General features: G+C 35.3%; 4 protein-coding genes across 8 annotated transcripts; 3 read left to right on the top strand and 1 right to left on the bottom strand.

The window, feature by feature from the left end:
• Positions 1-18968: 18968 nt before the first annotated feature.
• On the top strand, positions 18969-20519 carry LOC7496619 (7-deoxyloganetin glucosyltransferase). The gene is made up of 2 exons (XM_002323942.4): positions 18969-19482; positions 19585-20519. The coding sequence occupies exons 1-2, from the start codon at positions 18969-18971 to the stop codon at positions 20517-20519; spliced, it is 1449 nt and encodes a 482-aa protein (XP_002323978.2).
• Positions 20520-39285: 18766 nt separating this feature from the next.
• On the bottom strand, positions 39286-82274 carry LOC7496618 (7-deoxyloganetin glucosyltransferase). 3 transcript variants are annotated; one of them, XM_052448318.1, is made up of 3 exons: positions 81690-82274; positions 80998-81513; positions 39286-39821 (listed from the first exon to the last, which is right to left on the bottom strand). In XM_052448318.1, exons 1-3 carry the CDS (start codon positions 82201-82203, stop codon positions 39403-39405), a joined length of 1449 nt encoding a protein of 482 aa, XP_052304278.1. In that variant the 5' UTR covers positions 82204-82274; the 3' UTR covers positions 39286-39402. The 3 variants fall into 3 exon arrangements, with proteins under 3 accessions (XP_052304278.1, XP_052304279.1, XP_002323758.4); XM_052448319.1 differs by lacking the exon at positions 80998-81513 and adding an exon at positions 40514-40743 and having other exon boundaries at positions 39286-40337; positions 81920-82274; XM_002323722.4 differs by lacking the exon at positions 39286-39821 and having other exon boundaries at positions 80462-81513.
• Positions 61237-98844, top strand: LOC7496616 (7-deoxyloganetin glucosyltransferase). 2 transcript variants are annotated; one of them, XM_052448320.1, is made up of 3 exons: positions 61237-61821; positions 61924-62901; positions 98792-98844. In XM_052448320.1, the coding sequence occupies exons 1-2, from the start codon at positions 61308-61310 to the stop codon at positions 62856-62858; spliced, it is 1449 nt and encodes a 482-aa protein (XP_052304280.1). In that variant the 5' UTR covers positions 61237-61307; the 3' UTR covers positions 62859-62901; positions 98792-98844. The 2 variants fall into 2 exon arrangements, with proteins under 2 accessions (XP_052304280.1, XP_002323976.4); XM_002323940.4 differs by lacking the exon at positions 98792-98844 and having other exon boundaries at positions 61924-62959.
• On the top strand, positions 97103-135038 carry LOC7461269 (7-deoxyloganetin glucosyltransferase). Of its 2 annotated transcripts, XM_002323941.4 has the most exons (3): positions 97103-97708; positions 97811-98620; positions 134586-135038. In XM_002323941.4, the coding sequence occupies exons 1-3, from the start codon at positions 97195-97197 to the stop codon at positions 134711-134713; spliced, it is 1452 nt and encodes a 483-aa protein (XP_002323977.4). In that variant the 5' UTR covers positions 97103-97194; the 3' UTR covers positions 134714-135038. The 2 variants fall into 2 exon arrangements, with proteins under 2 accessions (XP_002323977.4, XP_002323974.2); XM_002323938.4 differs by lacking the exons at positions 97103-97708; positions 97811-98620 and adding an exon at positions 133087-133676 and having other exon boundaries at positions 133779-135038.
• The last annotated feature ends 9141 nt before the right edge of the window (positions 135039-144179 follow it).

The raw sequence follows: 144179 nt of genomic DNA, 5'->3' as shown, positions 1-144179 counted from the left end.
AATCAGTTAAGGGAGAGATACGGGGACGATATTTTGACCCATCCAGAATTCGATCCGGATTTGTGAATGGAGGTTGGATCGTCGGATGGACCCGATAAAAATCGGGTTTACGGGCTCTCCAACACTACGGCCAACAACTTGCGGTTGGCCCGTAGTGTTTCAACCATTGGGAGCTCCCAATCAATATCGAGCTCCCAATCGAAGGAGTTCGTGGCCTTGCAGCAACACACGGCTCTGCTCACTGAAAAATACGACCACCTATCAGCGGAGTACGCACAACTCAAAGTGTCTAATGCACAACAAAGAGCAGAGTCTGAACAACTCAAAGCGTCTCAAGCACAACAAAAAGCGAAGTCTGAACAACAAAAAGCAGCTTATGAACAGCTTCGCGAAATGGTCATGAACATGGCAACACAGAGTGGAACATGTGCGCCTAATCCTTTTTGGCCATATAACCACCATCCTCCTCCTCCAGGACCTCCTCCTCCTCCTCCTCCAGCTCCACCTTTATATTAATTTGTAATAAACATTATTTACCTTTAAAATTTCATTTAATATTTTTTTTGAAACACATTCAGTTTGTAATGAATATTATTTAACTTTGATTTTTTTTTTGATGTTTAATATAAATTTTATTTGCATTATTGGTTTTTATTACCATTAATTTATATAATTTTACATTATGTATTCTAAATAATTTTTTAAAAACAAATTTAGAAAAAACTGTTACAAAGGGTTTTACCGACATAATGAATCCGTCGGCATTTGACAGTAGCTGCCACATTCACCAACGCATTTACAGACAGATATATTCGGTCGGTATTTCATACACTCACCAACAGCTTTACCGACGGAATGAATCCGTCGGCATTTGACAGTAGCTGCCACAATTATCGATGAATTTACAGACGGATATATTCGGTCGGTATTTCAAACACTCACCGACAATTTTACCGACGGTAAGTAGTCGTCGATAAATCACGATATCACCGACAGAATAAAATCCGTCGGTGTATTTCAAGCGGGAAACTTTTTTTTGGCGCACAAATTCCGTCTGTAAAACCATCAGCAAATGGTTTTTTTGTGTTTCCGACCGATATAGCGACGGAATGTGGAATTACTGACGAAGGGAAAGCCGACAAACATAATCCGTTGGTGAAGACGTCGGTAAATAAATCACCGATGAACTGGTAATCACACACCGACGGAATATTTCCGTCGGTAAAACTGTGAAATCTTGTAGTGAAATGATGCTAAGTTATAAAGGTTCAAAAGAGCCAAAACTTATCACAAGTAGCGATTGATATTAACCAAAACTCACCATAGTCGTGATGTTTGAAGCTGTTATTTGTCATAAAAATGTTGTCTCCATTCTTATGTAGCCTCATTATCTTGTCTTTTAACACAAAACACTTATCTACATGATGGTTAATTAGGTGATGGTATTTGCAATAAATTAGGTTCTCTATTTGGTTTACTTTTTCGGGATGTTTAAGCTCCAGTAGCTCAATAATATTTTCTTCAAGCAAATCATCTAGCATCTTAGATATGTCCGAGTTAGGGAATGGATACTCTTTTTCTTGTCACTTTTTCAGGGATGTTTTCTACCTTTTACCCTTTGAAAAGAAAATGGTGTTGCATAATTATTCATTTTAGCTCTAGTTAGTACATTTATGGCATCATAGTTAATTACTAAAGACTATTTTCCCTCGACTTTTGGAGTGCTCTATCCAAATCTATGACTTTCATGCTTGTTTTTATAAGGCTCTTGTATAGGTAATGGTGAGTTTCCATGTCATGTGCTCGAGTAACTAATTTTTCAAAATATTATGTATTAGAGAGTTCAATCATGCTGACCACACGAAGAATGATGTTGAAATGATTAAGAAACTCGCATTCTAATTACTCCCAACTATTGATTGAGCTAGACTCCAAGTCAGTGTACTCGTCGAAGGCATTGCCTTATAAGAAATAGATAAATTATTTTACCATGAGATCACCATCAACTCCAGTATTGTTGTAAGTCTCCATAAAGTGAGACACGTGTTATCTTGGATTCCCTCTTCCGTTAAATTGCTAGAACTTGGGAGTTGATAGCTTGGAGGCATCCTTTACAAATCGATCCTTTACAAATCGATCCTTTGGATGTACGAATTTGCATAAGAATATGAAGGTTGAACTAGACTTTCTACTTGGTTTATGATGGTCTCCTTGATAAGGTCTTTTAGTTCATTTATAGTAAAGATGTTGTCAGTAATACAACAAATATTCCTTTTAACTTTGATTGTAAAATCCTTAACAACATCCAACTGATCTTTTTGCACAAACTCGGTAGTCAAAGTTTAGCCACCCTCATTCATGCTCTAAAGTTTGTTCATCAACTTTCCTATCTTGTGGTTTTTTTCTTTGAGTGAAGTCGGAAGCCCCTCAACAAGTTTTGTCAAGTTAGTCACTTGATACTCCAAAGATATAGTCTCGGGCATCATCACTGACATGTGTCAAAACCTAAAGTTACTTGGTGAATGATAAAGAGAAGTCTCCATGAGTGAATTTTCGAATTAATCACCTTGAGTGCTGAAGAATTTCATGTCCCACATTTGATTTTTATGGTGGAGTTACTTATATTTTTTTCATTGAACAAGCGAATTCTCGTGCACCTCATGCATTTAACGTAGATATCATCTCAAGAATCAGCTTAGTTTGCGTAATTTTGTTGCTTTTAGAAACAACAACAGTGATCATGTTCTTCCTAGTTATCATTGAGAGGTTGTTGGAAATTCTTTCTTGAATAGAAGAGATAAGAGGTAGGGATAACTCCAGTGGAGTCACCATAAATTTAAAGATATAATTATGACTACCTGAATATAAGGCAAGAACACGTGTATAAATATTTGATTTTATTAAAACATATGACTAGGTAAAATCTCTATTTAATTTAACAATCCTGTGATTCTTCTCTTGAACTTGATATATGGTGACTTAATTTATTTGTGAAATCAAGCCAAGATTTGTGCTTTGCAAGAACATAAATTTAGACGTGAATTGCGAAACAAGATTTTGTGCTCTGAAGAGTACCTTTGATTTGTTTTCAAAGTGTTTAGGCTTTGATCTAACAGAGTTTCGTTTTTTGTAAACTTCAAGTGTAGCTAGATGAAGAATGCTTGAGAGCTTTTGAGAGAACTTTTTTACTTGAAGAACTTGTATCTCCAATAATTATTTTTTTTTGTCTAGTGTAAGACCCTCTATTTATGGAGATTTATAGGGATAACCCAGTCTTTTGTCAATGCTACATGATATTATTTTATTAATTGATTTTTATTTATGAAATCTTATATTTATAAAAAAACATCTTTAATATCTCATGTATGAACCTTCCATCAACCAAAACATATATAAAGGCCAATCTAAGAAATAAAATGAAAAAATGAAACACGGCAAATTTTGATTGGTTGCTATTTTTTTTTTCCTTCTACGAGCTTCTTTCTCTATTAGCAAGTGGGGTTCAAGATTGATGGTGATCCGCAAGATACATTGAGTTTCGCAAATAATATGGATCGCTGTGAAACTTAACATTATTGGATGTTTCCAGAGTAGTGATGGGTGCTAATTGGTTATCTATCTCAATATCTCAGAATTGGGTTGAAGTGTGTGCCAAGGATTTCAAGGCTTGTATACAAGGGAAAATAAAATTGAGTTGCTCTCTCAAGTCGTAGGATAATCATAATAACAGCAATAGTCAAACGTTATAATCCACACAGTCCAAAACAACATTGAGTTGGTCTAACATGTTTTCCCTAACCTCGCCCAAGGGAAATTTTTTGAATAAAACTGATGTGGGATATCATTTTGACTTTTTGAAAATGATTTTATTCATTTAATTCTTGAATAACATTGAGTTATGTAACATCACTGGAATATGTAGCATCGTTAGTCAATTTAGGTGCCTCATCTCACGATGCTATCGATAAAGAATTCACTGACGGAGTATTTCTGTCGGTAATTTTGTTGGTAAATTAATTACCAATAGAATGATAGTGCAAATATCGATGAAAAATTCTTTTGGTAAATATAAAGATTGCAATAGTGAATGAAATCTCTGAAATCATATATGAAAATCGAAATCTTGATCAGACATATAGATGATTTACGTTATTATTAGTGAATTGTTTTTAAGCTATTTTATATTCCATTATGAATTTGATTAATAAGAATAATAATAATAAAAAAGCATGCTATTAAAATTTAAAAGTTGGAATCAGCAGGAAAATCTTACAGGAATAAGAAAAATATAAATCTACTTAGTTTTGATGCCCTATCTCATCTAGTTTGACACTGTGATTATCCTTTTATGTCCTTCAGTTGGGGCTGATAAATGTGCCCTATAATGTGGAAGTCAGGGAAATTCTTATCTTTCATCTCCTTCTTCGAACTAGAAAACAATCAGCAAATTCATTAAAATATAATCCTAAAGAAGCTTGCAATTCAAGGGCATGTAGGCTTGAGCATAAAATATTGTAGGACTTGGCTAGGTTGAAGGGATCGAACCACAGGTTCAACTATCATGATTTTTTAAACGGGGACATCAATGATTAATTTTTTTAGCATGAAAAAAGACTCAAAACTTCAACTAGTCTCAGAGTCTATTATGAAATGTATATATATACAAAATATTATATGACTACTCTAATGTTGTAATCTATAAATTAATTATTATATATTTCCCTACATGTATAAATAAAAAAGATTGGCTAACTAATAGGTTAACCATCTTATTACTCTTCAACTTGATATCAAAGCCTGAACACATTAAAACTCCACTAATCATTTTCTTTTGTCCACTAATCTTTGTAGACTTCAAGTGTAGATGAAGAATTAATACTTGAGAACTTTTGAGTGAACTTTCTTACTTTAAGAACTTATATCTCCAATAATTACTTTTTTGTCTAGTATGAGGCCTCTATTTACGGAGATTTATAGGGGTACCCTGGTCTTTTATCAATGTCACATGACACTACTAAAAAATATAGTAATTAGCAACGAACTACTCTGTTGCAAATAATACTAAAATCCGTTGCTAAAACAATTTAGCAACTGAATCAGCAACGGCAAAATCGGATGCAGATTTGTCGTTGCTGATTTTTTAGCAACGAATTTATCCGTTGCTGATTTCGCAGCAACGAAAATTCCGTTGCTTACAATTAGCAACGGATAATCCGATGCTAACAACTAGCAACGGATTTTCCATTGCATATATTAGCAACGGATTTTCCGTTGCTAGTTTTGTGAATCAGCAACGGATTGTCCATTGCTGATTGATGAATTATTTACAATCAGCAACGGATTCTCCGTTGCTAAGTATATTATTTTTAATAAATTATTTTTTTATTTATTTATTAAAATGACTTTTAATTTGTTTAATTAATTATTTATGGATATTTTAAAAGTTGTAGAATATATATAACCAACATAAATTAATATTAAAAATAACTGTATCACTAATACAAAATGGAATAAAAATAATATTCATATTATAAAAATTTAGTTAAACTTGCATTAACACAATTAAGTCGAAATACAATAAAAAAAACAACAAAAGATACAATCATGGTGCTGGTTGCGAAGACGAACCATTATATTGTGAATCGACATAAGATTGATTAGGATATAGTGGTCGAGGTGTAGGTCGATAAATTGGTTGAGATGTGGGACCCATAGGTGTCATTATCTGGGGAGCCATAGGTGGCGGCATTGATGGGTTCAAAGGTGGTGGCATAACTTGGCCAATATTTTATGTCCCACCATGGTATCCAAGATTATTCACAAGATATTCTTTCATGGAATCCATCTGCCGTTTCATTTCAAGAATAAAATCATCTTTTTTCTTTATCTCCTCTTCTTTATTCTTTATCTTCTTTTGCAATGCTCAATACGATGAACTGGGATATGATGACTCCACCGAGTAAGAATGTGATGAAGAGCTTGTACTAACTATAGATTTTGGCATACGAGGTGCATCATATACCCTACCCTTTGTAACTTCTCCTGAAGCCACACACCAAGCTGCTCCATCAAATGAAGGATGATTTTCCCGATTAGTTCCATACTTTGAAATCATCTCCATTTTATAATTTTCCTACAAATAAAATACATGCAACAATAAATTCATTTGAATGTTAAATAATACTTAAGTTATATTAAGAAATAATCAAATAAAAATACATACAACCACTTTTTTAGACTTGTAGTCGACGAAGCTACCAGACTGCTTAGTACTTTGATGCAAAGCTGAAAAGACATCATTCCATGGAGGTTCTTTTCCACCAGCTTCCTCTTGCTTTCAAGATTAATAAATATTATACAAGATAAATATACAAATTTTAATTCATTATCTTAAGCATAAAAAAAAATCCTTACCATGTTAGCTCGATATGATGCAAATGACATTGTTCCTCCAGAATGAGTGCTTATTTTGCCATCTATTTTGGTTAATCGATTCCTCCTAGCAGATTCAGACCTCCTTTGAAATTCAGTGGTGGACCAAACATCTTTGATCATTTGATTCCAGTCGTCATTGTTTATCCAAGCAGGACCTTTATCAAGGCAATCTATAATATTTGTAGTGTTTTCATTTGACATGGCTTTCTTGCGAGCTCGTGTCAATTGTTGATTCAAAGCAATCCTAGCCTTATCTTCCCAAATATTACGAACAATCGACTCATCTTCCTCAGGGAAGGAATCTTTTTTCTACCAAATAATATATATATATATATATATACCAAGGAAAAAGAGTGCACAAAATTTCAAAGTATGGAAATGATTAATCATATTGTGTTATCTTGTTTAGAATTTGCAAGATTATGTAATAACTAAAGAAATTAAATGATATTAAAAAGTAAATAAGAAATAAGAACAAATTAGAGCACAGATCAATCCCTGCTACAATACCTGTGTTGGAGAAGAGATGCATATTTATGGTTATCCATAAATAAAAAAGGAGAGGAATATGACAACTCCTTAATCCATATCTTATTGATTCGGCAAACTACATAAACTAAACACCCCACAGAGAAAAGAAAAGGAATATAAAGCAAGTGAATCCTGACAAGATTTTCCATTTCACATGCAGGTTCAAAAATCAATACCCCAACACATCAATAAAGTAGTCTCAATGAAAGAGTGAATATATTTCCTTTTGAACCCAATCACAAACAAATTACAAGAATATTATAAACAGAGCAAAAAAAAGAATATGGCAATTAGTGTTGGTTCTTACCTTGAACTCTTTAAAGAGTTCATCCTTGCACATTGAATCTACTTTTTCCCAAGAGTGTCATGCTCCCTTAAAATTAGACCTCAAAATATATCTGATTGCACGTCCACATGATGCGTTATTGAACCTGGAAAAATATAATAACAAACTTTTATTAAACAAATAATTACACAATAATAAGTAATTTTTTTCATACCTGAAAATATAACCTTAATAAGTTAGATTTTAAAAGTTTCAACTTACTCTGTTGTTCCATACAAATAAAGCTCTTTTTTTCTTGTCATTGGATCTATTTGTGTGTCAAAACCCTTCGTTTTAACACTTCGATCATAATTGTATGGAGAACAGGTTGAACCGTGGTTTGATGGGACACCATCTTGATCCTCATCATATACACCTCTCTCATTACTACCAGCTCTCTCATCACATACACCTCTCTCATTACTACCGTCTCCCTCATCTTCATCTCTAATGTTCGCATCATCATCAGTATCACCATCATCACCCTCAACTCTCTCATAACTCCTATATGCATTATGTCCTCCATAAACAAGTTGGTTATCTCGAGAGAAACCTCCTTGAGTTTGAAGCAAATATTGAAAGCGAAAGCCCTCACAAAGTTGATATGCATAAACCCTCCCATAATCATGTTAAGGAGGATGTGTACTCCCCAAAGTAGGTATATAATACTCCTTCGAGTTCTGATACACAAGTTGCTGAATTAACGTGGATCCTTTGTTATTATGCCTTGATGGAGTTCGAAATGATTTAGATGAAGTGGACCTGTCACTCCTTGAAGTGGACTTGTCACTCCTAGAATCTAATATGGATCCTCATCGAGGCATGCTAAAAACCAGAAAAAATATATGCATTACTATCAATAATTATTGAGTTGAGAAAATATAAAACCAACCAAGCTGCACAATTATATCAAAGAAGGAATGCATAAAAATAATAACAGCATGAATTAATTATTGGTGTGACAATCATGTCTCTCTACATGGAATGGGACAAAATAGCAGTGAATTCATCCACCAATGTATTAGCACCAACCGTTGTGCACTGAAACAAAACACACCGATTTGAAGCCAGTGAAATGCCGAATATCATCCCATATACCCATAAACTTTTCACCTTGCTTCCAATATGTAATCAGGTCAAGCAGATCCAGTCGAAAAAATTTGTTAGGTTGGTTACCACACTGTTTAGTGAACCTCAACAGTCTGCGCCTATCCATATAAGAAAAACATAGTGACATTTACAGGAATTTAACTCAATACTGTATGGTTATGCATTAATCCAATTGCGAACCATTTGATGGCCAGGTGGGTCCAACAATCATACAATGAACCTATGCTCCGGTACCAATTATAAAAAATATTAATTCCATGCTACTATACTAATGGTTGAAAATATTAAACACTCAAACATTTAAATCACTCAAGCTTTTATTCAATGATATTCAACACACACATTTAAATTCTGCATACAAGACCCCTATATTCTTCGAAAGATTACAAGCTGAAACTATCATAATCTAATAAATATTCTAGTTAATGTTTTTAATGATAATCGATAATATTATTAATATCATGTTATCCATTTAAAAAATAAAAATTATAATTAATTAGTTAAACAAGAATCTCGAACACATATTATTTATTATCTCAACAACAAGTGCCTCTTTCGCACCAATAATTAGAGCTTTCTAGTACTTTATTTAGTTTATTTAAGTTTAAGGCATCCAATGATGGATTGAATCTAGTGGAACCTTTTCTTTACAAGTTTGATATCGAGGCAGATAGGTATTTTCCATTGTTTGGAAGCATGTTCAATGTCCCCATATAAAATTAATTAACGAATAATGAAGAATACAAAACCATCTCTATGCTTTTAATTAATTAACTGTCTTTATTAAATATCTGCTCAAGATGCATGATTTAAATTCTATTAATTATTGTGTCCCTCGTTGCCTATACGCGATGACAACTCTTTCCTTCTCCAGCTTCTTCAGCTGATTAAATTTAGCTGTTTTTGTCACTTAGTAATACTTTTCTTTGATTGAATAATATGTTGTAGGATTTGGTAGAGGCAAGGAGAATTAGTGAGGACAGTTTTCTATAAATTGCCACGTACATTATTTGAAAGATCTCCATTCAATTATCCCTCTCTGTATGATAAAAGCCTAGCCTAAGCACTTATTTTTTAATGATAAAAACCCTTAACACTTCCATTTAAATATACATGAATACAGTAAATGCAATATATGTTATTAAAAGTTTAGAATAATTTATACACTTATCTTTTCTACCCATTAAATAAAAATGCAACTAAGAGAGATCCATAGCATCCTTGGTGCAAGCAGCAGAAAGCACTGAAAAATCTTAGAGCAAGACCATCCACTATAAAACTCAAAATAAACTACCTGTTTGTCTATTTGCACCGGCAATAGGAGGATTATATTGGGGAAGCAGAAACAAGCCTGTAAGCAAGAACAAAAACTCTTCTTTGTATCCAGTGCTATCCAGAAACATCTCAGAAACATCTCAAAGACCTCTGCTGCAAAATATACCAAAGAGTGGACTTACAATGGGAAGCAGGAACAACTATCTTCGTAGGAATCTGGAAGAAGAACGAACCTGTGCTTCAAGTTTATTAGAAATGGTTTCAAAAGTCAATGAAAATGATATATGTAATCTGATTCATAACACACTTAAATAAAATAGCAAATAAATAACATTGAAAGCCTAAACTTGTCAAGCAATATGAGGAAATAATATGAAATCATCCATACATATAATAAAGATACTTCATTACATATACTACAAAATATAATTAACTCGTGCTACTCATTATGATCATCACTCCTAACCATGTCATCATCATCACACAAAACCATGTCGTCGTCATCACCACCACCACCATCACCACCATCACCATCACCACCACCACCACCATCATCATCTTCTTCTTCTTCTTCTTCCACAACCCTTACATCTTCTTTTCCCCAATTTACGTCAAGCTGAAGCAATTCATGTTGACTGATTTCTTCATAATAAGATGATTCAACAAGTATATTTGGATCATCAAGTGTTTGAGTAGGAAGGACACGACATGGTTGAGAAATCTCATCCGATTGATCAACGTCAAATGATCTCACATTGTTTTCGTCTTCAATAAATTCACCCATGTCAACATTATAACGACTCCTAGCAGTTGTCTTAATAACTGTCCACAATTCAGAGGATTTATTATCAGGTGGATATGTATAGTAGACTTGTTGACATTGTTGTGCTAACACAAAATCTTCATTTCCATGTAGTCGAGATGTATGCTTGATTTCAACCAAACCATTCGAACGATGCACTCTAATCCCTCGTTTTGTATCATACCAATTACATTTAAACAAAAAAACTTGCATTTTCTCCCCAAATATTTTAGCCGAACAACTTCTTTAAGCATTCCATAATAATCACGTTCATTATCATCATAGCAACTTCCTTTCACACAAACTCCACTATTCATTGTCTTTTTAAAACGACCATAACTTTGATTATGAAATTTAAAACCATTCACATAATACCCATTATAACATTTCACTGAAGTTGAAGGGCCCATAGCAAGTCCAAAGAGTTGATTTTCAATTCCGTTAGATTGATATTCCACCTAGCATAATAGTTAACTGCATAAGAAATATTGTTTTAAAAGAGATTAGTAAATTTTTTAAAGTAACTAATTGACATAAATATAAATTAATTTTATGAAAATACTTACATTATTTTTTAACCAATTTGGAAAGATCTCTTCGCATAATATTTCAATTTCAACATCACTAGCATGTGGTTGTTGTGACTTTAACTCTTGACGACATTGCCTAAAATTTTAAAATGTTAAAGTTAATAATAAATTATCATAAATTAAGTACAAAATAATATTTCATACTTACTCTAAATAAGGCTTCAATTCTTGACAATTGAATATCACATAGTTATGCGCAATTTGCATTTCAGCATGTGACAACTGTTTTCTATAAAATCTTTTGGATAATTTTTTTTGTGGATAGGAAAAAATAGAGAGATATCCATCTAGACTTTTAAGGCCACCATCATCATTTCATGGAACTCGATTCCAAATTGTTTGCACGTCATCACCAAAGTAATGAGATGCAAAATTGGTAATTTCATCAATCAAGTATGCTTCACATATGGAACCCTCAACTTTAGCTTTATTGGTCACTTTCTTCTTCACATAAAACATATACCTATATCATTTCTATCAGTTAGTTTATTTTTTAAAATAAAAAGAGAATAAAATTAACATAGTATCAAAACATACCGTTCAAATGGATACATCCATCGATATTGAACAGGTCCACCAACTTTTGCCTCATAAGGTAGATGTATCGTCAAGTGTTCCATGGAGTCAAAGAAGGATGGAGGAAAAATCCTTTAAAGTTTGCAAATTATTTCAATTATATTCATCTGCATTAACTCCATGTGTTGGACATTTAAACTTGTAGTACAAATATCTCGAAAAAATACGGACAATTCAGTTAATGCCTCCCACAGTGGCCTAGGTAAGTAAGGTCGGAAAGCAGTTGGAAGAAGTCTTTGAATGAAGACATGACAATCATGACTCTTCATCCCCGAAACCTTACATTGTGCCTTTTTCACACATCGTGAAGTGTTTGAAGCATAACTATCAGGAAATGATAATTCCTTCATCCATGACAAAACTTCTTCTTGTTGTTTCTTGTGTAGATAATAAATGCCTTTAGGTTTGTAAACCCGACCACTCGTATCTTGTTGCAAATGTAAATTTGGCTTATTACAATACAACTGAATATCCAACCTAGCCTTTAAATTATCCTTGCTTCTATTAGGACAATCCATTACTGTATAAAAAATATTGTCAAAGACATTTTTCTCAATATACATGACATCAAGATTATGACGAATCAAATTTGTATGCCAATATGGAAGATCCCAGAAAATGCTCTTCTTCACCCAATTGTGTTCAACACCAAAGCCAGGAATTTTAGCATTATGTGAGGAACTTCCATTATGTCCCTCAGTAAACTTGGACACTTTGTTTAACATTTCCAAACCAGATGCACGAGGTAAACGAGGGAGCTTTTCAATTACTCCTTTAAAAAATTATCTGATTGACATCTATATGGGTGGTTCATAGGTAGGAATCGTCGATGACAATAAAAAAAAGTAGTTTTTCCTCCATTTTTTAATCTAAAGGCTTTGCTATGCTCCATACAATAAAGACAAGACAGATTGCCATGAGTACTATAACCCGATAACATGCCATATGTTGGAAAGTCACTAATGGTCCACATCAAAGCTACCCTTAATTAAAAATTTTCCTTTCTAAATACATCATATGTTTCAACACCAACAAACCACAAATTATTTAACTCATCAATCAAAGGTCTTAGGAAAACATCAAGCCTTTTCCCCGGATTCGTTGGCCCGGGAATCATCATTGACAAAAACATGAATGGTCTAGTCATGCACTTCCACGGAGGCAAATTATAAACAGTCACAATTACTGGCCAACAAGAGTATGTATTTGAAGACATGTCAAATGGATAAAACCCATCAGTGCATAACCCTAACCGAATATTTCTCGGATCTGACGCAAAGCTTAAGTGGACACGATTAAACTCCTTCCATGCCTCCCCATCAGATGGGTGCACCATAACCTCATTATCTGACTTATGAAAATGATGCCATGTCATATCTTTGGCATGATATGGAGACATGAATAGTCTCTGAAGCCTTGGTGTCAAGGGAAAGTATTAGAGTTGCTTCTCCGCCTTATTGGAACCTTTACTAGTCGGATTTCTAGGTTTGTATTGTGAACTTCCACAAAAATCACAATTTATTTTCATTGCATCTGCCCCATAGTACAACATGCAGTAATTAGGACACACATCATATTTCTCATAACCAAGTCCAAGTGGTCGTATAAATGTCTTGGCATCATAAAAATTTGATACCAAATTTTCATCATTAGGCATGCAACTTTTTGTAAAATCAATAAAGTTGTTGAAGGCTATCTGAGTCAAATTTAAAGTTGACTTCATATTAAGCAATTGTACACAAGCAGATAATTTGGATTGCTTGGTACACCCATCCCACAAAGGCTCCTCCGCAGCTTTCAAAAGTTTATAAAAATTAGTTGCCTTCGGATTTGGAAGTTCCTCTGCTACCACAGGACTAGACACATGTGCATCACCAACCCCCATTGCATCCATAACCAGATTCCTATATGGATTTTCTAGACAAACATCATTCACAACATGACTAATTCCAACCGATGAAGGTCCAGCCAATATTGGTTCTGCGACATAAGGCTCCCCATGTACAGTCCAATTTTCATAACAAGGTAAAAAACCTTTTGTCAACAGGTGATTACAAACATCATCTTCCTTTAAAAAAATTTATTTTTGCACCTCACACAAGGACATCTAATTTTCCCCCCAGATATATTTTTATCAATTGAAAATGCAAAATTGATAAATCTTCTAACACCCGTAATGTATTCAGGACGAAGACGACAATCCATAAGATGACGATACATCCACAATCGATTATCCATATTAATCTAATTAACATGATAACACCAATAAGCATTTCAGAAATAAGCATACTTCCTTAACAACTAGTACTTAAACAATCATTTAAAATAAAATATGTACCATATAAACAAACTTTAATATTTAACTTTGATTTACCACAGTAATCTATCTTGAAATTAATATTAAAAATAATATACTAAAAATAGTCATATTAACACAAACTTTATTTCTTTTCATGTGTTTCCTTCTTTTATTCGAGAAACCCTTGGCAATACTATATCTTTGTATGCTCAGCATCAATTTTCATCGAAATATCTTTATTTTTTATAAAATATATTACATTTTTTTTCGTTTTCTTTTTTCTTTCTTTCATTTTTTTTTGGTTTTTTATTGATCTTTCTTTTTATCTCTCTCTCTCTCTTTTTGGGGTTTTGCTAAGCCAATTATACATGGAAAATAGAGTTTTGTTTTTGAATAATGTGGATTATAATTGATTGAATGAGTATAAATTAAAAATAATTTTTATAACAAAAAATATTTCTAAATTAAAAGTAAAATAGTTTCAACATCTAATTTCAATACCATTCTTTCTTTTTGGGTTCCATACTTCTTATTCAATTATTCAATTCAACTAGGAACCTGATACGAGTTAGATTTTAAGTCTAGATTTTGACTTATTATATATTTTTTAAATTGATTTTTTTTATTTTTTCCATTAATATCTTTCCTTACAGTAAATAAAAAAACATATTTCATTGTTCTTTTTAGAAGATATTTGGAATCATTTGCTGGATCTATTTTCTGTTTTTATTTTCAAATTTTGAAATGACTCCTCAGGAAACAATTCCAACCAATTATTTGCCATGGAATTTGGATGATGTGTAATTCCAAGTGGGCACGCTGCATTTCTTAGCCAGGTGGAGCTTGTATTAAATTTTGAATGATTTGTTGTGTTTTCGTCCTTTCTGCTAATTTATCTAAATATGAACTTTAGAATCTTTTAAATGAAACTAGCGTTCTTGATTTCTAGGCGGTAGATAGAACAATAATATTATTAAAATAAAAATAAAAATAAATAAATAAATATGCTCAGATTTGTAGCATGTAGCAATGGATAAAACACGGCGTCTCTCTGCTTTTTTTTTTAAGCATTTTTGTTTTTAATTTCATTATAATAATTTATAATGTTTTGGTTTTAAGCATTGATATCAATCTTCTTTATTCTGGTTGGTTAGATTTTAATGTTTTGGTTGATGTCGGGGGATTGTGCTTTTGTATTACTACTAATTAGGGGGTATATGAAATTAACTATACCATTAATTTGCTTTTATTTAGATTTGTTGCAATGATATCAATGCTTGTACCTATGGTTCATCTAATTGAATCTTTAGCATGGCAAAGCAAATTAACAGTTGAAGTTTTCTTATATGCCTGGTTACTCCCATTCACTTATGCTTTATAATATTCTTACACTGGCTTGTATTTTTTTAAAAGTGTGTTTTGCATTCTTTTGCTTTTATTGTAGAAATCTTTTGTAAGTTGAGAGTTGTTTATACTACTTTTCTTTTCCATTGTTTTGAAATGTTTAATTTTCTGAACTCAACATTTAGGTCTTTCTACCTATTGATTAAATGGTTTAATATCGATAACTATATTTGCAAATATGAGCACACATAGTTTATGTGCACAAAAACAAGTAAGCTGTATTCAGATTAAAGGGAAATTGAGAAAAACTAATCCACCATACAAGACCAAATAGACAAACGATTTGTAAAACAATCAGAGTCATCTTCATGGGAAAGGAAAGGACATATCTTATATATTCAACTTCTTTTTCTAAATTCGCTTGTATGCACGGTAAGCTAATATAATCATGGAAGCAATTATTTGTGTTTTCATGTCTTCTTTTCCAATTCATTTTACCCTTAGCACATAATTAAAACACACATGACAAAACTATGTTAAGAAAAGCATACCATATTTCCCGACAATACCAGCCTTCTTGGTTCTCTTGGTCTACATATCAGAAAAGAAATTCAAAACATAAAAATCAGGCACCAGACTATCTGTAATTTGATTCCAGAGGATAAATTAAAAAAATAACAGCAGAGTAACCTATATTTATGTTTAAGTTCATATTTGCAAATATTTGAAATGTTTAAGTTTCCTCATACTGTTAAAGATTCAAGAAACCTATTGATTAACTGTTCTAAATACACAATGAAGCACCAAGTGAGAATAATCTTAGGATAAAATTTTGTGTTAACCATGTGGCATTTTTTCTTTATTATGTTTTTGGTAGTGTGGTGGGTGGGGGTTGCTAATTTAGTTATGCCCTATATTTATGCCTAATGATGTATTTCTGTGCAAACAGGGGAGAGAAACTTGTGTTCATAAATAGATTTGCACTGACTAAAAGGAGATTTTGAGGAAATGGGAGCTTGATTACACCATCCACCAACGTGCTATCAGCCAAGTTCAATTGTTTGTACTCCCGCTTCTTTCTCCTTTTTCAAACTGAGAGCCTTTTCATATAAACCCATCATTTGGACTGGCTAGGTATACTAATTCGATCACGGCGGTTTTGACGCCTATTAAAAAAAAAGTAGGAATTTTTATTTTGGTATCTAAGATGGTTTAGAAACTACAATTCATAAACCCTTATTTTATCAAATGAATAGCCTAAAACTATTATTCAAAGTACCAATCAAAAAACATTTGTTACCTGTGTTCTTGAGTTCTAGGCGAGCAAGATGAAATCTACACGGCAGAAGAACACCTGAGATTGGGAAAGTTAGGTTAAAACTTTAAGTGTAAGTTTAATTGCAACAGAGAAACAAATAACTCCTAAAATTAATTACCTAAATTATTGAAGAAAAGAATGCAAAACCCAACCCATATACAAAGAGTGGGGGTAAATCAGGATGTTCGATGGTGATAATGATGGGTATAGTGGGATGTTGCCATGGGTTTGTGTTTTTGGTGGTTTACGAAGAAAGATTGAATCTGTTAGAGATGTTGGAGACGAATGAGAAGAAGATGAAGAGAAATGTTAGGGATAAAGGAAAATCAGATCGATGAAGAGAGAGTGCTAAGTTAATTGTTTTTCTACTATTATGGATGTTATGATCAGGGGACGAAGGAGATGAAGAGATTTACTGCAAGTTAATTAGCATTTTCTGGGTTGTTTGTTTATTTGCTCTGTTTATGTTTTTTAAGGGGAGAGAGTGTAAGTTTAGGATTGCTAATTAACGGTTGAGATTGTCAAAGCTAAATACTTCATCAACGGTCTGTGTAATTTTAGTTTTAGATTAAGATTTAAATATTTATTTTTTCAATCAGCAACGAATAATCCGTTGCAAATTTTATGTTGTTTTTAGCAACGAATTTTCCGTTGCTAAAGCCTGTTGCTAATATTAAAAAATTAATAAATATGCAATCCGTTGCAAATCCGTTACTGAATTTAGCAACGGAATTATCAGTTGCTAAAATCAGATGCTAATAGTCCCCTTTTTTAGTAGTGTGACATTGTTTTATTGGTTGATTTTTATTTATAAAATCTTGTATTTATGGAAAAAAAACATCTTTAATATCTCATATATCAATTTTCCATTAGTCAAAACACATATAAAGACCAATTTATTCTCCATGTAATTTATTTCATTTTTTATGTAAAAAAATAAAATAAAAAATGAAACATGGAATATTTTGATTTGTTGCAATGTGTGTGTGTGTCTATATATATATATATATATATATATATATATATATTCTCTATTAGCAAGTGGGGTTGCAAGATTGATGGTGATCCCCGTGATACATTGAGTTTGGCAAATAATATGGTTCGCTGTGAAACTTATCATTATTGGATGTTTCTAGAGTAGTGATGGGTGCTAATTGGTTTTGATTCCGTAAATTATATATATATGGTACTCGTAACTCCAACATCGATCCCGTATTGCTTGAAAATGTAGTGTCAGCTACTTTACGAACAAAATATATATATATATATATATATATATTATTAATATGAATGTCAGGGTTAGCTTACGTGTATCTCGACTAATCTCACGAGCCCTGGAGTTAACGACCATGTAAGTCTCCGGTGACCCTGAGATTTGTGAGACTTGAACTACTAATCTTTAGGAAACAAATTTAGAATCTGATCAGTTGAGCTACACCCCTCAAGATTAATTGGTAATATATTTTGAAATGTTGAGTAAAACAAATAGTTAGACCATTTCTTTTCATTAAACATGCAATCCATGTCTGGGTCCATAAGACTATAATTTTATTGCGGATTCTTTTGAAATTATAGAGGACATGAAGGGCGGCAATACGAGGATTGAATAAGAGGTTTCTGCATGTTAAAATAATAAACACTAAAGTTAGTGATAGAGACGATAACCATATTATTTGTCTAACCATATAATTTGTACCCAAATTACGAGGAGAGTTTACTTCGTCGTTTAGGAGCTCTTGAAGGGGCACGACAACCCAAAAGATATCAGCACTGTCTTGTCTTACGTTTGAATATTTAATTCAACGACATAAACGAGTTAATCATAAATTATTATTATTTTTTTTATCAAACTACAATGAATGGATTATAATTTACTCTCATTCAGGCGATCAAGTACCCAAATTCCAAACTCTTATTCATGAAGGTGCTCCAAATTTATCCACCTTATTCTCTTAAGAGTAACAATAATTTACAAGCTCTTATTTTATTTTATTTTATTAATTGATTTCGAGTGTTCTTCTAGTATAATTTACAAGCTCCTATTTTATTTTATTTTATTCTCTGAAAATGTGGAAGAAAAAAAAAAGGCACTTATTGTTAATTAATATATGATGCCAATCACCGGCCATGACATCCTCGCCAATACCTTGATTGAATAAACATATACGATAAATAAATCACCGCCACGTAATTGCAAACTAATTAATCATTTTTATAACTACAGTGTATTGATAAAAACAAAATACGGTTGATTTTGGACCATATAAGAACTAATCACAATTCCTTATATAACTGGTGAGCAATAAATTCAGTCTTCTAACTCATAGAAGGTGTGAAATACAAAAACTCAGAGAGTGAGAAACATGGGATCTATTCCAAAGAGCACCAAGGCTCATGCTGTGTGCGTCCCATATCCAGCTCAAGGTCACATAACTCCTATGCTCAAAGTAGCAAAACTACTCCATCACAAAGGCTTTCACATCACCTTTGTCAACTCTGAATACAATCACAGACGTTTGCTCAAGTCCAGAGGCCGTAACTCCCTTGATGTCTTGCCTGATTTCCAGTTTGAAACCATTCCAGATGGTCTAGGTGATCAGCTTGATGCTGATGTTACCCAAGACACTTCATTTCTCTGTGACTCTACCTCAAAGGCTTGCTTAGACCCATTTCGCCAACTTCTTGCCAAACTCAATTCATCAAATGTTGTCCCGCCTGTAACTTGCATAGTAGCAGACAATGGCATGTCCTTCGCTCTTGATGTTAAGGAGGAACTTCAAATCCCTGTCGTCACTTTCTTGACTTCAAGTGCATGTGGCACATTGGCCTATGCACATTACAAACATCTTGTTGAAAGAGGTTACACACCACTCAAAGGTACGTACTCGATACATTTATTACTAATTTCATACTATCATGAATCTTTTCGAAGTAAATTGTTCATGTAACGTGTTTTTATCTTTGATATCAATGATGCAGAAGAAAGCGATTTGACAAATGGATATTTGGAGACAAAAATAGACTGGATTCCTGGAATGAAAGATATTCGTCTGAAGGACCTTCCGACCTTCATTCGCACAACAGATAGAAACGACGTTATGCTAAACTTTGTGATAAGAGTAATTGATAGAGCTTCAAAAGCTTCAGCAGCTCTTGTGAATACTTTTGATGACTTAGATCATGATGTTCTGGTTGCTCTCTCATCTATGTTTCCTCCAATTTATTCTGTTGGTCCTCTTAATTTGCTTCTTGATCAAACACAGAATGATTATCTAGCATCAATTGGATCCAGTCTGTGGAAAGAAGAGACTGAATGCCTGCAATGGCTCGACTCCAAGGATCCCAATTCTGTTGTCTACGTGAATTTTGGAAGCATCACTGTCATGAATCCACAGCAACTATTGGAGTTTTCTTGGGGACTAGCTAACAGCAAGAAGAATTTTTTATGGATAATCAGGCCTGATCTTGTCAGGGGCGAATCAGCGGTTTTGCCTCCAGAGTTTCTTGAAGAGACTAGAGAAAGAGGCCTGATGGCGAGCTGGTGTGCGCAGGAAAAAGTCCTGAAGCATTCATCGATAGGAGGGTTTTTAAGTCACATGGGGTGGAATTCCACCATTGAAAGCATGTCCAACGGCGTGCCAATGCTATGCTGGCCTTTTTTCTCCGAACAACAAACTAACTGTAAGTTTGCTTGCGTTGATTGGGGTGTTGGCATGGAAATTGAAAGTGATGCAAATAGAGATGAAGTAGAGAAGCTTGTGATAGAGTTAATTGATGGGGAGAAAGGTAAGGAAATGAAAAGGAAGGCAATGGAATGGAAGTCAAAGGCTGAAGCGACAACTGGTATTAATGGTTCATCATCCATGAATTTTGACAAACTTGTCAACGACGTGCTCCGCTTCCAAAAACCTTGAATTAGTTTCTTTGATGAAATTGTTGTTACATCTGGTTGTCTACCTTTAGCTATTTTATTGATCATCATTCTGTTACATAATCCACTTTTCCATTCAACCAATTGAATAGTTTGCTAATCTCCACGACAAGGAGCCATTAACGCGCATGCCCATGCTCCTCATCCATTCGCATTAGCATGGTGGTTCAATAATGTGAGAAAGAAAAATACAAAACTTATCCGTATGCATGGAAAAAATTAACACTTTCAGAATTCATTGTTCACGAGGCTTAAGGAAAACTTCTAACCTTTCTGGTAATGGTATGAAATGTTGAAATAGACTTGTTGAGCTTAGTAATCATCAGAAATCACGAAAACCTGTAAACTAGAAGATTCTCTGATGCTATATAAAGTTAGTGAGGTTGTAAGAATAATAACACTTTAAGGGTTGTGTTTACAAGAAAAGTGACAAAGAAGATGATAAAAGAATGCCAAAAAATATGACGTTAAAACCTACCTTACCTCGTGATTTATGAATATTTAAATAGTGAAGAATCACTCTAACCTGCATATAGATAAGGGTAAAGTGTGAAAAATACTTTAATACTTGGTTTGAAATCAATCATTTAAGATAATAGCCCATAATAGTTGGTAGTGTATTGTTGAATCGAAAGGACATTGACATACGAATCCTCCATTAGACATGGATATGCTAAATACCCAATTATAATACGAGGATATGATAGCATTTAATGCTAAATACTAACTACACAAAAGTTGGGTGCAAATATTGGTGGTCGTACTTTACTTACCAAGCCTTGCCTAGTGCCTTCGGGTTTCTGTTTGGGTTTGTTCTCCAGGGTGCATTTCATTGCTAGACTTGGTGAAGAAACCGAACCCATCTTGGAGATTAAGTGACTGTAGGCCAGTTGGATCAATTAGGATCAATTAGGATCAATTAGCATTGGGTCATATGGTCTATCTAGGCTTAGAAAATGTAAAATGTGCACTCGGGCTCTAGACCTCCTAGTACAATCCATGATCATTTAGGCTTTGGGTTTTGGCCTTACCTCATACACTATGACTTGGTCCTGGTGTTTTAAGTGTGGATTCTAGACTTATTAATTACCCCTTAAGTCTTTGTGATGGAACAACATAAAGAATTTATTCATCTATTCATGTAAACAATTCCTTTCTTTTTAGGTTGTCTTGTCATTTTATTGGTTGAGTAAATGTATGATTGTTCGCATGGAAGGCTTAAAGGTTAGTGCATGAAAATATACAAGGGGAAGCCCAAAAGATTGGCGCCTCTTAAAACAGGATATGTTGTTTTAATAAGTTCAATAGGCCTCTGCATTTGTTGGCCTATATACGGCCACGGTCAAGTCATCGATTGTCCTTTTCTCGTTAATTGATGGCCTATACAGATGAGGGGTTCTAGTACAATAAAAAAGAAATAGAAAGAAAACTAACTAAGAGACAACTCAATACAAATTATCAAAATTAATCACAAAAAGAACCCTCGGTCTAAGTCAACATCAACTATCAAGTCTTTTACAACTAATAATTGATGCATATATATATTAATTCATATTTTAAATATTCAAATTAGAACTATTTTCCTAACTACTAAACAACTTAAGACAAGCGCTAAAATTAAATTTAGTACTAACCTTAAAAATTAAAGAGATTGATGAAGCTAACCAATAGAAGCACAGGCAGTTACATTTAATTTAGTCAAAAAATCTTCCTAAAATTTACTAATTTCTAACACAACAAATAATTAAATCTCAATTGCTTCATAGATTAGAGAGATCAAACAATTCCATATTTAATATCTAACCCATCAGTAGATTGCAATGAATAATAAACTAGAGGTCTCATTGTAATTAAACAAGAAAATCATGAAAAATAGGCATAAAAGAACATCCAATACTCAAAGCAAAATTAGTTCCACAGTACCATCATGAGTATCATAAAGAAGAGAAATAAATTGAGAAAGAAATTGGGAAAGAGGAAGAAAAAAGAGAGAAGGGAGACAAAATCTTCTAAAATACTCTCTAATAATAACCACCAAATCTGAATATCCGATAAAATTATTAAATAATAAAATAAAGTTATAATATAACAAGAAAAGTGATGTCATCATCTATAATTCATGCATCAAGTTTGGAAGTTTCCGAAAATAAATCACATCATATTAGATTTGCATGCTTAAGGACATTCCAGCATGTTGGCACAGTATAGGTGCAACGTCTTTATTCCCAATTGCGAACACGATGTAGTTAGTATCTCTCCAAATGCAAAACATGAAAGTTGTAGATATATTCCTTATGGTTCCATAGCATTTTGGATCACCTCAATCGGAGCTTGGATGAGAGAGTTATACCCCAATTACAAAGTTGTGTCAAAACTGTCCAGAATCACCCAATTAAATTGTTTCGCCATTAACGTCTCCATTTACATTCTAAATCAAAATATAAAAATAATGAGTATATTTAGGCATCAAATAAGTATAAAATACTAAACATTAATAGAAATATGACATTTAACTTTTGCTCGTCCTCGAGCAAAACTGAAATTCACTTTCCATGAAAAACAAAATAAAGGTTGCAATGTCATCAACAAAAAACAATCAATCTCTTCAAAAAGAATAACATATCATGAATAAAAATTCTTAGACAACTTATAATTATTAACAAGCATTTTCATTTAAATATAGAATAAGCTAAATACGTAGACTCTCATAGAAATAAACACTCGACTTTCATGTCACTACCAGAAATTCGCTAAATATCAACGGATTTACCGACGGAATATTTTCTGTCGGTATTTTGAGGTCGAAATTACCGACGGCCACTTTCCGTCCGTAATTCAGTCGGTAAAAACCGACGAAAACTTTTCCGTCCGTAATTCAGTCGGTAACTACCGACGGAGAATTTCGAATTTAAAAAAAGGCGGTCGCTGACGTGGGGTTTTGGCGGTTTTGTTTTTTTCCGACGGAATCACCGACGGATTCAAAAATGACTGCCCGTACAATGCCCGTAAAGTGATGCGACCGGTTCGCCGTTTAAATTGCCGACGGAATCACCGAGGGATTTGAAATGGCAGATCCGTACGGTGACATGTCTATGTTTCCGTCAGAATCACCGACGTAATCACCGACGGACATTCCGTCGGTAAAACCGTCGGAAAAAGTTAATATATGACAGCTCTGCCGACCCTCTCATCCCCTATTTCTCCTTCTTCTTCCTCATCCCAACTCTCCCCATCTGCAAACAACCAGCCCCCCCTCCCCCCCAAAAAAAAAATCTTCCTCATATCAGCACAACAAGTTATATTTCTTGAAGTTTTTTGGTCACAGCATCCGCGCGTGTTCTGATTTACCAACGGATTTTATCAATTTTTGTAAGTAATTATATCTTTTTAAATTTTAACATTTAATTAAATGTCAATTTTATTGTTTTTTTAGTATATGTATTTTGTTAGTAGATGTACATGTTTTATTGTTATTTCTCAAACAAACTTGTAGTATATGAATGTATAATTTTGTACCCGTTATGGTTTGTTTTAGATTTTGTAAGATTGTATTTGTTTGTAAATTGTTATTTCTTTATGGAATTACAGAATTACATGTGCTATTTTGAAATAATTAATAGCTTGCTTAATGGGCCCGTTTAAAGTTTTATCAATGGTATTGCGGAGTGGTAATTTCTGTAAATTTATATTTTTTAATTCGTATGAACGTTGATAAATGATAATGAATATTTAATATTTATGAGAAGTTGTGATTGGTTTGTTGGATAATCTCTAGTTAAAGTAATATTTGTACAAGTTTATTTACCTAACTTAGTTAATTAATACATGATGTCATCATAATTTTATAGAGGTTCGATATAAGTCATGGATGATCGTTCATGGATGTATCGAGATTCACCCCAAGGATTGCGGAGGATGGATTATTGTAATGGGGTTCAGGGTTTTATTAATTTCGTAACATCTATTCCCAGAAATTTTACTGGAGGCGGTATTAGGTGTCCATGCAGGAAGTGTGAAAATAAAAAGTATCTGCATCCAGATGTTGTAATGATGCATCTTCTACACAAAGGGTTTATGGAGAATTACCAGTGTTGGTATGCACATGGAGAAGTATTTGTTAGCGAGAGTGAGAGGAGAATGGAAGAAACGGTGGTTGGGTCTACTTCTAGTGCTAGCAACGTGCATGAAACGGCAAATGATAACACTAATCCTTACAGAAATATGGTTATGGATGCAATGAGAATGAATCAAGGTAATGGCAGTCAATGTCCAATCGTAGAAGAAGAACCTAATGTAGATGCAGCTAGGTTTTTTGATTTGTTGAAAGATTCTGACGAACCATTATGGGATGACTGCACGAACCACAGTAAATTATCGGCCGTAGCACAGGTGTTCACCATCAAGTCAGATCACGGGTTGAGTGAGGCCGGGTATGACAAGATTATTGAATGGGCAAGAAGCATTTTACCTGAAGGGAACAGGCTGAAAGAGAACTTCTATGCTGCGAAGTCCATGATGAAACCCCTCGGTTTAGGATACCAGAAAATTGACATGTGCCCTAACTTCTGGATGTTATACTACCTTGAAAATGCTGAGATGACCGAGTGCATGACATGCGGGCATTCCCGTTACAAACCTAGAACTGGCAGGGGAAAGACTCTAGTGGCATATAAAAAACTTAGATACTTCCCGATCACACCTAGACTGCAGAGGTTATTCATGTCACCAAGGACTGCTGAGCACATGACATGGCACCAAGCACACCATGCGGTTGATGGAGTGATGGTTCATCCTTCTGACGGCGAAGCGTGGAAACGCTTTAACAGTGTTCATCCTCACTTTTCAGCTGAATCAAGGAATGTGCGTCTTGGGTTGTGTACAGACGGATTCAACCCATTTGGGTCATTTGCTGCTCCTTATTCTTGTTGGCCGGTCATACTCACAGTTTATAACTTGCCACCGGGAATGTGTATGAGGCCGGATTTCATGTTTTTATCTACTGTCATACCCGGTCCAAGAAGCCCGGGGCGGAATATAGATGTTTGTCTTCGACCGTTGATTGATGAGTTGGCGCAGTTGTGGTCCTCCGGAGCTCTGACTTATGATATATCGAGGAAACAAAATTTCCTTATGAGGGCGGCATTGATGTGGACTATCAATGATTTTCCAGCTTATGGAATGCTTTCTGGTTGGAGCACGCATGGGAAACTCGCATGTCCATACTGCATGGAAAACAACAAGGCATTCACGCTAGGAAACGGAGGTAAAGCTTCTTTTTTTGATTGTCACCGTCGCTTCTTGCCACTTCATCACAGGTACAGAAAGAACAGAAAAGATTTCTTTGTTGGCAGAGTTGAAAAAGATGTTGCATCCCTGCGTTTTTCTGGTGAAGAATTGCATGATGTTGTCTCAGAGTATGGTGACATTGTGTTTGGCCTTCAATCAGGTAAGCAAAAGTTTCCTGGTTTTGGTTTGACCCATAATTGGGTAAAGCGAAGTATCTTTTTTGAGCTTCCTTATTGGAAGACCAATCTGCTCCGCCATAACCTTGATGTCATGCACATCGAAAAGAACATGTTTGAGAACATTTTCAACACCGTCATGTATGTGAAGGGGAAGACAAAGGACAACATCAAGGCTAGATTGGATATAGCTTTATACTGTAACCGTAAAAATATGGAGTTGGTTTATGATGAGTCACGGGTCGCAAAACCAAGAGCAAGCTTCGTGTTAGAGAAAAACGCATAACTGCTAGTCTACAAATGGCTTAAGAGTCTGCGTTTTCTGGATGGACATGCATCGAACATATCAAGGCTGGTTAATATAGAGGACTGCAGATTGTATGGAATGAAGAGTCATGACTGCCACGTGTTTATGCAAACACTCATCCCATTAGCTTTTCGTGATTTGTTGCCAAAGGGAATATGGGATGCACTCACGGAGATCAGTCATTTCTTCAGAGATATATGCTCCAGCAAGTTGAATGTTGATCACATTGAGAGGCTTCAAATGAATATCGTCGAGACACTATGCAAACTTGAGATGATATTCCCTCCATCATTTTTTGACTCAATGGAGCATCTCCTTATACATCTACCGTTCGAGGCAAAAGCTGGAGGACCGGTCCAATATAGATGGATGTACCCATTCGAACGGTTAGATATTACAGTTGCAATGTAATTCATATATATATAAAAGTATTTTATATGTTTTTCTTAATTGAAAATACTTGATTAATATTTCAATGCAGGTACTTGTTTAATCTCAAGAAAAAGGTTAAGAACAAGGCGCATGTTGAGGCTTCGATATGTGAGGCCTATATTGTTGAGGAGATCTCAACATTTATCTCGTACTATTTCGAACCTCATCTGAGAACGAGAATCAATCACGTTCCACGGCATGATGATGGCGGTGAAGTGCCTTCCAGAGGGAACCTGTCAATATTCTCCAATACTGGACGACCCACACCTAAAAATGCCGTAAGAGGAAGATATTTGACGGAAATAGAGTTCAAACAAGCACACAACTATGTTCTATTTAACTGTGATGAGCTGAGACCTTTTATTCAGTAAGTTTATACTAATTAAACTTTGTTAGTAATATATTGTTAATTATATATTGTAATATCATACACTCATTATCACTTGCAGGCAACATCGTCAATATTTGCTCTCCAATAACTCACAGCTGACTGAATCCTAGATCTTTCAATTACAAGATGAGCAGTTTGCCACGTGGTTCAGAACACATGTAAGCACTATCACAAACTCATTCTAACTTGCAAAATTATTGTACGTATGCATGTCATTACGAGATTCCCGTTCATTTACTGTTTATTGATGTACATTACATGCAAGGTTTATCAAATGGGAAGGAGTGCACCTAAGTCATTGTCTTTACTAAGCCTGGGGCCTGAAAGAAAATGTAAGTGCTACAACGGGTATTTTGTCAATGGATATGTTTTCCATACTGAAAAATACGGGCAAGGAAGAAAGACATACAACAACGGTGTTTGTGTTAAGGGATCCACTAGTAGTGAGTTAGAAGTTGACTACTATGGTAGGTTAGAAGAGGTCGTCGAACTGCAATATCATAACGAGCAGAATATAGTGTTTTTATTCAAATGCTATTGGTATGACACGACTGACAGAGGAATCAGAGTTGATCCGCACTATGGTCTGGTCGAAATCAACTCAAAAGCTAGACTCCGCAACATAAACGATGTCTTTGTTTTCGCAAAGCAATGTCAACAAGTTTATTACACATACACCCCTTCATTTAGAAAGGATCGATCAAGAGTGGATTGGTTGTCCGTTTTAAAAACGAAACCCCGGGGTCGTGTCGAGGTTGTTCAGGATGAGAACGAAGACACAAGTGTGCGAGATGAAGTCTTTCAAGTTAGTGAGGTGGTTGAACCATATCGAGTTGCTCCTTCGATTGAATTGGAAGAAAATTCAAATTTTCGTGTTTTCGATGATAGTCTTGTTGATGTTGACGCATATGAGTTAAATTTTGTTTTGAGCTCTAGCGGACAACCAAATATCAATGAAGAAGATGATATTCATATTGAAGATTGCGATGAAGGTGATGACAATTCAATTGATGACGAAGAAGAAGAAAATTCTGACTAACTACCAAAATGAAGCCCTATGTAAAACCCTTTTTTACATGTAATTTAGATTATGAATGATATATATATTTTGAAACACAAAATATTTATTACTTGAAATAATTTGTTGAAATGCCACAATTATGATGGATGATATATTTTGTGACATGAAATAATTACTTGAAATGCCACCAGATCACCGACGGCCACACCGACGGCCTTAAGTCCGTCGGCATTTCATAGAGAGTTCGAAAATAATTACTTGAAATGCCACCTGATCACCGACGGCCACACCGACGGCCTTAAGTCCGTCGGCATTTCATAGAGAGTTCGAAAATAATTACTTGAAATGCCACCTGATCACCGACGGCCACACCGACGGCCTTAAGTCCGTCGGCATTTCACAGAGAGTTCAAAAATAATTACTTGAAATGCCACTATATCACCGACGGCCACACCGACGGCCTTAAGTCCGTCGGCATTTCACAGAGAGTTCGAAAATAATTACTTGAAATGCCACCATATCACCGACGGCCACACCGACGGCCTTAAGTCCGTCGGCATTTCACAGAGAGTTCGAAAATAATTACTTGAAATGCCACCATATCACCGACAGCCACACCGACGGCCTTAAGTCCGTCGGCATTTCACAGAGAGTTCGAAAATAATTACTTGAAATGCCACCCAATTACAGACGGCCACACCGACGGAATTAGTCCGTCGGTGTTTCACAGAGAGTTCGAAAATAATTACTTGAAATGCCATCAAATCACCGACGGCTACACCGACGAATTTAAATACGTCGGTAAGTTGTCGGCGGTTCAATTTTACCGACAACATTACCGACGGACAGCGCGAATTTCAAAGGGTTGCGCATTTAATGCGCCTCTGATCGGGTAATATTGCCGACGAAATTACCGACGGACGACGAAAAATATGGAGGGTCATTGAAAATTTTGGTGCAAAATTCAAACTTTGCCGACGGATTTTTAACATATCACCGACGGACTAAATTAAAATAATAATTAATTTTATATCCGTCGGTAAAACTGCCATATAAGTTCAAGTGACCGCCGTTTCAGTTCATTTTTTCTTCTCCTTCGTTTCTCACCTTAAGCTTTTGATTTTTTTTCCTCTCCATTCTTCAAAGCTTTCACCTCCAATCTCTAGCAAGTTTTCTTCATCATCTTCATCAGTTTAAAAGGTTAGTGTTTTCTCTATTTCATTTTACTTTAATAGTTTTTTTTTGCTATTTTTTTGGTTATTGTTTTTTGTTTTGGTGTATTTTTTGTAATGTAGATAAAGTCTATAGTTTTTTTTGCATAATTCATTGCTAAAGTATATAGTTTTTTTTTTTTTTGAATTTTTTGAATATTTTTATTGTTGTATTGGCATAATTATTATTAGTTAATTTGTTGAATTTTTATTGTTAATGTTGAATTTAGCATAGAATTATTAATTGAATATGTTGGAATAATTATTAATTTTACTTTATTATTGCATGATTTGTGTTTAATTTGTTCCATTTATTTTGATTGTTAGTCTAGAGTTTTTTTTTAATTTATTGAATATATTTTATTGTTGTATTGGCATAATTAATATTAAATAATTTGTTGAATTGTAATTGTTAATGTTGAATTTACCTTAGAATTAGTAATTGAATATGTTGGAATAATTAGTATAGATTGGGTAAATTGGTTGTGGCTATTGTTAATATATATGTGCAGGTATGTGGATTTGGGTAGTATCCGGTAGAGGGGAGGTGCTGTCGAATTTTTTTTTTACATTTGAATTTAATTATATAATTATTTGTATCAAATTGTGTAGATGCGTAGAAAGAAAACCAGAGCTGGTCGCTCAGGTGCGGTCGCAGCTAGTTCGTCTAGCAGCGAGGATGATATTTCCTTAGGTGCCTCTCAAGAAGAGGCACCTACACCACCTGCGCCGTCAACCGATGCTGCCTCTTCCAGCGGTACTTCACAGCGCAGAGGCGGCGTGCCTTCGCTGCGGAATCAATTTACCCGCAAGTACGAGGCACAGTGGAAGGACGACCTTTCAATGTAAGTTTGTTAAGGTTTTAGTTTTTTTTTTTAAATTACAACATAATTTATCAAGTAATCACTATTGAATTTATTTCATTTATTTTCAGGTTCACAAACATTGAAGCCGCCCGAGTAATATCATCGGCGTTTAAATCGTCGATGGAGATTTCATTGTTTCAATGGAGTCAGATATCCAAGCATCCTGAATAGATGCCTCAAATCAATGCATGGTTTAACAGGTTTGAGGTTGGTATTAATTTATAATTTTCAGCTTATTAATATAATTGTAAATAAATTATTATTTTTATTTAAACTTGTTTATTTATACAAAGCACAAATTCTGCTGGGACATTGAGCATAACGCTGTTGTGAGGAGGGTGTGGGAAAATCACGCGGCAACTAGGTAAGATCGAAAACAATACAGGATTTTTTTTAGACAAAAATTTATGTTTCGAAATGTAATTTTTGGTTGCGTGAAGCAGGTTGCGTGATTTTTGGTATGAAGCAAAAAAGGCAAAAAAAACCGCGAGGGATAGGGGTTTCCACGGCTGGAACGATGTTGCGGTTTGGAGGGATTTCAAACCGATATACATCCCGGAAGATATATGGCCGCACTATCTTGAGCACGTGACGTCTGAGCGGTTCACACGACGCTCACAATCCGGTGCTGGCAACCGGAATCGGCCAATTCATGGCGGGGTGACAACTCACACTGGCGGCTCTGTTCCGTTTGCTGCACATGCGAAACGGATGGTAAGATTAATTTAAATAAAATATATCGTTAAATTCAGTTGTTGTTAATATATCTTTTTTCATTATAGGCTGCGTCTCTTGGACGTGAGCCGAGCCCGATGGAGCTGTTTGTGGAGACGCACGTGCGGAGTCAAGACCGCCAGAAGGAGGCGCAACAGTTAGTTGATAACCGTGCTCAGTATTTCATGGTATGTTTGTTCAACCATTTTATTTTGTAAGTTATTATGTAAGTTATTATGTTTATTGTATTGAATATGATGATTACTTTTTATTTTATTTTCAGGAGACCTATAATAATCGGTTGAGGGAGAGATACGGGGACGATACTTTGACCCATCCGGAATTCGATCCGGATTTGTGGATGGAGGTTGGCTCGTCAGGTGGACCCGATAAAAATCGGGTTTACGGGCTCTCCAACACTACGGCCGACAACTTGCGGTCGACCCGTAGTTTTTCAACCGTTGGGAGCTCCCAATCTAAGGAGTCCGTGGCTTTGCAGCAACTCACCGAGAAATACGATAACCTACAAGCGGAGTACGCACAACTCAAAGCGTCTCATGCACAACAAATAGCGGAACAAAGAGCGGAGTCTGAGCAATTCAAAGCGTTTCAAGCACAACAAAAAGCGAAGTATGAAGCGGCTCAGGAACAGCAAAAAGCGGCTTATGACCAGCTTTACGAAATGATTATGAAATTGTCAAATAGCGGAACATGTGCGCCTAATCCTTTTTGGCCGTATAACCACCAGCCTCCGCCAGGATCTCCTCCTCCTCCTCAAGCTCCATCATCTTTATATTAATTTGTAATCAACATTATTTACCTTTAAAACTTCATTTATTATTTTTCTTGAAACATATTCAGTTTGTAATGAATATTATTTAACTTTGTTTTTTTTTTTTTATGTTTAATAAAAATTTTATTTGCATAATTGGTTTGTATAACAATTAATTTATATAGTTTTATATTATATATCCTAAATAATTTTTTAAAAACAAATTAAGAAAAAAACTATTACCAAGGATTTTACCGACGGATGAATTCGGTCGGTATTTTAAACTTTCACCAACAGAATTACCGACGGACTTAATCCGTCGCCATTTAACAGTAGCTTCCACCAGTACCGACGAATTTACAGACGGAAATATTCCGTCGTATGTCATAAATTCACCGACTGCTTTAACGACGGATATTTTCCGTCGATAATTTAAACGTCACCGACGGAGTGAAAATCCGTCGGTATATTTCAAGCGGGAATCTTTTTTTTTTGGCGCGCACGTTCCGTCTGTAAACCCGTCGGTAAATGGTTTTTTTTGTTTTTCCGACTGATATACCGACGGAATGGGGAATCACCGATGAAGGTAAAGCCGGCGGACGTATTCCGTCGGTGATGGCGTCGGTAAAAAAATTACCGACGAACTTATAATCACACACCGACGGAATGTTTCCGTCGGTAAAACTGTGAAATCTTGTAGTGTGTGTTTGAAAGGTATGTGTTTCACTCAAATTCATTCCAACAGAAATGCTCTACCACAGGCTTGTATATCTTCTTATTCTCCACCAATAGGATCACATGCAAAACTTGAATCACAAAGACTTTTCAAGGTTTGTAATGGGGCTTAGGATCATGGTGGAAAACATTTGGAAATGTAGCTCAAAAGCCATCTAAACTAGTGGAACAAAAATACATCAACTCAAACTCGAAAATATAAGACATGTAAAATCAATCACTCCATTTAGTAGATTCTTCAATTTGAATTTAAAGCATTTAAACCATGTAAAACTCATATATTGAAAGCATTTAGTAGATTTAATAGTTTTACCGATGAAATGTTTTGTCAGTATTTACACTAACATTCTGTCGGCAACATTTTTACCGACAGATTTACGAATGACAATCGTTCGTCGGTAATGTCATTTCTATCGGTAAAAAAAACTCTATGTTTTTACAGACAGAATATGCCAGCCAAAAAAAATTACCCATTTTAATACACCAATAGAATTATTTCGGCATTTATTGTAATTTTATTCCAACCCTCTGTAAAATACTGATGAAATAATTTTGTTGATGATGTAACAGTGTTGTAGTGGCATATGAAGTAAATTGTTCCCCTTGCCTCTAGAATATACCGACAAATTATGTTCGATGGTATATCGTTCTGTAATAATTAAAAAAAAAATTTTAAAAAAATCTTTTGAAAACTTTGTTTTAAAAAAATTGTGTGTTGTTCATATAAAAATTAAATCCAAATATTCATTACAAATTTATATGTTCAAATAAAAATTAAACTAGAACAATGACAATGATAATGTTCGAGGAGGAGGAAGAGAAGGCTGGTCGTTCCCAGGACCATGCGGCCAAAAAGGGGGTACACATGTACCACCCATCTGTGATCTCATGTCTATGACCATTTGGCATAATTATTCATAATCCGCTGAGAGTTGCTCATATTTTTCGGTGAGATGAGTCGTATGTTGTTGCAAGGCCACGAACTCCTAAGACTTGGTACTCGATACTGATTGCAAGCTCCCAATGGTTGAGACACTACGGGTCATCCACTAGTTCTCGATCATAGTGTTGGAGAGTCTATACACCCGATTTCTATCGGTCCACCGACGATCCTGTCTCCATCACCAAATCCGAATCAAAATCCGGGTGGGTCGAAGGATCGTCCCCATATCTCTCTCTCAACCGGCTATTTTATGTCTCCTGAAAATAAAAACTAAAAGCATCAAATTGAATTCAAGAAAATAATAACTTACGAAAGAAAATGGTTGAACTAACATACAACAAAATGTTGAGTGCGGTTGTCGATGAATTGTTGCATCCCCTTTTGGCGATCTTCACTCCGCACGTGGGTCTCCACAAAAAGCTTTATTGGGCTTGACTCACATCCAACAGTCATATGTAAACACCATTGGGAATGAAGAAGAAGACCCTAAGAAAATTGACCTAAGACCTAAGCTAGTTGTCAAGGAAACTGAAATTAACTAAGAGGACAAGGAAACTGAAACAAAATGAGGCCAATTTCCAGAACATCTAACAAAGAAAAATGAATAGAATGGAAAGAACAAATCATGGAAAAGGGTTGGCCTTAGCTATGGGGTTGGACACCATGCATATGTGTGTTCTGCTAGAATTTGATGAAAGATTTTGTGGTGGAATTGATTATTGCATGTGTGTATTCTGCTGGAATTTGATGAAAGATTTTGTGTTGGAATTGATTATTGCATGTGTGTATTCTACTGGAATTTAGTGACAGTTTATGTGCTGGGATTGATTATTGCATGAGTATGTGTGTGTTCATGCTGAAATCATGTGAGCTTGTTGGAACCTAATGACAAATTGTGTGTTCTGAAGTGAATTTATGATTCGCTGCTGAATTGTGTGTTTTGCAGCGAATTTATGATTCGCTCCCGAAATTGTATTGCCTGTAGCGAAATTGTGATTCGCTGCCGAAACTGAGTTGTCTGCAGCGAATTAGCATTCGCTGTCGAATTGTCTGTTCTGCAGTGAATTTGTGATTCGCTGCCGAAGTTGTATTGTCGGCAGCAAAATTGTGATTCGCTGTCGAAACTAAGTTGTCTGTAGCAAATTTGTGATTCGCTCCCGAAGTTGAGTTGTCTGCAGCGAATTTCTGATTCGTTACCGAAGTTGAGTTGTCTGCAGCGAATTTATGATTCGCTACCGAATTGTGTGTTCTACGACGATGTTGGGATTCACTATTAAAGTTATGGTCTGCAGTGAATTAGCATTCGCTGTCGAAATGTGTGTTCTGCAACGAATTTGTGATTCGCTATCGAAGTTGTGTTGTCAGCAGCGAATTTATGATCTGCTGTCGAAGCTGGCAATGAATTTGTGATTTGCTGCAGAAACTGAGTTCTCTACAACGAATTAGTATTCGCTGCCGAATTGTGTGTTCTATGGTGAATTTGCGATTTGCTGCCGAAGTTGAGTTGTCTGCAGTGAATTTGTGATTTGCTGTCGAAACTGAATTCTCTGAAGCGAATTAGTATTTACTATTGAATTGTGTGTTCTACGAGGAATTTGCAATTCGCTGCTAAAGGTCTGCTGTCTGCACCGAAACTATGATTCGCCTGCCGAAACTGAGTTGTTTGCAACAAATTTGTGATTCGCTGCCGAAGGTGAGTTATCTGCAGCGAATTTGTGATTCGCTACCGAAACTGAGTTCTCTACAGCGAATTAGCATTCGCTGCCGAATTATGTGTTCTGTAGTGAATTTGCGATTCACTGACGAAGTTGTATTGTCTGCAGCAAAATTTTGATTCGCTGTCAAAACTGAGTTGTCTGCAGTGAATTAGCATTCGCTGATTCCCTGCCGAAGTTGCATGGTCTGCAACAAATTTGTAATTGCTGCTGAAATTGAGTTGTCTGCCGAATTGTGTGTTTTGAAATTGTATTGTCTGCAGCGAATTTGTAATTCGCTGCTGAAACTGAGTTGTTTGCAAAGAATTAACATTCACTGCCGATTTGTATGTTTTGTAGTGACTTTGAGATTCGTTGCCGAAGTTGAATTGTCTGCAACGATTTGGTAATTCGTTGCTGAAATTAAGTTTTTGTAGCGAATTAACATTCGTTGTCGAAGTTGTGTTGTTGGCAGCGAATTTATGACTCGCTGTCGGAATTGAGTTTTCTGCAGCAAATGCAGCGAATTAGCATTCGCTGCTGAAAACGTGGTGGCTGCAGCAAAGTAGCATTCGCTGCTGAAATTGTGGCGCCAGCAGTGAAACAGATTTCACTGCCGAATTGTGCAGGCGGCAGCAAACCAGTTTTCGCTGCCGAATTGTGTAGCCCACATCGAACCAGTTTTCACTGCTGAATTGTCCGGCCTGCAGCGAGTCAGTTTTTGCTGCCGATTTCTACAATAGGCCTCCCGGGCAGAAATGACTCAAATGCTTGTAACAATTTCATTGTATGATGGTGTAAATTTTGGAACACTTGAATGTGAACATATGAACTCTTGAAATAAGTATGGTGATGAATGTGATTCAAAGATACAAATATACTGATTTGTGACTATTGATGTCTTAGGTGGTGCGGTCGGGATAGGACCATCATCAGGACAAGGACAACCTGCAAGTGGAGCAGGTAGGTGACTTTCACCTTTCTTTTTCATAACGTTGAATTATGAAATACTTTATCATGAATGTTATCGTATTGTGGTAATACAGATATCAGATTGCCAAATGCTTAAATGTTGACAAAAGTCGACTTGGGCTAATCTTTTAGATCTATGAACCGAGTCATGAGACTAGTGTGACCCCATCAAAGGCAAACCCAAAAAACAAAGAAGCCAGGTTCTTAACCAAACAAACATTAAGGCATGAAATTGAGAAAAAAATCAATAAAAAACAATGATGCAAAAAAATAGCAATTAAAATAATTAGGACTTAATTCCACATAAAAATCAAATGAAACTAAATATTCATGGATGGAATTCTAAAAAACCAACCCATTAAGAAAATAATTAGAAAAAAGCATGACCGAATTTGATGCAAAAAGTAAATGAAAATAAATGTCTAGGGGTAGAATTGTAAAAAAAACATCAATCAAGAAAATGATTCAAAATAAAACAAATAGCAATTCATAATGGGTACCAAATTTGAAAAAAAAATTCGAAAATCAAATGACCAGTGATGAAATCAAATATACAATCCAATTAGAAATAATCAATGTAAATACAAAAAATTGCAAATAAAAGAAGAAGGACTAAATCCAAAGAAAAATAAATTGATAGGCTGATATGACTTTTCGCATGGCCAACACATGATTTTAGAAAGAAAAAAAGGAAAAAAAAAAACCAATTCTAGTCAAACCTTGTTGAACCACCAAATATGTGCACAATCCAAGGAGGAAAAGGACGCTGAGACGAATCAAATGACGTGGCGGAAGTGCTATTACAATCACCAGAGTTAGTCGCACGTGCCACCCAAAGTTGACGGAGCGTTGACACGCTAACTTTTTTGTTTTTTTTGTACAAAACCAAAAACGCCTCTAAGACTAATCAACAATAACAAATAAACCATGAGGAAATTACAATCAAGCCCCTAAATTCATAGCTAAAAAATTGAAATGGCACGGGTAATGTTATAATTTCATTGTTCTATCAAACATGAAAATACAAAAATATCCTTGTATAGAAAGCATTGAATTATTTTATTCTAAGGTTACATTATTTATTTTACTGTATGTTTTAAAATGTAATTACTAAAATAATCCTATTCAATTTTAAAAGACATTTATTTCATGGAAAAAAAATCACCCTATCCCGAAACAAAACCAAAGATAAATTAACTAAAAAACAATATAGGATCAATCATAATGAATAATAAACTGTTTCTTGAAGCCCAACAATACCAGCGTGAGTTTTAGATTTGTTAATGGAATCCATGTCAGGGTACATTCGACTAGAATTTAATTCTTTGGAAATTATAGACGTCATGTAGTAGCTAGCGACAAAACTAGCCAGCTGTTAAATAACTTCCACCTTCACAGGTTGTGACTCGACTGACAAAACTAGCCAGCTGTTGTTAGTGAATAGAAACGATAACAGGTTACCAGGAACGTCCTGGCAGGAAGTTCCAAATTTTGAGGTGAGCTTACTTTGACGTTTAGGAGAGCAGTGAGTAGCTGAAGGTCCACAACAACCAAAAAGATATCAGCAGTGTCTTGTACGTTTGAATATATAATTCAACGACATAAACGAGTTCATTATAAATTATTATTATTTTAAAAAATAAAAAAATATTTTTATCCACCTTATTCCCTTACGAGTAACAATAATTTACAAGCTCTTATTTTATTTTATTTTATTATATTAGAGTAACAATAATTTATCCACCTTACACCGGAAAATATGGTGGGGAGGGGGTCACTTAATTATATATGATGCAAATCACCGGCCAGGACATCCTCACCAATACCTTGATTGCATAAACTTATATGATAACCATATGGATACCGATCACATCACTGAGTCCGTCGACATCCTCTTGATCAGTAATATCACATTCCATTACTAATGATATCGATAAAAAACATTTGCAAATGAAAAATATACATAAAAAAAATTCTAATTAAAAATATATTAATGGATTTATACTGTCATTAATAGTGGCATATCCAATAAATATTTTTCAGCTTCCAGTCAAATGCTGACGAATACTATCCATTTGTAAATTCATTGATTATGATATTTCCATCTCTTTTTAAAAAATGCTGATGGACTGTATCTGTGTGTAAATTTATCAGTGATTGTGACCACTCTCTGTATTCGTTGTGAATTTATGGCCCATCTCTGTACAAATGTATCGGAGTATCTTTGTCACAAGTGATAGAAATTCAAACCCGTTTACAGAAAAGGTTCCTAGTCTAGATGCCCTACTGAGTGGAGAGGATATGTAGCTAGCCTCGAATGGTCATATCAAATCTACATATATATTCAAGTATAAGTACAATTTCAACCATCTAGGTGGTGGCCCAGTGATAAGAACTTGGAACTAAGAGATTTGCTCTTTCTATGGTCTCAGATTCGAACCTTGTGGTTGCTTATATGATGGCCACTGGAGGCTTACATGGTCGTTAACTTCAGGGCCCGTGGGATTAGTCGAGGTGCACGCAAGCTGGCCCGAACACCTACATTAAACTAAAAAAAAAAAATATAAGTATAATTTCCTATTGTCAGGGTTTGCACAAGGTTTGTATTCCATCTTTACAATATACATTACAGACACTTGAATGAGTGGGCCACCCTAGATGCCTTTGAGAACTACATGAGACAATATGGGAAAGAGTCATCTCTATATCCGGGAGTGAAAGTGGAGCCCGAATTTATGGCCTATCTATATACAAATGTATCCCCGTGACCAATCATCACTAACGGTTAAGACATAATCTCATAATCAATCTCTATTTCACATGAATTGCAACACCAATGGTGGAGGTTTTTATGTGGCTGATGCTTTTTCAAAAGAAAAACTTCTAGGATTTCTCGTAATCTATCTCTATTTTTTAGTTGGTTGTCTTTAGTTTTCTTTTTGGATCTTATATATTTGTTTTGATTTTGAAACATAAAAATAAATTGAAATGAAATATTAAGGGATGAAATTTAAAATAAAATATAATTAGTGATTAAAAAAAAATTCATAATGAGGAATGAGATTGAAGAAAGAAATAATAAAAAGAAGATAAAAAACAAAATAAATAGCAATCATAAAACAAAAAAAATAAAATAATATGAAGAATAAATGGCAAGAACAAGTTTTCTTGCTAAGATCTTAGCCAAAATTATGTTGAATGTAATAGAAGCAAAATTAAATTAAGAAAATGTAGCAAATAATAGATGAATTTATTATAACAAGATATTTTTTTTAAGATTATATTTCTGTGCCAAAAATAATACAGTAGGTTACTCCATGCTTGAAGTTATTTGCCATTCAGGCTTCTAACGTATTTGCTCGCTTGCAAGAACTTTTACCAATCGATCCAGATTCCGATGAGAAGCATCACCGGTCCAAGCTGCCTCTTCTGCCTTGGTTTTCCATTCCATTGCCTTCCTTTTCATATCTTTTCCCTTCTCTCCCTCCATTAACTCCCTCACAAGTTTTTCCACTTCATCTCTTTTCACGTTGTTTTCTATCTCCATTCCGATACCCCACTTAGTACAAGCAAACCAACAGTTGGTCTGTTGCTCACCGAAAAATGGCCAACAAACCATTGGGACACCGCCACAGATACTTTCCAATGTCGAGTTCCACCCCATGTGACTTACAAACCCTCCTATGGAAGGATGCTTCAGGACTTGTTCTTGAGGACACCAGCTTACTAGCAAACTTCTATCCTTTGTTACAGATAAAAATTCAGGTGGCAACATCGAGGCTTCACCTACAATAAGATCAGGCCTTATTATCCATAAGAAAGGTTTGTTGCTGTTGGCTAGTCCCCAAGCAAATTCAATCATTTGCTGTGCAGTTATTACAGTGATGCTACCAAAATTTACATACACCACAGAGTTTGGTCCTTTGGAATCAAGCCATTCAATGCACTCTGGATGATCTTTCCAAAGATTGGAGCCAATATTTTTCAGATTACCATTTGGAATCTGATCAACAAGCAACTGGAGAGGACCAAGTGTGTAAATTGGAGGAAACATTGGGGATAAAGCATCCAAAACATCTTGTTCGAAGGAGTCAAAGGTGTTAATAATGACAGCAGAAGCTCTTGAGGTTCTGTCTATTTCTCTTATCTGGAAGTGAAGCATGAAGTCGTTTATGTCTGTAGTTCTGACAAAACTTGGAAGATCCCTCAAACGGATATTTTTCATTCCTGGAATCCAATCTATGGATGTTTCCAAGTACCCATTTGTTAGATCGGTCGCGTCTGCAAAAAAAAAATTACAAATGAAGATTAATTTTCATTCTTGGTAAATTATGCAGGCTCTGACCTTCTGAGTCTTGGTAAAATTGTAACTTCTAAAGAACTAAAAAGAAAAGGAAAACTTGATCATAAATTCATGCACCCACATTTTGAATTTTCCGTTTTAAAAAGCTGTGTACCTTTCAGAGGTGTCAAGCCTCTTTCGATAAGAGAACGATATTGTGCGTAGCCCAAAACACCACAGGCGCTAGGTGTCCAAAACAGCGCTTCAGGAATTCCGAATTCTTCAGCTGCGTCAAGAGTGAAGCTCATGCAAGCATCAGAGATAATACATGTCACCTGGGGCACAATACTGGAGGAGTTGAGTTTGGCAATAAGATCACGAAATGGGGCTAAGCAAGTCGTGGAGGTGCAGTCACAAAGAGATGGGATGTCTTGAGTGGCATCAGCAATATCTGATGGTGGAAGACCATCAGGAATGGTCTTAAACTGGAATTCTGGCAAGCCATCAAGAGAGCTGCTGCCTCTAGACTTGAGTAAGCGTCTGTGGTTATACTCTGTATTAACAAAGGTTATGTGAAAACCTTTGAAGTGGAGTAGTTTTGCTAGTTTTAGCATTGGGTTTATGTGACCCTGGGCTGGAAAAGGGATACACACGGCATGGGGTTTATTTGCCAGGTCTATGGACACCATCTCTCTGATCACACACAAGAAGATTGGATGTTGAGGAAGGAGAGAAAGACGTGCCCCTTCTTATAGATAAAAAGAAGAAGAAGGTGAGTGCCCTCTTTTCTGGGAATATTATTAGCAGTTGAAAAAAAGGCCACGCAAGCTTAAATCCTACAAAGAAAATCCTAGCCATGCATCTATATTTTTTTTTTTTTTATTATTATTATCCTCTCCCAACATGTCGCTCCACAATAAGTTATCCACCTAGATAGCGATACATATACTTTAATTTAAATTTTAATCTTCTCTCACAATTGAGAAGTCAGGGTCTAAATTTTAGTACTTCAAAAACTCAAATTTCATTTTTTTAAAAATTTAAAAAGCACCTCAAAAAGTCCTAGAATCCTATATAAAGAAATTTCCTAAACTAATTAATACTTTAATTAGTTTAAAAATCATAAATCAAACCGAGTCAAAATAAAATTCATGTGTCTTAATTTTTTTTATTTTACATAAATATAATCGTCTCCAATAAACTCCCCTTAACTAACCCATTGAAATCAAACTCGATCTTTTTATAGATAAAACATTATTAGCCAAACGCTTCCATGAACCAATATAAAATCTTAAAAGAAAAGGAACCAATTAATGCAAAAATCAAAAGTTAAGGGACCAAATACATTTTTTTTAAAAACCTTTTGAACAATGTAAAAAAAATGGTTTATTTATGTTAATTTTGGTTCTTGATTTTTCAATTCTTTTTAACAATAACCTAAAATTTTATTTTATAAAATCAATCTTTAATTTACCATCGATATATTTTATGACATATCGGATAAATTAAAGCATGCAAATCAAAATACATCTTAACATATAAAACTATAATAACATAACTTAAAATGATGAAAATGAAAGGAAATAAAGTCCAATGATTGATGTAAAAAAATATCATGGACATAAAGAAAACAAAGCAACAATAAAATAGTGTTATGAATAGTTACATGAACAAGTTACGAACGACAAAACATCAATATGTTTTAATTATATTACATAATTAAAATATTTTATGTTTGAATTAAATTTTTTTTAAAGGAAAAAGTAAGAAAGTAATAATCATCATTTATGCAAAAGTTGGGGAAAATAGCTAGAGAAGTGCATTAAACAAGTTTATTAGTACCAAAATACATGTAGTTTTAGGCATTTCTTGGTTTATGTCGAGGACATAATGGACAAACACACTTGGTTTCATATGAAATTTTATCTTTATAGTGATCCCTTCAACCAGAAATTACTAACAATGTTCTTCTTGATGGCCGGCTTTGAACCCTTTTTTTTATTTTTTGAGAATTTTCTAATGGTAGGGTTCTTATTTTTCTTCCAATGCTAGGATAATATTAGTGGTTGGGCTGACTTGAGATCTTTTTTGGCGATCCCCTTTAACCATAATCAAAATCCTATGTGTGATTGGGCTAACCTGAGATCCCTTTTGGTGATCCCCTTTAACCAGAACCAATAGTAAAAGTATGGTTGGGCTAACCTGAGATCCCTTATGGCGATCTCCTTTTACCAGAACCAATAGTAAAGGTATGATTGGGCTAACCTAAGATCCCTTCTAGCGATCCCCTTTAACCATAACTAAAATCATGTGTGTGGTAGGGCTAACCTGAGATCCCTTCTAGCGATCTCCTTTAACCAGAACCAAAGTCTGTGTGTGGTTGGGCTAACTTGAGATCCCTTCTAGCGATCTCCTTTAACCATAACCAATATCCTCTTTGTGGTTGGGCTAACCTGAGATCCTATCTGGCAACCTCCTTTAACTAGAACCAAAGTCTGTGTGTGGTTAGGCTAACCTGAGATCCCATCTGGAGATCCCCTTTAACCAGAATCAAAGTCTGTGTGTGGTTGGGCTAACCTGAGATCCCTTCTGGTGATCCCCTTTAACTAGAACCAATATCCTGTGTGTGGTTAGGCTAACTTGAGATCCCATCTGGAGATCCCTTTTAACTAGAACCAAAGTCTATGTGTGGTTGGGTTAACCTGAGATCCCATCTGGAGATCCCCTTTAACCAGAACCAAAGTCTATGTGTGGTTGGGCTAACCTGAGATCTTATCTAGCGATCCCCTTTAACTAGAACCAAAATCCTGCATGTGGTTGGGCTAACCTGAGATCCCATCTGGCGATCCCCTTTAACTAGAACCAAAGTCTGTGTGTGGTTGGGCTAACCTGAGATCCCATCTGGTGATCTCCTTTAACCAGAACCAAAATCCTATGTGTAGTTGGGCTAACCTGAGATCCCTTATGACAATCCCTTTTAACCAAAATAAAAATCCTCTGTGTGGTTGGGCTAACCTGAGATCCTATCTAGCGATCCCCTTTAACCAGAACCAAAATCCTATGTGTGGTTGGGCTAATATGAGATCTCTTCTGGCGATCCCCTTTAACCAGAAACAATGTTTGTGTGTTCTTCCTAATGGTAGGGTTTGAACTTTCTTCTTTTGTTTTAATAATTTCTTAATGGTAGGGTTCTTCAAATTTTTCTTCTTGATGATAAGGATGATCAATTTTTCACTTGATGATTTGTTTTTTACTTTTGTGATTTTGCAAGACTGACATCAATCCTTTCTAATTGCAGAGTTGACATCTGTCCTTACTGATGACTAAATTTTCCTTGATGACAAGGTTGAAGAACTTAGTGCTTCCTGATTGTAGGATTGACCTGATAATTCCCGATCGCAGGGTTTGAAAATTTGGTGCTTCCTGATTGCAGGGTTGACCAAAAGACTCTTCTTGATGACAAAGTTGATCTTTGCGATTTTTCTAATGGTAGGGTTTATCTCATCTTCTTCTCGTTTCATGGTCAAAACTATGATTCTTTTCTATCATCAACTCAATGATTCTTTCTTTGTCCATAATCTTGCTGGATTTCATTGAGGATTTGTTTTCTGTAACAAGTCAAAATATATGTGCAATGCTTTGTGGTTAGATGACATGCATGCATTCATACCTTGTTTTGAAATATAGGTCCCCCATCTTTGATGCTTCATCATCATAGGGTGCCTTTGTTTGCATTCCAAGGCCTTCTCTGTCCTTCTAATTTGTTGGCTCATTTGTGTGCTAGCCTTTTACTCAGATGTAAGTGCAGTGTCCATCTTGAGCTATCCGTGATGATTACTGATTTCAATGTTTATCAAGCTTGACAATGCTTCCAAGTGTGGTGTTGCTTGATTCGTCAAGAAAAAGCTTAACAAGTCATTCATCTCCTGGATTCTCCTGGGAATTGTTCTTTCACTGATTGCGTGTATCGTGCCAACACCCATCAAAAGGTTTTCTATTGTCGACCTCATCCTAGATTGCCAATCAGCCACTAACTTGCCTCCATTGAAATAATACTCTTCAAGTATATGTTATCATGAAACCGTCATGCATCTCATAACTTGCGGTAAAAGGCTCTTTATTGTATGCTCAGTGTTCTTCTCATGGATTCTTCTAAGCTTGTCAAATCAGATTATAAAAAGAAATGCATTGGCATCATCAATGATGTTCCTTTTATCACTCATATTCATACGGTGAAGTGCGTCTTTGAGTTTCAAAACAGATGGTCCAACAATCAGTCTTGGTGGTGTGCATCTTTTCGACATTCATTCAAAAGCACTCACGCGATAACATCTGTCAAGAGTCATAGCCATGTTTCAGAGGGTAACCCAAGATGAAGATATGAAGATGTCCTTTAAGTGCAGTATTGCTCTCAATTGTTTATGGAGTCTGCTAGATTATGGATTGTCTTTGAACAACATCGCCCTCAATTAATTTGAATGTGCTCATTCTTCTAATTATCTTTCTTTGAACAACATTGTCCTCAATTCAATGATTCATCATTTGATCATCTCTGCCCTCTTAGTTGATCTGAATATTGTTTGTTTTCCTTTTCACGGTCCACGGTTTTGCCCCTAGCTGGTCAACTTTTCAAGGATGATCAAGAGTAAATGTCATTTCTGTCCAGGAATTTGCAAACTCGGTCGATGTTCTTCTTGTTTGACAGTTTTTCTTATTCTGGAATCAAATCTTATATTTCAAAGATCATATCATTCAAATCTAATTATTGAAATGAATAGAGAGATGTCAATTTTTGAACGTATTTTTAAAATCAAGCTTCTTTGGTCAAAGATCCAACACACGCCATTCAATGTAGTCCTTTGATTATCTGATATTTTAAAAATAAAAATTGACCCATTGTAAGATTAAAATAGCTTTTTCTATGGTTCTTTTTATCCATTTTAAAATTTGACTTTGGGTATGTCTTTTGATGGTCTATGATGAGGTGACCTTTTTGTGAATTTCCAAAACAAGATGCTCAAGTGAAAAATCAGGCTTTATCAAGAAAGGTTGTTTCTTTTTTAGCACTTATTTTATTAGCATGCATAATAACCAATAACTTAATTCATGAAGCCATGACTCTTATGGAAAAGCTTTTCAAGTTTTGAGAGCACCATTTATCGGTTCAGATTGCTTACTTGATCAAAAAGGGCTTTTAAAAGCATGTAATGCAGGCTATGGTTCATAACTATGAGAGAAAGGGAATTTTACAGGCTCACAAGGTGTTTGAGGGTTTCAAATACCTCGAATCAACATCAACTATTCATCAACTCTCTTTCTCTTGTTGTCTGTATAGAGGAAATGACATATAACCATGTTAACCTCAATTATCAGAATTTCTTAACATAGGCCATAATGTATATCTAACTTTCCTTGATGAATAATTAATCTCAATCATCTGATAACATCAGAGGCTTTATCATGGATATTAAAAGTCATGTTTGTACTTTGTAGCTTAGTATTTTTTTGGTATTGACTTTTGACATTTGTTATGTCTTTCCTTGATTGAAACTTCTTTTGCCTTTTCTAGACTTGAAAGACATTCTCCTTCCTTTATCATTGACTTATCTTTAAGTGTAGGCAATTTCCACGTTTTTTTTTTATGGCTTTCACATAGCCTTCCTCAAAGTTTTCTAATATGCCCCTAGTCTATATCTTCTTTCTTTTAGCTCTCTCTCAAACGTTGGATTTTTGTTCTTAGCCTTCCTTTTACCATTGATTCCACTTTTGTCTTCTTTCTTTTCTAACAAAAATCTCTTATTTACCCCCAGTGTGGGGTGTGATTCTTGTCAAGGTTTCTTTGGAAAAAAAATATTCTATCAAGCTCAAAATAGGATTACAAGGGATATATTTCAAGTATTGTGAAAGGATAAAACAAGAATGGCCTTTTCTCATTTCAAGCAAGGTCGGTTAGAACCAATAAATTTTGACCTCGTCTAGTATAATGGTTGGGACTTGTAAGAGTCACTAATTCACGAGTCCATAGCTACCAAATCCACTACATGTCATTAAGCATACTGCTAAACTTAGCTACATGGTGGGTGGTTTAGTTTCATGTGTGAGCTCAAAATTTGTTTGGTTACCCCATATTGTTTATCATGTTATTTTAACAAACATTGAGTCATTTCTGTAATCAAAACAATTTTAATCTTTCAAGATTGATTAGCCTTAATCGCATGTTGGAGTTTGATCAAAGTATTTTGTCAAAGTAAAATGCTAAACATCTCTTGATTTCGAACAACAAATAGACAAAGAAAAGACATGTTTCATTCAAATATGAGATGTGATTCCAAAATAAAATGCAAAATGGAAAAATTCCATAACAATATGATTGATAATTCATTGTCATTCTTGGATCAGCTTTTCTAGCAATATCTGTGTTTTGCCAAGCAATTCTATTACTTTTCATTCTGAGGATGTTGTGGTGACAATATAGCCAATGACATCATCTTTCACAAACTCAACTCGCCTCTTGCTCACCTTCCTCCAGACTCAATTTTTAAAACTCTTGTAACTATTCAAATGAATTGCCCAAGATCCCACCATGACATTCATATCTCTTTTATGGATTATACCACTTAGAAAATGATGGATGTATGGGATTTGATGGAGTCAGGGCAATAAATCCAGGGTCTGACAGATGTTGGTAGACAAACTCGAGTGGCCGAGGTATGTCAATCTTGGCAAAGACATTTGAGCAGTTGATGTTATAGTGAGACCTGGCTAGACCATATAAATAAGGTTTTCCACCTTCAAAGTTATCTTCTGATTCATCTCTCATCATTGTTCTGGAATCCATTGCAGAACCTTTAATCTTTCCCCTCTTCATAGCTTGTTTAATTTTTTCGGCAATCCTCACAACATCATGTCAATCTTCCAATGTTGTGGTTGTTATCTGATGATTGTTGGAAACCTTCCAACATCTAGGTAATCTTGGCAACGCCCGAAGACATGTAGCATTGTCACTGCCGACGTGTGAAATCACACATTGTCTCTACTAGGGGAGAATTTATGAATATGATCTTCTCTATTTTATCTTTGATTCCTCACTGACAGTGCAACAAACAGACACCCGTAAAGGGATTTCTATTCTATTGAAGTTTCAGTCTTCTTCCTGTTTTTCAGTCACGGTCTGTCTTTACTCCCTACTTCTATGTTTTAATGCTGACACTAGTGGGGGGGAAATTATAGCTAATTTGAAACTATTACACCCCTTCTTGGATTCCCCACTAGCAGAGCCACAAACAGATCTCTGTAGATAGAGCTCTGATGTGTTAAAGTTCAATATATGTTTTTGTTGGCTCATGACGCGCAAGGCTGGCAACTATTGGATGCTACTGGAAGGAGATGTAGAGGCAGTGAACAATTAACAATGCAGTTCAACAAAAACAGCGGTTGTCATGTGTTGATGACTGAAGGCATTGTTGTTGTTCATGACTGAAATGAAAGAGAGGCGATGCTAGTTAAATGTTTATGGCCTCTACTGGTGGAGTGCTGAGGAGAAAAGTCAATTATGTTTTCCTTGTGGGGGACATGGAGTAATAGTATTTTCCACAAGAGGTTGGTAGACGTTCCCTTTCTATTCTTGAAGTTCAGCATTTGTTCAAACAGATTTATAAGTCTAGTTACTTTACCTTTACTGCTCTCAATTTCTCTTTGACAATGAGCCTCTTTCTTTATTTTCCATCTTTTTTTTAATTAGGTGTAGCAGAGCTTATATGGGGAACCCACCTTTTAACCTGGTGCATGCATGCATGATGGATGTATGAGCATGTAATATATATGATAAACTCTTCCTTCGAGGGGTGATATATGGTCGTAACTCTTGTATGATGAAATAAGAATCTTGATTCTTGCCCAAACTCTACAATGAAAATTTTATGAGTGACAGCCATTGTGTCACCCACAAGTCTTGAGTTTAAGATGCTTCAAGAAGGGTTTGCCCTGATGTAAATAAAGATAGCATATACAACCTAAGGACAGATTCTATTCATTATATGCACATGGATAGGTTTTCTACCTGGTCTCAAAAGGGTCTCATATCTACCTAGTGACGATCTTCGTAAAGACAGTATAGGGGCGTTACGAGATATGGTTAAGACACGTATACCCACCATTACCAAGCAGGCACTTAGATATGAGTTGAGTGTTTCACGCATCTGAACCTTAACCAATAGTCATAGGGCAGATCGCTAATTCCCCTCATAACTTAGAAGCTAGTGTGTGCTTTCAAAAATAAAGACATGTGATGCATGAGACAATTCTATACAATTCATGGAAAAAAAACATTAACAAAATAAGACAAAATGCAAAAACTTAAACACATCAAATACACAAAGCTTAGCTCAATATTGTCAGAAACAGTACCTTCCCTAGTGGAGTCGCCATTCTGTCACACGTCCTCGCACGACGTCGATGGTGATTTTCTTTTGTTTGTTGGTTCTTGGGAGTCGCCACATAGTATTTGGTTCAGGGTCACTAGGAAACTCGGGTGTACTTATCTTGTCAGAGATTCACGGGTAAGGAACTGGTTATGGCTAGGAAAGGTATTAGCACCCCTAACGCACCCTACCTGAGGTAAGCTGCTTTGCGGCTTGATGCGGTTTAAAGGTTTTGCAATTGTCTTGTTAACAACCTTTTTATTTACTATTAGAAACACGTCTTACGTATAAGTACATGATTCTAGATATTAGCCTAGTTTTGAAATATTAGCCTAGTTTTCGTGACTTTAGTAAACTTGTTATTCAAGCTGAAAGCTGAAAAAACATGTTAAGACATATTTTTTGAAATTATCTATGTTGTATGAAACTACGATGTGATTGTTTTTTTATCTTTAAAAGACTTGGCCGTATGCATGAAAACAAAGCATTTTTTTCCAGATATATATATTTTTGCAACATTTCGTAGAAAACCGGGTATTTTAATACCAGATTTGTATTTTTACAATATAAAAATACAAATCATAAAATAAATACACGAGAAAACCACCAATCTCACTCCTTTTTTTTTGTTGGGTCCAACACGACCCATGTAGTTGGGCTTGACCTAGAAGGCCCAGCCGGGTCACTGGCCCAAGCCAGTGACCCGGCTGGGCATTGTTGCAGGTTGCATGCGTGAATTACTCACGCATGCACTACATAGTGCGAGTGCCAACACTACACAAAATGCAAAACGGGGAGAGAAGAGAAATGGCTTACCTGGTCTGCTAGTAGTCTTCCTCTGTCTGCGTTCGTCTGGTCTTCTTCTTGTGTCCTCGTCTGCCCTTGGCTCAAGACCCTTGTGTTGTTCGTTCCTTGTGTTCGTTTTTTTTTCGTTCCTCTGTTTTTCTCTTCTTTCATTCGTATCTCTCTACTTCCTCTATGTTTTTGTGTTCTCTCCTTTGTTTGTTCCTCTTGATATTCTCCTTCGTTGATGGTTTGGTTGAAGCAAATCTGTTGCCTAAAAGACAACGAATATCCTTTGTTGAGGTTTTGGAAGGAAGCCCAGAAGATCTCTCTTCTTTTTTTGGTTTCTATCTTTCTCTTTGTGTTTCTGTAATCTGTCTCCCCCTTGTTTTTTCGTTCTTCTCCCCTGTTCTCCTCTTCTCTCTCCTGTTCTCTGTGTTTTCCTTCTCCTCCCCCGTTCGTGGCCTTTCTCTGGCTTTTATAAGGCTAGAGAATGCCATATGGTGGTAACGACAGGCTTGGTAACAACATGCATCATGGGGGCGAGGGATAGTAGCCATGAGACGTGCTCCATGATTGAAACAGTTTTAGTGCCTTTACTGCTGAAACGACTCCAACATTTTTTACTTCTGGAACAACTTCTGGTGCTGGAGAAAGGAAAATCGATGGCGACAAATGGTTGTTCTTTTTTAAACGGCTCCATTTTCACAATTCAAATGGCTATTTGTGTTTTGGTCCTTGAAGTTTTGAAAGTTTTGTAATCAAGCCCCCTATATAAACTTTAATTGGATCCTTTGATTTTAGCGCAATTTACAAGACAATCCCTTTTTATTATTTATTTATTTATTTATTTTTATTATTTTCTCTCTTTTTGTGTGGGGATCCAAAAATGGATAACAACACATATAGTCAACTAAGAATCATACTCATAACTTTAGTTCTATTTGCATGGCGGCTGACTAAGTATTATACATAAAGCTAAATCATGTGACAAAAATCATGTTCATCAAGACTCATTGTACTGTGAATTGGAACAGTATTAGCAAAAGTCATGTTCATCAAGACTCATTGTACTGTGAATTGGAACAGTATTAGCAAAAGTCATGTTCATCAAGATTCATTGCAATGTGGATTGGAGTAGTATAATGACATAGCAGCCCTTGTATCAAAGAGGTGCAAAGACTGTAAGGGGAGGGTGGAGTTGTCTTTTTATTGGGATGTATTCGGCATTAAAGGAATGGTTTAGGAGAAAACGGTCAGTGTAAATTTTGGTTGGGCTACTGACACCTCGCGTTAGGCTGTCATGTCCTACCACACAGAGTTCTAAGAGGGTGTTTGGTTGCGTGGTTGCTTCTGCGTTTGAAGCAACCACAGCAACTCACCCGTTTGGTAATGCTCCCACAAAAGATTTCTACTGGTGGGGCCTACCGTTAATTGTGGCACGGCCACAAGTTTGCAAGAAGCAGCAATTTGCTGCTTCTTGAGCTGGAAAACTCATGAACATTGGAGCTGGCTCCACTGTTCATGGGTTTCCTTTAATGAACAGTGGAGCATGCTCCATTGTTCATGGTTTTCTTCTCTAAACAATGGAGCATGCTCTACTGTTCATGGGTTTTTTCCATGGACAGTGGAGCATGCTCCACTGTTCCGGCCAGACCGGTTCGGTTCAACGCTAAAAATACATTGAACCGGGTCCGATCTAACAAAATAAAAAAAATATTTTTTATTTTTAATTGTGTTTTATTCAAAAAAAATAGTGTTAAACATTATTCTATGACACTACATAAATTAGACGGAGCTCGCTTGATGATGTAATATTTGCAGAATTTGATCGCATTCCCAATTTTATTTTTGATTATATTTTACCTATGTTGTTGCGTTCTTAAAAAATTTAATGGAACTCATGATATAATAGTAATAGTTAAATCTCTAATATTTAAATTAAAAACCATCAATATTAATATATATTTTTTAAAATTATTTTATAACCTCAATTTCAAAAGCATTCTTAACCAAACACATTAAACTACTTTTTCTTCAACCTCAATTTCAACCACAGTTTTAACCAAACACCTATTTTTTCAAACCAACCTCAACTAAAAGTACTTTTTATAAAATAACTTTTTTCAAACCACAACCACAACAGTTGCCGCAATACCAAACACACTCTAAAGGCTGTATGGGGTGGGGTTATGCCTAGGCTGCAGACACCTAGCGCTGGGCTGCCATGCCTTGGGTGCTAGGGCCAGACACGCGCGCTTGGCTGTAGACCCAGGCGAGCAAGTCTGCAGAACCGCGCGCCTAGGGTCTAAAGTGTTTCTAGGTTGTTGCAGCAGGACCTAATAGTGTTGGGTCCTGCTTACACTAGGACTCAATCGCGTTGGGTCTTGCTAGACCCATTAGAGTTGGGTCCTGCCCCTAGGAGGACCCAAGACTTTAATTTTTTTTCTTTTTCATACAGTAAAGAGCACATAAATAGATGAAAAATTATTTTATATTGTACAAAAATTGGGTGGTGATATTTTCTTTCCATTTGAGATTGAGTTGAATTTCCTTATTAAAGCATGTTTGTTTTTACCTTTCAAAAATGTTTTTAAAAATAAAAAAAATTATTTTTTTCTTTACTTCAAATTAAGATTTTTATTTTTTTTCCTCTTGAATTTTTTTTTCAAAATAAAAGCTAAGATATTATAAAAAAAAATCCCCGCGGGTCACATAGCTAGTTGTTTCCATAACTTGAGTCACCATCCACAACGTCAACTAAATAATCAATAATCTCTTACTTTCCGTTCCCGGCTAACTAAATCCATAGTCCTCATCACAAGGGCATAGTCCTCATCACAAGGGTTGATTATGTAATCAATAATCCCTTAGTTGTTATCCCTGACCAACTAATTCTGTAATCCTCATTACAAGGGTCGACTATGTAATCAATAATCTCTTAGTTGCCACCATTGCCCAACAAAGTATGTAGTCCGTGGCCAACTAAGTCCATAGTCCCCATCACAAGGGTCGAATATGTATCATTATCAAGTTCACTATTACAATTTATTTAAACTTCACACATTACTCTATGACGCTACAATCATTTATAAATTTATAGGTGGATATCAGCTATTGTAGTTGTTTGCATATACACGCGTCCGCCTACTAGTTGCCACTATTAAATACAATAGCTGATATCCATTGAAATTTCATGTATTTAATATAAGTTCCCTACACAATCCTATAGCATGCTTATATTCTCAAACCAAATACTTATCCTACATCATATATGTATCACACATACACATTAAAATATAACATAATTTCTTACAATTTAACTCAATTCATCATTTCCCCTAAATTCCCTTCATAGTTGGCTCTAGGGTTTATAGTTACCCATGATTTTTCTTTCAATCCACATCGTTATTCTATTCATTCTAGCAACTAATCCATATCCATTTAAGCATTTACCATTAAAAAACCCATTTTCCCTAAACTTCTCTTAGAACTCTAGATTTGGTAAATTAAGGATTTCTTCCCCTAAGCATGGCAACTCATAATAAAATGAATTTAAGTTGCTATAACAATTTACCAACTAGCTTGGAAGAAAAGGTGAGAGATTTCTTGCAACTTCCTTCTCCTTCCCTTCTCCCCTTTTCAAATTCCTTACTTTCTATCTCTAAAACATCATCTCTTGGTTTTCCCATCTCCTAAACAAGTTGATGTATAGTTTTCCTCGTAAACCTTCCTTAAATTTAGTCCAAAATCAAGTCTTTATCAATAATTTAAGAAAACAAAAATGAAGTAGAAGAAGATGATGGAGTAAAATTAAAATTTTTCCCTACCTTATTGTTGGAACAACAAACCCTTTTTAAAGAAAAATAGGAGGGGATGTTTTCTCAATATTATAAAAAAAGTCACTAATAGCTCATATGTTAGGAGACTCCTCATAAAATTTCAACTTGATCAAATGGTCAGATTGAGAGTTATGCTTGATATTGTAAATTTGATCAGTAGGTAATTTTACACTAAAAACCCAAATTTAGGTATTATTTTATTTATTAAAATTGTCAAGATCTTCAAAATAATTCATTGGTGACTTACAACCCTATTCATAATAAAAATTCTCCCCCTAAATTCCCTCTCTTTTCGGTTAAAAACTATGCGATTGTACGATATTCACGCGTAAAATCATATATTAGTTTGTTCAGAGTTTCATTATATTTTTTTATTGTTTTCTAACTATTTTAATCACAATTCATAAAAAAATTTCTTTTAAATAACTATCTTACCTGATTAGGAAACTTACACGATTTATAATTCGGATATTGTTTCGCATACCAATTTATTTCTCTACTCCATCCATGATCTAAATAAATTTATTGGGATTTTTCATCCCGGTATTATTAATTTATTCCTCATAATTTCTCATTTTTCAACCCAAGAATCAAGGCTTGATATCCGACCATTTTGTTGGAACAACATTCAATAAGAAAGAAGGTGAGTGGCAAAACCTCTCCTTAAAGTGTGGTGAAAATTACTTCAGCACAAACTCTATTTTGTCATGCTGCACCATTAAAGAATATTTTCCAAGGTTTTGACATTTCAATGAACAAGAAATCCATATCAAGTAGGTCTTTAGAAAACTTTCATTCATCAGGAGTAGGATAATCGAGAAGAGAATCGATTAATGTTTTCCCCCTAATAGCATTTTAATTGTAATAGATAGAAAATTTCAATTCTTAAAGCAATAATGACCATTTTGTCAATCTCCCTGATCGTATTTGCCTTAAAATAATGTATTTGAAAAGGTCGACTCAAGAAATTAGTCATATTGAATGTGCTTGGCTATAATTTCCTTAATTTTTTTATCGTAAACTTTAACGCTAGACATGTCTTCTATATTAGAGAATAATTTAGTTCAACTCTATTTATAGTCTTACTAAGGTAGTAGAGAGCGCTCTCCTAACCTTCATCATTTTTTTATGCTAACAACACTCCCAAAGAACACATTTAAGTCGCAATATATTAGATAAATAAACGTTCTGATGTTGGTGCTTATAGGAGAGGTGAATTAACAAGTACTTTTTGATCTTGACGAAGGCATTAGTGCAAGCTTCATCCCAACAAAACATCGTATCCTTCTTTATCAAGTGAGTGAATGGTTGAGATTAACCAGCTAAGTTATAAATGAATCTTGATATACAAGCCAACTTTCCTTGGAGACTGTTCAGCTCGTGGATGTTTCTTGGCTCTAACATCTCTAGGATGCCATCGATATTACACTGATTAGTCTTAATTCCTTGATATCAAGCTATGAATCCTATGAATTTGTCTAAGGTCACACCAAATACACACTTTAGTGGGTATTAGTTGGAATCGATATTATTTGAACATCGGATGGAGATCTTGTAATGACTTTCTTTTTCCTTTAACTTCACCATAAGGTTATCAACATAACATTCAACATATTAGTGAAGCATATCATCAAAAGTCTTTTACATTTCCCTTTGGTAAAGAGAAGCTATATTCTTCAAGCCAAAAGACATGACCTTATAGTAATATTTTTTTTTAGACTGAAAGACTATTTTTTCCTCATCTTCGGGTGAAATTTGAATTTGATTATAACTAGATGAATCATGCATGAAGGTTAAACTCTCATGGCCTGTGGTAGCATTAACTATAATCTCAGTGACTGGAAGTGGGAAGTCATAATTGGAACAATCATTGTTGAAGGTCTCAAAAATCCACTCAAACATGGATTTGGCCATTCTTTTTTTACCAACATGATATTTGAAATACATGTACAATACTTGACCTCACGAATAAAACCTTCTTGGATAAGTTTGTTGACTTTTGCCTCAATTTATGAGACAACTTTAGGATGAAAGTGATGTCAAGCTTGTTTTACAAGTCTGATCCTATTTCTTACTGATAATTAATGAATAGCGACCTTCAAGTTTAAACCTAGCATTTCATTATAGGACGAAGTAAAGATATCTTTGTACTTCATTATAAGTTTTATGCAACTCATTTCCTCTTTAGGTGATAAGTTTGCATTTATGAAGGTTGGGCTATGGTTTTCAATGGTGCTTAAGTTAACCTTTTTATGTCCATCAACCATAGATTTATTTTCTTATTCAAAAATAGGCAGAGCCTCCTCAATATCTTCTTTAATAAGAAACTTATCATTATCATCCTCTTCAATAGTGATATGATTTGAAGTCAGAGGCATTATTTCCTTCTTCCTTTTCTTTTCTTTAAAGGGACTTGTGATCACTATCATGCACTTCTTTATTCTTAATGCCATCTCAACACTTAGAACCCATTCACATTCTAACTTTATGAGTGAAGTTATTTTACTATGAAGATCCTTTAAGCCCTTAACCAAAATTGGTTGATCGTTGTGTATATTCTTATCGTCTTTTGACTTGGATGGTCTAAGTCTTCCAAGGATTGAAGTTTGTTTTAGTATCCTTCTACTTTTTTTGGTTCCAGTCCTATCAAATACTAAAGCACGAGTCATAGTCATGCAAAGACAATCCTAAACCAAGGATCTAAGATGTGTATGCTGACTTTGTTATTTATCCTTCAATTTTTCCACACTTATGTATCATAGTCTCTCATTCTTAATATTAAAATAAAATGGCATAAAAGATTCATATCCTAGCCCTTGAAGTTTTGCCAGGAATTTTCTTCTCTCTCCAAACTCCTTCATTCTTTTTATAAACTTGTTTTCCCATTTATTGGGGAGTCATTTGAGATTTGCAACCATTGACTTAGCTTGATGAACAAACCCTTTCAATATAGGTTTTCAAACTTTGGTCAATGCAAAATTTATAACTAGCAAGGTTAAGTTTTTGAGCCCCTTGGTGATCTCCTCTTCATCCTTAGTGAAAGAATTTTGACCCTTTTTTCTTGTTAATACTGGGATATAGTGTAGTACTATAGCCTTATGTGATACCTTATTATCAACTAAGTTTTCTACTACCTTTCCCCTTTTTTTTATTTTTTATTGGACAAATCATTTTTTTCATTTATAGATGATTTAGGCCTTTTTAAGCTCCTAGAGTTCATTTTTTCCTCTTCTTTTCATGACGCCATTTTCATGTATCCACAGTCATCCAAGTAGCATGTTATAGGTAGTTTTAGTCTCTACAACGTGAAAAAAAGCATTGAACTTCATATCTTCCATGTGTATCACAAGTCTTATCTTTCTCATGGTGTTTTGCCTTCTAAATTAAAGCTTTAAATCATTAGATGAATTGGAAAGAGTTCATACATAGGAATCCCAAGCTCTTTTAAGTTTTTAATAGGTAGTATATTGACAATTGAACCATCATTCATCAAAATACAATTCATTATCTTTTTTATGACATAACCTTTGAAGAAGCCAAAACTTATCACAAATAGCAATTGTTGTGAACCTAAACTCACCATAGTCGTGATGTTGGAAGCTGTTATTTTATCATAAAAATGTTGTCTCCATTCTTATATAGCCTCGTGATCTTGTCTTTTAACACAAAACACTTATTTATATGATGGTTAATTAGGCGGTGGTATTTGCAATAAATTAGGTTCTCTATTTGGTTTGCTTCTTCAGGATGTTTAAGCTCCAGTAGCTTAATAATATTTTCTTCAAGAAAAACATCTAGCATCCTAGATATGTTCGAGTTAAGGAATGGTTACTCTTTTTCTTGTCACTTTTTTCAAGGATGGTTTCTTCCTTTTACCCTTATGAAAAGCAAATGGTGTTGTGTGATCATTCATTTTAGCTTTAAAGAGTTCAATCATGCTCCTCTTCTCATTGATATGTATTAGAGAGTTCAATCATGCTGACCACACGATGAGTGTTGTTGAAATGATTAAGAAACTCACATTTTAGTACTCCTAACTATTGATTGAGCTAGACTCCAAGTCAGTGTACTAGTCGAAGGTATTGCCTTTTAAGAAATAGATAAATTATTTTACCATGAGATCACCATCAATTCTAACATTGTTGCAAGTCTCCATAAAGTGAGACACATGTTATCAATTCCAATTGATCTTTTTACATAACCTTGCTAGTCGAAGTTTAGCCACCCTCATTCATGCTCTAAAGTTTGTTCATCAACTTTCCTATGTTGTGGTCTTTTTCCTTGAGTGAAGTCGAAAAACCTTCAACAAGTTTTGTCAAGCTAGCCACTTGATACTCCAAAGATATAGTCCCGGTTATCATCACTAACATGTGCCAAAACCTGAAGTTACTTGGTGAGTGATAAAGAGAAGTCCCCACGAGTGAATTTCTGAATTAATAACCTTAAGTGCCTAAGAAATTCACACCCCACATTTGATTTTTATGGTGGAGTTACTTGTATTTTTTATCATTGAACAAGTGAATTCTTGTGCACCTCATGTATTCAACGCTGACATCGTCTCAAGAATCAACTTAGTTTGCATGATTTTGTTGCTTTTAGAAACAACAACACAGTGATAATGTTTTCTATAGTTACCATTAAGAGGTTGTTGGAAATTCTTTCTTGAATGGAATAGATAAGATGTAGAGATACCCCTAGAGGAGTCGCCAGAAATTTATAGATATAATTTTGAGTACCTGAAAATTAAGCAAAAACATGTGTATAAATATTTGATTTTATTAAAACATATGACTACGTACAATCTCTATTTAATATAACAATCCTCTGATTCTTCTCTTGAACTTAATATATGGTGACTTATTTATTTGTGAAATCAAGCCAAGATTTGTGATTTGCAAGAACATGAATTTAGATGTGAATTGTGAAACAAGATTTGGTGCTCCGAAGAGTACCTTTGATTTGATTTCAAAGTGTTTAGACTTAATCCAACAGAGTTTCGTTCTTTGTAGACTTGAGATGTAGATGAAGGATATTTAAGAGCTTTTAAGAGAACTTTCTTACTTGAAGAACTTGTATCTCCAATAATCATTTTTTTTTTGTCTAGTGTGAGACCCTCTATATATTTATGGAGATTTATAGGGGTACCCCGATCTTTTGTCAATGTCATATGACATTATTTTATTGGTTGATTTTTATTTATAAAATCTTATATTTATGAAAAAACATCTTAAATATCTCATCTCATGTATAAACCTTCAATGAGTCAAGACACATATAAAGACCAATTTATTCTCCATGTAATTTATTTCATTTTTTATGTAAAAAAAATAAATAAAAATGAAACATGGCAAATTTTGATTGGTTACAATATATATATATATATATATATATATATATATATATATATATATATATATATATATATTGCTTCTACGAGTTTCTTTCTCTATTAGCAATTAGTGGGGTTCAAGATTGATGGTGATCCAAGTGATACATTGAGTTTGGCAAATAATATGGTTCGCTGTGAAACTCATCATTATTGGATGTTTCCAGAATAGTGATCGGTAAATTACGTGTTTGATAAGTTTCACAATGGTCTGGCAAGATTGTTATGCGAATGCTGCACTGGCATGTTTCCAGAGTAGTGATGGGTGCTAATCGGTTTTGATTCTGTAAATTACGTGTTATCTATCTCAATATCTCAGAATTGGGTTGAAGTGTGTGCCAAGGATTTCAAGGTTTGTATACAAGGGAAAATAAAATTGAGTTGGTCTAACATGTTTCTCAAGTCGTAGGATAATCATAATAACAGCAATAGTCAAACGTTACAGTCCACACAGTCCGAAACAACATTGAGTTGGTCTAACATGTTTTCCCTAACCTCGCTCAAGGGAAATTTTTGAATAAAACTGATGTGGGATATCATTTTGACTTATTGAAAATGATTTTATTCATTTAATTCTTGAATATATATATTATCAAGAACTTCTTGAAATTTTGCTTCTAGTCTGAACATGCAATCCATGTCTGGGTCCATAAGACTATAATTTTATTGCGGATTCTTTTCAAATTATAGAGGTCATGAAGGGCGGCTAGTGCTACAAGTAGCTAGCGACAATACGAGGATTGAATAATAGGTTTCTGCGTGTTAAAATAATAAACACTGAAGTTAGTGATAGAGACCATAGTATTTGTCTAACCATATAATTTGTTACCCAAATTATGAGGTGAGCTTACTTTGTTGTTTAGGAGCTCGTGAGTGGCTAAGGGGCACGACAACCCAAAAGGTATCAGCACTGTCTTATAATTTACTCTCATTCAGGGCTACCACGATCATGTACCCAAATTCCAAACTCTCATTCATGAAGGTGCTACAAATTTATCCACCTTATTCTCTTAAGAGTAACAATAATTTACAAGCTCTTATTTCATTTTATTATATTAATTGATTTCGAGTGTTCTTCTAGTATATCCCATAGTTATTAAACCGGCCCAGCGGGTTGACCCGAGACCCAATTGACTCGGCGACTGGACCGGTCCGGGTTTAATAAAAGACCAGTCAGGGCAATAACCCGGCAAAACCCGGTCGACCTAGCGGGTCAACCCAAGACCCGGGCAACCCAGGCAAACCCGAACAAGACCCGTTGGATATTGTATCAAGAATCGATGATAAAGGGCTGGTGTTGTGGTTCTCAAGGAGAGTGAAGGGAGTTGCAACTGCTGGCCAGAGCTGGAAGGAGAGACCTTGTGAAAGGAGAGACCTTGTAATGGGAGTTGTTTGATTATCACCGTTGACTTGATCGAATGGATTTTATGTTGCTATACTTCATGTGCTAGTGTATCATGTTGTAGTTTAGAGATTCCATTTTGGTTGTCTGGTAGAAGGATCTTGATGGGGGTAAGTCATCTTCAGAGTCTTCTTCTTGCTGTTGAAGAGTTGTCATGCGCCGCCGAGATAGAAGCTTTAACTTTCTTTGAAGTGTTGCTGCTTGATAAATTAGGATTTTGATTTTGAAATGGTTGTTATATACATGTTGACTATGCATTGGTGAATTTTCTATCTTGCCCCGGGTCTCGTTATGCCAACAAACTTAAATGAATTACTATTGGAGAAAGGTTAATGTTGATTATTTCACCTTCGTATTTATAAATTAATACGAGTAAAATAGAAGAATTTGTTATATTTGCCTCTCTAGTGACCTGGATGAACTTGGATGAGATCTTTTTTTTTTAAATGTTATTTTTTTCTAGAATTTTTTTTAATATTATTTAGTTGGTTATTAATCCTTTTCAAAGTTCACTATATAAATACTAGAAAAAAGTTATATTTTTTCAATATGAGATAAACAAATTTTTTGGTTTAAGTATCTTTCTAATATGGGATAAATTTTTTTTAAAATATTTTTTTAAACTTCATTATTTACAACAAGTATAGCCTATATTTACATGGATTTTTTCATATGAAATATTAAAATTTTAAATATATTTTAAAAATTTTTCCGGGTTGACCCGAGTTGACCGAGTTGCCTTATAAAACCAAAAAACCCGGCTTCTTGGCCAGGTCAATCCCTGGGCTGGGTTTAATCACTACGGTATATCCACCTGAAAATGTGGAAGAAGAAAAAAAGGCACTTATTGTTAATAATTGATATATGATGCCAATCACCGGCCATGACATCCTCACCAATACCTTGATTGAATAAACTTATATGATAAATAATTCACTGCCACGTAATTGCAAACTAATTAATCAGTTTTATAACTAAAGTGTATTGATAAAAAAAAATAAAAAATAAAAACTCATGCGTCTTGATTTTGGACCATATAAGAAGTAATCACAATTCCTTATATAACTGGTGAGCAATAAATTCAGTCTTCTAACTCATAGAAGGTGTGAAATACAAAAACTCAGAGAGTGAGAAACATGGGATCTCTTCCAAAGAGCACCAAGGCTCATGCTGTGTGCGTCCCATATCCAGCTCAAGGTCACATAACTCCTATGCTCAAAGTAGCAAAACTACTCCATCACAAAGGCTTTCACATCACCTTTGTCAACTCTGAATACAATCACAGACGTTTGCTCAAGTCCAGAGGCCGTAACTCTCTTGTTGTCTTGCCTGATTTCCAGTTTGAAACCATTCCAGATGGTCTAGGTGATCAGCTTGATGCTGATGTTACCCAAGACACTTCATTTCTCTGTGACTCTACCTCAAAGGCTTGCTTAGACCCATTTCGCCAACTTCTTGCCAAACTCAATTCATCAAATGTTGTCCCGCCTGTAACTTGCATAGTAGCAGACAGTGGCATGTCCTTCGCTCTCGATCTTAAGGAGGAACTTCAAATCCCAGTCATCACTTTCTGGACTTCAAGTGCATGTGGCACATTGGCCTACGCGCATTACAAACATCTTGTTGAAAGAGGTTACACACCACTCAAAGGTACGTACTCGATACATTTATTACTAATTTCATACTATCATGAATCTTTTCGAAGTAAATTGTTCATGTAACGTGTTTTTATCTTTGATATAAATGATGCAGAAGAAAGCGATTTGACAAATGGATATTTGGAGACAAAAATAGACTGGATTCCTGGAATGAAAGATATTCGTCTGAAGGACCTTCCGACCTTCATTCGCACAACAGATCGAAACGACGTTATGCTAAACTTTGTGATAAGAGTAATTGATAGAGCTTCAAAAGCTTCAGCAGCTCTTGTGAATACTTTTGATGACTTAGATCATGATGTTCTGGTTGCTCTCTCATCTATGTTTCCTCCAATTTATTCTGTTGGTCCTCTTAATCTGCTTCTTGATCAAACACAGAATGATTATCTAGCATCAATTGGATCCGGTCTGTGGAAAGAAGAGACTGAATGCCTGCACTGGCTCGACTCCAAGGATCCCAATTCTGTTGTCTACGTGAATTTTGGAAGCATAACTGTGATGAATCCACAGCAACTTGTGGAGTTTTCTTGGGGACTAGCTAACAGCAAGAAGAATTTTTTATGGATAATCAGGCCTGATCTTGTCAGGGGCGACTCAGCTGTTTTGCCTCCAGAGTTTCTTGAAGAGACTAGAGAAAGAGGCCTGATGGCGAGCTGGTGTGCGCAGGAAAAAGTCCTGAAGCATTCATCGATAGGAGGGTTTTTAAGTCACATGGGGTGGAATTCCACCATTGAAAGCTTGTCCAACGGCGTGCCAATGCTATGCTGGCCTTTTTTCTCCGAACAACAAACTAACTGTAAGTTTGCTTGCGTTGATTGGGGTGTTGGCATGGAAATTGAAAGTGATGCAAATAGAGATGAAGTAGAGAAGCTTGTGATAGAGTTAATTGATGGGGAGAAAGGTAAGGAAATGAAAAGGAAGGCAATGGAATGGAAGTCAAAGGCTGAAGCGACAACTGGTATTAATGGTTCATCATCCATGAATTTTGACAAACTTGTCAACGACGTGCTCCGCTTCCAAAAACCTTGAATTAGCTTCTTTGATGAAATTGTTGTTACATCTGGTTGTCTACCTTTAGCTATTTTATTGATCATCATTCTGTTACATAATCCACTTTTCCATTCAGCCAATTGAATAGTTTGTTAATCTCCACGACAAGGAGCCATTAACGCGCATGCCCATGCTCCTCATCCATTCGCATTAGCATGGTGGTTCAATAATATGAGAAAGAAAAATACAAAACTTATCCGTATGCATGGAAAAAATTAACACTTTCAGAATTCATTGTTCACGAGGCTTAAGGAAAACTTCTAACCTTTCTGGTAATGGTATGAAATGTTGAAATAGACTTGTTGAGCTTAGTAATCATCAGAAATCACGAAAACCTGTAAACTAGAAGATTCTCTGATGCTATATAAAGTTAGTGAGGTTGTAAGAATAATAACACTTTAAGGGTTGTGTTTACAAGAAAAGTGACAGAAGATGATAAAAGAATGCCAAAAAATATGACGTTAAAACCTACCTTACCTCGTGATTTATGAATATTTAAAAAGTGAAGAATCACTCTAACCTGCATATAGATAAGGGTAAAGTGTGAAAAATACTTTAATACTTGGTTTGAAATCAATCATTTAAGATAATAGCCCATAATAGTTGGTAGTGTATTGTTGAATCGAAAGGACATTGACATACGAATCCTCCATTAGACATGGATATGCTAAATACCCAATTATAATACGAGGATAAGATAGCATTTAATGCTAAATACTAACTACACAAAAGTTGGGTGCAAATATTGTTGGTCGGACTTTACTTACCAAGCCTTGCCTAGTGCCTTCGGGTTTCTGTTTGGGTTTGTTCTCCAGGGTGCATTTCATTGCTAGACTTGGTGAAGAAACCGAACTCATCTTGGAGAATAAGTGATTGTAGGCCAGTTGGATCAATTAGGATCATCGGAAATTAAGCAACCTATCCCAAGTTTAGGAGAGCATTGGGTCATATGGTCTATCTAGGCTTAGAAAATGTAAAATGTGCACTCGGGCTCTAGACCTCCTAGTACAATCCATGATCATTTAGGCTTTGGGTTTTGGCCTTACCTCATACACTATGACTTGGTCCGGGTGTTTTAAGTGTGAATTCTAGACTTATTAATTACCCCTTAAGTCTTTGTGATGGAACAACATAAAGAATTTATTCATCTATTCATGTAAACAATTCCTTTCTTTTTAGGTTGTCTTGTCATTTTATTGGTTGAGTAAATGTATGATTGTTCGCATGGAAGGCTTAAAGGTTAGTGCATGAAAATACAAGGGGAAGCCCAAAAGATTGGCGCCTCTTAAAACAGGATATGTTGTTTTAATAAGTTCAATAGGCCTCTGCATTTGTTGGCCTATATACTGCCACGGTCAAGTCATCGATTGTCCTTTTCTCGTTAATTGATGGCCTATACAGATGAGGGGTTCTAGTACAATAAAAAAGAAATAGAAAGAAAACTAACTAAGAGACAACTCAATAAAAATTATCAAAATTAATCACAAAAAGAACCCTCGGTCTAAGTCAACATCAACTATCAAGTCTTTTACAACTAATAATTGATGCATATATATATTAATTCATATTTTAAATATTCAAATTAGAACTATTTTCCTAACTACTAAACAACTTAAGACAAGCGCTAAAATTAAATTTAGTACTAACCTTAAAAATTAAAGAGATTGATGAAGCTAACCAATAGAAGCACAGGCAGTTACATTTAATTTAGTCAAAAAATCTTCCTAAAATTTACTAATTTCTAACACAACAAATAATTAAATCTCAATTGCTTCATAGATTAGAGAGATCAAACAATTCCATATTTAATATCTAACCCATCAGTAGATTGCAATGAATAATAAACTAGAGGTCTCATTGTAATTAAACAAGAAAATCATGAAAAATAGGCATAAAAGAACATCCAATACTCAAAGCAAAATTAGTTCCACAGTACCATCATGAGTATCATAAAGAAGAGAAATAAATTGAGAAAGAAATTGGGAAAGAGGAAGAAAAAAGAGAGAAGGGAGACAAAATCTTCTAAAATACTCTCTAATAATAACCACCAAATCTGAATATCCGATAAAATTATTAAATAATAAAATAAAGTTATAATATAACAAGAAAAGTGATGTCATCATCTATAATTCATGCATCAAGTTTGGAAGTTTCCGAAAATAAATCACATCATATTAGATTTGCATGCTTAAGGACATTCCAGCATGTTGGCACAGTATAGGTGCAACGTCTTTATTCCCAATTGCGAACACGATGTAGTTAGTATCTCTCCAAATGCAAAACATGAAAGTTGTAGATATATTCCTTATGGTTCCATAGCATTTTGGATCACCTCAATCGGAGCTTGGATGAGAGAGTTATACCCCAATTACAAAGTTGTGTCAAAACTGTCCAGAATCACCCAATTAAATTGTTTCGCCATTAACGTCTCCATTTACATTCTAAATCAAAATATAAAAATAATGAGTATATTTAGGCATCAAATAAGTATAAAATACTAAACATTAATAGAAATATGACATTTAACTTTTGCTCGTCCTCGAGCAAAACTGAAATTCACTTTCCATGAAAAACAAAATAAAGGTTGCAATGTCATCAACAAAAAACAATCAATCTCTTCAAAAAGAATAACATATCATGAATAAAAATTCTTAGACAACTTATAATTATTAACAAGCATTTTCATTTAAATATAGAATAAGCTAAATACGTAGACCCTCATAGAAATAAACACTCGACTTTCATGTGTTTGAAAGGTATGTGTTTCACTCAAATTCATTCCAACAGAAATGCTCTACCACAGGCTTGTATATCTTCTTATTCTCAACCACTAGGATCACATGCAAAACTTGAATCACAAAGACTTTTCAAGGTTTGTAATGGGGCTTAGGATCATGGTGGAAAACATTTGGAAATGTAGCTCAAAAGCCATCTAAACTAGTGGAACAAAAATACATCAACTCAAACTCGAAAATATAAGACATGTAAAATCAATCACTCTATTTAGTAGATTCTTCAATTTGAATTTAAAGCATTTAAACCATGTAAAACTCATATATTGAAAGCATTTAGTAGATTTAATAGTTTTACCGATGAAATGTTTTGTCGGTATTTACACTAACATTCTGTCGGCAACATTTTGACCGACAGATTTACGAATGACAATCATTCGTCGGTAATGTCATTTCTATCGGTAAAAAAAACTCTATGTTTTTACAGACAGAATATGCCAGCAAAAAAAAATTACCCATTTTAATACACCAATAGAATTATTTCGGCATTTATTGTAATTTTATTCCAACCCTCTGTAAAATACTGACGAAATAATTTCGTTGATGATGTAACAGTGTTGTAGTGGCATATGAAGTAAATTGTTCCCCTTGCCTCTAGAATATACCGACAAATTATGTTCGATGGTATATCGTTCTGTAATAATTATAAAAAAAATTTTAAAAAAAATTCTTTTGAAAACTTTGTTTTAAAAAAATTGTGTGTTGTTCATATAAAAATTAAATCCAAATATTCATTACAAATTTATATGTTCAAATAAAAATTAAACTAGAACAATGACAATGATAATGTTCGAGGAGGAGGAAGAAAAGGCTGGTCGTTCACGGGACCATGCGGCCAAAAAGGGGGTACAAATGTACCACCCATCTGTGATCTCATGTCTATGACCATTTTGGCACAGTTATTCATAATCCGCTGAGAGTTGCTCATATTTTTCGGTGAGATGAGTCGTATGTTGTTGCAAGGCCACGAACTCCTAAGACTTGGTACTTGATACTGATTGCGAGCTCCCAATGGTTGAGACACTACGGGTCATCCACTAGTTCTCGATCATAGTGTTGGAGAGTCTATACACCCGATTTCTATCGGTCCACCGACGATCCTGTCTCCATCACCAAATCCGAATCAAAATCCGGGTGGGTCGAAGGATCGTCCCCATATCTCTCTCTCAACCGGCTATTTTATGTCTCCTGAAAATAAAAACTAAAAGCATCAAATTGAATTCAAGAAAATAATAACTTACGAAAGAAAATGGTTGAACTAACATACAACAAAATGTTGAGTGCGGTTGTCGATGAATTGTTGCATCCCCTTTTGGCGATCTTCACTCCGCACGTGGGTCTCCACAAAAAGCTTTATTGGGCTTGACTCACATCCAACAGTCATATGTAAACACCATTGGGAATGAAGAAGAAGACCCTAAGAAAATTGACCTAAGACCTAAGCTAGTTGTGAAGGAAACTGAAATTAACTAAGAGGACAAGGAAACTGAAACAAAATGAGGCCAATTTCCAGAACATCTAACAAAGAAAAATGAATAGAATGGAAAGAACAAATCATGGAAAAGGGTTGGCCTTAGCTATGGGGTTGGACACCATGCATATGTGTGTTCTGCTAGAATTTGATGAAAGATTTTGTGTTGGAATTGATTATTGCATGTGTGTATTCTACTGGAATTTAGTGACAGTTTATGTGCTGGGATTGATTATTGCATGAGTATGTGTGTGTTCATGCTGAAATCATGTGAGCTTGTTGGAACCTAATGACAAATTGTGTGTTCTGAAGTGAATTTATGATTCGCTGCTGAATTGTGTGTTTTGTAGCGAATTTATGATTCGCTCCCGAAATTGTATTGCCTGTAGCGAAATTGTGATTCGCTGCCGAAACTGAGTTGTCTGCAGCGAATTAGCATTCGCTGCCGAATTGTCTGTTCTGCAGTGAATTTGTGATTCGCTGCCGAAGTTGTATTGTCGGCAGCAAAATTGTGATTCGTTGTCGAAACTAAGTTGTCTGTAGCAAATTTGTGATTCGCTCCCGAAGTTGAGTTGTCTGCAGCGAATTTCTGATTCGTTACCGAAGTTGAGTTGTCTGCAGCGAATTTATGATTCGCTACCGAATTGTGTGTTCTACGACGATGTTGCGATTCACTATTAAAGTTATGGTCTGCAGTGAATTAGCATTCGCTGTCGAAATGTGTGTTCTGCAACGAATTTGTGATTCGCTATCGAAGTTGTGTTGTCAGCAGCGAATTTATGATCTGCTGTCGAAGCTGGCAATGAATTTGTGATTTGCTGCAGAAACTGAGTTCTCTACAACGAATTAGTATTCGCTGCCGAATTGTGTGTTCTATGGTGAATTTGCGATTTGCTGCCGAAGTTGAGTTGTCTGTAGTGAATTTGTGATTTGATGTCGAAACTGAGTTCTCTGAAGCGAATTAGTATTTACTACTGAATTGTGTGTTCTACGAGGAATTTGCAATTCGCTGCTAAAGGTCTGTTGTCTGCACCGAAACTATGATTCGCCTGCCGAAACTGAGTTGTTTGCAACAAATTTGTGATTCGCTGCCGAAGGTGAGTTATCTGCAGCTAATTTGTGATTCGCTACCGAAACTGAGTTCTCTACAACGAATTAGCATTCGCTGCCGAATTATGTGTTCTGTAGTGAATTTGCGATTCACTGACGAAGTTGTATTGTCTGCAGCAAAATTTTGATTCGCTGTCAAAACTGAGTTGTCTGCAGTGAATTAGCATTCGCTGATTCCCTGCCGAAGTTGCATGGTCTGCAACAAATTTGTAATTGCTGCTGAAATTGAGTTGTCTGCCGAATTGTGTGTTTTGAAATTGTATTGTCTGCAGCGAATTTGTAATTCGCTGCTGAAACTGAGTTGTTTGCAAAGAATTAACATTCACTGCCGATTTGTATGTTTTGTAGTGACTTTGAGATTCGTTGCTGAAGTTGAATTGTCTGCAACAATTTGGTAATTCGTTGCTGAAATTAAGTTTTTGTAGCGAATTAACATTCGTTGTCGAAGTTGTGTTGTTGGCAGCGAATTTATGACTCGCTGTCGGAATTGAGTTTTCTGCAGCAAATGCAGCGAATTAGCATTCGCTGCTGAAAACGTGGTGGCTGCAGCAAAGTAGCATTCGCTGCTGAAATTGTGGCGCCAGCAGTGAAACAGATTTCACTGCCGAATTGTGCAGGCGGCAGCAAACCAGTTTTCGCTGCCGAATTGTGTAGCCCACATCGAACCAGTTTTCACTGCTGAATTGTCCGGCCTGCAGCGAGTCAGTTTTTGCTGCCGATTTCTACAATAGGCCTCCCGGGCAGAAATGACTCAAATGCTTGTAACAATTTCATTGTATGATGGTGTAAATTTTGGAACACTTGAATGTGAACATATGAACTCTTGAAATAAGTATGGTGATGAATGTGATTCAAAGATACAAATATACTGATTTGTGACTATTGATGTCTTAGGTGGTGCGGTCGGGATAGGACCATCATCAGGACAAGGACAACCTGCAAGTGGAGCAGGTAGGTGACTTTCACCTTTTTTTTTCATAACGTTGAATTATGAAATACTTTATCATGAATGTTATCGTATTGTGGTAATACAGATATCAGATTGCCAAATGCTTAAATGTTGACAAAAGTCGACTTGGGCTAATCTTTTAGATCTATGAACCGAGTCATGAGACTAGTGTGACCCCATCAAAGGCAAACCCAAAAAACAAAGAAGCCAGGTTCTTAACCAAACAAACATTAAGGCATGAAATTGAGAAAAAAATCAATAAAAAACAATGATGCAAAAAAATAGCAATTAAAATAATTAGGACTTAATTCCACATAAAAATCAAATGAAACTAAATATTCATGGATGGAATTCTAAAAAACCAACCCATTAAGAAAATAATTAGAAAAATGCATGACCGAATTTGACGCAAAAAGTAAATGAAAATAAATGTCTAGGGGTAGAATTGTAAAAAAAACATCAATCAAGAAAATGATTCAAAATAAAACAAATAGCAATTCATAATGGGTACCAAATTTGAAAAAAAAATTCGAAAATCAAATGACCAGTGATGAAATCAAATATACAATCCAATTAGAAATAATCAATGTAAATACAAAAAATTGCAAATAAAAGAAGAAGGACTAAATCCAAAAAAAAATAAATTGATAGGCTGATATGACTTTTCGCATGGCCAACACATGATTTTAGAAAGAAAAAAAGGAAAAACAAAAACCAATTCTAGTCAAACCTTGTTGAACCACCAAATATGTGCGCAATCCAAGGAGGAAAAGGACGCTGAGACGAATCAAATGACGTGGCGGAAGTGCTATTACAATCACCAGAGTTAGTCGCACGTGCCACCCAAAGTTGACGGAGCGTTGACACGCTAACTTTTTTGTTTTTTTTGTACAAAACCAAAAACGCCTCTAAGACTAATCAACAATAACAAATAAACCATGAGGAAATTACAATCAAGCCCTTAAATTCATAGCTAAAAAATTGAAATGGCATGGGTAATGTTATAATTTCATTGTTCTATCAAACATGAAAATACAAAAATATCCTTGTATAGAAAGCATTGAATTATTTTATTTTAAGGTTACATTATTTATTTTACTGTATGTTTTAAAACGCAATTACTAAAATAATCCTATTCAATTTTAAAAGACATTTATTTCATGGAAAAAAAATCACCCTATCCCGAAACAAAACCAAAGATAAATTAACTAAAAAACAATATAGGATCAATCATAATGAATAATAAACTGTTTCTTAAAGCACAACAATACCAGCGTGAGTTTTAGATTTGTTAATGGAATCCATGTCGGGGTACATACGACTAGAATTTAATTCTTTGGAAATTATAGACGTCATGTAGTAGCTAGCGACAATACTAGCCAGCTGTTAAATAACTTCCACCGTCACAGGTTGTGACTCGACTGACAAAACTAGCCAGCTGTTGTTAGTGAATAGAAACGATAACAGGTTGCCAGGAACGTCCTGGCAGGAAGTTCCAAATTTTGAGGTGAGCTTACTTTGACGTTTAGGAGAGCAGTGAGTAGCTGAAGGTCCACAACAACCAAAAATATATCAGCACTGTCTTGTTCGTTTGAATATATAATTCAACGACATAAACGAGTTCATTATAAATTATTATTATTTAAAAAAAATAAAAAAAATATATTTTTATCCACCTTGTTCTCTTACGAGTAACAATCATTTACAACCTCTTATTTTATTTTATGATATTAGAGTAACGATAATTTATCCACCTTACACTAGAAAATATGATGGGGAGGGGGTCACTTAATTATATATGATGCAAATCACCGGCCAGAACATCCTCACCAATACCTTGATTGCATAAACTTATATCATAACTATATGGATACCGATCACATCATTGACGGAAAAAGTCCGTTGGCATCCTCTTCATCGGTAATATCACATTCCATCACTAGTGATATCGGTAAAAAACATTTGCTGATTGTTTTACAGATAAAAAATGGATGTAAAAAAATATTTTAATTGAAAATATATGGATGGATTTATTCTATCATTGACAATCGCATATCCAATAAATATTTTTGAGCTTCCAGTGTAATGCTGACGAATAGTATCCATTTATAAATTCATTGATGAATATGCTGTAAATTTTTCCATCTTTTTAAAAAAATGTTGATGGACTGTATCTGCTGTAAATTTATCAGTGATTGTGACCACTCTCTGTATTCCTTGTGAAGTTATGGCCCATCTCTGTACAAATGTATCGGAGTATCTTTGTCACAAGTGATAGAAATTCAAACCCGTTTACAGAAAAGGTTCCTAGTCTAGATGCCCTACTGAGTGGAGAGGATATGTAGCTAGCCTCGAATGGCATATACAAGAGGGAAGAGGTCATATCACATCTACATATATATTCAAGTATAAGTACAATTTCCTATTGTCAGGGTTTGCACAAGGTTTGTATTCCATCTTTACAATATACGTTACAGACACTTGAATGAGTGGGCCACCCTAGATGCCTTTGAGAACTACATGAGACAATATGGGAAAGAGTCATCTCTATATCCGGGAGTGAAAGTGGAGCCCGAATTTATGGCCTATCTATATACAAATGTATCTCCGTGACCAATCATCACTAACGGTTAAGACATAATCTCATAATCAATCTCTATTTCACATGAATTGCAACACCAATGGTGGAGGTTTTTATGTGGCTGATGCTTTTTCAAAAGAAAAACTTCTAGGATTTCTTATGGAGGAAAGGCGTGATTGATGCACCAACAAATTTCAGCATGGAATTTTTTTTTTATATAGTTTAATGTGGGTGTCCGGGCCAGCTTGCGCGCACCTCGACTAATCCTACGGGCCTTGAAGTTAACGACCATGTAAGCCTCCAGTGGCCATCATATGAGCAACCACAGGACTCGAACCTGAGACCACAGAGGGAACAAATCTTTTGGTCCTAAGTTCTTACCACTGGGTCACCACCTAGATGGTTATTCTGCATGGAATTCTACATATAAGGAGTTATAACTTGATTTTGAATCTGTATTTCTTTGTTATTCTTAATGGTTTCTAGGTCATTAGTCTTGCTTGTCTTTAGTTTTCTTTTTGAATCTTATATATATGTAGACTAGTTTTTGTTCTCCTGTTCGCCTCTTTCCTAGCGTTATCTTCAATATATATATATATATATATATATATATTGAGTAAAACAAAAGGTACGTCAACGAACAAGATATTGCATTGATATGTTTAAGTGAAGGATCATAGCAAAAAGGTAAAAAAAATAACATAGGTTTTTTTTTCTTTAGATTATTTTTTTTCTTTTTTTAAGAATATATATTCTTAAGGAATGCTATGAAACCTATTATAGAATGTATATCATGTATCTATCAGAATAGAAAATTAATATAGGATGTTGTAATCATTACAGTTACTCATGTATCTATCAGAATAGGAAATTAATATAGGATGTTGTAATCATTACAGTTACTGCAATGTTCTGATGCCTCTATATAAATAGGAAGGTTGGCTAAGGCACAACATAACACATTCCATTATTCTCAACTTGGTATCAGAGCCACAAAACCCTAAAATAAATTAAACCTACTTTTCTCACAGCCTCCCAGCCTCCCTTCTTCAATGGAACAGCCGCCACATACATCTTCAAATTCTGCAGCACTAGCAGTCCAGCTTTCTTCTTCTCCAGCAGTGCAGCCCTTTTTTCTTGTAGCGCCTCCTATGCTTTCCTCTGCTGCGTCACCGCCTGGATTCTCCTCTGCCATGGCTGGTGAACACCTCCTCTTGCAGCCCACGTCTGCTGCCTCTACTGCCGCGAGCATTATCTCCCTTTCTCACACTCATCAAGTCATCTCCCTCAAATTAACAAACACCAATTATTTATATTGGCGTATGCAGATGCTGTCTTATCTCCTAGGCCAAGGAGTTTTTGGTTTTGTTGATGGCTCTAACACATGTCCATCAACACATGTTCTTGCCTATGATGATATCTCTCTTCAGGTAAATCCGCTTTTTCAAACTTGGAAACAACAGGACCAACTCATTCTAAGTGCTCTTCTTTCCTCCCTATCTATGGAAGTTTTGCATCTTGTTGTTGGCTATCAAAGTTCTTGTTCAGCTTGGGGCACTCTTGAGTGAGCTTTCGCTTTTACCTCCAACTCTCGTATTATGCAACTTCACGGCTCTCTTCAGGATCTTCGACAGGGTGATGAATCAGTAACTCAATTTATGCAAAAAACAAAGGCCTTATTTGATGAATTGGCCGCTGCTGGTCGGTCAGTTTCACTTGAAGATTTCAATTTATATGTGTTTCGTGGTCTTCGGGGAGAGTTTAAAAACTTAGTTACCAGTCTTATTACCAAGGCTGAACCTTTATCATATGCAGATCTTCATAGCCATCTCCTCACACATGAATTTCTTCACAAATCTTCTGCTGCCATACATGCTCCTCTGCTGCCCACACCCAGCATTCCATCTTCTGCTCTTATTGCGCAGCGTTAGACTTTTGGCAATTCTGGCCGCAACAAGGGCCACTTCAACGGTGGCTGGCGTCCCAACCAGTCCAACAGCAGAGGCAACCGATTTGCTGTCTCCAGACCTGATCACCGCAGCTTCCAAAACTCCTCCTTCGTTGACAATAGGCAGGGCTCTTGGCAGCGCAATAGGGGGCAGAATCCACGCTGCCAACTATGTCAAAATTTTGGCCATACAGCTCCCCATTGCCCTCAATTCCAGCAGCGAGGTTATGGCCAACAGCCTACTGCCAATCTAGTGCAGCGCAATCTCTCCTCAACTGGTTCTGTTGATTGGTTTCCGGATACCGGTGCCAATCAACACGTCACACCTGATCTTGCAACCTTGACTGCTTCAGAACTGTATCTTGGTAATGATAATTTGCATGTTGGTGATGGTAAGGGCCTCCCTATATCTCATCTCGGTCATACAAAAATATATACACCACATCGTTCTTTCACCTTATCTAATGTTCTTCATGTTCCTGCAATTACGAAACCTCTGCTCTCTGTTCAGAAATTTTGTCTTGATAATAATGTTTATTTTGAATTTCACCCTCGTGTGTTTTATGTCAAGGATCTCAACACCCATGAAATCCTTCTCTCAAGTCAGAGTAAAGATGGTCTTTATGCCCTTACCAAGTCTTCCGTCACGTCAATTCCTCAAGCCTATTGGTCTCCCTGCACTTCCGTCTCTGCCGATTTATGGCATCGTTGACTAGGTCATCCTACTACACGTATTTTTCAATTGTTAATCTCGAAAAATAAGATCATTTGTAACAACAAACGTCTTAATTTTCAATGTCAAAGTTGTCCTTTAGAAAAATTATCACGTTTGTCTTTAGGACCTACGGGTCACAAAACTTTTGCTCCGCTTGAATTAATTTTTAGTGATGTATAGGGCCCATCTCCTCTTTTTTCTTCAGATGGCTATCGTTATTTTGTTATCTTTGTTGATGCTTATACTAAATATGTATGGTATTATCCTCTCGTTGCCAAGTCTGATGTTTACTCTGTTTTTCATCAATTTCATACTCTCGTTGAACGTCAATTTTCATTAAAAATAAAATCTGTTCAAATTGATTTGGGCGGTGAATACCGCAAATTATCCATATTTTTTCAGACTGTTGGTATTCATCATCGTCTGATTTATCCTCACACTCATGAACAAAATGGCACAGTAGAGCGTCGTCATAGGCATATTGTGGAAACAAGTCTTACTTTTTTAGGGCAATGTAAAGCTCCTTTTTTTATTTTGGAATTATGCTTTTGAAACCTCTGTTTATCTTATAAATCGCATGCCTACTCCTGTTCTTGCCCATTGCTCTCCGTTTGATTGTTTATTTTACCAGTCTCCTGATTATCATTTTCTGTGTACTTTTGGGTGTCTCTGTTTTTTTCCTTTTCTAAGTCCATATAATAATCATAAATTGGATTTTCGTTCCTCTCCATGTGTTTTCTTTGGATATAGTTCCTCCCATCTTGGTTATCGATGTTTTGACATTGCATCTCACCGTATTTATATTTCTCGTCATGTCCGTTTCCATGAACATGTGTTTCCTTTTGATAATTCTGAACATATTGCAAAGGTTTCCACCACAACCCCCATCCCACCCGCTACTGTCACCCTTCCAAACTTGTTAAACCACCCACCACCACCCACTTCCATCAACCACCCAAACAGCCCACAGCACACAGCTCTGCCACTCCAAACAGCCACCCGACCATAGCTCCCGACCATCCCTTGGCCATCATCACATGCTTGTTTATCTAACCCTTATGATACAGGTTTAGGTCGTAAATTGAGATCCTCTCCTCATGGTCTTGGGGCACTCTTTAGCCCCTCCTCTGCTTCGCCCACCCTGGCCAGCATTCCTGCAGATTGGGTCTCTGCCGACAGCCCCTCCTCTGCTGACAGTCCTATGCTGGAGGCTACTTCTTCATCATCCTCTCTCGCAGGTCTGCAACTTATGGTTGATTTATCTTCTTATCAGCTGCCACTAGTCTCCTCACTGCCACCATCTTCCCCTACGTCTCCACCAGCACGCAGCAGCCATCCTATGACTCTTAGACCGCGGCAGCCGAAGATAGCAAACCTGGCTGCTTCTGCTGCCGCCACCTCTGCCTCCACACGGGTACTACATTCTCCTTATTTTGAGCCCTTTGCATTTTCTGATGCTGACCGGTATGCAGTTTGGCATAATGCCATGTGTGATGAGATCGCTGCTTTGCGCTCAAATCGCACTTGGTCTTTGGTTTCGTTTCATTCTTCTATGAACGTTGTTGGCAGTAGATGGGTATATCAGATCAAACGTCGTGTTGATGGTAGTATTGAGCGCTATAAAGCGTGTCTTGTTGCTAGAGGTTTTACCCAGCAGGAAGGTATTGATTATTCTGAAACCTTCAGTCCAGTTATTAAGCACGCCACTGTCTGATTGGTTTTCTCTATCGCGGTTTCGTGAAATTGGAAGATTCATCAGCTTGATATTCATAATGCCTTCCTCAATGGTGTTCTTACTGAAGAGGTCTACATGAAACAGCCTCTAGGTTTCGTTGACTCTTCTCTTCCATCTTATGTGTGCAGATTGCACAAATCATTATATGGTTTGAAATAGGCACCGAGAGCGTGGTACACTTGTCTAAGTGATTTTTTGCTCTCCATCGGTTTCCGAGCTTCCAAGGTTGACACCTCCCTGTTTATCTTATCTGATGGTACTAATATCTTTTATCTCCTGGTGTATGTTGATGATATTCTGCTCACGGGTAACAACTCTGCTATGCTCCATCACCTTATACAGTTACTCAGCTCTGAGTTCAAACTTCGTGACTTAGGTGTTGTTCACTACTTTCTAGGTATTGAAGTTCAGTCTATCGGTATGGGTTTAATGTTGCGTCAACATAAATATATTCTTGACATCCTCACCCGAGCTGGTATGACTTCCTGCAAACCAGTTGATACTCCAGTCTCCCCTTCAAAAGTCATTTTATTACCGGATCATTCATTCTCTGATCCTACACGATTTTGTCAAATCGTAGGTGCTCTTCAATATCTTACCTTCACCCGTCCAGATATATGCTTTGTTGTTAATAGAGTCTGTCAGTTTATGCATGCTCCTACAGATTCTCATTGGGCTGTTGTCAAACGTATTTTACGCTATCTTAAAGGTACGACATCTTATGGTTTCCATATCACTCGAGGCTCCTCTTTTGCTCTACATGGCTTTACAGATGCAGATTGGGCTGGTAGTATTGATGATCGCAAGTCTACGGGCGACTATCTTGTCTTTTTTGGTCAGACGCCGATTTCTTGGAAATCCAGCAAGCAACGCACTGTTGCTCGCTCCTCTACTGAGGCTGAGTATAAAGCCCTTGCTGATGGTACCGCTGAAGTCATTTGGCTTCAATACTTGTTAACAAATTTGCAGGTTCCCTTAGTCTCTTCTCCTACCATTTGGTGTGATAATCTTGGTGCTACCTATCTCTCAGCAAATCCTATCTTCAATGCTCGTACTAAGCATGTTGAAGTGGATTATCACTTTGTCCGTGACCGTGTTGCCAAGAAAGAAATTCAGATTTGTTTTGTTCCCTCTCGGGATCAACTTGTCGATGTCTTCACTAAACCGCTTCCTGTTGCATCCTTTACTGCTTTTCGGTTCAAGCTTCGGGTTGATCCCCCACCCTCAGTTTGAGGGGGCATATTATAGAATGTATATCATGTATCTATCAGAATAGAAAATTAATATAGGATGTTGTAATCATTACAGTTACTCATGTATCTATCAGAATAGGAAATTAATATAGAATGTTGTAATCATTACAGTTACTGCAGTGTTCTGCTGCCTCTATATAAATAGGAAGGTTGGCTAAGGCATAACCTAACACATTCCATTATGCTCAACTAAACCTAAACTAAAAAGTTAATATAATAACTTATCAATTTAGGATCTGACCTGAGTTAGATCAGTCAAAAAACCTAGTTTTTTTTAAATGATATCTTTTATAAGTTTTTTTTTTTAAATAAAATAATTCATCTGACTTGTGACCCAGATCCAAGACCGTGTAAACTCCTACATTGGCTTGAATAAAGCATAAGGTAAAGTGATCACTTGTTTTGTGATTCTTCATTACTAGTAGAGAAGAACTAGTTTTGTACTCGCGCTTCACAGTGATTTGAATAAAAAAACATTTATGAAAAAAATGAATATGCATCCATCTCCAACATGTGTTTGTGAAAAAAATTTCAATCATAAATCAAAATGCTTATACTCACATCTAATTATTTAAATTGCTATTTGATAAAGAGATAACTAAAATTAAAATATTTGATCTCATAACACGAGTAATGTACTCAGTTGTGTTTAATAACTTTATTTCAAATGATTATTTATGTCAATAAAAGGTAAAAAAAAAGTCATTGATGAAAGCGAACTAAATCAAGTTGTGAAGCTCAACTATAAAACAACCCAAAGGTAAATGACAAAAATTAAAAAAATAATTCATCTAAAAAACCCAATGAAAAAAAAAAAGATTTGGGTCATCTCACATTAACCTATTAACCTTGCAACCATAAGCACATGATTTAGATGACCTCTGAGAAAGAAAAAAAAACACAGACAAAATTAAAAAAAATGTTTAAAAATGAAAATTTAAAAACGAATCCAACAAAAATAAAAGTCAACATGCATGTGTTAACCTTTAAAACTCGTGTCATTGGTCATAAGACTGAGATTGACAACGTAGAAGGAAAACCTAAAACAAAACAACGAAGCATAATTCTTAACAAAAAAATGTTGAGGCATGAAAGTGAAAAAAACATCTGAGTCAAACCAAGTTAACTCGTTAGCACCGCGATTATGGGCATAAGATTGTGATAACCAAATAGAAAAGAAAGTGAATAAAAAATCACAAAAATAAATTCAAAAAAATTAAATGTTGAATAATAAAATAAAAATAATAATATAAAAGGACCTATAAAATACTAAAGCCAATTGATGTTAGCCTTCGAAACTCGTGTCTTAATAAAAACAATGTTGATGGATGATATTGGGAGTAAAAGTAAATTGTAATAAAAAAAAGGGGGTCAAGTCTAACATAAAAGTAAATTGAAATGAAATATTAAAGGATGAAATTAAAAATAAAATCTAATTAGTTAAGGGATTAAAAAAAATAAAGATCATAATAAGGAATGAGATTGAAGAAAAAAATAGATAAAAGAAGATAAAAAACAAAACAAATAACAATCATCAAATCAAATGAAGTTGAACAAAATTCAATATGAAGAACAAATGGCATGACAATCACATACTTTGGCAACATTTTTTTTTCATGAATACTTCATATTTATCAAAAGATTAAGCTGCTCCTAACTCAACATGAGTATATCAAAAAAAATTTAAAAAAATATAAAAACACTTCTAGAAAGAGGTATTATTTAATTTACTTTGTTAAGTAATCGCTTAGAAAATAAAATTGTCTACAAGGCTCCTAATACAATCTAAAGTTTTTTTTTTGCTTTTAATGTTAGTTCAGTCATTGTATTATTTATAATAAAAGTCAAAAGTCAAATGTGCTTTTAATAACAAATGTATGCCTATGAAAAGAATATAACACCCTTTATTTTCTAGGTAAATGAAATTTTTAATTGGGAAAATTTGAGGAAAGTATTGTTTATTATTATAGTACTTCCCCTAAATAATTTAGTTTATGTTAATTAATAATAATAATTAATTCATCATATATTGGTTCTGCCCTTTTTATTATTATTATTCCATTTTCCTCCCATGCTCATGTTATTCGAGTGAGGTTAGGCTTACAGTATACTTAGCAAAGAAGAGATGAAAAGGAAGAAAATTATTGGGGTAATTTTTTTGAAATATCAAATCTAATATCAGGTCGGCTATTCCCAATTTGTTAGACACTCCAATCCAGTTGGACCATCTCTTTGTATTAAACACTTATTCTATATATACTGAGGTATGCACTGCCATCAGCTGCGATGGGAATATAATATCAAGAACTTCCAGAAATTTTGCTTGATTAGTCTAACAAGCAATCCATGTCAGTTAGGAGCAGCTAGCACTAGTAGCGACAAAACGTGGATTGAATAGTTGCTTTTCCATGTTAGAATAATAAACAATCAATAGACAATTTTCTACGTGTAAGAAAATTCTGAATATCAATGTCAAAACGTAAAGAGCAGAAAGTAAGTACATGTTGAATATCAATGTAAGAAACCGTCAAAGACTTAAGAGCAGAAACTTCTCGTTAGTGACAAGCTGACAAAACTAGTTAGCTGTTGTTAGTGAATAGTGATGACAACAGGTTAATTACCTGGCTGTTCCAATGTGAGATTACTTTGTCGTTTAGGAGCTCGTGAATGCCTGTAGTTGCACAACAATTCATCAAAAATGACCATGTTTTTCATCTGAAAATGTCATTCAAAAAAAAAAAAAAAACGATAAGAATTCTTTTTTTCATATTTATCTCTTCTTCTTATGTATCTATTTTAATACTATATAGTATTATTATAGCAAAGTACTATATACTATATAGAAAAGTTTCTCGTTGGCATTAATGTTTCAATCAACGCGTGGAAGGTCATCCATGTTGTCATCTTTATTCATTGACAACTATCAACCAATCGTTTCCCGAAACATTTTAGTATCACACAAGTTTTCTTGCTAAGATCTTAGCCAAAATTATGTTGAGTGTAATAGAAGCAAATTAAATTAAGAAAATGTAGCAAATAATAGATTAATTTATTATATCAAGATATTTTTTTAAGATTATATTTCTCTGCCAAAAATAATACAGTAGGTTACTCGATGCTTGAAGTTATTTGCCATTCAGGCTTTCTAACTTATTTGCTCGCTTGCAAGAACTTTTACCAATCGATCCAGATTCCTATGAGAAGCATCACCGGTCCAAGCTGCCTCCTCTGCCTTGGTTTTCCATTCCATTGCCTTCCTTTTCATATCTTTTCCCTTCTCTCCCTCCATTAACTCCCTCACAAGTTTTTCCACTTCATCTCTTTTCACGTTGTTTTCTATCTCCATTCCGATACCCCACTTAGTACAAGCAAACCAACAGTTGGTCTGTTGCTCACCGAAAAACGGCCAACAAACCATTGGGACACCTCCACAGATACTTTCCAATGTCGAGTTCCACCCCATGTGACTTAAAAACCCTCCTATGGAAGGATGCTTCAGGACTTGTTCTTGAGGACACCAGCTTACTAGCAAACTTCTATCCTTTGTTACAGATAAAAATTCAGGTGGCAACATCGCGGCTTCACCTACAATAAGATCAGGCCTTATTATCCATAAGAAAGGTTTGTTGCTGTTGGCTAGTCCCCAAGCAAATTCAATCATTTGCTGTGCAGTTATTACAGTGATGCTACCAAAATTTACATACACCACAGAGTTTGGTCCTTTTGAATCAAGCCATTCAATGCACTCTGGATGATCTTTCCAAAGATTGGAGCCAATATTTTTCAGATTACCATTTGGAATCTGATCAACAAGCAACTGGAGAGGACCAAGTGTGTAAATTGGAGGAAACATTGGGGATAAAGCATCCAAAACATCTTGTTCGAAGGAGTCAAAGGTGTTAATAATGACAGCAGAAGCTCTTGAGGTTCTGTCTATTTCTCTTATCAGGAAGTGAAGCATGAAGTCGTTTATGTCTGTAGTTCTGACAAAACTTGGAAGATCCCTCAAACGGATATTTTTCATTCCTGGAATCCAATCTATGGATGTTTCTAAGTACCCATTTGTTAGATCGGTCGCGTCTGCAAAAAAAAAATTATAAATGAAGATTAATTTTCATTCTTGGTAAATTATGCAGGCTCTGACCTTCTGAGTCTTGGGAAAATCGTAACTTCTAATGAACTAAAAAAAAAAGTAAAACTTGATCATAAATTCATGCACCCACATTTTGAATTTTCCGTTTTAAAAAGCTGTGTACCTTTCAGAGGTGTCAAGCCTCTTTCGATAAGAGAACGATATTGTGCGTAGCCCAAAACACCACAGGCGCTAGGTGTCCAAAACAGCGCTTCAGGAATTCCGAATTCTTCAGCTGCGTCAAGAGTGAAGCTCATGCAAGCATCAGAGATAATACATGTCACCTGGGGCACAATACTGGAGGAGTTGAGTTTGACAATAAGATCACGAAATGGGGCTAAGCAAGTCGTGGAGGTGCAGTCACAAAGAGATGGGATGTCTTGAGTGGCATCAGCAATATCTGATGGTGGAAGACCATCAGGAATGGTCTTAAACTGGAAGTCTGGCAAGCCATCAAGAGAGCTGCTGCCTCTAGACTTGAGTAAGCGTCTGTGGTTATACTCTGTATTAACAAAGGTTATGTGAAAACCTTTGAAGTGGAGTAGTTTTGCTAGTTTTAGCATTGGGTTTATGTGACCCTGGGCTGGAAAAGGGATACACACGGCATGGGGTTTATTTGCCAATTCTATGGACACCATCTCTCCGATCACACACAAGAAGATTGGATGTTGAGGAAGGAGAGAAAGACGTGCCCCTTCTTATAGATAAAAAGAAGAAGAAGGTGAGTGCCCTCTTTTCTGGGAATATTATTAGCAGTTGAAAAAAAGGCCACGCAAGCTTAAATCCTACAAAGAAAATCCTAGCCATGCATCTATATTTTTATTTTTGATTATAACTAGATGAATCATGCATGAAGGTAAATTAAGGATTTCTTCCCCTAAGCATGGCAACTCATAATAAAACGAATTTAAGTTGCTATAACAATTTACCAACTAGCGTGGAAGAAAAGGTGAGAGATTTCTTGCAACTTCCTTCTCCTTCCCTTCTCCCCTTTTCAAATTCCTTACTTTCTCTCTCTAAAACATCATCTCTTAGTTTCCCCCTCTCCTAAACAAGTTGATGTATAGTTTTCCTCGTAAACCTTCCTTAAATTTAGTCCAAAATCAAGTCTTTATCAATAATTTAAGAAAACAAAAATGAAGTAGAAGAAGATGATGGAGTAAAATTAAAATTTTTCCCTACCTTACTATTGGAACAACAAACCCTTTTTAAAGAAAAATAGGAGGGGATGTTTTCTCAATATTATACAAAAGTCACTAATAGTTCATATGTCAGGTGACTCCTCATAAAATTTCAACTTGATTAAATGGTTAGATTGAGAGTTATGATTGATATTGTAAATTTGAACAGTAGGTAATTTTACACTAAAAACCCAAATTTAGGTATTATTTTATTTATTAAAATTGTCAAGATCTTCAAAATAATTCATTGGGGACTTACATCCCTATTCATAATAAAAATTCTCCCCCTAAATTCCCTCTCTTTTCGGTTAAAAACCATGCAATTGTACGATATTCACGTGTAAAATCATATATGAGTTTGTTCAGAGTTTCATTCTATTTTTTAATTGTTTTCTAACTATTTTAATCACAATTCGTAAAACTTTCTTTTAAATAACTATCTTACCTGATTAGAAAACTTACACGATTTATAATTCGGATATTGTTTCGTATACCAATTTATTTCTCTACTCCATCCATGATCTAAATAAATTTATTGGGATTTTTCATCCCAGTATTAATAATTTATTCCTTATAATTTCTCATTTTTCAACCCAAGAATCAAGGCTTGATATCCGACCATTTTGTTGGAACAACATTCAACAAGAAAGAAGGTGAGTGGCAAGACCTCTCTTTAAAGTGTGGCATAAATTACTTCGGCACAAACTCTATTTTGTCATGCTGCACCATTAAAGAATATTTTCCAAGGTTTTGACATTTCAATGAACAAGAAATCCATATCAAGTAGGTCTTTATAAAACTTTCATTCATCATGAGTAGGATAATCGAGTAGAGAATCGATTAATGTTTTCCCCCTAATAGCCTTTTAATTGTAATAGATAAAAAATTTCAATTCTTAAAGCAATAATGACCATTTTGTCAATCTCTCTGATCGTATTTGCCTTAAGATAATGTATTTGAAAAGGTCGACTCAAGAAATTAGTCATACTGAATGTGCTTGGCTATAATTCCTTAATTTTTTTATCGTAACCTTTAACACTAGACATGTCTTCTCTATTAGAGAATAATTTAGTTCAACTCTATTTAAAGCCTTATTAAGGTAGTAGAGAGCGCTCTCCTAACCTCCATCATTTTTTTATGCTAACAACACTCCCAAAGAACACATTTGAGTCGCAATATATTAGATTTGAGTCGCAATATATTAGGTAAATAAACGTTCTGATGTTGGTGCTTATAGGAGAGATGTTAACAAGTACTCTTTGATCTTGTTGAAGGCATTAGTGCAGGCTTCACCCCAACAAAACAACGTATCCTTCTTTATCAAGTGAGTGAATGGTTGACATTAACCAGTTAAGTTATAAATGAATCTTCATATACAAGCCAACTTTCCTTGGAGACTGTTTAGCTTGTGGATGTTTCTTGGCTCTAACATCTCTAGGATGCCATCGATATTAAACTGATTAGTCTTAATTCCTTGATATCAAGCTATGAATCCTACGAATTTGTCTAAAGTCACACCAAAACACTTTAGTGGGTATTAGTTGGAATCAATATTATTTGAACATCGGATGGAGATCTTATAATAAATTTCTTTTTCCTTTAATTTCACCATAAGGTTATCAACATAGCATTCAACATATTAGTGAAGCATATCATCAAAAATCTTTTACATTTCCCTTTGGTAAATGGAAGCTATATTCTTCAAGCCAAAAGACATGACCTTATAGTAAATTATTTTTTAGACTGAAAGACTATCTTTTCCTCATCTTCGAGTACAATTTGAATTTGATTATAGCTAGATGAATCATACATGAAGGTTATACTCTCATGGCTTGTGGTAGCGTCAACTATAATCTTAGTGACTGGAAATGGGAAGTCATAATTGGAACAATTATTGTTAAAGGTCTCAAAAATCCACTTAAACATGGATTTGGCCATTCTTTTTTTACTAACATGATATTTGAAATACATGTACGATACTTGACCTCACGAATAAAACCTTCTTGGATATGTTTGTTGACTTTTGCCTCAATTTATGAGACAACTTTAGAATGAAAGTGATGTCAAGCTTGTTTTACAAGTCTGATCCTATTTCTTACTGATAATTAATGAATAATGACCTTCAAGTTTAAACCTAGCATATAATCACAGGACAAAGTGAAGATATCTTAGTACTTCATTATAAGTTTTATGCAACTCATTTCCTCTTTAGGTGATAAGTTTGCATTTATGAAGGTTAGGCTAGGGTTTTCAATGGTGCTTAAGTTAACCTTTTTATGTCCATCAACCATAGATTTATTTTCTTATTCAAAAATAGCCAGAGCCTTCTAAATATCTTCTTCAATAACAAACTTATCATTATCATCCTCTTCAATAGTGATATGATTTGAAGTCAGATGCATTATTTCCTTCTTCTTTTTCTTTTCTTTAAAGGGGTTTGTGATCACTATCATGCACTTCTTTATTCTTAATGCCATCTCAATAATTAGTACCCATTCACTTTCTAACTTCATGAGTGAAGGTATTTTACTATGAAGATCCTTTAAGCCCTTAACCAAAATTGGTTGATGGTTGTGTATATTCTTATCGTCTTTTGACTTGGATGGTCTAAGTCTTCCAATGATTGAAGTTTGTTTAGTATCCTTCTACTTTTTTTGGTTCCAGTCCTATCAAATACTAAAGCATGAGTCATAGTCATGCAAAGACAATCCTAAACCAAGGATCTAAGATGTGTACGCTGACTTTGTTATTTATCCTTCAATGTTTCCACACTTATATATCATAATCTCTCATTCTTAGTATTAAAATAAAATGGCGTAAAAGATTCATATCCTAGCCCTTGAAGTTTTGCCATAAATTTTCTTCTCTCTCCAAACTCTTTTAGTCTTTTTATAAACTTGTTTTCCCATTTATTGGGGAGTCATTTAAGATTTGCAACCATTGACTCAGCTTGATGAACAAACCCTTTCAATATAGGTTTTCAAACTTTGGTCAATGCAAAGAATATTAACCCTTTTTTCTTGTTAATACTAGGATATAGTGTAGTACTATAGCCTTATATGATACCTTATTATCAATTAAGTTTTCTACTACCTTTCCCCTTTCTTTAGTTTTTGTTGGACAAATCATTTTTTCATTTATAGATGATTTAGGCCTTTTTAAGCTCCTAGAGTTCATTTTTTCCTCTTCTTTTATGAAACCATTTTCATGTATCCACGGTCATCCAAGTAGCATGTTATAGGTAGTTTTAGTCTCTACAACGTGAAAAAAGCATTGGACTTCATATCTTCCATGTGTATCGCAAGTCTTATCTTTCTCATGGTGTTTTGCCTCCTTAATTAAAGCTTTAAATCATTAGATGAATTGGGAAAAGTTTATACATAGGAATCCCAAGCTCTTTTAAGTTCTTAATAGGTAGTATATTGACAGTTGAACCATCATTCACCAAAATACAATTCACTATCTTTTTTATGACATAACCTTTGATAAAAAGAAAGAGATTGTGAAGTTTTGATCCAAGTGATAGGTCTTTATTTTTTAAGAATATCTTCATGTCATATACACCTTGAGGCAAGTATAAAGTCATCAAGGCTTTTCTCTATGGCTTATTTGATATGAGTTTTCTCTCCACCAACTTGATAGCAAGCAACAAACATATTTCCCATCCTCTTTAGCTCTTTTAGCATGTACTCATTTAGTGTAATGAGTTTCCTTAAGCTTTGAATTACAAAACCTCTTTTCTAACTATTATGGATTTTTTTCACATCCTTCAATGAATTAGGTTGTCAATTGCCTTTTTCACTATTAAGATTCTTATTATAATTATCTTTGTCATTTGTGCATGCTTCTTCCTCCCTTTCTTTATAAGTGGCCAAAGTCCATCCTTTGTTGTCATGATTCTCACCAAGGTTGTTAAAATCGCGTTTTGACTCGTAAAATCGTATGATTTTATGAGTCAAAACATGCTTTACGTGCTGAATCGTTTGAAAAAATCAAAAATGGGTGAAATCAGGTTAAAATCGGGTGAAATCGTTAAAATCGGATGAAATCGCGCAAAATCACGATTTCAGGACCGATTTTACGATTGTAACAAAATGCATGCACTGAAACAAAATGTCACCCCCATGGTCCAGCTGTCAGGCGCCTATTGGCTGTGGAAATGCACAGTCATGCCACGCGTTCTTCACTCTTCAATCTTCAGTCACAAAAGATGAAAAAAGTCTTCAGTGTTCAGTGTTCAGTCTTCACTCTTTCTCTTTCACCGAACAAATTCCTAATCCCCTTCTCTAATTAACCAACCAGGCACCGACAACCACAAAAGCGGCGGCGACGATCTCCACAAAAGCGGTCACGGTCACGGTCCAGTCTTCACTCCTTATCTTTCCTCACTCCAGGTCCAGTCATCAATGCTCACGGTCGCGACTTCCTTTTCATCAACAGCGACGACGATCTCCTCAACAGCTCACGGCTTCGGGCTTCCTCTTCAATCTTCATCAACAGCGGCACGCCGACAACGATCTCCTTTCTTTCCCATCATCAACAACTGACGACTTCCTCTTCATCAACAGCAGCAGGTGACATCGGGCCTCTTCATCGGCAGCCATTCAGCCTTCATCATCAACGACTCTTCACCATAAGTTGATTTTGCCTTCATCATCATCACTGCAGTAGTTGATTTTGCCCTGTAAATCATAATTGTATATTCCCCTGTAATAGATTTTGATTTTGCCCTGTGACCCTATAATTATTAATTACAATTTAGATTGTGCCCGGTCCTGTAATTTGTATATTTATAATGTTGAATTGAATTGAATGGAACTGATCGGGTGAAATTGGACTGAAAATTGTTGAATTGGATTGAATTGAATGCCATTTCAGTATATATCTTGATTGAATTAATTGGACTGAATTGAATTGAATTGAATTAATCGGGTGAAAATTGGACTGAAAACTGTTGAATTGGATTGAATTGAATGTCATTTCAGTATTATAGGACTGAATTAATTGGACTGAATTGAATTGAATTAATGGGGTGAAAATTGGACTGAAAATTGTTGAATTGGACTGAATTGAATGTCATTTCAGTATTATAGGACTGAATTAATTGGACTGAATTGAATTGAATTAATGATTTTAGGATTCCATTTCAGTATTATAGTTTTTTGAATTGTTATGTATAACAAAAAATTAATTACAATCATAAAATGTTAATGTATTTTAAAATTCCTTACGATTTTACGATTTTACGATCCGTTTTTACGATCCGAGTTTGTATTGCATTTTCCGTGCCGTGTTAAAATCGCGATTTTAACAACCTTGATTCTCACATGAATTAGGCTTCAAGTCATTACCTTGCGGTACATGTGTGATATGTGAAGCTTGACTTAAAGACATGGTGATGATCGTAGGCACAATGATCCTAAGTTATATAGGTTTAAAGAAGCTAAAACTAATCACAAATAGTGATTGTTGTGAACCTAAACTCACCATAGTCGTAATGTTGGAAGCTGTTATTTTATCATAAAAATGTTGTCTCCATTCTTATATAGCCTCATGATATTGTCTTTTAACACAAAACACTTATTTATATGATGGTTAATTAGGCGGTGGTTTTTGCAATAAATTAGGTGCTCTATTTGGTTTGCTTCTTCGAGATGTTTAAGATCCAATAGCTTAATAATATTTTCTTCAAGCAAAACATCTAGCATCCTAGATATGTTCGAGTTAAGGAATGGTTACTCCTTTTCTTGTCACTTTTTTCAAGGATGGTTTCTTCCTTTTACCCTTATAAAAAGCAAATGGTGTTGTGTGATCATTCATTTTAGCTTTAAAGAGTTCAATCATGCTCCTCTTCTCATTGATATGTATTAGAGAGTTCAATCATGCTAACCACATGATGAGTGTTGTTGAAATGATTAAGAAACTCACATTTTATTACTCCTAACTATTGATTAAGCTAGACTCCAAGTCAGTGTACTAGTCGAAGGTATTGCCTTTTAAGAAATAGACAAATTATTTTACTATGAGATCACCATCAATTCTAACATTGTTGCAAGTCTCCATAAAGTGAGATACATGTTATCTTGGATTCCCTCTACCATTCCAACTAATCTTTTTACATAACCTTGCTAGTCGAAGTTTAGCCACCCTCATTCATGCTCTAAAGTTTGTTCATCAACTTTCCTATGTTGTGGTCCTTTTCCTTGAGTGAAGTCGAAAAACCTTCAACAAGTTTTGTCAAGTTAGCTATTTGATACTCCAAAGATACAGTCCCGGTTATCATCACTAACATGTACCAAAACCTGAAGTTACTTGGTGAATGATAAAGAGAAGTCTCCACGAGTGAATTTCCGAATTAATAACCTTAAGTGCCTAAGAAATTCACACCCCACATTTGATTTTTATGGTGGAGTTACTTGTATTTTTTATCATTGAACAAGTGAATTCTCGTGCACCTCATGCATTCAACGCTAACATCGTCTCAAGAATCAACTTAGTTTGCACAATTTTGTTGCTTTTAGAAACAACAACAGTGATCATGTTTTTTCTAGTTGCCATTAAGAGGTTGTTGGAAATTCTTTCTTGAATGGAATAGATAAGATGTAGAGATATCCCCAGTGGAGTCGCCATAAATTTATAGATATAATTTTGAGTACCTGAAAATTAAGCAAAAACATGTGTATAAATATTTGATTTTATTAAAACATATGACTACGTACAATCTCTATTTAATATAACAATCCTCTGATTCTTCTCTTGAACTTAATATATGGTGACTTATTTATTTGTGAAATCAAGCCAAGATTTGTGATTTGCAAGAACATGAATTTAGATGTGAATTGTGAAACAAGATTTGGTGCTCTGAAGAGTACCTTTGATTTGATTTCAAAGTGTTTAGGCTTAATCCAATAGAGTTTCATTCTTTGCAGACTTGAAATATAGATGAAGGATACTTAAGAGCTTTTGAGAGAACTTTCTTACTTGAAGAAGTTGTATCTCCAATAATCATTTTTTTTTGTCTAGTGTGAGGTCCTCTATTTATGGAGATTTATAGGGGTACCCCGGTCTTTTATCAATGTCACATGACATTGTTTTATTAGTTGATTTTTATTTATGAAATCTTATATTATGAAAAAAAAATCTTAAATATCTCATCTCACGTATCAACCTTCCATTAGTCAAAACACATATAAAGATCAATTTATTCTCCATGTAATTTATTTCATTTTTTATGTAAAAAAATTAAAATAAAGATGAAACATGGCAAATTTTGATTGGTTACAATATATATATATATATATATATATATATATATATATATATATATATATATATATATTGCTTCTACGAGCTTCTTTCTCTATTAGCAAGTGGGGTTCAAGATTGATGGTGATCCAAGTGATACATTGAGTTTGGCAAATAACATGGTTCGCTGTGAAACTTGTCATTATTGGATGTTTCCAGAGTAGTGATGGGTGAATTACGTGTTTGATAAATTTCACAATGGTCTGGCAAGATTGTTATGCGAATGCTGCACTGGCATGAACCTCGAGGTACAGGTGGTTTAGAAATGTTGAGACATGTTATATTAAAATGTAATTTTTTTTATTTAAAATAATTTATAAAAAATAAAAAAAATATTATTTTAATATATTTTTAAACAAAAAACATTTCAACTTTCCAACATTCTATAACACACTTCAACTTAACTCTCGAACCAGTGCGCAATCAAAAGCTTAACAGCATTGAAAGAAGATGCCAATATCACTAAAGCAGGCTAGGAATTAGCACTTGAACATTTAACGCTGAAAATCATGCCCTGTCGACTTAGAATAAACAATTTGGCATCCCATGCAGACAACTGCTTGTTCATTCTCTTATAAGCCGAGATCCAGCGTCTTCCATGGTCTTGACAACCAGCTGCCTTTTATACGATTAGCAAGAGTAGTTTAATTATTTTGTTTCTCAAAATCTCAGAATTGGGTTGAAGTGTGCCAAGGATTTCAAGGCTTGTATACAAGGGAAAATAAAATTATAGTCTGTGATTATGATTTTTAAAGCAAGTCAAAGAGAAGAAGAGATGCATGCAGTGATAATATAAAAGAAGAGGAAAAAAGTTTCTCAAGTCGTAGGATAATCATAATATTAATAACAGCAATAGTCAATCGTTATAGTCCACACAGTCCGAAACAACATTGAGTTGGTCTAACATGTTTTCCCTAACCTCGCCCAAGGGAAATTTTTGAATAAAACTGATGTGGGATATCATTTTGACTTATTGAAAATGATTTTATTCATTTAATTCTTGAATATATATATTATCAAGAACTTCTTGAAATTTTGCTTCTAGTCTGAACATGCAATCCATGTCTGGGTCCATAAGACTATAATTTTATTGCGGATTCTTTTGAAATTATAGAGGTCATGAAGGGCGGCTAGTACTACTAGTAGCTAGCGACAATACGACGATTGAATAATAGGTTTCTGCATGTTAAAATAATAAACACTGAAGTAAGTGATAGAGACCATAGTATTTGTCTAACCATATAATTTGTTACCCAAATTATGAGGTGAGCTTACTTTGTTGTTTAGGAGCTCGTGAGCGGCTGAAGGGGCACGACAACCCAAAAGGTATCATCACGTCTTGTCTTACGTAATTTTGAATATTTAATTCAACGACATAAACGAGTTAATTATAAATTATTGTTATTATTTTAAAAAATAAAAAATATATTTTTTAAATTTTTTAAATTTTTTTTTTATTTTTATCAAACTACAATGAATGGATTGTAATTTACTCTCATTCAGGGTTACCACAATCAAGTACCCAAATATCAAACTCTCATTCATGAAGGTGCTACAAATTTATCCATTTTATTCTCTTAAGAGTAACAATAATTTACAAGCTCTTATTTTATTTTATTTTATTAATTGATTTCGAGTGTTCTTCTAGTATATCCCATAGTTATTAAATCGGCTCGGTGATTATACTTAAAAGTATATTTTTATCAAGGTTTTATATCATCATTTTGCACTTGAAGTATCAATAACTCCTTAACTAGAGCATGTTTTATAATAACATGTCTAATAATATAAGATACCTTTAATTTATGGTAAATGTTCATCTTAAATGCAAGTCTATCACATAAATCAAAGGATTGATTGATGAGTTCAACTACTGAAATTCAGAAGACAAAGAGAGGGTTAAGCTTAGAAAAAAGATGCTGGTTCAGTCCAAACTGGAACACTGTTCAGTCATTGGGTCATATCTGGAGCTGTAGAGCTTGGATTTCAATTTGGTTTATATGGCAAGAAATTTAAGACATAAGCCTAAAACATTCATGAGGAGTTAAAGACTCAAATCTGCTGTTTAGAAGTCCAAATCTTAGCAACAACAAAGAAGTCAGAATCTGTCCTGCAGCCCAGACACTGTTTAATGTTCAGCCCATATCTCGAGTTCTAGAAGTCCAAATGCACCGATTCTTTTTTTGTTGGAAAGCTGAGAAAATTTCCTTGAACTTTCATGTGGACAATCTGTTCAAATTCTAACATTAGCAATGACGTTTTGTTTAGACAAGAAGATAAGGATTGTCACGAAGTCAAGATGTGGCCACGCACTCAACAATTAGTCATCAAATCAATAGTTCCAAATTTTGGCCTATAAAAGGAGGCATTTGTCGTGCATTTATGTATCTTGGTTTTCAGATCAAGATCATGTTCTTGCTCTCTTTCTTTATATTTTTGTAATGCTTAAGTTTTGTTTATATTAATCTCTTGTTTATGCTTTCCATTTCCTTTCCTTTACTTAGTTAACTTATATCTTATTTATGTTCTTATCTTATTTATTTATGTTTCTCTCTTTCATTATGTTTAGCTAAGTTTATTATTTCAAGGTGAAAAGGTTACACTAATGGTGTAAGAATAAGTATAGAATAAACTCAACTTGGACTTTAATGTTTGATACTAACATGTTTTGTGTTTGTTATCTTGTTCACTTTTAATACTTTGCTTGTTAAATGGTTAATCTAGATTTATGTTGTATAACCTTTAGTACAACAAATACTTGACACTTTCATAGCCCAACCGTATGGTATAACCGACACCTGTGCTATGAAAGGAACTTGATTTGTTGTTAACATAAGTTATAATCATTAATACCTGACAACATTTACAAGTATTAACATTATTCGAATAAGATAACTGATATAATCATGTTAACAATTTACAATTCGATTGGAACCTTCTTTGTGTGTGGTTTCTAGTTGAGTAATAAAAAGAGTTTATACTATACTTGTTTGAAATACCATTAGTGGATCCTCTAACCTTGACAATTATTTTATCATTGTTTAATCCTTATATCAATATCACATCTCAAAGCTCTCTTCAACTCCTTTTCTGTTATTATCTATTTCTTTATTTGTAGTTTATACAATTAACCTCCATGTGGTTCGACTCCGCTCTTGTCGGGTTATTTATTACTTCGAGACTCCTACACTTGAGAGAAGACATCAACTCTTTGGTCGTGTCAAGTTTTTGGCGCCGTTGCCGGGGAAGTAAATTCTTATATAAATTATAATATTTATTTTATTCTCTTTTCACTTCTCATTTTATCTAACTATTGTTTCTTTTGTTTTTTTTTTTTTGTTTTTTCTTTTCTTTTCTTTTCTTTTCTTTTCTTTTCTCCATTTTATTCTCTTCCCACACGTGCATGAGAGTTTGGCTACATACATTAAGTGGTAAACTTTGTAGGGTATCCTCATCATTTTCAGAAAATATGGCCGAAGAAGATAACCAGTCGCTTCATAATGAGAATAATGAGAATAACCGTGTTAGAACAGTTAGAGACTACATGAATCCCACAAGAACAAGTGCACCCTCATGCATAGTTTTCCCCCTTGATGCATCTCATTTTAATTTTAAGCCAGGCATTATTCAACTTTTACCTTCTTTACATGGCTTAAATTTAGAAAATCCATACTTGCATTTGAGAGAATTTGAGGAGGTCTGTAACACCTATAATGACTTAAATTGTAGCATGAACACCACTAGATTAAAGCTTTTTCCTTTTTCATTAAAAGATAAAGCTAAAACATGGCTATAAAATCTTAGGTCAGGATCCATTAGTGCTTGGGATGAAATGCAATAATAATTTTTAAAAAAGTTTTTTCCATCTCACAGAACAAACTCTTTCAAAAGACAAATCACTACTTTCACTCCAAAACTAGGAGAAACATTTTACCAATGTTAGGATAGGTATCGAGACTTATTTCATACTTGCCCTCATCATGGTTTTGAAACATGGAGATTGGTTTCACATTTTTATAAAGGGTTAACACCTAAAGATAGACAAATGGTGGAATCGATGTGTAGTGGAACTTTTGAAGATAAAGACCTTAATGAAGCAATGGAGTACCTAGACTTGCTAGTTGAAAATGCTCAAAATTGGGACACTACAGGCACTTATGAAGCACCAAGTAAAACTCTATCTCATACATCTAGTGGAGGAATGTACAACCTTAAGGAAGATCATGACCTCCAAACCAAAGTTGCATCTTTAGCTAAAAAAGTCGAGGTAATAGAATTGAAAAAGAGTGGTCAATTAAAATATTTTCAAGACATTGTATGTCAAATCTGTGAAACCAATGAACACTCAACAAATGATTGTCCAACTTTGCCTTCTTTTAGGGAATGCCTCCATGGACAAGCCCATGCTTTAAACAGTCTCCAAAGGCCTAATCATAACCCATACTCACAAACGTATAACCCTGGTTGGAGAAATCACCTAAATTTCAGTTGGAAGAGTGATGCGCAAACTTCACAGCCACCATTTCAAGCACACCATAATTTCCAAAATTCTCATGGATATGCACCTCCTTATACTCCACCTCCTAGAAGAAATCTTGAGAAAGCATTGCATGCATTCATTGAAAAGCAAGAGACAATCAACACTCAACTTGCTCAAAGCATGACAGATTTTAAAGATACTCTTGCAAAATTCACATCTGCTCTCAGTTTTCAAGAGAAACATAAGTTTCCATCTCAACCATAGCAAAATCCAAAGGAGCATTGCAATGTTAATGCAAGTAGTTCTGGAAGCCAACACATGGATCAAGTCAAATTAGTCATCACTTTTCACAGTGGTAAGGTTATTGAAAAACCCACTTTTGAACCTTACGAGAAATATGATGAGTAAATCTCTAAGGGTAAGGAAATGGTTGAATCTGAACATTGCAATGAAAAGACTGATTCCCCGCCAGCATTTCCATTTCCTCATGCCATGACCAAACAAAGGAAAGTCAATCACAACTCTGAAATCTTTGAAACTTTCAAGCAGGTAAGGATCAATATACCTTTGTTGGATGCTATTAAGCATGTACCTTCTTATGCTAAATTTTTGAAAGATCTGTGCACTATGAAGAGAAAATTGAATGTGAAAAAGAAAGCCTTTTTAGCTGAACAAGTAAGTGTTATTCTTCAGAACAATAATGCTTTGAAATATAAAGACCCTGGTTGTCCTACAATTTCTTGCTTTATTGGAGAACATAAAATTGAAAGAGCTTTACTTGATCTTGGAGCTAGTGTGAATTTACTTGCATATTCAGTTTTTCAAAGTCTCAATTTAGATGAGTTAAAACCAACTTCTGTAACTCTCTTACTTGCTGATAGATTTGTAAAAGTGCCTAGAGGAATAGTTGAGGATGTGTTAGTACTAGTTGATAAATTCATTTATCCTGTAGATTTTATTGTCTTGGATACACAACATGTTGAGCATGTAATGATAGTTTATAATATACTTGTTTGAAATACCATTAGTGGACCCTCTAACCTTGATAATTATTTTATCATTGTTTAATCCTTATATCAATATCACATCTCAAAGCTCTCTTCAACTCCTTTTTTGTTATTATCTATTTCTTTATTTGTACTTTATACAGTTAACCTCCATGTGGTTCGACCCCGCTCTTGCCGAGTTATATATTACTTCGACACTCCTACACTTGGGAGAAGACATCAACTCTTTAGTTGTGTCACCCGGCCCAGCGGGTTGACCCGGGACCCGATTGACCCGGTGATTGGACCGGTCTGGGTTTAATAAAAGACCGGTCGGGGCAACAACCTGGCAAAACCTGGTCGACCCGGCAGGTCGACCTATGAACCGGGCAACCCGGGCAAACCCGGACGAGACCCGTTGGATATTGTATCAAGAATCGGTGATAAAGGGCTGGTGTTGTGGTTCTCAATGAGAGTGAAGGGAGTTGCAGCCGCTGGCCAGAACTGGAAAGAGAGACCTTGTGATGGGAGTTGTTTGATTATCATCGTTGACTTGATCGAATGGATTTTATGCTGCTGTACTTCCTGTGCTGGTATATCATGTTGTAGTTTAGAGAATCCATTTTGGTTGTCTGGTAGAAGGATCTTGACGGGGGTAAGTTATCTTCAGAGTCTTCTTCTTGCTGTTGAAGAGTTGTCATGCGCCGTCGAGGCAGAAGCTTTAACTTTCTTTGAAGTATTGCTGCTTGATAAATTAGGGCTTTGATTTTGAAAGGGTTGTTATATACATGTTGACTATACATTGGTGAATTTTCTATCTTACTTCGGGTCTTGTTTTGCCAACAAACTTAAATGAATTACTGTTGGAGAAAGGCTGATATTGATTATTTCACCTTCGTATTTATAAATTAATATGAGTAAAATAGAAGAATTTGTTATATTTGCCCCTCTAGTGACTCGGACGAACTTGGATGAGATTGTTTTTTTTAAATGTGATTTTTTTTCTAGATTTTTTTTTAATATTTTTTAGTTGGTTATTAATCCTTTTCAAAGTTCACTATATAAATACTAGAAAAATGTTTTATTTTTTCAATACGAGATAAAAAAAAAATTTGTTTAAGTATCTTTTTAATGTGGGATAATTTTTTAAAAAAATATTCTTTTAAACTTCATTATTTACAATATATATAGCCTATATTTACATGAATTTTTTTCATATGAAATATTAAAATTTTAAATATATATTTTTAATTTTTCCGAGTGATCCGGGTTGACCCGAGTTGATCCGGGTTGTCCCATAAAATCCAAAACCCGGCTTCTTGGTCGGGTCAACCCCTGGATCGGGTTTAATAACTATGGTATATCCACCTGAAAACGTGGAAGAAAAAAAAAGGCACTTATTGTTAATAATTAATATATGATGCCAATCACCGGCCATGACATCCTCACCAATACCTTGATTGAATAAACTTATATGATAAATAATTCACTGCCATGTAATTGCAAACTAATTAATCATTTTTATAACTAAAGTGTATTGATAAAAAAAAAACTCATGCGTATTGATTTTGGACCATATAAGAAGTAATCACAATTCCTTATATAACTGGTGACCAATAAATTCAGTCTTCTAACTCATAGAAGGTGTGAAATACAAAAACTCAGAGAGTGAGAAACATGGGATCTCTTCCAAAGAGCACCAAGGCTCATGCCGTGTGCGTCCCATATCCAGCTCAAGGTCACATAACTCCTATGCTCAAAGTAGCAAAACTACTCCATCACAAAGGCTTTCACATCACCTTTGTCAACTCTGAATACAATCACAGACGTTTGCTCAAGTCCAGAGGCCGTAACTCCCTTGATGTCTTGCCTGATTTCCAGTTTGAAACCATTCCAGATGGTCTAGGCGATCAGATCGATGCTGATGTTACCCAAGACACTTCATTTCTCTGTGACTCTATCTCAAAGGCTTGCTTAGTCCCATTTCGCAACCTTCTTGCCAAACTCAATTCATCAAATGTTGTCCCGCCTGTAACTTGCATAGTAGCAGACAGTGGCATGTCCTTCGCTCTCAATGTTAAGGAGGAACTTCAAATCCCAGTCATCACTTTCTGGACTTCAAGTGCATGTGGCACATTGGCCTATGCTCATTACAAACATCTTGTTGAAAGAGGTTACACACCACTCAAAGGTAAGTACTTGATACATTTATTACTAATTTCATACTATCATCAATCTTTCCGGAGTAACTTGTTCATGTAACGTGTTTTTATCTTTGATATCAATGACGCAGAAGAAAGCGATTTGACAAATGGATATTTGGAGACAAAAATAGACTGGATTCCTGGAATGAAAGATATTCGTCTGAAGGACCTTCCGACCTTCATTCGCACAACAGATCGAAACGACGTTATGCTAAACTTTGTGATAAGAATAATTGATAGAGCTTCAAAGCCTTCAGCTGCTCTTGTGAATACTTTTGATGACTTAGATCATGATGTTCTGGTTGCTCTCTCATCTATGTTTCCTCCGATTTATTCTGTTGGTCCTCTTAATTTGCTTCTTGATCAAACACAGAATGATTATCTAGCATCAATTGGATCCAGTCTGTGGAAAGAAGAGACTGAATGCCTGCACTGGCTCGACTCCAAGGATCCCAATTCTGTTGTCTACGTGAATTTTGGAAGCATAACTGTCATGAATCCACAGCAACTTGTGGAGTTTTCTTGGGGACTAGCTAACAGCAAGAAGAATTTTTTATGGATAATCAGGCCTGATCTTGTCAGGGGCGACTCAGCGGTACTTTTGCCTCCAGAGTTTCTTGAAGAGACTCGAGAAAGAGGCCTGATGGCGAGCTGCTGTGCGCAGGAAAAAGTCCTGAAGCATTCATCGATAGGAGGGTTTTTAAGTCACATGGGGTGGAACTCCACCATTGAAAGCATGTCCAACGGCGTGCCGATGCTATGCTGGCCTTTTTTCTCCGAACAACAAACTAACTGTAAGTTTGCTTGCGTTGATTGGGGTGTTGGCATGGAAATTGAAAGCGATGCAAATAGAGATGAAGTAGAGAAGCTTGTGATAGAGTTAATTGATAGGGAGAAAGGTAAGGAAATGAAACGGAAGGCAATGGAATGGAAGTCAAAGGCTGAAGCGACAGCTGGTATTAATGGTTCATCATCCATGAATTTTGACAAACTTGTCAACGACGTGCTCCGCTTCCAAAAACCTTGAATTAGCTTCTTTGATGAAATTGTTGTTACATCTGGTTGTCTACCTTTAGCTTTTTTATTGATCATCATTCTGTTACATGCTCCACTTTTCCATTCAGCCAACTGAATAGTTTGCTAATCTCCACGACAAGGAGCCATTAACGCGCATGCCCATGCTCCTCATCCATTCGCATTAGCATGGCGGTTCAATAATGTGAGAAACAAAAATACAAAACTTATCCGTATGCATGGAAAAAATTAACACTGTCAGAATTCATTGTTCACGAGGTTTAAGGAAAACTTCTAACCTTCGTGGTAATGGTATGAAATGTTGAAATAGACTTGTTGGGCTTGGTAATCATCAGAAATTGCGTAAACCTGTAAACTAGAAGATTCTCTTATGTGGCCATCAAGATATTAACGATGCATTTTGCCTTTGCTTCACTACGTGGCCATCAAGATATTAAGTACTAGCGTCCGTTTTGTTATTTCCTTTAATTGTCAATAACTGCCCACTACCCTTATTAATTATCATTTGTGTCTGTTTTGCTATTTCTTTTATTGTGCCCATTAAAGATGGTGGAAGTGGGTACTGTTTTATGTAACGGACAATTAATTGTTTAATTGTCAATTTCAGTTATTTGTAATTTTCAGTTGTTTGTAATTTGGCTATTTAAAGCCTCGTTCTAATTAGTAAAGGGCAGATTAAGTTTGTAAAATTCTTGTTCATTATTTGGAGAGAGTCCAAATGAGTTTTCAGATATTGGTGAGATTCTAATTTCTGAGAGCTAATTTGTTTGTATTTTATCGCAACACCAAATTGGTATCAGAGCCGGTTTTGATTTTCAAAACTTCCTTATGCCAAAAACCAGAAGTGGTTATTCATATAACATCATGGATCAAGGTTCCAACATTCCCAGCTCTTCAAATCCAAACCCAAACACCGATACTTTTCAAGCCTCATCAAGTTTTCAACAACAACTTGATCAATTTTCTCAAACTTTGAACGTGATGATGCATCGTTTGGACGTAATTGACGAACGCAGCAATAGAGAAGTGGGGCGACCACCTAGGGAAGCCAGACGTGTACAAAGAAGACGAGAAGGGGTTGGGGACGACGAAGATGAAATTGAGGAAGTGCAGATGGGCGGGGTGAGACACAGGGCTATACATGGACAACCACGCGATACAGATGTTCAAAGAAACGTCTGGGATGAATTAGCCAGACGCATGAAGGTGGAAGTAGCAGACTTTTATGGCAAACTCAATCCGGAGGCATTTTTTGATTGGATTACTTCACTTGAAGACTATTTCGACTGGTTCTCAGTACCTGGAGAACGCAAGGTTCAGTTTGTCAAATTAAAGCTTAAAGGACCAGCCCGTGCTTGGTGGAGCAGTGTGGAAGAGAGACTTAGGCGAACCCGTCAGGCCCCTATGGTAGAGTGGGAAGATATGAAGGCACGGTTAGAAGCAAAATACTTACCCATAAACTATGAACAACTCATCTATGAAGACATGCTCCAATGGAATCAAAATAACAGAACTACGGTGGACCAGTATACAGAGCGATTTCATGAACTAACAGTGAGGAGCAAGACCAACGAAACCGAGTCTCAAGTATTAGCTCGGTATTTGAAGGGATTGAAACCTGATATTCGCAAAGACATGTTGACGGCCCGACTGTATAATGTTGAGGAAGCTTACCAGCTAGCTTTACAATTTGAGAGACAGACCTCGAATAACACACGTCGTTTTTATTCTGCTGACTCTGGTAATTTTCGTTTCCCAGTCCCTACCAGTGCAAAACCAACAGTCGAATCAACAAGAGGAAATGTGAATGGCGATTTTAAAGGAAAAGAAAAGGCTTTCGGAGAGGAACCCCAATGTTACAAATGCAAAGGACGTGGACACTTTGCGGTGGTATGTCCCACTTGAGATCAGAGAGTGGCTTATATATGTGAGAAGGACCTGGTGTTTGATGATGCTGAAATTAACCATGAAGAAGACCATATCCAAGAAGAAACTGATTCCAAGGAAGAACGATTACAAGCCACTGATCTACCCATTTGTGTGATTCAACATGTTTTGACAGGGCATAAAACCAAAGAGGATGTGGACCATGACTGGAGGAGAACCAATATCTTCCACACAAGGGTTGCATACGGAGACAAAGCTCTGAATGTTATCATCGACAACGGTAGTAGCATGAATGTTGTGGCCAAGGAAATAGTTGAGCGTCTTGGTCTTTCCCAAGAGACACATCCCACGCCATATCAGGTGCGTTGGATTAATGATAACAATTCAATTTTGGTTCAAAGTCGCTGTCTTGTGAAATTTTCATTTGGCAAGAAGTACGAAGACCAAGTTTGGTGTGATGTATTGCCAATGACCGTATGTCATCTGTTATTGGGGAGGCCATGGATGTATGATAGGCGTGTCAATTATGATGGTCTGGAGAATACCTATTCGTTCAAGATGCACGATCGGAAAGTGGTATTGGAACCACTCCACATCTCTGCGTTTGAAGGTCCTAAGAAATCCAACCTGATGCTGACTATGCGACAAGTCAAAGAAGCCATGCAAGATGGGAACATTCTTCTTTTCTTAGTAGGACGCGAATCCAAACAGCTAGATGGTAAAGTCCCTGAAAATGTTAAATTCCTTCTCCAAGAATTTGAAGACTTAATGCCAGAAGACCTTCCCCAACAGTTACCACCATTACGAGACATTCAACATGCCATCGATTTTGTTCCAGGTTCGTCTCTACCCAATTTACCTCATTATAGAATGAGCCCAACTGAGCATGCTGAACTCCAAAGACAGGTACAAGAATTATTGACTAAAGGATTCATCCGTGAAAGTTTGAGCCCCTGCGCTGTACCTGCATTACTCACCCCAAAAAAAGATGGTAGCTGGCGAATGTGTATCGACAGCCGAGCGGTGAACAAAATCACAGTGAAATACCGGTTTCCAATTCCACGCTTGGATGACATGTTGGACCAATTGGGTGGTGCCGTGATTTTCAGTAAGATTGATTTGCGGAGTGGATACCACCAAATCCGAGTAAAGCCTGGGGATGAATGGAAAACTGCTTTCAAGACAAAAGAAGGGCTATATGAATGGTTAGTTATGCCATTCGGCCTCACCAATGCTCCAAGCACGTTTATGCGTGTCATGACACAAGCACTTCGACCTTTCCTTGGAAAATTTGTTGTAGTATATTTTGATGATATACTCATTTTTAGCAAGTCTGTTACAGTACATTTGGAACACCTACGCCAGGTTTTGGAAACGCTAAGAACAGAACATCTCTACATCAACAAGGGTAAATGCTCCTTCCTTGAACAAAAGACCAATTTTTTAGGGTTCATTGTATCACACAAAGGCGTTGAAGCTGACTCCTCAAAGGTCCAAGCAATCCGTGAATGGCCTGAACCTCAATCTTTTTTTGATATACGCAGCTTCTTGGGTTTGGCAACATTTTATCGCAGGTTTGTCCCAGGGTTTAGCACCATCACAGCCCCTATCACCGAATGCCTAAAGTCCAAGATCTTCAAGTGGACGCCCGCAGCTGCCAAGGCATTTGGTGAGATAAAACAAAAGATGTCTTCTGCCCCGGTTTTGAAGCTTCCTGACTTTTCAAAGGTATTTGAGATTGCTTGTGATGCCTCTAATGTTGGTATCGGTGGAGTATTGAGCCAAGAAGGACATCCTATTGCTTTTTTTAACGAAAAACTCAACGAGTCTCGGCGCAAATACTCAGCCTATGAAGTGGAGTTTTATGCTTTGGTTCAGACTTTAAAACATTGGCGCCTTTACTTGGTACATCGTGAATTCATTTTATTTACTGACCATGACTCTTTGAGACACCTCAACTCTCAAAACAGGTTAAATGCCAAACATGCAAGATGGTTCGACTACCTTCAGCAATTTAACTTCACTATTCGACATACTGCTGGCCGTGAGAATAAGGTGGCAGACGCCCTCAGTCGACGACCACATATCCTGACTACATTCACTATTAATGCTGCCAGTTTCGAAGCCATGAAGGATGACTATGCATCAGACAAGCATTTCAAGGATATCTGGGCAGCACTGCAGTCCAACACATCTACCAAAACCGACTTTTCCGTATCAGGTGGATATCTCACAAAGAACGGTCGAATTTGTGTTCCAGGAGGTTCAATACGTGATTTCATCATTATGGAATTGCATGGAGGGGGATTAGCTGGCCATTTCGGGTTTGATAAAACATACCTGTTGGTGGCTGACCGTTTTTTTTGGCCACATATGCGACGTGATGTGCACACGATAATCTCCAGGTGTCGAATCTGCCAAGTTAACAAAGGTACAAAACAAAACACTGGTCTCTACACTCCTTTGCCAATTCCTCATCACCCTTGGGTTGATATCAGCATGGATTTTGTTCTTAGCCTACCCCGTACTCAACGTCACAACGACTCTGTAATGGTGGTGGTAGATCGTTTCTCTAAAATGGCTCATTTTGTTCCATGTCATAAAACATATGATGCCTCTAATGTTGCTTCCCTATTTTTAAAAGAAGTTGTGAGGTTGCACGGCCTCCCTACTACTATTGTCTCAGATCGCGATGTGAAGTTCATCAGTTATTTCTGGAAAACATTGTGGGCGAAATTGGGCACTAAACTGGCTTTCTCTAGCGCATTCCACCCATAGACTGACGGGCAGACTGAGGTTGTCAACCGCAGTTTAGGAAATTTGTTGCGCTGTCTAATTGATGATCATGCAACCAGTTGGGATCTGATTCTCCCACAAGCTGAATTTGCCTACAATAATTCGGTCAATCGCACCACGGGTAGCTCTCCATTCCAGCTTGTTTATGGTATGACTCCGCGAACACCTTTGGATATTATCTCGTTACCCTTACCACAAAGGACGAGCGAAGCAGGGTTAGATTTTGCTGCTCACATGATGTCCGTCCATGAGGAAGTTCGTAAAAAAATTGCCCTGCAGACAGAAGTTTATGCTCAACGTGCCAATTTACGGAAACGAGATAAACAATTCGAGGTCGGTGATCAAGTGCTGATTCGATTACGTTCAGAACGTTTTCCTCCTGGCAGCTACAACAAACTCCATGCTCGTCGTGCAGGACCCTTCACCGTTCTGAAAAAGCTGGGACCTAATGCCTATGTTATTGACTTACCTCCTACTTATGCTATTAGTCCGGTTTTCAATATTGAAGATTTGACTGCATTCAACGGTCAAAATGACTTTCCATCCCCTTTGGACGACATCCCAATCCGTGTTCCATCGACTCCTTCTCCATCTGATGGTATCCTTGCTGTGTTAGACCATCAGTTTGTCTCTACTCGTAGGGGTGGTTATTATAAATTTTTGGTTCAGTGGGCACACAAGCCTCTTTCGGATTCTGTTTGGCTCCAAGGAGATGAAGTACACCGTCTCGCTCCTGAAGTGTATCGCGACTATATCCAGCAATACTTGCCGGAGGCAAGTTCTTTGGGAGGGCGGCAATGATGCATTTTGCCTTTGCTTCACTACGTGGCCATCAAGATATTAAGTACTAGCGTCCGTTTTGTTATTTCCTTTAATTGTCAATAACTGCCCACTACCCTTATTAATTATCATTTGTGTCTGTTTTGCTATTTCTTTTATTGTGCCCATTAAAGATGGTGGAAGTGGGTACTGTTTTATGTAACGGACAATTAATTGTTTAATTGTCAATTTCAGTTATTTGTAATTTTCAGTTGTTTGTAATTTGGCTATTTAAAGCCTCGTTCTAATTAGTAAAGGGCAGATTAAGTTTGTAAAATTCTTGTTCATTATTTGGAGAGAGTCCAAATGAGTTTTCAGATATTGGTGAGATTCTAATTTCTGAAAGCTAATTTGTTTGTATTTTATCGCGACACCACACTGTCAGAATTCATTGTTCACGAGGTTTAAGGAAAACTTCTAACCTTTGTGGTAATGGTATGAAATGTTGAAATAGACTTGTTGGGCTTGGTAATCATCAGAAATTGCGTAAACCTGTAAACTAGAAGATTCTCTTATGCTAAAGTTAGTCAGGTTGTAAGAATAATAACACTTTAAGGGTTGTGTTTACAAGAAAAGTGACCAAGAAGATGATAAAAGAATGCCAAAAAATATGACGTTAAACCCTACCTCGTGATTTATGAATATTTAAAAAGTGAAGAATCACTCTAACCTGCATATAGACAAGGGTAAAGTGTGAAAAATACTTTAATACTTGGTTTGAAATCAATCATTTAAGATAATAGCCTATAATAGTTGGTAGTATATTGTTGAATCGAAAGGACATTGACATACGAATCCTCCATTAGACATGTATATGCTAAATACCCAATAATAACATGAGGATATGATAGCATTTAATGCTAATTACTAACTACACAAAAGTTGGGTGCAAATGTTGTTGGTCGGACTTTGCTTACCAAGCCTTGCCTAGTGCCTTCGGGTCGGACTTTACTTACGTCGGACTTTCTTACCAAGCCTTGCCTAGTGCCTTCAGGTTTCTGTTTGGGTTTGTTCTACAGGGTGCATTTCATTGTTAGACTTGGTGAAGAAACCGAACCCATCTTGGAGAATAAGTGATTGGAAATTAAGCAACCTATCCCGAGTTTAGGAGAGCATTGGGTCATATGGTCTATCTAGGCTTAAAAAATGTTAAATGTGCACTCGGGCTGTAGACCTCCTACTACAATCCATGATCATTTAGGCTTTGGGTATAGGCCTTACCTCATACACTATGACTTGGTCCTGGTGTTTTATGTGTGAATTCTAGACTTATTAATTACCCCTTAAATCTTTGTGATGGAACAACATAAAGAATTTATTCATCTATTCATGTTTGAGTTTACATTTAGTTGGGATTGTATTCCTAAAAAACAATTCCTTTCTTTTTAGGTTGTCTTGTCATTTTATTGGTTAAGTAAATGTATGATTGTTCGCATGGAAGGCTTAAAGGTTAGTGCATGAAAATACAAGGCAAAGCCCAAATGATTGGCCTCTGCATTTGTTGTTTTAATAAGTTCAATAGGCCTCTGCATTTGTTTTAATAATATTCAAAATATGAATGGATATATAAGGCCACGGTCAAGTCATCCATGTATAAGAAATGGAAAGAAAACTACCTAAGAGACAACTCAATAAAAATTATCAAAATCAATCACAAAAAGAACCCTAGGTCTAAGTCAACATCAACTATAAGTCTTTTACAACTAATGCATATATATCCATTCATATTTTGAATATTCAATATTAGAACTATTTTCTTATCTCTTTTTAATTATAGTTAATTAGAAAATAAGCAATCAAATTAACCCTAACTACTAAACAACTTAAGACAGGCACTAAAATTAAATTTAGTACTAACCTTAAAAATTAAAGAGATTGATGAAGCTAATCAACACAAGCACAAGCAGTTAAATTTAATTTAGTCAAAAAATCTTCCTAAAATTTACTAATTTCTAACACAACAAATAATTAAATCTCAATTGCTTCAGAGATAAAAGAGATCAAACAATTGCATACTTAATATCTAACCCATCTAGGGGTGTTCACGGTCCGGTTCGGTCCGGTTTTAACCCAAAAATTCAACCAAACCGAAAAATAATAGTCCTGGTTAATATAACCTGAACCAAACCAAAAACCGGTTCAAACCGAACCGGTTTTGTTCGGTTCGGGTCGGTTTTTAGCATCCAAAACCAGAAAAACCGAAGCATTTCTGTTGCTGTCGTTGTATACCTTAATCTGGGTTTTGTGCCAATGGAGAAACGAGATGTTGTACTACATCTTTGATAGATTGCCATTTAGGATGAATCTAAGACTTCCAAAAAGCAAAAAATTCTCAAAAATATTTACAAGAAGACAATGAAACAATCTTAGTGCCTCATCTATGTCCCAAGAAAAGTTTGTAGCTGCCAAAACCATCATTATTTTCTGATGGCCATCTTCACAAGTGGGACTATTGTTTACACCATCTACCTGAACCAGAAGTTCAGATTTGACCTTTTGAGATGATTTATGTTCCCTTGAAGCCCTTAAGATTGAGATCATGAAGGGTTAGGGGAAAAGGAAAGAGGAAAGGGAGGGGGCGGCTGGAAAGGTTAAGGGAAAAGGAAGGGGGCGGCTGTAACGGTTATGGGAAAAGGAAGGGGGAAAGGGAGAGGGGGAAGGGGGAAAGGGAGGGGGGCGCCTGTTAGGGTTATGGGAGGGGGAAGGGGGAAAGGGGAAAGGGAGGGGGGCGGCTGTTAGGGTTATGGGAAAAGGAAGGGGGAAAGGGGAAAAATGAGTGGAGCGGCTGTGAGGGTTAGGGTATTTAGTTTTAGGGTTAGGATTTTCTTTTTATACCTTTTTTTTAGATTTAATGAAACCGGTTCGGTTTGGTCCGGTTCAATCGGTTTAAGCTTTTTTAAACCGGAACCGAACCGGACCGGTCAGTTTTTTTTATTTTTTAATCGGTTTATTCGGTTTTTTTCAGTTCGGTTTTTTCGGTTAATTTTTTCTCGGTTTTTTCGGTTTAATCGGTTGGTCGGTTTTTTTGAACATGCCTAAACCCATCAGTAGATTGCAACGAATAATAAACTAGAAGTCTCATAATAATTAAACAAGAAAATCATGAAAAATAGGCACAAAAGAACATCCAATACTCAAAGCAAAATTAGTTACACAATACCATCATGAATATCATAAAGAAGAGAAAGAAATTGAGAAAGAAATTGGGGAAGAGGAAGAAAAAACAGAGAAGGGAGACAAAATCCGATATGATCTCCTTTTTTCTCCTTTACACAATTTTTTTTTGTTTCCTCTTTAGAATCCTCCAAAATCTTCTAAAATACTCTCTAATAATAACCACCAAATCTGAATATTCAATGAAATTATTAAATAATAAAATAGAATTATAATATAACAAGAAAAGTGATGTCATCATCTATAATTCATGCATCAAGTTTGGAAGCTTCCGAAAATAAATCACATCATATTAGATTTGCATGCTTAAGGACATTCCAACATGTTGGAAGTATAGGTGCAACGTCTTTATGCCCAATTGCGAACTCGATGTAGTTAGTATCTCTCCAAACGCAAAACATGAAAGTTGTAGATACATTCCTTAGGGTTCCATAGCATTTTGGAGCACCTCAATCAGAAATTGGATGAGAGAGTTATACCCCAATTACAAAGTTGTGTAAAAAATGTCCAGAATCACCCAATTAAATTGTTTTGCCATTAACGCCTTCATTTACATTCTAAATCAAAATATAAAAATAACGAATATATTTAGGCATCAAATAAGTATAAAATACTAAACATTAATAGAGAAAACTATGACATTTAACTTTTGCTTGTCCTCGAGCAAAACTGAAATTCACTTTCCATGAAAAACAAAATAAAGGTTGCAATGTCATCAAGAAAAAACAATCAATCTCTTCAAAAATAATAACATATCATGAATAAAAATTCTTAGACAACTTATAATTATTAACAAGCATTTACATTTAAAGATAGAATAAGCTAAATATGTAGACCCTCATAGAAATAAACACTCGACTTTCATGTGTTTGAAAGGTATGTGTTTCACTCAAATTCATTCCAACAAAAATGCTCTACCACAGGCTTGTATATCTTCTTATTTTCCACCACTAGGATCACATGCAAAACTTGAATCATAAAGACTTTTCAAGGTTTGTAATGCGGCTTAGGATCATGGTGGAAAACATTTGGAAATGTAACTCAAAAGCCATCTAAACTAGTGGAACAAAAATACATCAACTCAAGCTCGAAAATATAAGACATGTAAAATCAATCACTCTATTTAGTAGATTCTTCAATTTGACTTTAAAGCATTTAAACCATGTAAAACTCATATATTGAAAGCATTTAGTAGATTTAATAGTTTTACCAATAAAATCTTTTGTCGGTATTTACACTAACATTCTATCGGCAACATTTTTACCAATAGATTTACGAACGATAATCGTTCGTTGGTAATGTCATTTCTATCGGTAAAAAAAAACTCGATGTTTTTACAGACGGAATATGTAAGAAAAAAAATACCCACTTTAATACACCAATAGAATTATTCCATCGGTGATTGGCGGTGGCATTTATTGTAATTTTATTCCAACTCTCTATAAAATACCGACGAAATAATTTTGTCGATGATGTAACAGTGTTGTAGTGGCATATGAAGTAAATTGTTCCCCTTGCCTCTAGAATATACCGACGGATTATGTCCGACGGTATATCCGTCTGTAATAATTAAAAAAAAATTAAAAAAAAAATCTTTTGAACAAAAAAAATAATTACAAAAATTGTATGTTGTTCATATAAAAATTAAATCCAAATATTCATTATAAATTTATATGTTTAAATAAAAATTAAACTAGAACAATAGCAGTGTTGGAGGAGGAGGAGGAGAAGGCTGGTCGTTCCCGGGACTATACAACCAAAAAGAGGGTACACATGTAGCACCCATCAGTGATCTCATGTCTATGACCATTTGGCACAGTTGTTCAAAATCCGCAGAGACACTACGGGTCATCCACTAGTTCTCGATCGTAGTGTTGGAGAGTCTATACACCTGATTTTTATTGGGTCCACCAGACGATCCTGTCACCATCCACAAATCCGAATCAAAATCTGGGTGGGTCGAAGGATCGTCTCCATATCTCTCTCTCAACCAGCTATTTTATGTCTCATGGAAATAAAAACTAAGAGCATCAAATTGAATTCAAGAAAATAATAACTTACAAAAGAAAATGGTTGAACGAACATACAACAAAATGTTGAGTGCGGTTGTCGATGAATTGTTGCATCCCCTTTTGGCGATTTTCACTCCGCACGTGGGTCTCCACAAAAAGCTCTATTGGGCTTGGCTCACATCCAAGAGTCGTATGTAAACACCATTGGGAATGAAGAAGAAGATCCTAAGAAAACTGACCTAAGACCTAAGCTAGTTGTGAAGGAAACTGAAATTAACCAAGAGGACAAGGAAACAGAAACAAAATGAGGCCAATTTCCAGAACATCTAACAAAGAAAAATGAATAGAATGGAAAGAACAAATCATGGGAGAGGGTCGGCCTTAGCTATGGGGTTGGACACCATGCATGTGTGTGGTCTGCTGGAATTTGATGAAAGATTTTTGTGGTGGAATTGATTATTGCATGTGTGTATTCTGCTGGAATTTGATGAAAGATTTTGTGCTGGAATTGATTATTGCAAGTGTGTATTCTGCTGGAATTTAGTGACAGTTTATGTGGTAGGATTGATTATTGCATGCGTATGTGTGTGTTCATGCTGAAATCATGTGAGCTTGTTGGAACCTAATGAAAAATTGTGTGTTCTGCAGTGAATTTGTGATTCGCTGCCGAATTGTGTGTTCTGTAGCGAATTTTTGATTCGCTCCCGAAATTGTATTGCCTATAGCGAAATTGTGATTTGCTGCTGAAACTGAGTTGTCTGATTAAATAGTTTTAAACAGTTTTACCGATGGACTAATTCCGTCGGTGAAAGGAATGAACTCCGTCGGTGAAATAATTACCGACGGAACACGTCCGTCGGTATAATAGTCGTCGGTAAATCCCTGTTCCATCGCTAATTCTGTCGCAAATAAAAAAAACAACCCACCGATGGAACACTGACGGCCTTACAGACGGATACGCGCGCCAAACAAAAACTTTCCCGCAGGAACATTACCGACTAACTAAATCCGTCTGAATTTTCAACGGTAATTACCGACGGATAATCCGTTGGTAACGATGGCATCGGTGGTAATTGTGTGGCAACTCTCTGTGTAATACCGACGGATATTATCCGTCGGTAAATCCGTCTGTGTGTTTATCATCGATGGATAATATCTGTCGGTAATGATGGCATGGCTGGTAATTATTTGGCAACTCTTTATGTAATACCGACGGATATCCGTCGGTATATATTTAAAATATACAAAAAAAATAATTTATTAATAGTAAAACTCTAATAAACAAATAAAATTGGATTAAACATTAAAAATATAAAATTAATGTTAAATAATATTCATCCAAATATTCATTACAAATTTAATGTGTTTAAAAAACAAAATTAAACTAGAATAGCGGCGGAGCTGGAGGAGGAGGAGGAGGAGGAGGAGGCTGGTTGTTCACGGGACCGTGCGGCCAAAAAGGAGCTACACAAGTATCATCACCCATCTTTGATCTCAACTCCATGACTATTTGACGGAGCTCATCATAATTCATCGAGAGTTATTGATATTGTTATTTCAAGGCAACCAACTCCTCAGACTGGGTGCTCGATACTGATGGAGAGCTCCCAACGGTTGAGACACTACGAGCCGAACGCAAGTTTTCAGCGGTAGTGTTGGAGAGCCCGTAGACCCGATTTTTATCGGGTCCACCAGACGATCCCACCTCCATCCACAAATCTAGATCGAAATCTGGATGGGTTGAAGGATGGTCCCCATATCTCTCCCTCAACCGGCTATTATAAGTCTCCTGAAAATTTTAAAAAAAATCATCATTCAAGATGCAATTCAAGAAAATAATAACTTACAAAATAAAATGAATGACCGAACATACCACGAAGTGCTGAGCACGGTTGTCCACAAACTGTTGCACCCCCTTTTGGCGGTCTTGACTCCGCACATGCGTCTCTACAAACAGCTCCATTGGACTCGGCTCACGTCTAAAAGACGCAACCTGTAAGGAAAAAATAGGTTGAAAGTTAATAAGGAACGACAAATTAATTAACGATATATTTCATTAAAATTAATCTTACCATCCGCTTTGCATGTGCGCTGAATGGGACGGATCCGCCAGTGTGCGTAGTCACCGAACCATGAATTTGCCGGTTCCGGTTGTCGGTGCTGGAGTGTGAGAACCGCTCTGAGGTCACGTGCTCAATATATGTCGTCCATATTTCCCCCGAGATGAATGGCGGTTTGAATTCCCGCCAAACCACCACCTCATTCCATCCTTCAAGACTGTTATCCCTCGCGTTTCTTTTTTATTTTTTTTTGGTGTCATACCAAAAATCACGCAACCTACTTCCATAGTAACAAATTAGAATTTAAAATATAAAATTATAAAGCAAAAATAAATATTATTTTCGATGTTACCTAGTTGCTGCGTGATTCTCCCATACCCTCCTCACAACATTATTGTTCGCCCTATCCCACTTAAATTTGTTCTGTGTATATAAATAATTCATATAAAATAAAAATATTACAAGATATAAAATTATAAAAATTATTTATTAAAAATAAGCTGAAAATTAAAAACTAACACCGACCTGAAATCGCTTAAACCATGCATCAATATCAGGTTTCCACTCAGGATGTTTGGAAACCTGGCTCAATTGAAACAATGGAATCTCCATCGACGATTTAAACGCCAATGTTATAGCCCTTGCAGCCTCAATGTTTGTGAACCTGAAATTAAATAGAAGTAATAATATTAATTAGTTGTTCATAAATTATGTTATAAGTATATAAAAAAAAAAGTAAAACCTAAACAAACTTACATTGAGAGGTCATCCTTCCATTGTGCCTGGTACTTGCGGGTGAATTGACCCCGCTGTGAAGGCACACCGCTTATGCGCCGTGAAACCGTGCTAGAAGAGGCAGCATCACAAGTTGGCGTAGATTCCTCGATGTGATCAACACCTAAGGATACGTCCTCCTTGCTACTAGAAGAACTAGCTGCAACCGTCTTCTAACGACATGCTGTAGATTTCATTCTACGCATCTACACAAATTTATACGAATAATTACATAATTAACTTCGATTATTTAAAAAAAATCGACAGAGTCTCCCCTATACTGGGGGGGGTCCCAAGTTATCGACAAAATCATATTACACTTCCAATTTTATTTCACATCCCTATCCAATCATCCTGGATCTCAACCCAACTCATCATCATCAACACAAAACATCTTATTCAATAACATCAGTTAACAAAATTCAAGTAAAAGAATCAATTTCAACTAATTAAATTTAATTCTATATTTCAATTAACATTTAAAACATAAATTCAACAATAACAATTATAGCAATACAAACAATAATATCCTAAATTAAGATAAATTAATTAAATGTAATTCTATATATAAATTAATATTTTTAACATAAATTCAACAATAACAATTATAGCAATACAAACAATAATATCCTAAATTAAGATAAACTAATTAAATGTAATTCTATATATAAATTAATATTTTTAACATAAATTCAACAATAACAATTATAGCAATACAAACAATAATATCATAAAATTAATAAATAAAATGAAAAAACTAAAAAACACTATACAAAACAACCTAAACACAAAACAAACAATACACAAAAAAATGCTTACCTTAATAGTGTGTTGAATTTAAGATTTTATCTACAAACAATACACAAAACGAAGAACACAAAAAAAAAAAATCATGATTAAAATTAAAAAAAAATACAAAGATAAAGAAAAAAGAATACATACCTTTTAAAACTACCACCAAAATAAGAAAATCTCTTCAAAAAGCCAAATGCAACCGGAGAGGAGAAGAGAAATGGAGAAGAAGAGAAACTGAGCCGAGAGAAAAAAATGAACCAAATGGGGGGAAGGGGGTGTTTTATATGACAATTTTTCCAACGGAATTACCGACGGACATTAATTGTTGTCGGTGAAATTAAATTCCGTCAGTAATTCCGTCGACAATTAATTGATATGCGCACCAAAACATTTCGAAAATCCCGCCAGACTTTTCGATTCGTCGGTACGTCTGCACGACGGACACGTGTCTGACATGCGTGCGCTTCGGGGTGTGGGTATTGCGTCGATGAGTCCGTCGGTAATATACATTGGTAAAACCATCGGCGAGTCCGTCAGTGATTGTGGCACACTCCCGTAATTTTTTTTGAACTCTCTGTGAAATACCGATGGGTTATAGGCCGTCGGTGACTCCGTCGGTGAATGTGGCACACTCCCGTAATTTTTTTTCAACTCTTTGTAAATATCGACGGGTTATAGTTCGTCGGTGTACCCATCGGTGAAACAGTAAATTTTTCTTATTTTTTTTTGTAACCGTGTCACAAAATCTTGAATTGCAATCTTACAGCACACGCAGCACAATAACAAGAGCTGACCATTAAAGAAGAATAAATATTTCATGTTCCAAATTCTTACATTATAAAAATAAGGCTTTAGAACATGTTTAGTTAGTCGGAATTTTCATCTTCGTCCTCAATTGAATTGTTATCATCAGCTTCATCGCACTCTTCAATTTCGTTATCATCTTCTTCAACAACATTCTTTTGTACACTAGTAGAGCTCAGAACAGCATTCAACTCCTCTGCGTCAACATCAATAAGACTATTGTTGAAAACACGAAAATTTGAATTTTCTTCTAAGTCAATCGAAGGAGCAACTCGGTATGGTTCAACCAACTCACTAGCTTGAAAGACTTCATTTATCACACTTGTGTCTTCGTTCTCATCCTGAACAACCTCGACACGACCCTTGGGTTTTGTTTTTAAAACGGAAAACCAATCAACTCTTGATCGATCCTTTCTAAAGGAAGGGGTGTATGTGTAATAAACTTGTTGGCATTGCTTTGCGAAATAAAGACGTCGTTTATGTGACGGTGTCTAGCTTTTGAGTTGATTTCAACGAGACCATAGTGAGGATCTAATCTGATTCCTCTGTCAGTTGTGTCATACCAATAACATTTGAATAAAAACACTCTATTCTGCTCGCTATGATATTGCAGTTCGATGACCTCTTCCAATCTACCGTAGTAGTCAACTTCAAACTCACTAGAAGTCGATCCCTTAATACAAACACTGTTGTTGTATGTCTTTCTTCCATGCCCGTATTCTTCAGTATGAAAGACGTATCCATTGACAAAATACCTGTTATAGCACTTGACTTTTCTTTCAGGGCCTAGGCTTAGTAAAGACAGTGAAATAGCAGCACTACCTCCCATTTGATAAACCTTGTAAATTAAATACAACAATAATCAATAAACGTATATTATGTAAAATTGACATACAATTAATTACATTGCAAGAGATAATGAGTTTGTGATAAGACTTACATGTGTTCTAAACCATGTGGCAAATTGTTCATCTTGTAATTGAAAGATCTGGGATTCGGTCAGCTATGATTTATTGGACAGTAAGTATCGTCGATGTTGCCTGTAAGGTTGTTCCAAATTATATGAGTTTATGATATCACAAAACATAAATAATACACTCTTGACAAAGTTTAAGTCGAACATCTACTTACTTAATAAAAGGTCTCAGCTCATCACAGTTAAATAGGACATAATTGTGTGCTTGTCTGAACTCTATTTCAGAGAAATATCTTCCCCTCACGGCATTTTTAGATGTGAGTCATCCAGGATTGAAGAATATTGACAAGTTCCCACTTGAAGGCACTTCACCACCATCACCATGCCATGGAACACGGTTGATCCTCGTTCTCAAATGAGGTTCGAAATAGTATGAGATAAATGTTGAGATCTCCTCAACAATATAGGCCTCACATATTGACGCCTCAACATGCGCCTTGTTCTTAACCTTTTTTTAAGATTGAACAAGTACTTGCATATATATATATATATATATATATATATATATATATAGAGAGAGAGAGAGAGAATTAATCAAAAATTATCAATAAAAAAAATAAAAAAACATTTAATTATGAATTACATAGCAACTGTAATATCTAACCTCTCGAATGGATACATCCATATGTACTGGACCGGTCCTCCAACTTTTACCTCAAACGGTAAATGTACGGGTAGATACTCTGAAACAACATCAAGCAATTCTTCACTGGAAAGACGCGGGGGTGCAACATCCTTTTCAACTCTACCAACAAAGAAATCCTTCCTGTTCTTTCTATACCTATGATTCGACGGCAAGAAGCGACGGTGACAGTAAAAAAAAGAAGCTTTACCCCCGTTTGTTAGCATAAATGCCTTATTGTTCTCCATACAGTATGGACAAGCTAGCTTTCCATGTGTGCTCCAACCAGAAACCATTCCATAAGCTGGAAAATCATTGATAGTCCACATTAAAGCCGCTCTCATAATAAAATTTTGTTTCCTTGAGATGTCATAAGTCAAAGATCCAGAGGACCACAACTGCGTCAACTCATCAATCAATGGACGAAGACAAACATCTATATTCCGCCCCGGACTTCTCGGACCTGGTATGACCATAGATAAAAACATGAACTCCGGCCTCATACACATCCCCGGTGGCAAGTTATAAACTGTCAGTATGACCGGCCAACAAGAATAAGGAGCAGCAAATGACCCGAATAGGTTGAATCCGTCTGTACACAACCCAAGACGCATGTTCCTTGATTCAGCTGAAAAGTGAGGATGCACATTGTTAAAGTGTTTCCATGCTTCACCGTCAAAAGGATGAACCATCACTCCATCAACCGCATGGTGTGATTGGTGCCATGTCATGTGCTCAGCAGTCCTTGATGACATGAATAACCTCTGCAGTCTAGGTGTAATTGGGAAGTATCTAAGTTTTTTATATGCCACGAGAGTCTTCCCTTTACCAGTTCTGGGTTTGTAACGGGAATGCCCGCATGTCATGCACTCGATCATCTCAGCATTTTGAAGGTAGTATAACATGCAGAAGTTAGGGCATATATCAATTTTCTAGTATCCTAAACCGAGGGGTTTCATCATGGACTTGGCAGCATAGAAGTTCTCTTTCAGCCTGTTCCCTTCAGGTAAAATGCTTCTCGCCCATTCAATAATCTTGTCACAACCAGCTTCACTCAACTCGTGATCTGACTTGATGGTGAACACCTGTGCTACGGCTGATAATTTACTGTGGTTCGTGCAGCCATCCCATAATGGTTCGTCAGAATCTTTCAACATATCAAAAAACCTTGTTGCATCTGCATTAGGTTCTTCTTCTATGATTGGACATTCCCTGACATTACCTTCACTCATTCTCATTGCATCCATAACCATATTCATGTAAGGATTACTGTTCTCATTTCCAACTTCATACATGTTGCTAGCACTAGAAGTTGACCCAACCACAAGTTCTTCCATGCTCTCATCAGGAACAAATAGTTCTATGTGTGCATACCAACACAGGTAATCCTCCATGAACCCTTTGGTTAGAAGATGCATCGTTACAACATCTTGATGCAGAAACTTTAAATTTTTACACTTCCTGCATGGACACCTAATACCGCCATCAGTAAAATTCCTCAGAATAGATGTTGTGAAATTAATAAAACCCTGGACACCGTTACAATAATCCATCATCCGCAATCCTTGGGGTGAGTTCTGATACATCCATGAATGATCATCCATGACTTCTATTGAACCTCTATAAAACATAACAAAAATATTGGTTTTCCCCAACATTATCAAACAAACTAAAACAACACTTATGTTAAATATTCATTATCAATTATCAACTATCAACGTTCATACATACAAATTTACACATATATAAATTTACAGAAATCACAACTTCAAAATAGAATTGATAACGATTAAAAAAGACCCGTTAAACAAGCTATTAATTATTTATTTCATCACAACACATTTAATTCGGTGTAATTCAAACAAAATTTCAACAATTTACAAACAAATATAATTTGACAAAATCTAAAACAAACTATAACAATTACAAAATTATACATTCATAGTACAAGTTTCTTTGACAAATAACAATCAAACAAGTACATACGTTAACAAAATACATATACTAAAAAAAAATTCACATTTAAATATTAAAACTAAAAAGAATAGATTTACTTACAAAAAAATGATAAAATCCACAAGAAACGGATATTGTGACCACGTACAAGATATTAGAAACTTGAGTGCTTGTGTTGAGAATAGTGGAGAGTTGGGATGGGTGGTTGGCTGCAGTTTGGGAGGGGAGAGGTGAGATGGGAAAGAAGAAGAAGGAGAAACAGAGGAAGAGAGTGTCGGCAGTGGGGGTGTATATAATGGTTTTTACCGATGGAATCACCGACGGAATGTATCCGTCGGTGATTCCATCGGTGACAGTGCCATGTCACTGTACGGCTATCTCAGTTTGAATCCCTCGGTCATTCCGTCGGTAAAATCGTCTGAAAAAATAGTCTGTCGGAGATACAGTCGGTATATACCGACGGAATATTTCTGTCGGTATATACTGACCGTATCTCTGACGGATGTATTTCGTCGGTATATACCGACAGATTTTGAGACGGAATTTAGTCCGTCAGTAACAACTACCGACGAAATATTTCTGTCGGCAATTCCGTTGGTTTTCTCCGGTTTTCTGGTAGTGTCATGTATCTATCAAAACAGCATCCCCCTCCTCAATATTCTTAGGTATCATAGAAGTTCCACTAACATACCCCCACATCTTCTTACCCTTAAGGAAATTTCTCATTACATAACTCTAATACCAATAGTTCTTCCCATCCAACCTCACACTCACAGACTGAAGCGAATCATCTCTTTCAGTAGCTATAATCAACAGTTACAGAGAACCAGAATGTAAAAGCAACAAAAAACAAAATACCAAATTGCAGAAACTGAACAGAGATTGCAGAAACTAAACAAATATCTTCTTGATGAAATACCGAAATAATTGCAAAAACTGAATGCAAATACCAAATTGCAGAAACTGAAGGGAAGATGAAATACCAAAATAATTGCAGAAACTGAAAACAAATATCAAATTGTAGAGGCTAAAGGAAAGACTAAATATTAAATTTTGCAGAAGCGGAAGACAAAATCTCACTCCACAAAATTTAGTGAACAGATTGTCGGATTAGTGGTTAATGTTTTAGGTTTGGTGACGAACCTTGGTTTGCAATGAAGACATGGTATTTTTATTCACCTTTTGCAACAAGGCTATGGAGATTTATCTTGCTCCAAAACCTCTAAAATTACTCGGCTGTGAGAAATTTAACTGGCTAATTTCACAAATATATGGAGAATTGGTGTTCCTTGCATGAAATGCTCCTCATATATATAATATCCTATAATTTACTAAAAAAAGATAATGCCTTCTCCACTTGAAGTGGGGATAAGAACAACACAAACCATAAAGCGCCATCACCCTAAAAGACTTACTATTCAGTTGCTTCCACTGCCACTGGGTAAGTGCAAGCATTATAACCTGTAGAACAGAATAAAGGAACGTTACAGAGATTGTAGTTTATGCGTAAATGCAGTAAAATGCAGAGGGATTAGCAAGACCAATAAGTAAAAGTATTCTGAGGGAACTTATTGGGGTTGTTGGACGAGAGAGTGGCTGATTGTGAGAAATCACAGTTCAAAGGATTTTTATCAGAAGTTTAATAGAAGAGATTCATGGCATAAGCAGCATGTGATGCTAGTGTGTTTGGTTCAAAGCAAGCCCCGCCTAGTTCGATTGGACTACAATCAATCCCTCGTTGTGTTCGGGATTAAGCCTCGTTTCATAAAACCAGCTCTGATACCATGTTAAAATAATTAAGATCAAACACAAAAAGGAGGCTAGAATTCTGAATTATATGTATATTATGAGTGCTTAGTCTTAACATAAATACAAATAAAGTATATATAAGTTAAACTGAAAATACTATTCTACCCTTAATAAATAAGACTACATAAATATTATTTAACAGTTATAACCCCCAATTTCATCCTAATTATCAAAAATTGACTTTCACACCTTATCAATCTATACAAATATTACCTAATCATCCCAAGTTTCTACGTTTCTCATTTTCATAATTATTTAACTTAAATCAAGAAAACCAATTTAAATTATCCCAAACATCTGTAATGTTGTTTAAAACACTAATTTCATATATTTTCTTCATTTTCCATGCTTATTTTCTTACTGAATTATTCAATGACCCGTTTACTAAATAACCTATCTTGCATAAATTCCCATTATGCTAGACATAACTCTTTCATCCTTCCAAACACTACTTCCATATAAACATCAAATTTAATACAATTTGCCTAATCTTTCACCATTGAAATCATGTTATCAAGCATATAATTTTCTTATTCTTCCATAAGGTACAACACATCTAGGTTTCTCCATTATACCAAGATTTCATACCAAATCACAATTTAATTAAAATAATCAAAATCAACCTCTTGAACTGTTTTCTCATAAATTCATAAGTCAATTCCTCACCCAATTTAAACATCATTTGAGATTATTTTTTAGACTGAAAGACTATCTTTTCCTTATCTTCGGGTGCAATTTGAATTTGATTATAGCCATATGAATCATGCCTGAAGGTTAAACTCTCATGGCCTGTGGTAGTGTCAACCATAATCTCAGTGATTGGAAGTGGGAAGTCATAATTAGGACAATCATTGTTGACGGTCTTGAAAATCCACTCAAACATGGATTTGGCCGTTCTTTTTTTACCAACATGATATTTGAAATACATGTACGATACTTGACCTCACGAATAAAACCCTCTTGGATAAGTTTGTTGGCTTTAGCCTTAATTTATGAGACAACTTTAGGATGAAAGTGATGTCAAGCTTGTTTTACAAGTCTGATCCTATTTGTTACTGCTAATTAATGAATAGCAACCTTCAAGTTTAAACCTAGCATTTCATCATAGGATGAAGCAAATATATCTTGGTACTTCATTATAAGTTCTATGTAACTCCTTTCCTCTTTAGGTGATAAGTTTGCATTTATGAAGGTTAGGCTAGGGTTTTTAATGGTGCTTAAGTTAACTTTTTTATGTCCATCAACCATAGATTTATTCTTATTCAAAAATAGGCAGAGCCTCCTCAATATCTTCTTCAATACGAAACTTATCATTATCATCCTCTTCAATAGTGATATGATTTGAAATGAGAGGCATCATTTCCTTCATTTTTCTCTTTTCTTTAAAGGGGTTTATGATCACTATCATGTGTTTCTTTATTCTTAATGTCATTTCAACACTTAGTACCCATTCACATTCTAACTTCATGAGTGAAGGTATTTTACTATGAAGATCCTTTGAGCCCTCAACCAAAATTGGTTGATGATTGTGTATATTCTTATTGTCTTTTGACTTCGATGGTCTAGGACTTCCAAGGATTTAAGTTTTTTTTAGTATCTTTCTGCTTTTTTTGTTCCTATCCTATCAAATATTTAAGCACGAGTCGTAGTAATGCAAAGATAATCCTAAACCAAGGATCTAAGATGTGTAAGCTGACTTTGTTATTTCTCCTTCAATTTTTCCACACTTATATATCATACTCTCTCATTCTTAATATTAAAATAAAATGGCATAGAAGATTCATATCGAAGACTAGCCCTTGAAGTTTTTCCAGAAGTTTTCTTCTCTTTCCAAGCTTTTTCAGTTTTTTTATAAACTTGTTTCCCATTTATTGGGGAGTCATTTGAGATTTGTAACCACTGACTCAGCTTGATGAACAAACCTTTTCAATATAGGTTTTTAGACTTTGGTCAATGCAAAATTTATAACTAGCATGGTTAAGTTTTTGAGCCCCTTGGCAATCTCATCTTCATCGTTAATGAAAGTTTCTTGTTAACACCAGGATATAGTGTAGTACTATGGCAGTATGTGATACCTTATTATCAATTGAGTGTTCTACTACCTTTCCCTTTCCTTTATTTTTTTATTGGACAAATCATTTCTTTATTTATAGATTGTTAGGCCTTTTTAAGCTTTTAGAGTTCACTTTTTCTTCTCCTTTTCATGACACCATTTTCATGTATCCACAGTCATCCAAGTAGCATGTTATAGGTAGTTTTAATCTCTACAACGTGGAAAAAAACGTTAGACTTTATATCTTCCATGTGTATCGCAAGTCTTATCTTTCTCATAGTGTTTTGCCTTCTTAATTAAAGCTTTAAATCATTAGAGGAATTGGAAAGAGTTCATACATAGAAATCTCAAGCTCTTTTAAGGTTTTTGTATAGGTAATGATGAGTTTCTAGCTACAGCAATGTTAAGTTCCATGTCATGTGCTCGAGTAGCCAATTATTCAAAATATTTAGGTTTAATGCCTTCTAGATGTAGCATAACCCCCAATGTATCCCTTGAATGCACATATCTAGAGTAGAAGTTTTGGTGAGTTAATCATTATAGTTGAGGTTAAGGTTTATCCACTGATAAATTAATTGATGACATGTTTCTTCTCTCATTGATATATATTAGAGAGTTTAATTATGTTGACCACATGATAAGTGTTGTTGAAATGATTAAGAAACTCACATTATAATTACTCCTAACTATTGATTGAGTTAGACTCCAAGTCAGTGTACTAGTTGAACGCATTGCCTTTTAAGAAATAGACAAATTATTTTACCATGAGATCAACATCAATTCTAACATTGTTGCAAGTCTCCATAAAGTGAGACACATGTTATCTTGGATTCCCTCTACCATTCCAACTGATCTTTTTGCACAACCTTGTTAGTCGAAGTTTAGCCACCCTCATTTATGCTCTAATGTTTGTTCATCAACTTTCTTATCTTGTGGTTTTTTTTCTTGAGTGAAGTCGAAAGCCCTTCAACAAGTTTTGTCAAGTTAGCCACTTGATACTCCAAAGATATAGTCCTGGTTATCATCACTAACGTGTGCCAAAACCTGAAGGTTCTTGATGAATGATGAAAAGAAGTCTTCACGAATGAATTTCTGAATTAATCACCTTGAGTGCCGAAGAAATTCACACCCCACATTTGATTTTTATGGTGGAGTTACTTGTATTTTTATCATTGAACAAGTGAATTCTCGTGCATCTTATGCATTCAACGCTGACATCATCTCAAGAATCAACTTAGTTTGCGCAATTTTATTGCTCTTAAAAACAACAATAGTGATCATGTTTTTCCTAGTTGCCGTTAAAAGGTTGTTGGAAATTCTTTCTTGAAGGGAATAGATAAGAGGTTGAGATACCCCCAATGGAGTTGCCAAAAATTTATAGATATAATTTAGAGTACCTAAAAATTAAGCAAGAACACTATTGTTACCCATTTTTGGATCCCCGTAAAAAAAAAAGAGAATACAAAAAAAAAATCAATTTAGAAGAAATCTAAAAAAAAAAAAGAGCACAAAACAATGTCGTTTTGAATGGCATTGTACTCTTTCTTCCCTTGGACACGCAGCAGGGGAAGAAGAGGTTTTGTTCCCCTGCGTTTTCCCGCTCCCCCTCTCTCCTGAAACCCAAAAAACCAACAAGACCCACACCCCACCTCGTGCCCTGCCATTGAGGCAGAAATGCAGAGAGGGCAAGCCCTACAGTGGCTCTTGGGCGGCTACCTAGTGGCTGTCAGCCACCCCCTACCCCTGTGTCATGACTGGACATGGGTAGTAGATCCCTCTCCCTCTTTTTCCCTATAAATACTAGTGGAGAGAAGGGGAAAGAGGGGGGAGGTTTTGAAAAAGAAGAAACAGGGGAGGAAAGAGACAAAAAAACAGAGAGGGGAGATTGTTTTGAAAAACAGAGATGAACAAGGAGAGAAAAAAGGGGAGATGAGCAAAGAGGGAAAGATTTGAGTTGATGAAATAATAAAGGAAAGAACAGAAAAGAAACTTAGGGAAGGAGAAGAGATAACAGAGAGAAAAAGAAAGTAGAAACATAAGGAAGATAGACGAACGAAGAGGAGCATGAAAGAAAGAGAAACATAACAAAAGCGAAAGAAGGAAAACAGGGGAGAAGAGAAGAACAATAACCTGTCTCTCTGGTCTCTCTCTTCATCATTGGAAATACCGTCTGCTGCCATAACACCGCCACCGAGAGCCACCAGCACCGTCAACGTTGTCAGCAGGTCAACCTTCCCTCTCCTCCTTCTTCTTTTGCTTTATTCCCTCGTCTCTACTATTCACGTTGCATGTGAACAGTGGAGAGCCATTGTTCATGGGTCGGACTAGGTCCGACCCAAATCAAAAAGACTGGGTTGTGTCCAGCCCATTTCAAAAAATTTCCAAAAATACTTTCGAAAAGTCTATGACTTTCCCGCATATTTTTCTATCAAATTTTTGCTTAATATTGGTTTGTATTTTTATACTGTAAATATACAAATTTGGTATTAAAAAAACAAAAAAGATGTCTTGTTTTCTTGCATACGGCCAAGTCTCTCAAAGATAAAAAGAAAAATCATATTGTATTTTCATACAACAAAGAAAATTGCAAAAAATATTTTAGCATGCATTTTGATTTTAATAATCGGTTTATTAAAACCATAAGAACTAGGCCAATATTTCAAAAATATCCAAAAAAATATTTTGTTTTCTTTTAGTACCTGGGATTAAAAATTTACAAGTAAAATGTATTCCCAATATTAAAAATGTATTTCTTTTGTTGACATAGAACGATTAGGTTTTTCCCCGATAAGATAAGGATCTCCTTATCGATTAGGACTTTTCTTAAACCTTAGATATACCAATAATTAGAAAACATGACAATGCCTTAGCATATATCAGACAATTAAACAATGCAGCTTACCTTAGGTATGGCATATTTGGGGTGTTAATACCTTCCCTTTACGCAATTAGTCCTCATACCCGATCTCTGAGATCAATTAAGGTTCCTAGTAACCAAAATACTAGGTGGTAACTTTCATTCCCGCTTTCTACGGATAAAAGACAAGGAATCATTGTCTCCCCTATTTTCCCGATTACCTTAAACCAATGAGAGTGGACGATCACTGCGACGCCGCACACGTGTGACAGAATGAAGACTCCACTAGGACCTTGTGGACTAAACTTTGTTTTTGTTTGATCATTGTATTTTATTTTTTGGTTTGCGTGTTTACTGTTAATATGCATTTCCTTTATTTTTTTTCTTATGCGCTTTAATTTTTGTACATATTTGTTCATGCATTGTATAGAATTGCCTCAAGCATCACATGTCTTAAATTTTTCAAGCACACACAAACTTCGAAGTTAGGTAGGGGATTAGTGATCTGCCCTATGATTATTGATCAGGGTTCAGATACATGAAACACCCAACTCATATTTCAGCGCCTGCTTGGTAATGGTGGGCATACATGCTTTAACCATTCCTTGCAACGCCTCTACACTATCTACACAAAGATTGTCACTGGGCAGATATGAGACCTTTTTTAGACTAGATAGTTAACCTACCCTTTGTCTCATATAATGAATAGAACATGCCCTTAGGTTGTATGTGTTACCTTGGTTTTGCATCAAAGTAAGCCTTTCTTCAAGTATCTTGAACTCAAAACTTGTGGTTGACACAATAGTCGCTACTCGGGAAATTTCCACTGTAAAGTATTGAACAGGAATCAAAATTCTTGTCTCATCATACAAGAGTTACGATCATGTGTCAACCCTTGAAGGGCGAGCTCATCATATAAAACATACTCATATGTTTAAACATGCATGTTCACAGTTTGAAATAAAGGCCCCACAATCTTGTTTTCCTCTTTGGAGTCAAGAGCTGTTGACATTTGACAGAGTCAAGAAGGATTCGCTCAAGCCTCTAATCCAGAAATATAGCTTGTGGTAATAGGATTTTCTGTTTTACCAGAGCCTCAGCTGGTGACATATATCGAGATGCCATCTATGAAGTTCTGACATGCTCACCAATGGAGATTGTGGGGATATGTAGGCTTCTTTCTAAGGAGTACAACAACTTAACCTATGAGTCTCTTTTCACAAAGCTGCACAGCCAAAGAACTAACTTTGTCTCTAGTTTCCTTATCCAAAGCATGATCAGGCACGAATATCATGCAAGAGGCATTCAATAAACATAGGGGTTTTAACAAGGAAAGAACCCCACGCAAATCCTTGGCCTTTTGCAATGTTGATGTTATGCTGATAGGCAAATATTTTCCTAACGTGACATTCTTCAACTTTAAGAACGAAGACATTGACATGCTACGATTAAGGAAAGGTTTGCTCCATGGGTGCTTTCCCATTCTAGCTCACCCTCGCTGCTAAGGAAAAAGCACAGTTAGTTCATTGCCCCAAGACATTATTCTCTAAACAGAATAATCAAGATAAGATGTGAAGAATTGCAAGAAATTTAAGGATTAAGTCCAAAAGTTGGTGAGCAAGAGGCGGGTAGATTTTGTGAAGGATGATATCAACGATCATATTGTCAATATGCCATCACCAATAAGGGATAACAAGACATGGATGATTGGTGAAGAAGTTGATTATAAATGTTGTTTTGTCAATTTTGTTGTTCACCTTTTTTGTATTGGGATCACATCTCATCATTTAATGAAATATGTCTTTTCTTTGTCTTTTTGTTGTTTTGGGAATAATAAGATGTTTAGCATTATATTTTGATAATACTTTTGATCAAACTCCAACTTGCGATTAAAGCTAATCAATCCTGAATGATTAAAAGTGTTTTGATTCCAGAAATGACTTGATGTTCATTAAAATGGCAAGAGGTGACCAAACAAATTATGAGCTCACACACAAAATTGAACTACACTCTATATAGCTAAGTTTTAGCAATATGCATAATGACACATAGTGGATTCAGTAGTTATTAAATCATGACTCTTACAAGTCCAATCATTACACTAGATGAGGTAAAAATTTATCGGTTCTAATTGACTTTGCTTGAAATGAGAAAAGGTCATCTTTGTTATCTTTTCACAATTCTTGAAATATTTATCCCTTGCAATCCCATTTTAAGCCTGATAGAATTTTTCTTTAAAAAATGAAACTCAGACATGGATCACACCCTTACACTGGTGGCAAACGAGAGATATTTTGAAGAACTGATAGAATCAATAGAAAATGGAAGGCTAAGAACAAAAGTCCAACATTTTAGAAAGGGCTAAAAGAAAAGGAGATATAGACTGGGGAGATGAGAAAATACTGATGTTGGTCTTTCATTATCATCCAAACAAAGCAGTGAAGATGGGTGCTGAAATTAATCATGTCACAGTTAATAGACACAACAAACACCGAAAGTCAAACACCAGAAAAAAATACTAAGCTACAAACATGACTTTCGATATCCATGATAAAGCCTTTGATGTCATCAAGTGATCGAGATTGGTTATTCATTAAAGAAAAGTTGGATTGTGACTCATGTTAAGAACATTTTATTTTTATCTTTAACATGGTTGTATGTCATTTCCTTTATAAAGACGACAAGAGAAAGAGAGTTGATGGATAGTTGATCGAGATTGGTTATTCATTAAAGAAAAGTTGGATTGTGACTCATGTTAAGAAAATTTCCTTTTTTTCATAGCCATAAACCATAGCCTGTATTACATGTTTCTAAAAGCCCTTTTTAGATACCGTTTGTTTACGCGTTAAAAGTTGCGTTTAAAGTAAAACGCAGGAGCTAAGTGTTTGGTAAAGGAAAAATCACTGATTACTGTTCATGGGCCCCATCAATTTTTGTGTTTGAAACGTGGGATTAAAAGAAGCAGCTGAAGGCTGCTTTCTTGCACTATTCATGTAATTGCACTGTTCAATGAACAATGCAATTAACATGAACAGTGTGCATTAGTACACTGTTCACATGCACTGCGGTTTTTTTTTTGTAAGTTTTTTAATATTTTTTTAAAATTAGTTTAGAGTGAATTTTATACCTGATAATATTTTATCTAATTTTATTATACGCTAAAAAAATTATGGAAACTGTAGTTCTTGTCGGATGTATTTAGTACGTAATGGAATTGTAGATGGTTTTATGGAATAATAAAAAATATTTTATATTAAATATGATTTATTTCATGATGTAATAGCAATATTTAAATTCACAATATTTAAATTAAAAATCATCAATATTAATATATATTTTTTAAAATTATTTTATAACCTCAATTTCAAAAGCATTCTTAACCAAACACATTAAACTACTTTTTGTTCAAACTCAATTTCAACCACAGTTTAACTAAACAACTATTTTTTCAAACCAACCTCAATTAAAAGTACTTTTTATAAAACAACTTTTTTCAAACCACAACCACAACAGCTACCGCAATACCAAACACACTCTTAATCAAATAAGCAATTTAAACTGATAAATGACGCTCTCAAAACTTTAAAAGCTTTTCCATAAGGGTCGTGGCTTCATGGATTAAGCTACTTGTTATTATGCATGCTGATAAAATAAGTGTTAAAAAGAAAAGAAACAACCTTATTGATAAAGCTTAAGTTTTTACTTGAGCATCTTGTTTTTGAAATTCACAAAAAGGTCACCCCATCACAGATCATCAAAAGATATGCCCAAAATCAAAGTTTGAAATGGATAAAAAGAACAATGGAAAAAGCCATTTTAATCTTACAATGGGTCAATTTCTGTTTTCAAAATACAAGACAATCAAATGACTGCATATTTTTAATGACGTGTGTTGGGTCTTTAACTAAAAAGCTTGATTTTCAAAAGATCTTTTTCAAAATTGTCATCTCTCTTATTTCATTTCAACAATTAGACTTGAATAGACATGATCTTTGAAATATGAGATTTAATTCTAGAAGAAGAAATATTGTCAAACAAGAAGAAAATTGACCGAGTTTGCAAATTCCTAGACATAAATAACATTAATACTTCTCGACACTCCTTGAAAATTGGACCGTGAAAAAGGGAAACGAATAGTATTCAGATGAGGGATCTTTATTATTGGTTCTGGTTAAAGGGGATCGCCAGAAGGGATCTCATGTTAACCACCACACATGGATTTTAGCTTTGGTTGAAGGGAGTCGCCAGATGGGATTTTAGGTTGACCAAGCTACACACCGACTTTGGTTCTAGTTAAAGGAGATCGTCAGATGGGATCTTAGGTTAACCCAACCAACACACATATTTTAGCTTTGATTAAAGGGACTAGCCAAATGGAATTTCAGGTTAACCAAGTTAATTACACACCAACTTTAGTTCTGGTTAAAGGACATCGCCAGAAAGAGGATCTTCTTCTTTTTCCCTATAAATACCATGACTGGACAGGGGTAGTAGACCTCTCTCCCTCCTTTTCCCTATAAATGCCAGTAGAGAGAAGGGAAAAGAGGGGTGAGGTTTTGAAAAAAAAGTAACAGGGGAGAAAATTTTGAGGAGATTATAGGGGAGGAAAGAGACGAAAAAACAGAGAAGGGAGATTGTTTTGAAAAACAGAAACAAACAAGGAAAGAAAACAGGGGAGATGAACAGAGAGGGGAAGATTTGAGTTGACGAAAGAATAAAGGAAAGAACAGAAAAGAAAGAGAGGGAAAGAGAAGAGATAATAGAGAGGGAAAGAAAGTAGAAACAGAAGGAAGACAAACGAACAGAGAGGAACAAGAAAGAAAGAAAAACACAACAGAAGAGAAAGAAGGAAAACAGGGGAGAAGAGAATAACAGTAACCTCTCTCTCTGGTCTCTCTCTCTATCGTTGGAAACACCATCTGCCGCCACAACACTGCCGCCGAGAGCCACCAGCACCGTCAACACCGTCAGTAGGTCAACCTCCCCTCTCCTACTTCTTCTTTAGCTTCATTCCCTCGTCTTCATTGTTCTGCAAAATGACTATTCACATTGCATATGAATAATGGAGAGCCACTGTTCATAGGCCAGACTAGGTCTAACCCAAATCAAAAAAACTGGGCTTGGCCGACTCAGTTTAAAAACAATTTCCAAAAAAATTCCAAAAATCCTTTCAAAAAGTCTATGACTTTCCCGCGTATTTTTTTATCAAATTTTAGCTTAATATTGGTTTGTATATCTATACTGTAAAGATACAAATCTGGTATTAAAATACCTGATTTTCTCTTAAAAGTTCCAAAAAACAAATTACACAGAAAAAAAACAAAAAAAAATGTCTTGTTTTCTTGCATACGGCAAAGTCTCTCAAAGAAAAAAAAATCATTTTGTATTTTCATACAACAAAGAAAATTGCAAAAAATGTTTTAGCATGTATTTTGGCTTTAATAACCGGTTTATTAAAGCTATGAGAACTAGGCCAATATTTTAAAAATATCAAAAAAATATTTTGTTTTCTTTTATTATATGGGACTATAAATTTACATGTAAAATGTATTCCCAATATTAAAAAGGTATTTCTTTTGTTGATATAGAATGGTTAGGTTTTTTCCCGATAAGATAAGGATCTCTTTATCGAGAAGGACTTTTCTTAAACTCTAGATGGACCAATAATTAGAAAATACGACAATAACTTTGCATATATCAGACAATTAAATAATGCAGCTTATCTTAGGTATGGCGTATTTGGGGTGCTAATACCTTCCATTTACGCAACCAGTCTCCGTACCCGATCTCTGAGACTAGTTAGAGTTTCTAGTGACTAAATTACTAGGTGGCGACTCTCATTCCCGCTTTCCACGGATAAAAGACAAGGAATCCTTATCTCCCCTATTTTCCTGATTACCTCAAACCAATGAGAGTGGATGTTTGTTGCGACGCCTCACACGTGCGACAAACACATGTATAAATATTTCATTTTATTAAAACATATGACTACGTACAATCTCTATTTAATATAGCAATCCTCTAATTCTTCTCTTGAACTTAATATATGGTGACTTAATTTATTTGTGAAATCAAGCCAAGATTTGTGCTTTGCAATAACATGAATTTAGATATAAATTGCTAAGCGAGATTTGATGCTCTTAAGAGTACCTTTGATTTATCTTCAAAGTGTTTAAGCTTGATCCAACAAAGTTTTATTCTTTGTAGACTTCAAGCGTAGATGAAGGATGCTTGAGAGCTTTTGAGAGAATGTTTTTACTTGAAGAACTTGTATCTCCAATAATCATTTTCTTTTGTCTAGTGTGAGGCCCTCGATACCCCGGTCATTTGTCAATGTTGTATGATATTGTTTTATTTATCAATTTTTATTTATGAAATCTTATATTTATGAAGAAAAAAACATCTTAAATATCTCATATCATATATCAACCTTTGATTAGCCAAAACACATATAAAGACTAATTTATTTTATTTTTTATGTTAAAAAAGTAAAATAAAAAATGAAACATGGCAAATTTTGATTGGTTGCAATTTCTTTTTCTTCTACGAGCTTCTTTCTTTATTAGCAAGTGGGGTTCAAGATTGATGGTGATCCACATGATACATTGAGTTTCGCAAATAATATGGTTCGCTGTGAAACTGATCAAGACTACGAGAATATCAGCATTGGAAGTTTGCGTAGCAGTGATGGGTGCTAATTGGTTTTGATTCCGTAAATTTCCTTTATGATTTTTGGATATTGATGGTATTGTCTCTTTACCTCGCCCAAGGGAAATATATATATATATATATATATATTTGGTGCTATATTTTTGTTAAACTATTATGTCTACCATGCAATCCATGTCTGGGACCGTAACACTATTATTTTATTGCGGATTCTTTTGAAATTACAGAGGTCATGAACGGCTAGTGTTACAGAATAAATAAATCATATCTTAAAATATTATCTAACAATTTAAATTATTTTGTTCAACTAGCTTTTTAATATTATATCAGAGCTATTATGAGTATAAATTCAAATCTTATAATTCATATTTATTTGATAAAAATTAAATATAAAATAAAATAAACCTATATAAATTTCTAAGTTTATAAAATTTTTACTTTAAAATATATTAAAAAAATAATACAAATTATTTCTTAAAATTTTATCAAAATATTTAAAATTTTAGCAGCAGATGCTAATAGTAGCTAGCGACAATTCCAGCGATAATAAACACTCATGTTAGTGAATAGAGACGATAACAGGTTTTACCCAAATTATGAGGTGAGCTTACTTTGTCGTTTAGTAACTCGTGAGTAGCTGAAGGGGCACACAGCAACCCAAAAGATATTATCACCGTCTTACTGTCTTGTCTACGTGGGTGATTTTTTTTTATTCAGTTTAATTTTTAATTATAAAAATAATTAAATTAAAAATAAAATTTATAAAAAAACTGAAACCAAACCTGATTCCAACCGATCAATTTTGGTTCGGCTTGGTTTTCTATATCAAAAACAAAAAAAAAAACTTATATTGTTTTTTAACATCCAAAAACCACAAAATCAAATACATTTTCATCATCAGCAGCCCCACGATAGTGTTGAATTCATACCGGACTTTTCTCAAGCAAATAACCTCTTACAAAACCACAAAAACACATCACACTCTATTATAATAATTAACAAACCTAAAAACCTACATCACTGAAAACATACTCTCAAATACAAACCATCACCACCACAATAAATATTGTCTAGTATCCATTGCCACTTTCTTTACTCTTTTTTTTTTATATAAAAAAAAAAACTCAATAACTGCTAATAACCCAAACTATACAATTAAGCCCAACTCCCACTCTTACTACCTCCACTATCACCTGCAAATTGAAGAAATCTTAGTGCTGTTAAGATTTAGAAGTGTTGTTGGGATGATATATCTGGAGATGATTGAAGAATGAAGATTAGAAGGTTAGGTGTGGCGTGGATTGGGGTGAAGAATGAAGATTAGAAGGTTAGGTGTGGCGTGGATTGGGGTGGTTGAACTTTGAAGAACAAAGAATTAATTGTGCTGTGAAGAATTAATTGTGAGACGTGAGTGGACTTGTGAGAGCTGGGGTTGGGTTAGTTGAAGAATGAGTAATTAATTGGGTGTAGAGTCTGTAGAATTTTGAGTGTTGTGGGAGGCTGTGCCGCTGTGAGGATGGAAATGTGGTGTGGCCCGTGCAGGTTGTGTTGCGTTTCTGTTACTGTGAGGAGTGAGAAGTATTTATAGATTTGTTTTTAATTTAAATTGATTCAGTTTAGTTTGGGTTTCTCGACTTAAACATTATAAAATCAAAATTAAATTGAAAATTTTTTTAAATATTCTAATCGATTTAATCAGTTTTTTTTATAATTCGGTTTTTTCAGCTAATTTTTTTTCAATTTTATCGGTTAAATCAGTTTTTCATTTTTTTTCCTTACCCCTACTTGTCTTATGTTTGAAAATATAATTAAATATTAAATATTTATTTCAATTTAAAATTTTAAATTATTAAATAAAAATTTTAAAATATAATTTATATTATTTTTTAACATAACTGAAAATCTTTTAAATTTAAAATATGTACATATTTACGTTGCCTATAATATAATTTATATTATTTTTATGAAACTACAATGAATGAATTATAATTTACTCTCATTCCTGGCTACCACGATCAATCACAAACCCTGACCACCATTATTCTCTCTTCCATCGAAGGTCAGCATAATACCTTGATTGAATAAACTTATATACTAAATAATTCACTGCCACATAATTGCAAACTAATTAATCATTTTTATAATCGTTTTTATATTTGATCAAAAAAAAATTAATCATTTTTATAACTAAAGTGTATTGAATATAAAAAAAATAAAAACTCATGCGCTTGATTTTGGACCCTATAAGAAGTAATCACAATTCCTTATATAACTGGTGACCAATAAATTCAGTCTTCTAACTCATAGAAGGTGTGAAATACAAAAACTCAGAGAGTGAGAAACATGGGATCTCTTCCAAAGAGCACCAAGGCTCATGCTGTGTGCGTCCCATATCCAGCTCAAGGTCACATAACTCCTATGCTCAAAGTAGCAAAACTACTCCATCACAAAGGCTTTCACATCACCTTTGTCAACTCTGAATACAATCACAGACGTTTGCTCAAGTCCAGAGGCCGTAACTCCCTTGATGTCTTGCCTGATTTCCAGTTTGAAACCATTCCAGATGGTCTAGGCGATCAGATCGATGCTGATGTTACCCAAGACACTTCATTTCTCTGTGACTCTATCTCAAAGGCTTGCTTAGTCCCATTTCGCAACCTTCTTGCCAAACTCAATTCATCAAATGTTGTCCCGCCTGTAACTTGCATAGTAGCAGATAGTGGCATGTCCTTCGCTCTCGATGTTAAGGAGGAACTTCAAATCCCTGTCGTCACTTTCTGGACTTCAAGTGCATGTGGCACATTGGCCTATGCACATTACAAACATCTTGTTGAAAGAGGTTACACACCACTCAAAGGTACGTACTTGATAAATTTATTACTAATTTTATACTATCATGAATCTTTTCGAAGTAAATTGTTCATGTAACGTGTTTTTATCTTTGATATCAATGATGCAGAAGAAAGCGATTTGACAAATGGATATTTGGAGACAAAAATAGACTGGATTCCTGGAATGAAAGATATTCGTCTGAAGGACCTTCCGACCTTCATTCGCACAACAGATCGAAACGACGTTATCCTAAACTATGTGATAAGAATAATTGATAGAGCTTCAAAAGCTTCAGCTGCTCTTGTGAATACTTTTGATGACTTAGATCATGATGTTCTGGTTGCTCTCTCATCTATGTTTCCTCCGATTTATTCTGTTGGTCCTCTTAATTTGCTTCTTGATCATACACAGAAAGATTATCTAGCATCAATTGGATCCAATCTGTGGAAAGAAGAGACTGAATGCCTGCAATGGCTCGACTCCAAGGATCCCAATTCTGTTGTCTACGTGAATTTTGGAAGCATCACTGTCATGAATCCACAGCAACTAGTGGAGTTTTCTTGGGGACTAGCTAACAGCAAGAAGAATTTTTTATGGATAATCAGGCCTGATCTTGTCAGGGGCGAATCAGCGGTTTTGCCTCCAGAGTTTCTTGAAGAGACTAGAGAGAGAGGCCTGATGGCGAGCTGGTGTGCGCAGGAAAAAGTCCTGAAGCATTCATCGATAGGAGGGTTTTTAAGTCACATGGGGTGGAATTCCACCATTGAAAGCTTGTCCAACGGCGTGGCAATGCTATGCTGGCCTTTTTTCTCCGAACAACAAACTAACTGTAAGTTTGCTTGCGTTGATTGGGGTGTTGGCATGGAAATTGAAAGTGATGCAAATAGAGATGATGTAGAGAAGCTTGTGATAGAGTTAATTGATGGGGAGAAAGGTAAGGAAATGAAAAGGAAGGCAATGGAATGGAAGTCAAAGGCTGAAGCGACAACTGGTATTAATGGTTCATCATCCATGAATTTTGACAAACTTGTCAACGACGTGCTCCGCTTCCAAAAACCTTGAATTAGCTTCTTTGATGAAATTGTTGTTACATCTGGTTGTCTACCTTTAGCTATTTTATTGATCATCATTCTGTTACATAATCCACTTTTCCATTCAGCCAATTGAATAGTTTGCTAATCTCCACGACAAGGAGCCATTAACGCGCATGCCCATGGACATGCCCGTTGTATTAAAAGCCCATTGTATTATTGAATCAAAAGGACAATGACATACGGGTCCTCCATCAGACATGGACATGCCTGACTTTGTCATATGAACCAATTATAATAAAAGGATGTGAGAGCATTTAATGCTAATTACTAACCCTATAAAAGTTGGGTGCAAATATTGTTGGTCGGACCCATTTGTTTTTGCATTTTAAAAACGCTATTGAAAAAAATTAAAATTTTTTATTTTTTTCTTTGTTTCAAATTAATATTTTTTGGTGTTTTCTAATCATTTTGATGCGCTAATATTAAAAATAATTTTAAAAAATAAAAAAATATATTATTTTGATGTTTTTCCAAGTAAAAAGCACTTTAAAAATAACCGCAACCACACTTCCAATTCTAGAGTTTCTGTTTGAGTTTGTTCTCCCAGGGTGCATTTCATTGTTAGACTTTGTGAAGAGCCAAACCCTAAAGAATTCTTTAATGAGGTTGTAAGAATAATAACATTTTAAAGATTGTGTTTACAAGAAATGTTACCAAGAAGATAATAAAAGAATGCTAAAAAATATGAAGTTAAAACCTACCTTATCTCGTGATTTATAAATATTTAAAAAACATAGTTATTGAACCTGACTTTAAAGTTAACATGGTTAAGAGATTGGGTTCTGGTTTTCATGAGTCAATCCAGGTCAACCGTACTCTAAAGCAATAATGAAAGGGTTCAGGTTAGGTTAAAGATAAGAAATAAAAGAGGGAGGCAATAATGAAGGGACCCAATCTGGCAAGGCGTGGGAGGGATGAATCTGACGTTGTTGGTTGTTTTGTGCAGAGAGAAAGGGCTTTTAATCTCATCAGTGCCAACCAAACATGTCTACAGAGCAAGCTAGACTCTCGCGCTCCACTCTCCACGTCAAGTCAAGAATAATACCCAACAACATTCTGCCACGTTCAAACATCTGATTGACACATCACACCCCATCCGATCACCCACCATTGCAATTCTGAGCCAATCTGAGCGGTCAATCACACTCCTTTCTCAATTCATTAAGTGGGTCTGACCTGACCGTTTCTTTCCCCCATGTCAACTTACGATTCAATCACCAATAAATCCAAGCCACGTGTATATGCAGTTATTTCTAACCTTCCGATCATACATGCTGGCATCACAGCCCAAACTGCCGTCCTGCATGATAAACAACCACACTGAAATAAATCAACACACAGATCATCACCACACTGTCATACAACATTGCTCATCACCATCTCCTCACAAAGTTTATCTACCTCTCTGGCTTCATCACAAGCAACCAAGATGTCCCTTGTTGGATATGTAGTTGGCCTGTTGGAAGCCTAGAAGCACAGTCCTTGCTCCTTTGTCGCCCCATGCTCTAAAGCTTAAAAACATCATACAAACCCTCTCTCTTTTACATCTTTTCTCTGCAAATTCCTATGGTTTCTACATGCTTGAAAACATTAGCTAGAGAGTGAGAGATGTTAAAGACTTGATGATGGTAATAAAGCCTGTGGTACTGGTACTGGTACTGCTACCTGTTGCCTCTCTCTCTCCTGAAACTGTGAGTTTGGTCTATTTAACCTTCAATTTCCTTCAAGTTACAGAAATCAACGTTAGGGCTAGAAAATGATATAAGAACGTCAGTCCCTTCAAGTTCCCTTCAAGATCTCCAAACTCAGATCCACTTGCAATCATCTCAAGCGGATCCAACTTCAAAACACCGGGTCTTGTCTGGGTCACGGATCGACCCGCTAGGTCAATCAGGTTTTGCCGAGTTGTTGTCCCAGCTGATTTTTTATTAAACCCGAACTGGTCTAACTACCGAATTCCAAATCAATCTGTCGAGCCGGTCCTGATTTAATAACTATATTAAAAAATCATGAAACACTCCATCTTGCATATAAATAAAGGTAAACTGAGGAAAATACCTTAATACTTGGTTTGAAATCACAATCATTTAAGATATTGACACACGGGTCCTCCATCAGACATGGACATGCCTAACTTTGTCACATGAACCAATTATAATAAGAGGCATTTAATGCTAAATACTAACAGTACAAAAGTTGGGTGTAAATATTGCTGGTAGGATTTTATTTTTTTTTTGTGTTTTAAAAATATTTAAATTTTTTATTTTTTTAAATTAACATTATTTTAGTGTTTTTTAATTTTATTTTTTTTTATAGACACTCCAGTACAGTTGGACCATTTATTTGAAATTATGAAGGTCAAGGGTGGTTAGTACTAGTAGCGACAAAACGTGGATTGAATAATTATTTTCCATGTTAGAATAATAAACAATCAAAAGACAATTTTCTGCGTGTAAGAAGATTCTGAATATTAATGTAAGAAAATATCAATGGAAGTCTGGAAAGCCATCAAGAGAGCTGCTGCCTCTAGACTTGAGTAAGCGTCTGTGGTTATACTCTGTATTAACAAAGGTTATGTGAAAACCTTTGAAGTGGAGTAGTTTTGCTAGTTTTAGCATTGGGTTTATGTGACCCTGGGCTGGAAAAGGGATACACACGGCATGGGGTTTATTTGCCAATTCTATGGACACCATCTCTCCGATCACACACAAGAAGATTGGATGTTGAGGAAGGAGAGAAAGACGTGCCCCTTCTTATAGATAAAAAAAAAAGGTGAGTGCCCTCTTTTCTGGGAATATTATTAGTTTTTTTTTTATTATTATTATCCTCTAGCCATGCATCTATATTTTATTATTATTATTATTATTATTATCCTCTCCCAACATGTCGCTCCACAATAAGTTATCCACCTAGATAGCGATACATATTCTTTAATTTAAATTTTAATCTTCTCTCACAATTGAGAAGTCAAGGTCTAAATTTTCGTATTTCAAAAACTCAAATTTCATTTTTTAAAATCTAAAGAGCACCTCAAGAAGTCCTAGAATCCTATATAAAGAAATTTCCAAAACTAATCCATACTTTAATTAGTTTAAAAATCATAAATCAAATCGAGTCAAAATATTTTTTTAACATAGACATAATTGTCTCCATTGAACTCCCCTTAATTAACCTATTAAAATCAAACTCAACCTTTTTATAGATAAAAAAAAAAAAAAGAAGGGTGTGTGTCGCCTTTTCTAGGAATATTATTACACTTGAAAAAAAGACCACGCAAGTAATAAAAGCCTATGTAAAGAAATTTCCAAAACTAAAACAAGCTTTAATTAGTTTAAAAATTGTAAATCAAACCAAGTCAAAATAAAATTTACATGTCTCAACTTTTTTTTTTTTTGACATGCTTGGAAGGCATAACTTCCTCCATTGAACTCCCCCTAATGAACCTATTGAAATCAAACTCAATCTTTTCTATGGATAGAATGTGGCTAGCGAACACTTTCTCTCTCCTTTCTCAATCATACTAGACTCAAGGTGTTTGGGTTTGGCAACTCATGTCAGACTCAAACAAACAACAAACAAAGAGAGGATAATTATGCACTTTAATTGTCAGGAGAATAAAAAAAGAAAGAAAAACACAAACAATTGATCACCAACAACAATCTAACCATGATATGTCTACATATGTTACACCATGTGGAAAAAGACATAGTTGTGCATCTAGTTAGAAGGCGGATGGCTAGATTTGGCCACCAAGAAGTGTTTCACGCACCTCTTTAATAGCGTGGGCGCCGCCCATTCGCTAGGGTGTATGGAACACGCGCCAGCAGCTTTTCAATTAAAAAATAAAAAATACAATGTGAAAATACTAAAACGCTCGATAGTCCTTTTAATTACACAACATACCCATGTAATTTCACTGTCGCAATCCACAGTAATTTGTGTCTAGAGCTACAGTGAAATTCTCATGCCATTTAGCTTTCTTTATAATAAGTGTCTTGTTATACCAAGAGATATACTTCTCTTTATAAGTACTTATCTCAACTTTACACATTTTATGATAACTTTTCCTTTCTTTTTTATTTATTTACAGTGATATTGTGTGTGTGTGTGTGTGTGTGTGTTAACGATGCTATTCTTGGGTATACAAAGTTTAAGGCTAAAGTCAAGGTTGAAATTTGTTCTTATAATATCTCTTAGTGTTCCTTGGAATCACTTTGATTTTTTCCTACAATATCTCTAAATGATTTTCAATTTACAACTCAAATCAACACTCCCCTCAAGTGGAAGCATCTAAATCTCCAATGCACAACTTGTGTAGTGAGTTGTAGAAATCGTTGCTTGATATGGCTTTTATAAAAATATCCATCAGTTTGTCTTTGGACTTCATGAATGGAAACCGAATGATTTTAGCTTGGATATTTTTTTTTTAATCAAGTGTATGTCAATCTCCACGTGCTTAGTGTGATCATACTAGCTAGGATTATGAGCAATAGCAATGGTTGTCATGTTATCATAAAACAGGTTCATCTTAGAGGTGGGTGCAAAGCCAATTTATGTTAGAAGTCTTCTTAGTCATAGAAGTTCACAAAGTCCTTTAGCCATTCCTCGAAACTCTACTTCAGCACTTGATAGTGCTACCATCTTTTTTTTCTTTTTACTTTTTCGAGTAACAAAATCCCCCCCAACAAACATGAAGTAGCTTAAGGTGGATCTTCTATCTATGATATTATTTGCCCAATCTACATCTGTATAACCATTAACTCTAAGATTATTATAATTTGCAAACATAAGTCCTTTTTCCAAGGAGGATTATAAGTATCGAAAAATCTAAACCACTGCCTTTATGTGGTTCTTACTAGGTTGGTGCATAAATTCACTTACTACACTCACTACATAAGCAATATCAATGCAAGAATGTGAAAGGTAAATAAGTTTCCCAACTAACATCTAGTATCTTCTTTTATTTGTTGGTATTTGGCTTGGATACTCCCCAAGCTTGTGATTTTGAATGATTAGAGTGTTTATTGGCTTGTAATCTAGCATTCCCACATCACATAGTAAGTCTAATATATATATATATTCGTATTGAGATTGAAATATATCTTGATTTTTCATCTCAAATTCGGTTGCTAATTGTTTATAGATTTTAGCAATCTCCCTTGTATCATCCATTATAATGATCATGTCATCACATATACAATAAAGTTGTAACTTTTCCCTTTCCATGCTTAAACAATAATGCATGATTTGAATTACTTTGGCAAAGCCATGTTTTTTTATTGTTTGACTTAATCGCCTAAACCATGTTCGAGGTGATTATTTCAGACCATATAGGGCATGTGGCAACTTGCACAGAACTTTTATTTTTAAAGATGTTGTATAGCATGAAGGAGTGTCTATGCAGACTTCCTTTTCATGGTCATTTTGGAGAAAAGTGTTCCTTACATCTAATTGATGTAATGGTTAATCAAGGTTAGTTGCAAGAGATAGTAGAACCCTAACTATATTTAATTTAGCCACCGGTGAAAATTTTTCTTGGTAATCTACACTATAGGTCTGGGTGTATCTTTTTGCAACTAGCCTCGCCTTGTATTGTTCTATAGATCCATATGCCTTATATTTAACTGAGAAGATCTATATTCACCCAATTGTCTTCTTTCTTTGGGGTAGTGGACCAAAGTCCATGTTTTTTTTTAAGTAATGCCTCCATTTTTCTTTTATTGCTTTCATCCATTTAGGGTCCATTAATGCTTCCTAAACTCTTGTATGAATATGACATGTAAAGAGCTCATGTGAAAAATTCTTGAGAGGCTAAAGTAATTTTTTGGTGGAAACATAGTTGGCAATTGGGTATCTCGACTTATTTTTCTTTAATTTCTAGGGAATATTTGTTTGGTGTCTTGCCCTAGTTATGCTTGAAAGGTAAGTTATACCTAGCAGAAGTATTCATAGTATTGATAATTGAAGGTAAGCCAATATTACTTACGCCAAAAATATTCTCATAAGATGGTATGCATGTACTAAGAGACAGGGGGTTTTGACTTTTCTCCTGGTGGTGTAAGTTCAATTTCTATAGGTTCTTCCTTTAATGGCTCCTTTCCTGATGGTGGGTGAATTTGATTTTCATACCATTCAAAAGTTAGCCACTTAAACTCTTCATTTGGTGTCTCCTGCTATAGAGAAAAGTAGATATCAAGAGATGGTAGAAATGGGCAAACTTTAGAAAAGTGACATGCATAATTAGATTTGTATGATGAAAGGTAGTATCATAGTAACGATAGCCTTTTTTTATGCATAACATAGCCCAATAAAAGGCACCAAAGAGCACAAGGATCAATTTGATATGTTGGTTCTTGGGAAGGTGTACATACGCCACACATCCAAATATACAAGGTGTGAGCATGGGAGTAGTAAGTAAAGAAATCAAGGTTGATAGGGATTATGATGGAGTTTGAAAATTTAAAACTTTGGATGGAAGATGGTTGATCATATGAACAATAGTGGTAATCACACCGGGCCAATGTCTTGTGAGAACATGTGCACCAAGAAAAAGAGCTCAGGTAGTATCAAAAATATATCAATTTTTCCTTTCAGCTACCTCATTTTATTATGGTGTCTATAGTCATGAAGTCTCATGGATAAGGTTGTGGAGTTGAAAGTAAAACTAAAAGTGGTGAGTTATATATTCTTAACTATTATTAGAATAAAGAATTTGGATCCAAGCAGAAAACTGAGTCTGAATCATAGCATGAAATGATTGAAAAAACTTAAATACTTCATCCTTAAGTTTCAGCAAATATAACCAGGTCATATATGCGCAATCATCGATGAATGTCATCAACCAACGTACACTAAAGGTAATAGAAATAGAAGATGGTCCTCATACATTAAAATGAATTAAAGTAAAACGAGTATCATTTTTATTCATACTTAATGGATAACTATCCTTATAACTTATGGCTAAAATACAGGTATCACGATGTCACTTAGAAGCCTCCATATTTGAAAATAAATCAAGAAACAAATGCCTTAGATACTCGAATGATAGATGTCCCAAACAATGATGTCACAACCAAATCTATCATGCCTAATTATCTTCTTAGTGAGAATATTCTTTATATGACAAAAATCAGCAAATATGAATACCACACAATTGAGGTCCGGAGTAATTTGGCTCATAGATAGTAACTAATTGTGACTTAATGAAGGAACAAGTATTGGATAATTAAAGAGAGGGTGATAGCATCACAAGTGTGTCGTAGAGGAGAATGGTTTGAGAGATCCACAGGTCAAAGGTCATATGATTTGTGGCCTTAGAATCAGTAACCAATCATCACATTCAGTATTGCAGTGATGACTAATGAAGGCATCACAAAGATTACCTTGATTTATATAGGAGGACTTCTATTGAGGGATAAGGGAGAGACATGGTTTGGCTGCTGCTACAACAACTTTGCCTATGTTTACAGTTGTGCTAGCAATGTCTTGTTTATTATTTTTATTTTTATTAGCTTAGAGTCCATGCCACTAGACAAGATATCCATGTAGTTGGAAGCAATTTTCATGTGTGTGCTTCAGATTGCCATAATGAGTGCACTTTTATCAGTCAGATGATGATTGAGCTTTAGAGCCAGATTTTCCAGTATGTTAAGGGGTTGATCTAGAGGTCCCAGACTTAAGGCATTTCAAAAAAACCATTTCTTTTAAAGAGGTTACTGGTTCATGGTCACTTGAGTTCATCACCATTTCTCAAAAGGCTTCTCTACGAAAATGAGCATAAGTTTTCTCTATAATGGGAAACATGTGTAACTGCAACATATCACTATAAATGTTGTCTAGCTTATCATCAAGACCATCTAAAAATATATAGACTTGATCTTCTTAGATGAGATAATTATACCTTTGAATGTCAGCAGGCAATTCCATTGGATTTGGATGTCTGAAATCAATCTCACGCTTTAGCCTTTGCAAGTCAGTATAGTATTTTCCTAAGGATCCATCTGCTTGGCAGAGATGTGAGACATGACATTGAGGATCATAAACCTGAGAGGTGTCCCCGTCATAAAAATAGGTGGTGGAAGCAAAGCCTCACGCCTATTTGGCTATACGAAACGTAATAAAATTTCCAATTAAGGTTGAATCCATGGAGTTGATCGACCATCCTTTGATAATGGCGTTGTTAGTGTGTCATTTTCAAAAGGGCAAATCAGTAGAAGAAGACATGGTTAGTTCACTATTGATGTAACCCAACTTGTCTTTGTTATAGATGTACATCTCGACAAGTTAGGACCATATGTCATAGTTGAAACCATCTAACTTTATGTCAATCGGTAAAGCCATAGGTTTAGAGATCATGGTTGGGGTCTGAGCTTTGGACAAAGCTTCAACCATTTTAGAGGTGAATAATATCTCTGATTGTTCTCCAGAATCACTCTGATTTGTTCCTATCAATTTACAATTCACGCAAACAATTTGATCCCACCATAATTCCAAGTGAAAGGATAATTTTAAGATAAATTAAATTATTGCACCAAAACCACAAAAGTAAATAAATCTTAGGGGCATTTGTAGATATTATAATTTCTACAAGTCTGGCCCATGAATCAAAGATTTCTATGACCAAACAAAATGAATTTATTGAGGTTTGAGCCTATATTAAATTTATTGTGTGTGGCCTAATTTAAATTATACACTCAACTCAAATACATTTCATGGGTTTTACTTTAATATCCTTCTAACTAAGGTTGTTTCAAGTCATTTCCATGTTAATTTTCCTAAAATACACTTTAGATAAAGGACATTTAAGGTAAATTGCACATAACTTATCTATAAATAAACAACAAAGCTATCAAATTAAAGAAAATAACACAAGCAAAGAAGACAATAATAGGAAGACAAAAACAAAAGACAGAAGAGAAGAAAAGATAGAGACTAAAGACCAAGCACAAATACTTGGAAATTCTATCAAAAAAAAATTCAAATAAAATCAAGGAAGCAAGGAATCAAAGTATTTTCCTTCATCAAATCAAATTAAAAAAACAAAGGATCAAAGTCCTTTTTTTTTTCAAATCAAATCTAAAATTTAACACAGTTAAAACTTTCGAGTTCGTATAAATATCTTCTCACCCAAAACAAGTTTCAGATCTGATCATTAATCATAGAATTTGTGCACGTGAAGAAAATGTCAAGAGAGTTTCCATTTTTTCTTGTAATCTAAATTATTATTATAATTTTAATATTATTTTTAGTGTATTTTTAATAGGTGAAATTGTATGTGTACAATATCAGTATGGGGTGAAACCCAGGATCCCTGTATCCTGAGGATAGATTTTTTTTCAAATGTAGACCAAAAAGGCAAGTACGATATGGTGTGTAGCCATTCCCAAGTGCTGACGAAATAGTTGAGAGTGCAAACTTTGAAGGTTGCTGGAGAC

Source organism: Populus trichocarpa, chromosome 17 (genome assembly GCF_000002775.5).
Source record: "Populus trichocarpa isolate Nisqually-1 chromosome 17, P.trichocarpa_v4.1, whole genome shotgun sequence".
NCBI lineage: Eukaryota > Viridiplantae > Streptophyta > Magnoliopsida > Malpighiales > Salicaceae > Populus > Populus trichocarpa.
This window is presented reverse-complemented; position numbering and strand designations above follow the sequence as displayed.

Excerpts from the sequence above, each read along its gene's own strand:
- LOC7496619 (XM_002323942.4), top strand. The coding sequence starts at position 18,969 with ATGGGATCTATTCCAAAGAGCACCAAGGCTCATGCTGTGTGCGTCCCA. Across the intron at positions 19,483-19,584 it reads AGGTTACACACCACTCAAAG|AAGAAAGCGATTTGACAAAT; the intron begins GTACGTACTCGA and ends TCAATGATGCAG.
- LOC7496616 (XM_052448320.1), top strand. The coding sequence starts at position 61,308 with ATGGGATCTCTTCCAAAGAGCACCAAGGCTCATGCTGTGTGCGTCCCA. Across the intron at positions 61,822-61,923 it reads AGGTTACACACCACTCAAAG|AAGAAAGCGATTTGACAAAT; the intron begins GTACGTACTCGA and ends TAAATGATGCAG.
- LOC7496618 (XM_052448318.1), bottom strand. The coding sequence starts at position 82,203 with ATGGTGTCCATAGAATTGGCAAATAAACCCCATGCCGTGTGTATCCCT. Across the intron at positions 81,514-81,689 it reads AGGCTTGACACCTCTGAAAG|ACGCGACCGATCTAACAAAT; the intron begins GTACACAGCTTT and ends TTTTTTTTGCAG. Across the intron at positions 39,822-80,997 it reads TGAAGCCGCGATGTTGCCAC|CTGAATTTTTATCTGTAACA; the intron begins CTGAATTTTTAT and ends CGATGTTGCCAC.
- LOC7461269 (XM_002323941.4), top strand. The coding sequence starts at position 97,195 with ATGGGATCTCTTCCAAAGAGCACCAAGGCTCATGCCGTGTGCGTCCCA. Across the intron at positions 97,709-97,810 it reads AGGTTACACACCACTCAAAG|AAGAAAGCGATTTGACAAAT; the intron begins GTAAGTACTTGA and ends TCAATGACGCAG. Across the intron at positions 98,621-134,585 it reads GTTAATTGATAGGGAGAAAG|GTAAGGAAATGAAAAGGAAG; the intron begins GTAAGGAAATGA and ends ATGGGGAGAAAG.